Source organism: Mchenga conophoros, linkage group LG11 (assembly GCF_057382185.1).
Source record: "Mchenga conophoros isolate Kocher_MC1m ecotype Shallow Benthic linkage group LG11, M_conophoros_male_GT1.1, whole genome shotgun sequence".
Taxonomy (NCBI): Eukaryota; Metazoa; Chordata; class Actinopteri; order Cichliformes; family Cichlidae; genus Mchenga; species Mchenga conophoros.
The window spans coordinates 33,691,846-33,808,495 of NC_140536.1; the positions used below are offsets into that span (position 1 = coordinate 33,691,846).

A 116,650-nucleotide genomic window follows, 5' to 3' on the forward strand; every position below is an offset into this window, starting at 1 on the left:
TAAAGTGTCTTGCCCAAGGACACAACGACCAGGACAGAGAGCCCGGGGATCAAACCAGCGACCTTCCAGTTCCCAACCCCCTAAGCCACGGTCGACCCCTGAAGGTTGCTTCTAACAGCTTGGATGAGTTTATGGACACTGTCACTATATCCACTTCTGTGAGGACAGCATTGTGCCATCATGCACCAGGGTGAGTTATAACAATGACAAACCCTGGTTTACTCCTAAGCTCAAAAAGCTGTGGCTGGAAAAGACAAAAGAGTTCAGAAGCGGAGACAGGGACTGCTACAGAGAGGCCAAGTACAGGTTCACTAAAGAAGTGGACATTGCTAAACATCAGCACTCTGAGAAGATGCAGCAGCAGATCTCAGAGAATGACTCGGCCTCTGTGTGGAAAAGTTTTAGGAATATCACCAACTACAATCCTAAAACCCCCCACTGACTTGCTCTTAGCCAACACCCTTAACGACTTCTACTGCCGTTTTGATGAGCCATCAAGCAGCCTTCACACCTCCAACGGCCCCAACAATAGAGACACTTTGGACACTCATTCCCCCACCTCTCCCCCCTCCATAGAGCCATCACCACCATCAAACACTTCACCTACAACACCCCCCTCCACACCCCACACCAAGGAGGATTTCACACCACCTCCTCCCACCACAACTCTTCATATTCATGAAGCAGATGTGAGGAAGCAGTTTAAGAGTCTGAATGCTCGAAAAGCTCCCGGCCCAGACGGCGTGTCTCCTGCCACCCTCAGACACTGTGCAAATGAGCTGGCCCCAGTGTTTTCTGGCATTTTCAACTCCTCACTGCAGGCATGTCATGTGCCTGCTTGCTTGAAGTCCTCTATCATAATCCCTGTCCCCAAGAAACCAAGGATCACTGGACTAAATGACTACAGACCTGTGGCTCTGACATCTGTGGTCATGAAGTCATTTGAGCGCCTGGTTCTCTCCTACCTGAAGACCCTCACGGCCCCCCTCCTGGACCCCCTGCAGTTTGCATACAGAGCCAACAGGTCTGTAGACGATGCTATCAACATGGCTCTACACTTCATCCTGCAGCATCTGGACTCCCCAGGAACCTACGCCAGGATCCTGTTTGTGGACTTCAGCTCTGCCTTCAACACCATCCTTCCAGACCATCTCCAAGGCAAGCTTTCCCAGATGAATGTGCCTGATCCCATCTGCTGGTGGATCACTGACTTCCTGACGGACAGGAAGCAGCATGTGAGGCTGGGAAAGAATGGACCATCAGCACCGGCTCCCCTCAGGGCTGTGTTCTTTCTCCTCTGCTCTTCTCCCTGTACACTAACTGCTGCACCTCCACCCACCAGTCTGTCAAGCTAATCAAGTTTGCAGATGACACCACCGTTATTGGACTCATCTCGGACAGGGATGAGTCTGCCTACAGGAGGGAGGTTGAACGTCTGGTGTCCTGGTGCAGCCACAACAACCTGGTGCTGAATGCCCAGAAGACAGTGGAGATTATTGTGGACTTCAGGAAGCACACAGCCCCACTCCCCCCCCCCCCCCCCCCATCATCCCGACTGACACCCTCATCACCTCTGTGGACTCATTCCGCTTCCTGGGTACCACCATCACCCAGGACCTGAAGTGGGAGCCCACCATCACCTCCGTCATAAAGAAAGCCCAGCAGAGGATGTACTTCCTGAGGCAGCTGAAGAAATTCAACCTGCCAACACGGACGATGATGCAATTGTACACCGCAATCATCGAGTCCACCTCCATCACCATCAACGTGTGGTATGCTGGAGCCTCTATCAGGGACAAACAGAGACTGCAGCGTGTTGTGCGCTCTGCTGAGAAGGTGATTGGCTGCAGACTCCCATCTCTGCAGGACCTGTACACCTCCAGGACACTGGGGCGTGCAGCTCGGATCACAGCTGACCCTTCTCACCCCGGACACAGTCTGTTTGACCTGCTCCCCTCAGGCAGGAGGCTCCGGTCCATTCGCACCAGAACCTCTCGCCATAAGAACAGTTTCTTCCCCTCTGCTGTCGGACACATGAACAATAACCGTATGACTGTTCCCACCACTAACACATGACCCTACGCTGTGTTCAAAGCATCATTCCATGTTTGGCACTGATCACCACCTGCACTCATGTATAAATCTATCTACTTAGCACTTTTAATTTTAATTTTTATGTTTATTTAAGCGTCATCTGACAGTATATTTTGCACTAAGTACCACAGCAATTTCCTAATGTTGTAAACCTGTTCAACATTTGGCAATAAACCCATTCTGAGTCTGACCTCTCTTATGTCTGATGTCTGGATTGTATTCTTGAACAAGCAAAGCCCATCTTATCAATCTCTGGTTGTGGTTGTATATGCACTCCAGAAATACCAAAGGGTTATGGTCGGTATACACCATAACAGGAGTTGCGGTGGATCTTACGTAAACATCAAAATGGTTAACGTTTCTTTCTCAATGGTGGAGTAGTTAAGTTGGTGAGGCTTGAACTTAGCTGAGAAGTAGGCAACTTGGTGACTGATGCCATCTGCTCCATCGTGTAGCAGTACTGCTACACGTTGAAGGCCTTGCTGAAACCTGGAGCCAGTATAGGGGCACTGCAAAGGAGAGACTTGGCACAGTTAAATACATGTTGACACTGCATTTGTACTGCACAAATGACTTATAGGAGCCACTACTGTCGACAAATTCTGGCAGAAACTGCTATAGTAGCCCACTAGACCCAAGAATCACCTGAGCTCTCGTATTGTGGTGGGCATTTAATTTATTTTGCCTGAAATGCCAGAATCTCAGGTTAAACCTCACAAAATTTCAGCAACCACCAAACAGCTATATGTCGTCTTTCTCACCCGACGGCACAGACAGCTCACTGATTCTGATGTTTCGGTGGGTCTGTGCTTTGTGTTTAGCGCTAGAGAGTGAGCTTTATTTTTTGAGGTGAACAGGCTAAAGAGAAACCTAAACTGAGAAAACTAACCTGAAACCTACATGCAGTGGAAACACAGGGCGATAACACAGACCAGTAACAGGCAGGAGAAAACACAGGGCTTATATACTCACAGGAGCAATCAGGGAATGGGATACAGGAGAGCAACACAGCTGGGAGAAATCAGAGCTGATGAGACAGGGGAAACGTAAACTGAACACACTGACATTTGACAAGGTAGCTTCAAAGTAAAATAGGAAAACAACAGGTATGCACAGACACAAACTTAACACAAGATATGTCAACAGGGAGGGAACACAAAGATGTGGGACCAGGGCAGGCACAGAGACACAGAACAAAAGGAGCTCGAAATACAAAACAGAAACAAAACCTGAGAGCAAGAAATTCCCAACAAGAATGAATCTAAAACACAAGATAATAATCAAAACCAAAACCAATGAGTCCACAGACTCAGGACCATGACAAAAGCAATAATAAGAATTAACTTTGACTCGGCTGTTGCTGAGAACTTTTGTAAGTTAAAACATCAAAGAACAGTCAATTAAAATATTTACACTTAAAGTTAACATCTGAAAACTGGAGAAGTGGAGAACAAAAGAACGGCAGGACTTGATACTGTCAATGAGAGATGAACAGTATCTGAAATATATGTTCTTAAGAAGTGGGGGAAAATGCAGTTAAGACCTGAAATAGGACCTGAGAGATGCATCTGGCCCTTCAGTTGATCCACTGACCATTCACTGAAATCTCATAAAAATGGTTTTCAGGGAAGTGTGGTTGTCAGTATCAAGAAGCCATTCTTAAGGAATGGAAGTATACGGAGGAGGTGAGTATAGAAGTAGATCAGTGAGTTTCTACAGCCATGATGGAAGGTTGGGTTGTTTTGTTTTTTTGTTGTTGTTGTTTTGTGGTGTTGGTAATAATACTTTTTTTTTCTTTTACTGTTTCACAAAGGGCTAAAAAGTCATTGAAAATTTTTGAAAAATGTATTCAAGCAATTTGGCAGGACAAAGCAAAAGCAGAATTAAAAACAAGAATAATCACAAAATAATAATGAAATCACATCAGTTATACTATGTAATTAACCTACTCTGATTTTGTTCTTATCTTTGGTAAGAGTATGAGTACACTTTGGCCACAGATGTCCTTATCTCTGTGTCTGTGCTAATGGAAAGGATCTAACAGGGAAGCAGGGTGCATTGAATATTCAATCCTTCAGGAGTACAGAGAGACCCCAAACCTTCTTAATATTGGGAGAAGCAGCAAGAAGCTTGGAAAGCTGCAATTCAGCCAGGGGTCTCTTTACCCCAAGTTACTCGACAAGCATTACTTCATGTTATAGTGTTATTTGTCATCATAGTGATTAGTTTACCAGACCGATTACCTACAGACTATTTACTGGCATTCAAATAGTAAATTCAGCCCGCACAATTTTAAAACAATTTTATTGCAACGATACAAATTCCTCAAACATCAACAATGAACATGGCTCCCCTCCCTCCTTTTCCTCCCCATCCCCGGCTACCTCCCTCTTCCCGCTCCACCACACTCACCCACACAGGTAGGGCCTTGGGCTGCGGGTGTGTCACCAGGGTGCAGGGGAGACATCCCCCCCCCCCCCCCCCTGTCCCCTTCTGGCCACCTGTGCCTCAATTTTATCTCACAACTTAGACATCCACATTACTTACACTCTCATAACACACACATATATATATATAGGGCCTTGAGGGTGGGCACGTTAACGGCGTCCAGTGGACGGTCTGTGTACTCAAACCTACCTCTGGCGCTGGTGCCCACCTCTCAATTTTAAATCCATGTAGACATTGAGGGTTCTCGGGAGGGGCCGTGCTAACACCTGCTGCTCTCTGGCAGCAGCACCATGCTCTCCCTTGTTTTAAATGCACTTTAGAACAACACGCAGCAACACTACACATGAGCGGGAGGAGGGAGGTATGGGGTCTTCACACACCCCCGTTCTCTGCTAGCCATCGGGGCGGGGGGGCTGGGAGGAGATGTTGGCTGTCCGATTGGCCTCCCTGCTGCTGCGGAGCCTGGGACGGTCTGCTTGCCTCCACCCCGAGGGGAAGGGTAACATCTCTTGGGTCTGGGTTCTGTTTCCCCCTCTGGGGGCGAGGGTACCTGGACCCGGGGTATAGAGTATGTTTGGGGAGTGTGATTGTGTGTACATGTCCATTTATGTCAATCCTTACGTTGGGTGAGTGCTGAGTGTTTGTATATGTGTGCATGAGGGTGGGAATGCATGTTTGTGTCTGTGTGTGCCTGTTTGTCTGTGTCTATATGTCAGGTCAGGTCTTAGACTCCACCTCTCTGGGAACTCCCAGGCCCTCCAAGGCCTATCTCCCCTCACCACACTCCCTGCCGGTGACTGATGCCCTCAGGGGTCGGTGCATTGGTGGTTCTTGGTGTCCGGGGCTGGGCGCTCAGGTATGTACGAGCTCACTCCCGGTGGCTACCTGGCGGGGCCTGGCGCCTGTTGCTCAGTCAGGCCTCCTCCGGGGTGCGGGGGGCCCTCGGGCCTCCGGCCCGGTTCACTCTGGCACAGCTGGCTGCCGGCAGAGCCGGCGGGCACGCCGGTGCAGCCCCCTCTAGCTTCTGCTCGGTGGCTACTGGGTGACACCTTGTCTGGGGATCCTCAGCCCTTCCCATGAGGGTGGCACGGATGCCCCTCCGGTGGTCCTCCTTGGGTTCTCGCACTCTGGGGCCTCTGGATGTCTGGGGCCTGGATCTCCTCCATGCCTGCTTCATGCCCTGGGGGACGGGGCTATGGCTCTCTACATCCTCTTGCAGACCATTACATGTGGAAACCATTTGAATATAAGCGTGTTGATCCACATAGGTGTGCACACGGGTGTTCACTGTTCATAGACCTAAATTACACCTTTCTTGGCTGCTACTTCAAAGCACATTGTGCGCTGTCTGTCCTGCGTGCTGCACAACAACATTGAATATTTAGTATTTACTGCTGTTTACACTTAGCTAGATTAATGCGATGGTGTTGTGTTTAGCATGTTGCTTTGGGTTTTTTTGCTTGTTTTCTATTCTTTTTCTCTCAACAGGTGATCCAGGAGATTTTTTTTTCTCCCCCCCTTTCTCGCTGTCCCTCTCCCCTTCTGTTTTTCTTTTCCTTCCTCTTTCTTTCTCCCTTTCCTATCCCTCACTCATGTCTGTCCCGTCTGTAACAACTGAAAATAAAATAAAATAAATAATAAAAACAAAGGTCGATCAAATGGACCAATACGGCAATGCCACGATGATCCATTTGGCAAAATAAGTCTTTGTTGGTCTTCAGACAACAATTCTGATGGCTAAAGAACCAAATGGGACAGGCAAAACAAAACAAAAAACAAAAAAACAAAAAACAATGAACATGGCTGAATATAATAACCTTTTTGTGTTTACTGTCAACTATTTCTTTTAATTTATATAATACATTAATAAAGGGGACAATATTAAATAACAGCAACATATCATCATCTCTTTGATAATATGGCAAAGTTTAAGGCATATGTTTCATATACAGTGCCATGAAAAACTAATTTTCCCCTTTTGGCATTCCTTGGTTTTTTGCATATTTCCCACACTTAAATATTTTACACAATAAATTTTTAATTTTAGACAATGTACATCCCGCTATCAAGGTTCAAAGGACTGTTTTTAAATGAACTTGATTATCCACAAATGGAGAAAACTGAACAGTGGTGAAACTTCCCAGGCATGGCTGGCCTACCGAAATTACTCCAAAAGTGCATTGTCCCAATATGTCCCAAGGAGAGAACCACTACTCACAATACACCACATTTGCTACAAAAAATGTTAATCCCCAAAACCTTAAATATCATTTGGACTAATGAGTTAAAAGTTTCTCCTTTGGTATCTGAATGACTTTTTGTATTTTAAAATTGGAAAAAAAAAAAATTTGTCTAAAAATTTCTAAAATCCTGAAGGAGAATATCTGGCCATCAATTTCTGTCCTGAATCTTAAGCACACTTGGGTTACAAAGCTGAGCAGTGATCCAAAACACACCTAGTTCCTCTAAGTTTCTCTGTTTTCCTCATTCTCTTGTTTCTTGGGTTGAATCTTCCACTGCAGTTTGAAATCAGTCAATCCTTGATTTGTTAGCTTGGCTCCTAGCTGTGACAGAATAGAAAGATAAGTAGGTGGTTTCATCATTTTATTGAAGCTGTCTGTCAGTATATTTATCCATTGCTTTTTCTTTGTAGTTTGTTTGCTTTACTTTAAAATTTTCCAGAAGCAAAAACAAAACTTTTACCTGTTGGAGTATCTGGACATTAATTGCAGAGTCAGTTAAGTCAACATCAGTCAAAAACTTAGTCTTCACTGTCGTCCTCAACTTTGCCACTTAGCAGGAAACATGTAACCAAAAAATAAAAGTAAGTTTTGACAAACTGAGAAACAGGAGTTGTTGTTAGTCAGGGTATGTTTTTTTGTTTGTTTGTTTATTTGTTTTGTGTGTGTTATTGAACATTTACCTTGATGGCAAATGAAAACATATTTTATTGTACATATGTCGTCATCCCACTTGTGGAGGTTATTCTCCACCACACAATGCTGGTTACCTAGATAATTGTCTGGTTTGGAACTTCGCCAGTTTTCCAAGGAGCTCTGACTCTTGTCAGACCAGGTCCATGGCACTCTGTACAGACCGATCCAAATGGCATCATTGTTTGGTTTTAATGAACTGACCTCAGCGTTCTCTTCACTGTTTTCGATCACTGCCAAGTCCATGCTTAGTTTTATGCAGTATTCTCGAGCAGAGGGCCATGTTTTTGTAATAGAGATGTACATGTAATTTTTCTTGTTTTGCTGTGTAACTGCAGCAGATAGAAAATAAGCCAGTAAGCGGGAAAGAAAGTGTTTAAGCATTCAAGTAATCACGGCAGATGACAGATGATTCTGAATTTATTATGGATATCAAATAGTTAACATTGTAAATGAAAGAGTAAAAAATTTGGATAATCAATTTAATGTTTTCAAATCACTACTCAAACTTTTTGAGTTAGGGGTTTTCTTATATTTTATACAACAAATCTTCAGTGATGTTTTCTGTGAAATCTACTAGTAAAAAATGCAGGTTAAGTCATTAGTGAGGTCAGAAACCCATGAATGAAAATATTTTCTTACCATTGTAGCAAACGAAACTTGTGCTTGCGCCACAGTTTTTATCGTACCACTTTCCTTCAAGACCCAAGATTACACAAGTTTCATTTCCACCATAATTATCTGGATTGGTATAGTGCCAGTTGTTGTAAACAGTTTTGCTCGTTTCACCAGTTACTGCCCATCTCCAGGAGTTGGTGTCATTGCCTAGCGTATTCTTCCAGGACTTGGGATCATCCTGCAGTCCAATCCATGCCCAGTCGTAGGAAAAAGTTGAATTTAGCCTGCTTATATCATCCATGTTTTCGAAGGTGGCCAGGTCTGTGTACTTCTCTCTGCAGTATTGTTGAGCGTCGTTCCAGCTCATTTTTTTGTCAACGTAGTAGTACTTACGAGGAGGGAACTTTGAGCAAGAGCAGAGACTAAACCCTAACATTGGTAATAGATAGTATAAGTAGTATTAAGTTAATTATTTGTATAATACACACAAGAAAAGGATAAAGAAACATTAAAGAGCCCTTAGTGCGATCTTTGTAACTACATTTACAGGCTACACAGGGGTACCAGTACCAGGGGTAATATAAAAGCAAGGAGGCCAGTAATGTTGCAGTAATGCCCAAATATTATAAGATCAATATTGAATTCAATATTTGCCATTGAATTGCCATATCCTAGCATATTTTACTTTGTTGCTGGGGTCATAACTGCTGGATTTCTTGAAGATGAAACAATAATTCAGGTTTATTTCAACCATGGCATATTTTCCTATTTAGTCAGAAAGCTAACATTCAGTTTTAGAATTTAGCAACTCAGCGCTGAGTTGCTCCTGCAGACTTGATTTTGGTCTCTTTTATGGATTCCAGTTCAAATAACAATGGCCAACACTGTAACACTGTGAGGAATCATGAAATCGTTTTTCACCAGTATATGTCCTTCTGTGTATATAAGCATATATTGGAATGCTTTCTTGCATTTACACAATATCTCTTCATAACCTTCAGCTGATCCAAAATGCTGAAGCAAGGGTAGTGACAAGGACTATAAAAAGAGACAATGTTTCCCCCATATGGGCTTAATTGACGTGCAAGCTAAATTGAAAATAGTTTTTATTTTTAGTTGCATGAAAGCACTTCAACAAGCCACTTTTCTCTGTTGGTAGCTGAATAACTTAAGTCACATTTTAAATTTAATGTAAGTTCCCCATAAAAGTAATGTTACTCAACTCGTGGTTATGTGTGCTCTGCTGGTCTCCATTGAAACAGACACATGGAGGAGAGCAGATGCTCATAAAATACTAGAAGAGAGACGTAAAGTTCTTGTTCATGAAAACTTATGAGTGAAAGTTGAGGCAGTGTCTGCATGGGAGTAGCTTATGTTATGCACAGAGTCAAAATTATAGCTTTAGATTTGTATATTAAATTTTGAGGAATAGAGATCATTTGTAGGGGTTCATTCAATGCCTCTTGCACCTCCTCAAAGTTTTAATAAAATGAAACATAAGATTTTTTTGACACACTGTTTTTGAGGTAATGGAAAATGTCCTGCTAAGGCTTCTTTTTCAACTTTACAATTCAAATCACACATTTCCATTATGCAAATATGGGGATCTTACCAAAGAGAAGGAGAGTCAGTTTTGGGAAACAACCCATTTCTGATTTCACTGGAGAGAGGAGGAATATAGGTCAACACAAATAAAAACAAAAAACAAACAAAAAAACCCAACAACTTTAAAGCCACTTTTCATTATATCTGTTCCCGGTTTTCTCTGATGTGTTAATCCACAAAAGAATGACATAGCATGCTTTTGAGAATGAGAATAAAGTCAGAAAATAATGACTTTAAAAGTTTTCTTCGGGAATATATAAAAAAGAACATAATATGAGAACACACTACATTACTTACTTAAATAGTAAGAAATAAATGTTTAAAAATTACAGTAAAAGTTGTTCTAACAGTCTTATTGCCCAGACAAATAATTTATTTACTTATTTTACTCTAGACAAAAGAAAAAGAACAGAATTTCTATAGTAGCTTGTGGAAAAAAATAGAAACTTTCCTGTCATTTAATTGTTTATCTATTACTTCATTATGTCGATTACGTTAAAGAGTCCAAAATTTAAACCTTCTGTCACATTTTTGAAAGATGTCAGTTAGGCTGGATTGGAGCTTCTGGCCCCCACGCCTTACACGTCTTACAAGTCTGCCTTAGCCTCACAGACAGGTTTTTGGGGTGTTTTTTTTTTTTTCAAAAAAACCCCTCATCAATACAATACAAACTTACACTGATCAGTCACAACATTAAAACTAATGAAAGGTTGCATGATTAAGACTGATCTTGCTCTTTGTGTAGAAAATTGGTGTGGCAGGGATAATGGTTGAAGTAGCTGCCACACCAATTTTCTACACAAAGAGCAAGATCAGTCTTAATCATGCAACCTTTCATTAGTTTTAATGTTGTGACTGATCAGTGTAAGTTTGTATTGTATGGATGAGTTTTTTTTTCAATAGAAATAACAGAAAATAGTGAAAATTTGGAAATTAGAATTCCCAAATCATGTCTTCAAGTCAGTCCAGACCCCAGATTTATTCACCCTAACAGCCGTTATCTTTGTATTTTCGGGAGTTTGACGAAATGATCTTTCTTTTTTATCTGTTTATTATTAGTCAATATATAACTAAAAAGAGACAACCACTCTTCATTTATTAACATATAATATATGCAATAGAATAAGTGCATATTGTTCTATCTATAATTTAGGCAACAAAAAAAAAAAGGCACAATAACAAAATCTAAATGTTTTGAAACACTCAAATTCTGGAAATATAAAGATATACTTACAAGTTTGGTCAAAACTGTTTTAAGGTTGAGATCTGAATGCTCCACATATGAATACAGGCAATGAATTTACCACCCTTTAAATGGTTAGTCTTGGACCTTATTTTCATATGTAAATAATAAGACAAGTCCTCTAGGGGTGGTAACACACATCCAATAAGTCACTGTGACATACTTGACTGGAAGACCAAAAGTGATACTGTGTATAAGAAGTAGATGCGCAGACTCTACTTTCTGACAAAGCTTGGATCATTTACCTAGTGCAGCAAGATGTTGGAGAGCTTCAATCACTGCGTGGTAGGAAATAGGATTGTCACAATACTAGGATTTCAAACCCCATGTTGGGAAAATATTCAATACCATTTTGAATACCATGGGGAAAATTTTGAGCCCATCCTGTAACAACAGAAGCAATGACAATGAAGTTACATGTAGATCACCAAAAAGTTAACTAAATAATTATTTAAGTTTTGAGGTTTCATTTTACATAATTGTATTAGAGATAGTGAAGCTGAAAAATATTTTAAAACCTGCTAATAAACAAATGGTATAACAACTTAAACAGTCTAAGGAGCTTGGAAAGAAAAGCGTCTGACTTCTTTAAGTTGCTTGAAGACGTTTCACCTCTCATCTGAGAAACTTCTTCAGTTCTAAGGTCAAATGGTGGGGAGTCCCAGATTTAAGCCCTATGGGAGAGTCCCCCCAAGAGGGCCAATGGATCCCCTAATGGTCCTCTTTCTAATCACACAGGATGATTAGATTAATCTAATATGATTCCAGTAAGTTGTCATAATAAAAAAAGAATTAATTTATTAAGCAATACATAAAACCTGTTTCTCATTTGTATTCATTGTTAAATTTGAAGAAAAGGCTGTTGTGAACTAAAGCATCATCTGTTTGTTTGTTTTTTTCCCCCCTAAATGATCCAGTGTTTCTGCTGCCGCTGCATTTGACTGTTTCACAAGAAGAGTGCCATGACAAACTGTAAATGTAAATGATGTGTAGTTGTGCCAGGAAAGTGTCCTTGATTTGCGATTTTTTTTTTTTATATCCTCTTTATTTACATCTTATTTACAGGGTCTATTACAGTAGTTCCCTCACATGTTTTACACGGGATTTATCAGCACATATTATCTATAATAAAGAACCGATCAAATTTAATAACTGATATAGCTCATTAGACTTTACATTCACTTTCATGCTCAACACAGTTTTCTTTTATTTGTAAACTACACAAAAACAAAACATTTCAGAATAAATCGAAATCTGAAAAATATTTTGTTTCATGTAAATTTGTAAATTTTTTTGTAAAAATGATTTTGCAAATTCTGCAATTCTGCAAGTATTAAATGTGTAATATGAATAAAATAAGTCCAAATACAGTGGAACCCCGACTTAGAAATACCCAATTTAATGAAAAATTCAAGTTACAAAGGCACTGAACTGCAATATTTCTGCCCGCGTTACGGCAAAATGCCCGTGTAATCAAATCCGCTGGCTCTGATTGGCTGAGCCTACAATGCCCACAATGCCTTCCGAATTATGTGACAACTCCTTGGCCTTCGTGATTGCGCTTCGCTGTTCCACTTGAACAAATATTGTTGTTCTAGTTAGCATTTAGCCTATAGCCTATCATTCAGCATCGCCTCACTCAAAACGCGCGATGGGTGCTTCGACTTACGAAAATTTTCGACTTACAAAAGACCCTCAGCAACAAATTAATTTCATAAGTCGGGGTTCCACTGTATAATATTTATCAAGGTGATGTTTAAATATGCATTTGGTGAGGTTGTAGTTTAGTTGGGAATGGTCAAAAGACTCCTATGAGTAGAAGATCAAGGGAACATTTAACCTTGCCTGAGATAATGTTATTCGGGCCCCACTCTGGAGCCAGGCCTGGGAAAGGTCAACTGATCACCACCTGGTGGTGAGTTGGATCAGGTGGCTGGGGAGCATGTTGGACAAACCTGGCATACCTAAATGTATAGTGAGGGTGTGCTAGGAACACCTAGCAGAGACCCTGATCAGCGAGATCTTCAACTCACAGAGCTTCAGCAGCATTCCGAGGGAGACTGGAGACATTGAGTCCAAATGAACCCCCAAACCAAATGGTGGACAGCAAAGGTGAATGGAGCCACCAGGCTGAAGAAGTGCTATCAGGCTTGGTTTTCCTGTGGGACTTCAGAGGCAGCTAGTACGTACTGACATGCCAAGCGGAATGCAGCTCAGGTAGTGGCTGAAGAAACAACTTGGTAGTTGGAGGAGTTCAGAAACGCCATGTCTAGCTCTGGGGGTGAGTTTCTCTGAGATATGGCCCCTGGGGTGGATGAGGTTAACCCTGAGTTCCTGAAGGGTCTGGATTTTCTAGGGCTGTCTTGATTGACATGCCTCTACAATGTTGAGATCAGGGGCAGTAAATCTGGATTGGCATCTTCTTATAGATGGTTCCTTATAGATGGTTTCCATCTATAAGAAGTGGGACCGGAGGATGTGTTCCAGCTATAGGAGGATGACACTCCTCAGCCTCCCTGGGAAATTCTATGCCAGCATGCTGGAAAGGAGAATCCGTCCATTAGTTGAACCTCAGAAAAAGGAGGAACAATGGGATTTTCGTCCTGGTTGTGAGACAATGGTCCAGCTCTTTATTCTCTCGAGGATGTTTGCGGGTGCCTAGGAGTTTGACCAACCAGTTTACATGTCTTTTGTGGGATTCTCTACATGCATGGTTTCCACCGTGAATAATGGAGGAAGAGGTATGATGGTGTGGGGGTGTTTTGTTGGTGACACTGTTGGTGATTTATTCAAGATTTAAGGTACACTGAACCAGCATGACTACCACATCATCCTACAGCAACATGCCATCCCATCCAGTCTGTTTAGTTGGACAGTCAGTTCAACAGGACAATGACCCCAAACACACCTCCAGGCTGTGTATGGGCTATCTGACCATGGGCTATCTGGAGAGATGAAGTGCTGCACCAGATAGCCTTGCCTTCACAGTGACCTAACCTAAACCCAACTGAGATTAACTGGAGATTAAAGGCAAAAGGGCCAACAAGTGCTCAGCATCTCTGAGAATGCCTTCAAGGCTGTAGAAAGACCATTTCAGGTGACGACATAATGAAGCTCATCAAGAGACTGCCAATACAGTGCAAAGCGGTAATCAAAGTGAAGGGTGGTTATTTTGGTTATTTTGAAGAATCTAAAATATAAAACACGTTTTTGTTTACAGCATAATTCCATATGTGTTCATTTATGGGTTCATTTATAGTTTTGATGCATTCAATGAGAATCTACAATGGAAAAAGTCATGGAAATAAAGAAAAACCATTAAGTGAGGTCTTTCCAAACTTTTGACTGGTAGCGTATATTTTGAAAAATGCGTAGTAAATTAGTTCTGATTTTACTACTTCTGGTAACTGACTTGACTATGAAACTAGAAAAATGTCATTCATACCTCCATAGCAGAAGAAAGGATATTGTGCATTGCATAGCTCATTGGTCCAGGCTCCATTTTTCACCACTATTGCAGCACAATTTTGTTGAGTTGATTTCTTCAGTGTCTGACCAAATCCAGAGTGGATCAATAGAGAAGCAGATCTCCCCTTCTTCATCCTCAGGTGTCAGCATTGTACTGACATCATCATTGGTTTCACTGTCATAGATTTGCACCAGAGTTGAATGTTTGCTTATACAGTTGGTTTTGGCATCATTCCAAGTCCTCTGATTGTCATCGAAAATATACTCGCTGCCTGTTTAAGAAACAAGTTATGCACATCAATGTTCCATGAATATTTAGATTAAAGTATATTTGCTAATGCTACCGCACGCCTCATCACTGTCTCACTGTACTCATGCATGCCCTGCAACAGCCTCATACACATCTGCCACTCCTGACTTTCACCTCCGTAACTATTTCACTTTGTCTTTGCTAACCTCGTCTGGTGACAGATATAATTTGGTATTATTTAAGGGTCTAATGTTTAATTTCTCAATACGTATATAACTCTACATTACTACAACTTAAAAGGGATTTTCCTTCAATGCTCCTTGGAACAAATTACAACAGGATCGGAAGTTGTACAACTTAACTGGACTAAAGGGTTTTAAATAAATTCTTAGGATAATGGAGAAAGCCTCGTTGGATGACTATTCCTGTTCTTAATCTTCTGTTTTTAGTTGGAGATTTAGGTAACTGCCAATCATTCATCCTCTGATCATTCCAAACAGCCACACCTTTAGCTGTGAAGCACCTTTGTAAATGCCTTTAATGTTGATTGTTACATCAAGGAGTTTGTAGGGTGGACTGCCTTTTATTTTGACCACAGTTTTCTTCTGTTTATCTTTGTTAGGAGCAAAGTTATTGTCCTTTGGTTTGGTTTTGTGTGTGTGTGTGTGTGTGTGTGTGTGTGTGTGTGTGTGTGTGTGTGTGTGATTTCCAAATGAAGCTCTCCCAAGCATTGAAACTTGTATTGAAAAAATGTTCATTACCCAAAGCTTTTAAATGCAGTCCTTTTTGGTGACATCTGGAGGCGAAACATGAAGAGCAACCTCAGCTAAAATCATTTTGATGAATAAATGTTCTGGTCTTCATGTTGCGGTCTGGCCAACCCTAGACAGGCCATACTACATATCTTTAGAAGTTGTTCTTTTGTTGAGAACTTTCAATTTTATTTAAATAAACATTTGCACAGCCAGAAATTGTTTACAGAGGCATAATGTAACTACAATGCCTATGTGAAGGCTGTGAAATACATCAGTGAAGTGCAGGGCTGATGTTTGCAATTGTTAAGTTTGCCACTAGGTGAGAGTAGGACTCTTTCGATACTAACAGTTTATTTACAGGTGAAAACTGTGCACAACAAGAGTTGTGCAATCACTGCAGCTCCCGGTGCACCGGTTCCACAGATTTCCTAAACGGAGAGGAGAACAGAAGATAGGTTTCTTTCAAGGATTTGTTAGACAGTCTTTACTCATGAGCTGGGGTTTCACTGTCATTGAAAGATCCAGCATTGACTGAAGCATAGCCACTCCTGGAGGGAGAAACAGCTAGAAGTGCCAGGTCAGACCGGTGAGTACAGAGGGACAGTAATAATTATGATCGGAATCAGAGCTATCAAATGATTTTAAGCTTTTATTAAGATTTGATTATGGTGAGGAACATTTAAACCTCTTACAGTGTAATTAATCAATTTTAACTGATGTATTTAAGTATATTTTTATTTATCTTGGTACGGTGGTTAGCACTGTTGCCGCACAGCAAGAAGGTCCTGAGTTCAATTCCAACATCAGGCCGGGGTCTTTCTGTGTGGAGTTTGCATGTTCTCCCCGTGTTTGCGTGGGTTCCCTCCGGGTACTCCGGCTTCCTCCCACAGTCCAAAGATATGCAGCTTGTGGGGATAGGTTAATTGGAAAATCCAAATTGTCACTAGGTGTGAATGTGAGTGCGAATGGTTGTCTGTCCCTGTGTGTTGGCCCTGCGACAGACTGGCAACCTGTCCAGGGTGTACCCTGCCTCTCGCCCTATGACAGCTGGGATAGGCTCCAGTGCCCCCCGCGACCCTGAAAAGGATAAGTGGAAACGGATGGATGGATGGATTTATTTATCTATTTATTGTTTCATGAGGCTGTTCAATAACAGTGTGTCCATATAAATGACAAAAAATATTCATTATAACTGGCAAATTTAAATGATGTCTTGGGTTCTTCCTCACAATAGAGCGGAGAGTGAAACAGGAGACTCCTGTTAAAAACTCCTTTGTCCCACACGCCATCAGACTGTTTAACTCCTCTCTGGAGGGGAGAGGGAGGGGAAACAGGAGGACAAAGGAGGGGGGAACAACTAAGCTGTAGTGCCTCTTCACCTCACTGTACAATACCTTGTGCAATACTTTTTGTAAATAGTCAACAGTGCAATAGACTCAATACTTGAAATGTGCAATTCACTTGTATTTTTATTTTTTATTCCTATTTATTCTATTTATCCCCTTTGTATATTTTATTTATATTTGTCTCTGTATTTATATATGTGTGTGTGTGTGTGTGTGTGTGTGTGTATATATATATATATATATATATATATATATATATATATATAACAATTCTGTAACTGTAACTTCGGTCGTTGCTGTGCTTTTTTTTGGAAGTCGAATTTCCCAGAGGAACCCACCAGAGGGATTAATAAAGTTCTATCTTATCTCACCGATGTATTGGTGAAGCATCTTTTTTTTTGTTAGTCCTTTATTTTTCCAGGTAAAGAATCTCATTGAGATTTAAAATCTCAGTTCCAAGAGAAACCTGGCATCATGGCAACAAAAGTCACACACCACATAAATATATAACATTTAAAACAAATACAATATCCCATACCAACATGTGTAAAATATACAATAACAGAGTACATTAAAAACAATCACACTGAGTAAAAGTGATGTGGACTCTGTACTGATCTGTTGTGGTGAAGACAGAGTATAGTTTGAAATAAAAGCTGTCAATTTACATGTTGATCTATATTCCTACCCTCACCTATGAAAATTCAAATTCAAATTCAAATTTTTATTTGTCACGTACACAGTCATACACAGTACGATATGTAGTGAAATGCTTGGACAACTGCTCGTGACCTAAAGAAAACAAAAAAGGAAAAAGGCTATGAATAAGATAGGAAATAAATATGAAAAATTAAAAAGGGTAAATTTAACTAGGAAGGAATAAAATATAAATTAAGGTTAAAAATGAAATAACTGTACAACACACTGGGAAAGAATAAGATAAAATATATAAATTAAATTGAAAATAAAATAACTGTACAACAAAATACACAATACACAATATAGAACTATATAAGAATGTATGAACAAAATACACAAGAAGTATAAATAAATATATACACAATAACAGCAGCATATACACAATAACAGCAGCAGTGATTTAAGTGATGAAGTGAAAACAATGTCCAGAATGTCCAGTGTGTGTGTAAGAACCATATGTGTGGGTCAGTACTGTGTGGTGGTGTGATTGTGATTAAGAGACCGTATCGCCTGCGGGAAGAAGCTCCTCCTCAGTCTCTCTGTGTTGGTCTTCAGGGAGCGGAATCGCTTTCCTGACCTCAGCAGAGAGAACAGTCTGTTGTTGGGATGGCTGAGGTCCTTCACGATCTTCCTGGCCTTGGTCCAGCACCGCCTGCTGTAGATTGAGTGCAGGTCAGGGAGCTTGGAGCGGATGGTGCGCTCAGCTGATCGCACAACCCTCTGTAGAGCTCGTCTGTCCTGCATGGTGCTGTTCCCGAACCAGGTTAAGATGTTTCCCGTCAGGATGCTCTCTATGGTGCACGAGTAAAATTTCCTGAGCACCTTGGAGGGCAGTTGGAAGTCTCTCAAGCGTCTGAGGTGGTAGAGACGCTGACGGGCCTTTTTCACCACGGAGTTGATGTGACAGGACCATGACAGGTCCTGCGTGATGTGAACTCGGAGGTATTTGAAGCTGTCCACTCTCTCCACTGGGCACTCGTTGATGACAGGGGTCTGGTAGTTCCTCTCCTGCTTAGTGCTGAAGTCCACTATCAGCTCCTTTGTCTTACTGACGTTTAGAAGGAGGTTGTTCCTCTGGCACCAGTTCTCCAGATTCCTAATCTCCTTCAGGTAGGCCGTCTCGTTGTTATCAGAGATCAGGCCCACCACGACGGTGTCGTCAGCAAACTTGATGATGGTGGTGGAGCTGGTAGTGGCCACGCAGTCATATGTGTACAGAGAGTACAGCAGGGGGCTCAGAACACACCCCTGGGGGGCTCCAGTGCTGAGAGTGGTGGAGGCTGAGACATGTCCGCCCATCCTTACTGCCTGTGGTCTGCCAGTTAGGAAGTTGGAGATCCACTGACACATAGATGAGCTGAGTCCCAGATGCTCCAGCTTGGTGGTGAGTGTGGAGGGAATTATGGTGTTAAATGCAGAGCTGTAGTCTATGAAGAGCATTTTAACATAATTCCCCCTTCTAGTGTCCAAGTGAGTGAGTGATGTGTGGAGGAGATGAGAGATGGCATCGTCTGTGGAACGATTTGGACGGTAAGCGAACTGTAGTGGGTCCAGTGTGTCTGGTAGTGAAGAAATGATGAAGTCTCTGACCAGGCGTTCAAAGCACTTCATCACTACTGAGGTGAGGGCTACAGGGCGATAGTCATTGAGAGAAGCAGGGTGGGGTTTCTTCGGGACAGGAACAATGATGGACTCTTTGAAGCATGTGGGGATCACCGACTGAGATAAAGAGATGTTGAATATCTCAGTGAACACAGGAGCTAGCTGGTATGCGCAGTCTCTTAGGATACGACCTGGGATGCCGTCTGGTCCTGCTGCTTTCCTGGTGTTCACTCTCTTGAAGGCTCTCCTTACTTCATGCTCGGAGATGACGAGCACGTTTCCGGTGCTGGCAGTATCTTCCTGTCTGCAGCCGTTAGCGCCGCTAACACTAGCATTGTTGGAACTTGAACTCAGATCACTGGATTCAAAGTCCAGAGTGCTAACCGTTACACCATGGAACCCTGCTGAAAGCAGAAAAAAGTTCTCTGTCAAACACCCATAAAACTGTAGTTCCTGGTAAAGTGATGGGGTTTTTTACATGGCCGACGAGAGTTTGCGTGTCATACCTGCTGCGAATCCCACCTTGACATGATGCCGACAGAGGTTTGCAGGTCCTCGTTAGTATAGTGGACAATATCTCCGCCTGTCACGCGGAAGACCGGGGTTCGATTCCCCGACGGGGAGTGAGCAGTCTCCTTCTCTGCTCTACCTTTTACCTGGAATGACCACACACCCGTTAATCGCACGCTACGTGCATTTTTTTTGCACAGAGTCCATCATTCAAAAAGACCCTGTGGAATTTCTCCACCACATCCTAGTCGATCTAACAATCTAGTCCTATAATGGGTTTGAAAAAACATCAATTCCACCTGTGCACTCATAAGTCAAAAATGTCTTCTAGGCAAGAGCTCCCATGAGAAGAGAAGCTTGTCCAAGAGAACTCTGCTTGTCCAGCGTTTTCTCTGCTTTACTTGCGTCCCTATTAACAAATAAGTCTCGTGTGTTTGTCTTCTGTAGGTTGTGTGCTAGCCTGACAAAGAACATCAAAGAGCTTGTCAACAAGAAGATCAGCTCCCATTTGAAGAGATGCTATCTCGAGATCACAATTTGGATTGTCAATATAACCATAAATGGGGGAATGCTTGAAAAATGACACAAATGGGAGTTCCCCGCTTCTCACTAGTCCTACATGATCTGTCATAAAAGTCCTCAAATTTAAGAAGGCATCGAATTGCCCCTCTAATGACGAGAGGGCATTCACGCTCCGTTTCCGTAGTGTAGTGGTTATCACGTTCGCCTAACACGCGAAAGGTCCCTGGTCCGAAACCAGGCGGAAACATGTGTCTTTGTTTCCCGATACAAAAGTGTCTGCCTGCAGACATTGCTTTATCTTATGGGGTTGTACTGCTGTTTGGCACAAAGAGGAGTGAAAGTACTCAAATCTTGTACAGGCCTCTGACGCTTGTAACCTTTGGATGCTCATGTTGTAAAAAGTTGTCTATAGCCCAAATTTCAGGAAATTTCACACAAACCAACATGTCTCCAGTCACCATATTTACTGAAGATGCAGGCACAGACTAAGCTCTTGGAAATGAGTGTCTCTAGCTGGCCTGCCCAGGACTTGGGCCTATTTTCAGCCAATGCACAACGTGATCAACCGCATGGCCTCTTTAGATAACAGTTCTGGGCTTCTTAGGGCAGCATATGTCGAGCTGCGCTTGCTTCAGAGAACTCCTAAATGTCAAAAGTTTTTAAGTGAGCCTAACATCGAGACTATAGTTCAGATTCCTTGCTAGCGAGCGTCTGTCTCTTCTCCATGGTTCCTTCTGTTCAAGGGCATGATAGTAACCTGCCATCAGATTTGTCAGATTGGCCAGATTACTGATTGAGAGACATTCCAAAGCCAAGCAAGCCATCGCTCACCGTTTCCGTAGTGTAGTGGTTATCACATTCGCCTCACACGCGAAAGGTCCCCGGTCCGAAACCGGGCGGAAACATGGGTGTTTTGCTTCTTTGGTCACAAGGGAATTGATGTTCACTGTTTAGACAACTCTGCTTGTCCAGCATTTTCTCTGTTTTACTTGCGTCCCTATTGAGAAATAAGACTCCTAGTTTTGTCTTCTATAGGTTGTGTGCTAGCCAAGCAAAGGACATCAAAAAGCTTGTCAACCAGAAGCTCAGAGCCTTCAGTGGTGGCAACAGAGTTAGAAGTGAGAAGAGTACAAGGGGAATTGTTGCCTTGAGTCACGGTGGCCAATGAAAGATACAGCAGGACGCTGAAGTGGAAAGTTCAGTACAAGAGCATGAGCGAGGTTTGGTGCGGCATGAAGACCACACGCAGATGGGATCAGCCAACAGAAGAGGAGTGGAATTGACTGGGCCACTAACTTGTTCTTTAAGTCATTAAACTCTCATGCTAGCTTGTGCTAATGCGGAGCAAAGGGCTAGAAAGCCAAATGAGGCTCCACTGAGACTTGAACTCAGATCACTGGATTCAAAGTGGAGAGTGCTAACCGTTACACCATGGAACCCTGCTGAAAGCAGAAAAAAGTTCTCTGTCAAACACCCATAAAACTGTAGTTCCTGGTAAAGTGATGGGGTTTTTTACATGGCCGACGAGAGTTTGCGTGTCATACCTGCTGCGAATCCCACCTTGACATGACGCCGACAGAGGCTTGCAGGTCCTCGTTAGTATAGTGGACAGTATCTCCGCCTGTCACGCGGAAGACCGGGGTTCGATTCCCCGACGGGGAGTGAGCAGTCTCCTTCTCTGCTCTTCCTTTTACCTGGAATGACCACACACCCGTTAATCGCACGCTACGTGCATTTTTTTTGCACAGAGTCCATCATTCAAAAACACCCTGTGGAATTTCTCCACCACATCCTAGTCGATCTAACAATCTAGTCCTATAATGGGTTTGAAAAAACATCAATTCCACCTGTGCACTCATAAGTCAAAAATGTCTTCTAGGCAAGAGCTCCCATGAGAAGAGAAGCTTGTCCAAGAGAACTCTGCTTGTCCAGCGTTTTCTCTGCTTTACTTGCGTCCCTATTAACAAATAAGTCTCGTGTGTTTGTCTTCTGTAGGTTGTGTGCTAGCCTGACAAAGAACATCAAAGAGCTTGTCAACAAGAAGATCAGCTCCCATTTGAAGAGATGCTATCTCGAGATCACAATTTGGATTGTCAATATAACCATAAATGGGGGAATGCTTGAAAAATGACACAAATGGGAGTTCCCCGCTTCTCACTAGTCCTACATGATCTGTCATAAAAGTCCTCAAATTTAAGAAGGCATCGAATTGCCCCTCTAATGACGAGAGGGCATGCACGCTCCGTTTCCGTAGTGTAGTGGTTATCACGTTCGCCTAACACGCGAAAGGTCCCTGGTCCGAAACCAGGCGGAAACATGCTTCTTTGTTTCCCGATACAAAAGTGTCTGCCTGCAGGCATTGCTTTATCTTATGGGGTTGTACTGCTGTTTGGCACAAAGAGGAGTGAAAGTACTCAAATCTTGTACAGGCCTCTGACGCTTGTAACCTTTGGATGCTCATGTTGTAAAAAGTTGTCTATAGCCCAAATTTCAGGAAATTTCACACAAACCAACATGTCTCCAGTCACCATATTTACTGAAGATGCAGGCACAGACTAAGCTCTTGGAAATGAGTGTCTCTAGCTGGCCTGCCCAGGACTTGGGCCTATTTTCAGCCAATGCACAACGTCATCAACCGCATGGCCTCTTTAGATAACAGTTCTGGGCTTCTTAGGGCAGCATATGCCGAGCTGCGCTTGCTTCAGAGAACTCCTAAATGTCAAAAGTTTTTAAGTGAGCCTAACATCGAGACTATAGTTCAGATTCCTTGCTAGCGAGCGTCTGTCTCTTCTCCATGGTTCCTTCTGTTCAAGGGCATGATAGTAACCTGCCATCAGATTTGTCAGATTGGCCAGATTACTGATTGAGACACATTCCAAAGCCAAGCAAGCCATCACTCACAGTTTCCGTAGTGTAGTGGTTATCACATTCGCCTCACACGCGAAAGGTCCCTGGTCCGAAACCGGGCGGAAACATGGGTGTTTTGCTTCTTTGGTCACAAGGGAATTGATGTTCACTGTTTAGACAACTCTGCTTGTCCACCATTTTCTCTGTTTTACTTGCGTCCCTATTGAGAAATAAGACTCCTAGTTTTGTCTTCTATAGGTTGTGTGCTAGCCAAGCAAAGGACATCAAAAAGCTTGTCAACCAGAAGCTCAGAGCCTTCAGTGGTGGCAACAGAGTTAGAAGTGAGAAGAGTACAAGGGGAATTGTTGCCTTGAGTCACGGTGGCCAATGAAAGATACAGCAGGACGCTGAAGTGGAAAGTGCAGTACAAGAGCAAGAGCGAGGTTTGGTGCAGCATGAAGACCACGCGCAGATGGGATCAGCCAACAGAAGAGTGGAATTGACTGGGCCACTAACTTGTTCTTTAAGTCATTAAACTCTCATGCTAGCTTGTGCTAATGCGGAGCAAAGGGCTAGAAAGCCAAATGAGGCTCCACTGAGACTTGAACTCAGATCACTGGATTCAAAGTCCAGAGTGCTAACCGTTACACCATGGAACTCTGCTGAAAGCAGAAAAAAGTTCTCTGTCAAACACCCATAAAACTGTAGTTCCTGGTAAAGTGATGGGGTTTTTTACATGGCCGACGAGAGTTTGCGTGTCATACCTGCTGCGAATCCCACCTTGACATGACGCCGACAGAGGTTTGCAGGTCCTTGTTAGTATAGTGGACAGTATCTCCGCCTGTCACGCGGAAGACCGGGGTTCGATTCCCCGACGGGGAGTGAGCAGTCTCCTTCTCTGCTCTGCCTTTTACCTGGAATGACCACACACCCGTTAATCGCACGCTACGTGCATTTTTTTTGCACAGAGTCCATCATTCAAAAAGACCCTGTGGAATTTCTCCACCACATCCTAGTCGATCTAACAATCTAGTCCTATAATGGGTTTGAAAAAACATCAATTCCACCTGTGCACTCATAAGTCAAAAATGTCTTCTAGGCAAGAGCTCCCATGAGAAGAGAAGCTTGTCCAAGAGAACTCTGCTTGTCCAGCGTTTTCTCTGCTTTACTTGCGTCCCTATTAACAAATAAGTCTCGTGTGTTTGTCTTCTGTAGGTTGTGTGCTAGCCTGACAAAGAACATCAAAGAGCTTGTCAACAAGAAGATCAGCTCCCATTTGAAGAGATGCTATCTCGAGATCACAATTTGGATTGTCAATATAACCATAAATGGGGGAATGCTTGAAAAATGACACAAATGGGAGTTCCCCGCTTCTCACTAGTCCTACATGATCTGTCATAAAAGTCCTCAAATTTAAGAAGGCATCGAATTGCCCCTCTAATGACGAGAGGGCATTCACGCTCCGTTTCCGTAGTGTAGTGGTTATCACGTTCGCCTAACACGCGAAAGGTCCCTGGTCCGAAACCAGGCGGAAACATGCTTCTTTGTTTCCCGATACAAAAGTGTCTGCCTGCAGGCATTGCTTTATCTTATGGGGTTGTACTGCTGTTTGGCACAAAGAGGAGTGAAAGTACTCAAATCTTGTACAGGGCTCTGACGCTTGTAACCTTTGGATGCTCATGTTGTAAAAAGTTGTCTATAGCCCAAATTTCAGGAAATTTCACACAAACCAACATGTCTCCAGTCACCATATTTACTGAAGATGCAGGCACAGACTAAGCTCTTGGAAATGAGTGTCTCTAGCTGGCCTGCCCAGGACTTGGGCCTATTTTCAGCCAATGCACAACGTGATCAACCGCATGGCCTCTTTAGATAACAGTTCTGGGCTTCTTAGGGCAGCATATGTCGAGCTGCGCTTGCTTCAGAGAACTCCTAAATGTCAAAAGTTTTTAAGTGAGCCTAACATCGAGACTATAGTTCAGATTCCTTGCTAGCGAGCGTCTGTCTCTTCTCCATGGTTCCTTCTGTTCAAGGGCATGATAGTAACCTGCCATCAGATTTGTCAGATTGGCCAGATTACTGATTGAGACACATTCCAAAGCCAAGCAAGCCATCACTCACCGTTTCCGTAGTGTAGTGGTTATCACATTCGCCTCACACGCGAAAGGTCCCTGGTCCGAAACCGGGTGGAAACATGGGTGTTTTGCTTCTTTGGTCACAAGGGAATTGATGTTCACTGTTTAGACAACTCTGCTTGTCCAGCATTTTCTCTGTTTTACTTGCGTCCCTATTGAGAAATAAGACTCCTAGTTTTGTCTTCTATAGGTTGTGTTCTAGCCAAGCAAAGGACATCAAAAAGCTTGTCAACCAGAAGCTCAGAGCCTTCAGTGGTGGCAACAGAGTTAGAAGTGAGAAGAGTACAAGGGGAATTGTTGCCTTGAGTCACGGTGGCCAATGAAAGATACAGCAGGACGCTGAAGTGGAAAGTGCAGTACAAGAGAATGAGCGAGGTTTGGTGCGGCATGAAGACCACGCGCAGATGGGATCAGCCAACAGAAGAGGAGTGGAATTGACTGGGCCACTAACTTGTCTTTAAGTCATTAAACTCTCATGCTAGCTTGTGCTAATGCGGAGCAAAGGGCTAGAAAGCCAAATGAGGCTCCACTGAGACTTGAACTCAGATCACTGGATTCAAAGTCCAGAGTGCTACCCGTTACACCATGGAACCCTGCTGAAAGCAGAAAAAAGTTCTCTGTCAAACACCCATAAAACTGTAGTTCCTGGTAAAGTGATGGGGTTTTTTACATGGCCGACGAGAGTTTGCGTGTCATACCTGCTGCGAATCCCACCTTGACATGACGCCGACAGAGGCTTGCAGGTCCTCGTTAGTATAGTGGACAGTATCTCCGCCTGTCACGTGGAAGACCGGGGTTCAATTCCCCGACGGGGAGTGAGCAGTCTCCTTCTCTGCTCTGCCTTTTACCTGGAATGACCACACACCCGTTAATCGCACGCTACGTGCATTTTTTTTGCACAGAGTCCATCATTCAAAAACACCCTGTGGAATTTCTCCACCACATCCTAGTCGATCTAACAATCTAGTCCTATAATGGGTTTGAAAAAACATCAATTCCACCTGTGCACTCATAAGTCAAAAATGTCTTCTAGGCAAGAGCTCCCATGAGAAGAGAAGCTTGTCCAAGAGAACTCTGCTTGTCCAGCGTTTTCTCTGCTTTACTTGCGTCCCTATTAACAAATAAGTCTCGTGTGTTTGTCTTCTGTAGGTTGTGTGCTAGCCTGACAAAGAACATCAAAGAGCTTGTCAACAAGAAGATCAGCTCCCATTTGAAGAGATGCTATCTCGAGATCACAATTTGGATTGTCAATATAACCATAAATGGGGGAATGCTTGAAAAATGACACAAATGGGAGTTCCCCGCTTCTCACTAGTCCTACATGATCTGTCATAAAAGTCCTCAAATTTAAGAAGGCATCGAATTGCCCCTCTAATGACGAGAGGGCATGCACGCTCCGTTTCCGTAGTGGTTATCACGTTCGCCTAACACGCGAAAGGTCCCTGGTCCGAAGCCAGGCGGAAACATGTGTCTTTGTTTCCCGATACAAAAGTGTCTGCCTGCAGGCATTGCTTTATCTTATGGGGTTGTACTGCTGTTTGGCACAAAGAGGAGTGAAAGTACTCAAATCTTGTACAGGGCTCTGACGCTTGTAACCTTTGGATGCTCATGTTGTAAAAAGTTGTCTATAGCCCAAATTTCAGGAAATTTCACACAAACCAACATGTCTCCAGTCACCATATTTACTGAAGATGCAGGCACAGACTAAGCTCTTGGAAATGAGTGTCTCTAGCTGGCCTGCCCAGGACTTGGGCCTATTTTCAGCCAATGCACAACGTGATCAACCGCATGGCCTCTTTAGATAACAGTTCTGGGCTTCTTAGGGCAGCATATGTCGAGCTGCGCTTGCTTCAGAGAACTCCTAAATGTCAAAAGTTTTTAAGTGAGCCTAACATCGAGACTATAGTACAGATTCCTTGCTAGCGAGTGTCTGTCTCTTCTCCATGGTTCCTTCTGTTCAAGGGCATGATAGTAACCTGCCATCAGATTTGTCAGATTGGCCAGATTACTGATTGAGAGACATTCCAAAGCCAAGCAAGCCATCACTCACCGTTTCCGTAGTGTAGTGGTTATCACATTCGCCTCACACGTGAAAGGTCCCTGGGCGGAAACATGGGTGTTTTGCTTCTTTGGTCACAAGGGAATTGATGTTCACTGTTTAGACAACTCTGCTTGTCCAGCATTTTCTCTGTTTTACTTGCGTCCCTATTGAGAAATAAGACTCCTAGTTTTGTCTTCTATAGGTTGTGTGCTAGCCAAGCAAAGGACATCAAAAAGCTTGTCAACCAGAAGCTCAGAGCCTTCAGTGGTGGCAACAGAGTTAGAAGTGAGAAGAGTACAAGGGGAATTGTTCCCTTGAGTCACGGTGGCCAATGAAAGATACAGCAGGACGCTGAAGTGGAAAGTGCAGTACAAGAGCATGAGCGAGGTTTGGTGCGGCATGAAGACCACGCGCAGATGGGATCAGCCAACAGAAGAGGAGTGGAATTGACTGGGCCACTAACTTGTTCTTTAAGTCATTAAACTCTCATGCTAGCTTGTGCTAATGCGGAGCAAAGGGCTAGAAAGCCAAATGAGGCTCCACTGAGACTTGAACTCAGATCACTGGATTCAAAGTCCAGAGTGCTAACCGTTACACCATGGAACCCTGCTGAAAGCAGAAAAAAGTTCTCTGTCAAACACCCATAAAACTGTAGTTCCTGGTAAAGTGATGGGGTTTTTTACATGGCCGACGAGAGTTTGCGTGTCATACCTGCTGCGAATCCCACCTTGACATGACGCCGACAGAGGTTTGCAGGTCCTCGTTAGTATAGTGGACAGTATCTCCGCCTGTCACGCGGAAGACCGGGGTTCGATTCCCCGACGGGGAGTGAGCAGTCTCCTTCTCTGCTCTGCCTTTTACCTGGAATGACCACACACCCGTTAATCGCACGCTACGTGCATTTTTTTTGCACAGAGTCCATCATTCAAAAAGACCCTGTGGAATTTCTCCAACAGATCCTAGTCGATCTAACAATCTAGTCCTATAATGGGTTTGAAAAAACATCAATTCCACCTGTGCACTCATAAGTCAAAAATGTCTTCTAGGCAAGAGCTCCCATGAGAAGAGAAGCTTGTCCAAGAGAACTCTGCTTGTCCAGCGTTTTCTCTGCTTTACTTGCGTCCCTATTAACAAATAAGTCTCGTGTGTTTGTCTTCTGTAGGTTGTGTGCTAGCCTGACAAAGAACATCAAAGAGCTTGTCAACAAGAAGATCAGCTCCCATTTGAAGAGATGCTATCTCGAGATCACAATTTGGATTGTCAATATAACCATAAATGGGGGAATGCTTGAAAAATGACACAAATGGGAGTTCCCCGCTTCTCACTAGTCCTACATGATCTGTCATAAAAGTCCTCAAATTTAAGAAGGCATCGAATTGCCCCTCTAATGACGAGAGGGCATGCACGCTCCGTTTCCGTAGTGTAGTGGTTATCACGTTCGCCTAACACGCGAAAGGTCCCTGGTCCGAAACCAGGCGGAAACATGCTTCTTTGTTTCCCCATACAAAAGTGTCTGCCTGCAGGCATTGCTTTATCTTATGGGGTTGTACTGCTGTTTGGCACAAAGAGGAGTGAAAGTACTCAAATCTTGTACAGGGCTCTGACGCTTGTAACCTTTGGATGCTCATGTTGTAAAAAGTTGTCTATAGCCCAAATTTCAGGAAATTTCACACAAACCAACATGTCTCCAGTCACCATATTTACTGAAGATGCAGGCACAGACTAAGCTCTTGGAAATGAGTGTCTCTAGCTGGCCTGCCCAGGACTTGGGCCTATTTTCAGCCAATGCACAACGTGATCAACCGCATGGCCTCTTTAGATAACAGTTCTGGGCTTCTTAGGGCAGCATATGTCGAGCTGCGCTTGCTTCAGAGAACTCCTAAATGTCAAAAGTTTTTAAGTGAGCCTAACATCGAGACTATAGTTCAGATTCCTTGCTAGCGAGCGTCTGTCTCTTCTCCATGGTTCCTTCTGTTCAAGGGCATGATAGTAACCTGCCATCAGATTTGTCAGATTGGCCAGATTACTGATTGAGACACATTCCAAAGCCAAGCAAGCCATCACTCACAGTTTCCGTAGTGTAGTGGTTATCACATTCGCCTCACACGCGAAAGGTCCCCGGTCCGAAACCGGGCGGAAACATGGGTGTTTTGCTTCTTTGGTCACAAGGGAATTGATGTTCACTGTTTAGACAACTCTGCTTGTCCAGCATTTTCTCTGTTTTACTTGCGTCCCTATTGAGAAATAAGACTCCTAGTTTTGTCTTCTATAGGTTGTGTGCTAGCCAAGCAAAGGACATCAAAAAGCTTGTCAACCAGAAGCTCAGAGCCTTCAGTGGTGGCAACAGAGTTAGAAGTGAGAAGAGTACAAGGGGAATTGTTGCCTTGAGTGACGGTGGCCAATGAAAGATACAGCAGGACGCTGAAGTGGAAAGTGCAGTACAAGAGCAAGAGCGAGGTTTGGTGCGGCATGAAGACCACGCGCAGATGGGATCAGCCAACAGAAGAGGAGTGGAATTGACTGGGCCACTAACTTGTTCTTTAAGTCATTAAACTCTCATGCTAGCTTGTGCTAATGCGGAGCAAAGGGCTAGAAAGCCAAATGAGGCTCCACTGAGACTTGAACTCAGATCACTGGATTCAAAGTGGAGAGTGCTAACCGTTACACCATGGAACCCTGCTGAAAGCAGAAAAAAGTTCTCTGTCAAACACCCATAAAACTGTAGTTCCTGGTAAAGTGATGGGTTTTTTTACATGGCCGACGAGAGTTTGCGTGTCATACCTGCTGCGAATCCCACCTTGACATGACGCCGACAGAGGTTTGCAGGTCCTCGTTAGTATAGTGGACAGTATCTCCGCCTGTCACGCGGAAGACCGGGGTTCGATTCCCCGACGGGGAGTGAGCAGTCTCCTTCTCTGCTCTGCCTTTTACCTGGAATGACCACACACCCGTTAATCGCACGCTACGTGCATTTTTTTTGCACAGAGTCCATCATTCAAAAAGACCCTGTGGAATTTCTCCACCACATCCTAGTCGATCTAACAATCTAGTCCTATAATGGGTTTGAAAAAACATCAATTCCACCTGTGCACTCATAAGTCAAAAATGTCTTCTAGGCAAGAGCTCCCATGAGAAGAGAAGCTTGTCCAAGAGAACTCTGCTTGTCCAGCGTTTTCTCTGCTTTACTTGCGTCCCTATTAACAAATAAGTCTCGTGTGTTTGTCTTCTGTAGGTTGTGTGCTAGCCTGACAAAGAACATCAAAGAGCTTGTCAACAAGAAGATCAGCTCCCATTTGAAGAGATGCTATCTCGAGATCACAATTTGGATTGTCAATATAACCATAAATGGGGGAATGCTTGAAAAATGACACAAATGGGAGTTCCCCGCTTCTCACTAGTCCTACATGATCTGTCATAAAAGTCCTCAAATTTAAGAAGGCATCGAATTGCCCCTCTAATGACGAGAGGGCATGCACGCTCCGTTTCCGTAGTGTAGTGGTTATCACGTTCGCCTAACACGCGAAAGGTCCCTGGTCCGAAACCAGGCGGAAACATGCTTCTTTGTTTCCCCATACAAAAGTGTCTGCCTGCAGGCATTGCTTTATCTTATGGGGTTGTACTGCTGTTTGGCACAAAGAGGAGTGAAAGTACTCAAATCTTGTACAGGGCTCTGACGCTTGTAACCTTTGGATGCTCATGTTGTAAAAAGTTGTCTATAGCCCAAATTTCAGGAAATTTCACACAAACCAACATGTCTCCAGTCACCATATTTACTGAAGATGCAGGCACAGACTAAGCTCTTGGAAATGAGTGTCTCTAGCTGGCCTGCCCAGGACTTGGGCCTATTTTCAGCCAATGCACAATGTGATCAACCGCATGGCCTCTTTAGATAACAGTTCTGGGCTTCTTAGGGCAGCATATGTCGAGCTGCGCTTGCTTCAGAGAACTCCTAAATGTCAAAAGTTTTTAAGTGAGACTAACATCAAGACTATAGTACAGATTCCTTGCTAGCGAGTGTCTGTCTCTTCTCCATGGTTCCTTCTGTTCAAGGGCATGATAGTAACCTGCCATCAGATTTGTCAGATTGGCCAGATTACTGATTGAGACACATTCCAAAGCCAAGCAAGCCATCACTCACAGTTTCCGTAGTGTAGTGGTTATCACATTCGCCTCACACGCGAAAGGTCCCCGGTCCGAAACCGGGCGGAAACATGGGTGTTTTGCTTCTTTGGTCACAAGGGAATTGATGTTCACTGTTTAGACAACTCTGCTTGTCCAGCATTTTCTCTGTTTTACTTGCGTCCCTATTGAGAAATAAGACTCCTAGTTTTGTCTTCTATAGGTTGTGTGCTAGCCAAGCAAAGGACATCAAAAAGCTTGTCAACCAGAAGCTCAGAGCCTTCAGTGGTGGCAACAGAGTTAGAAGTGAGAAGAGTACAAGGGGAATTGTTGCCTTGAGTCACGGTGGCCAATGAAAGATACAGCAGGACGCTGAAGTGGAAAGTGCAGTACAAGAGCAAGAGCGAGGTTTGGTGCGGCATGAAGACCACGCGCAGATGGGATCAGCCAACAGAAGAGGAGTGGAATTGACTGGGCCACTAACTTGTTCTTTAAGTCATTAAACTCTCATGCTAGCTTGTGCTAATGCGGAGCAAAGGGCTAGAAAGCCAAATGAGGCTCCACTGAGACTTGAACTCAGATCACTGGATTCAAAGTCCAGAGTGCTAACCGTTACACCATGGAACCCTGCTGAAAGCAGAAAAAAGTTCTCTGTCAAACACCCATAAAACTGTAGTTCCTGGTAAAGTGATGGGTTTTTTTACATGGCCGACGAGAGTTTGCGTGTCATACCTGCTGCGAATCCCACCTTGACATGACGCCGACAGAGGTTTGCAGGTCCTCGTTAGTATAGTGGACAGTATCTCCGCCTGTCACGCGGAAGACCGGGGTTCGATTCCCCGACGGGGAGTGAGCAGTCTCCTTCTCTGCTCTTCCTTTTACCTGGAATGACCACACACCCGTTAATCGCACGCTACGTGCATTTTTTTTGCACAGAGTCCATCATTCAAAAAGACCCTGTGGAATTTCTCCACCACATCCTAGTCGATCTAACAATCTAGTCCTATAATGGGTTTGAAAAAACATCAATTCCACCTGTGCACTCATAAGTCAAAAATGTCTTCTAGGCAAGAGCTCCCATGAGAAGAGAAGCTTGTCCAAGAGAACTCTGCTTGTCCAGCGTTTTCTCTGCTTTACTTGCGTCCCTATTAACAAATAAGTCTCGTGTGTTTGTCTTCTGTAGGTTGTGTGCTAGCCTGACAAAGAACATCAAAGAGCTTGTCAACAAGAAGATCAGCTCCCATTTGAAGAGATGCTATCTCGAGATCACAATTTGGATTGTCAATATAACCATAAATGGGGGAATGCTTGAAAAATGACACAAATGGGAGTTCCCCGCTTCTCACTAGTCCTACATGATCTGTCATAAAAGTCCTCAAATTTAAGAAGGCATCGAATTGCCCCTCTAATGACGAGAGGGCATGCACGCTCCGTTTCCGTAGTGTAGTGGTTATCACGTTCGCCTAACACGCGAAAGGTCCCTGGTCCGAAACCAGGCGGAAACATGCTTCTTTGTTTCCCCATACAAAAGTGTCTGCCTGCAGGCATTGCTTTATCTTATGGGGTTGTACTGCTGTTTGGCACAAAGAGGAGTGAAAGTACTCAAATCTTGTACAGGGCTCTGACGCTTGTAACCTTTGGATGCTCATGTTGTAAAAAGTTGTCTATAGCCCAAATTTCAGGAAATTTCACACAAACCAACATGTCTCCAGTCACCATATTTACTGAAGATGCAGGCACAGACTAAGCTCTTGGAAATGAGTGTCTCTAGCTGGCCTGCCCAGGACTTGGGCCTATTTTCAGCCAATGCACAATGTGATCAACCGCATGGCCTCTTTAGATAACAGTTCTGGGCTTCTTAGGGCAGCATATGTCGAGCTGCGCTTGCTTCAGAGAACTCCTAAATGTCAAAAGTTTTTAAGTGAGACTAACATCAAGACTATAGTACAGATTCCTTGCTAGCGAGCGTCTGTCTCTTCTCCATGGTTCCTTCTGTTCAAGGGCATGATAGTAACCTGCCATCAGATTTGTCAGATTGGCCAGATTACTGATTGAGACACATTCCAAAGCCAAGCAAGCCATCACTCACAGTTTCCGTAGTGTAGTGGTTATCACATTCGCCTCACACGCGAAAGGTCCCCGGTCCGAAACCGGGCGGAAACATGGGTGTTTTGCTTCTTTGGTCACAAGGGAATTGATGTTCACTGTTTAGACAACTCTGCTTGTCCAGCATTTTCTCTGTTTTACTTGCGTCCCTATTGAGAAATAAGACTCCTAGTTTTGTCTTCTATAGGTTGTGTGCTAGCCAAGCAAAGGACATCAAAAAGCTTGTCAACCAGAAGCTCAGAGCCTTCAGTGGTGGCAACAGAGTTAGAAGTGAGAAGAGTACAAGGGGAATTGTTGCCTTGAGTCACGGTGGCCAATGAAAGACACAGCAGGACGCTGAAGTGGAAAGTGCAGTACAAGAGCATGAGCGAGGTTTGGTGCGGCATGAAGACCACGCGCAGATGGGATCAGCCAACAGAAGAGGAGTGGAATTGACTGGGCCACTAACTTGTTCTTTAAGTCATTAAACTCTCATGCTAGCTTGTGCTAATGCGGAGCAAAGGGCTAGAAAGCCAAATGAGGCTCCACTGAGACTTGAACTCAGATCACTGGATTCAAAGTCCAGAGTGCTAACCGTTACACCATGGAACCCTGCTGAAAGCAGAAAAAAGTTCTCTGTCAAACACCCATAAAACTGTAGTTCCTGGTAAAGTGATGGGTTTTTTTACATGGCCGACGAGAGTTTGCGTGTCATACCTGCTGCGAATCCCACCTTGACATGACGCCGACAGAGGTTTGCAGGTCCTCGTTAGTATAGTGGACAGTATCTCCGCCTGTCACGCGGAAGACCGGGGTTCGATTCCCCGACGGGGAGTGAGCAGTCTCCTTCTCTGCTCTGCCTTTTACCTGGAATGACCACACACCCGTTAATCGCACGCTACGTGCATTTTTTTTGCACAGAGTCCATCATTCAAAAAGACCCTGTGGAATTTCTCCACCACATCCTAGTCGATCTAACAATCTAGTCCTATAATGGGTTTGAAAAAACATCAATTCCACCTGTGCACTCATAAGTCAAAAATGTCTTCTAGGCAAGAGCTCCCATGAGAAGAGAAGCTTGTCCAAGAGAACTCTGCTTGTCCAGCGTTTTCTCTGCTTTACTTGCGTCCCTATTAACAAATAAGTCTCGTGTGTTTGTCTTCTGTAGGTTGTGTGCTAGCCTGACAAAGAACATCAAAGAGCTTGTCAACAAGAAGATCAGCTCCCATTTGAAGAGATGCTATCTCGAGATCACAATTTGGATTGTCAATATAACCATAAATGGGGGAATGCTTGAAAAATGACACAAATGGGAGTTCCCCGCTTCTCACTAGTCCTACATGATCTGTCATAAAAGTCCTCAAATTTAAGAAGGCATCGAATTGCCCCTCTAATGACGAGAGGGCATGCACGCTCCGTTTCCGTAGTGTAGTGGTTATCACGTTCGCCTAACACGCGAAAGGTCCCTGGTCCGAAACCAGGCGGAAACATGCTTCTTTGTTTCCCCATACAAAAGTGTCTGCCTGCAGGCATTGCTTTATCTTATGGGGTTGTACTGCTGTTTGGCACAAAGAGGAGTGAAAGTACTCAAATCTTGTACAGGCCTCTGACGCTTGTAACCTTTGGATGCTCATGTTGTAAAAAGTTGTCTATAGCCCAAATTTCAGGAAATTTCACACAAACCAACATGTCTCCAGTCACCATATTTACTGAAGATGCAGGCACAGACTAAGCTCTTGGAAATGAGTGTCTCTAGCTGGCCTGCCCAGGACTTGGGCCTATTTTCAGCCAATGCACAACGTCATCAACCGCATGGCCTCTTTAGATAACAGTTCTGGGCTTCTTAGGGCAGCATATGTCGAGCTGCGCTTGCTTCAGAGAACTCCTAAATGTCAAAAGTTTTTAAGTGAGCCTAACATCGAGACTATAGTTCAGATTCCTTGCTAGCGAGCGTCTGTCTCTTCTCCATGGTTCCTTCTGTTCAAGGGCATGATAGTAACCTGCCATCAGATTTGTCAGATTGGCCAGATTACTGATTGAGACACATTCCAAAGCCAAGCGAGCCATCACTCACAGTTTCCGTAGTGTAGTGGTTATCACATTTGCCTCACACGCGAAAGGTCCCCGGTACGAAACCGGGCGGAAACATGGGTGTTTTGCTTCTTTGGTCACAAGGGAATTGATGTTCACTGTTTAGACAACTCTGCTTGTCCAGCATTTTCTCTGTTTTACTTGCGTTCCTATTGAGAAATAAGACTCCTAGTTTTGTCTTCTATAGGTTGTGTGCTAGCCAAGCAAAGGACATCAAAAAGCTTGTCAACCAGAAGCTCAGAGCCTTCAGTGGTGGCAACAGAGTTAGAAGTGAGAAGAGTACAAGGGGAATTGTTGCCTTGAGTCACGGTGGCCAATGAAAGATACAGCAGGACGCTGAAGTGGAAAGTGCAGTACAAGAGCAAGAGCGAGGTTTGGTGCGGCATGAAGACCACGCGCAGATGGGATCAGCCAACAGAAGAGGAGTGGAATTGACTGGGCCACTAACTTGTTCTTTAAGTCATTAAACTCTCATGCTAGCTTGTGCTAATGCGGAGCAAAGGGCTAGAAAGCCAAATGAGGCTCCACTGAGACTTGAACTCAGATCACTGGATTCAAAGTCCAGAGTGCTAACCATTACACCATGGAACCCTGCTGAAAGCAGAAAAAAGTTCTCTGTCAAACACCCATAAAACTGTAGTTCCTGGTAAAGTGATGGGGTTTTTTACATGGCCGACGAGAGTTTGCGTGTCATACCTGCTGCGAATCCCACCTTGACATGACGCCGACAGAGGCTTGCAGGTCCTCGTTAGTATAGTGGACAGTATCTCCGCCTGTCACGCGGAAGACCGGGGTTCGATTCCCCGACGGGGAGTGAGCAGTCTCCTTCTCTGCTCTACCTTTTACCTGGAATGACCACACACCCGTTAATCGCACGCTACGTGCATTTTTTTTGCACAGAGTCCATCATTCAAAAAGACCCTGTGGAATTTCTCCACCACATCCTAGTCGATCTAACAATCTAGTCCTATAATGGGTTTGAAAAAACATCAATTCCACCTGTGCACTCATAAGTCAAAAATGTCTTCTAGGCAAGAGCTCCCATGAGAAGAGAAGCTTGTCCAAGAGAACTCTGCTTGTCCAGCGTTTTCTCTGCTTTACTTGCGTCCCTATTAACAAATAAGTCTCGTGTGTTTGTCTTCTGTAGGTTGTGTGCTAGCCTGACAAAGAACATCAAAGAGCTTGTCAACAAGAAGATCAGCTCCCATTTGAAGAGATGCTATCTCGAGATCACAATTTGGATTGTCAATATAACCATAAATGGGGGAATGCTTGAAAAATGACACAAATGGGAGTTCCCCGCTTCTCACTAGTCCTACATGATCTGTCATAAAAGTCCTCAAATTTAAGAAGGCATCGAATTGCCCCTCTAATGACGAGAGGGCATGCACGCTCCGTTTCCGTAGTGTAGTGGTTATCACGTTCGCCTAACACGCGAAAGGTCCCTGGTCCGAAACCAGGCGGAAACATGCTTCTTTGTTTCCCCATACAAAAGTGTCTGCCTGCAGGCATTGCTTTATCTTATGGGGTTGTACTGCTGTTTGGCACAAAGAGGAGTGAAAGTACTCAAATCTTGTACAGGGCTCTGACGCTTGTAACCTTTGGATGCTCATGTTGTAAAAAGTTGTCTATAGCCCAAATTTCAGGAAATTTCACACAAACCAACATGTCTCCAGTCACCATATTTACTGAAGATGCAGGCACAGACTAAGCTCTTGGAAATGAGTGTCTCTAGCTGGCCTGCCCAGGACTTGGGCCTATTTTCAGCCAATGCACAACGTCATCAACCGCATGGCCTCTTTAGATAACAGTTCTGGGCTTCTTAGGGCAGCATATGTCGAGCTGCGCTTGCTTCAGAGAACTCCTAAATGTCAAAAGTTTTTAAGTGAGCCTAACATCGAGACTATAGTTCAGATTCCTTGCTAGCGAGCGTCTGTCTCTTCTCCATGGTTCCTTCTGTTCAAGGGCATGATAGTAACCTGCCATCAGATTTGTCAGATTGGCCAGATTACTGATTGAGACACATTCCAAAGCCAAGCGAGCCATCACTCACAGTTTCCGTAGTGTAGTGGTTATCACATTTGTCTCACACGCGAAAGGTCCCCGGTCCGAAACCGGGCGGAAACATGGGTGTTTTGCTTCTTTGGTCACAAGGGAATTGATGTTCACTGTTTAGACAACTCTGCTTGTCCAGCATTTTCTCTGTTTTACTTGCGTCCCTATTGAGAAATAAGACTCCTAGTTTTGTCTTCTATAGGTTGTGTGCTAGCCAAGCAAAGGACATCAAAAAGCTTGTCAACCAGAAGCTCAGAGCCTTCAGTGGTGGCAACAGAGTTAGAAGTGAGAAGAGTACAAGGGGAATTGTTGCCTTGAGTCACGGTGGCCAATGAAAGATACAGCAGGACGCTGAAGTGGAAAGTGCAGTACAAGAGCAAGAGCGAGGTTTGGTGCGGCATGAAGACCACGCGCAGATGGGATCAGCCAACAGAAGAGGAGTGGAATTGACTGGGCCACTAACTTGTTCTTTAAGTCATTAAACTCTCATGCTAGCTTGTGCTAATGCGGAGCAAAGGGCTAGAAAGCCAAATGAGGATCCACTGAGACTTGAACTCAGATCACTGGATTCAAAGTCCAGAGTGCTAACCGTTACACCATGGAACCCTGCTGAAAGCAGAAAAAAGTTCTCTGTCAAACACCCATAAAACTGTAGTTCCTGGTAAAGTGATGGGGTTTTTTACATGGCCGACGAGAGTTTGCGTGTCATACCTGCTGCGAATCCCACCTTGACATGACTCCGACAGAGGCTTGCAGGTCCTCGTTAGTATAGTGGACAGTATCTCCGCCTGTCACGCGGAAGACCGGGGTTCGATTCCCCAACGGGGAGTGAGCAGTCTCCTTCTCTGCTCTGCCTTTTACCTGGAATGACCACACACCCGTTAATCGCACGCTACGTGCATTTTTTTTGCACAGAGTCCATCATTCAAAAAGACCCTGTGGAATTTCTCCACCACATCCTAGTCGATCTAACAATCTAGTCCTATAATGGGTTTGAAAAAACATCAATTCCACCTGTGCACTCATAAGTCAAAAATGTCTTCTAGGCAAGAGCTCCCATGAGAAGAGAAGCTTGTCCAAGAGAACTCTGCTTGTCCAGCGTTTTCTCTGCTTTACTTGCGTCCCTATTAACAAATAAGTCTCGTGTGTTTGTCTTCTGTAGGTTGTGTGCTAGCCTGACAAAGAACATCAAAGAGCTTGTCAACAAGAAGATCAGCTCCCATTTGAAGAGATGCTATCTCGAGATCACAATTTGGATTGTCAATATAACCATAAATGGGGGAATGCTTGAAAAATGACACAAATGGGAGTTCCCCGCTTCTCACTAGTCCTACATGATCTGTCATAAAAGTCCTCAAATTTAAGAAGGCATCGAATTGCCCCTCTAATGACGAGAGGGCATGCACGCTCAGTTTCCGTAGTGTAGTGGTTATCACGTTCGCCTAACACGCGAAAGGTCCCTGGTCCGAAACCAGGCGGAAACATGCTTCTTTGTTTCCCCATACAAAAGTGTCTGCCTGCAGGCATTGCTTTATCTTATGGGGTTGTACTGCTGTTTGGCACAAAGAGGAGTGAAAGTACTCAAATCTTGTACAGGGCTCTGACGCTTGTAACCTTTGGATGCTCATGTTGTAAAAAGTTGTCTATAGCCCAAATTTCAGGAAATTTCACACAAACCAACATGTCTCCAGTCACCATATTTACTGAAGATGCAGGCACAGACTAAGCTCTTGGAAATGAGTGTCTCTAGCTGGCCTGCCCAGGACTTGGGCCTATTTTCAGCCAATGCACAACGTGATCAACCGCATGGCCTCTTTAGATAACAGTTCTGGGCTTCTTAGGGCAGCATATGTCGAGCTGCGCTTGCTTCAGAGAACTCCTAAATGTCAAAAGTTTTTAAGTGAGCCTAACATCGAGACTATAGTTCAGATTCCTTGCTAGCGAGCGTCTGTCTCTTCTCCATGGTTCCTTCTGTTCAAGGGCATGATAGTAACCTGCCATCAGATTTGTCAGATTGGCCAGATTACTGATTGAGAGACATTCCAAAGCCAAGCAAGCCATCACTCACCGTTTCCGTAGTGTAGTGGTTATCACATTTGCCTCACACGCGAAAGTTCCCCGGTCCGAAACCGGGCGGAAACATGGGTGTTTTGCTTCTTTGGTCACAAGGGAATTGATGTTCACTGTTTAGACAACTCTGCTTGTCCAGCATTTTCTCTGTTTTACTTGCGTCCCTATTGAGAAATAAGACTCCTAGTTTTGTCTTCTATAGGTTGTGTGCTAGCCAAGCAAAGGACATCAAAAAGCTTGTCAACCAGAAGCTCAGAGCCTTCAGTGGTGGCAACAGAGTTAGAAGTGAGAAGAGTACAAGGGGAATTGTTGCCTTGAGTCACGGTGGCCAATGAAAGATACAGCAGGACGCTGAAGTGGAAAGTGCAGTACAAGAGCATGAGCGAGGTTTGGTGCGGCATGAAGACCATGCGCAGATGGGATCAGCCAACAGAAGAGGAGTGGAATTGACTGGGCCACTAACTTGTTCTTTAAGTCATTAAACTCTCATGCTAGCTTGTGCTAATGCGGAGCAAAGGGCTAGAAAGCCAAATGAGGCTCCACTGAGACTTGAACTCAGATCACTGGATTCAAAGTCCAGAGTGCTAACCATTTCACCATGGAACCCTGCTGAAAGCAGAAAAAAGTTCTCTGTCAAACACCAATAAAACTGTAGTTCCTGGTAAAGTGATGGGGTTCTTTACATGGCCGACGAGAGTTTGCGTGTCATACCTGCTGCGAATCCCACCTTGACATGACGCCGACAGAGGCTTGCAGGTCCTCGTTAGTATAGTGGACAGTATCTCCGCCTGTCACGCGGAAGACCGGGGTTCGATTCCCCGACGGGGAGTGAGCAGTCTCCTTCTCTGCTCTTCCTTTTACCTGGAATGACCACACACCCGTTAATCGCACGCTACGTGCATTTTTTTTGCACAGAGTCCATCATTCAAAAAGACCCTGTGGAATTTCTCCACCAGATCCTAGTCGATCTAACAATCTAGTCCTATAATGGGTTTGAAAAAACATCAATTCCACCTGTGCACTCATAAGTCAAAAATGTCTTCTAGGCAAGAGCTCCCATGAGAAGAGAAGCTTGTCCAAGAGAGCTCTGCTTGTCCAGCGTTTTCTCTGCTTTACTTGCGTCCCTATTAACAAATAAGTCTCGTGTGTTTGTCTTCTGTAGGTTGTGTGCTAGCCTGACAAAGAACATCAAAGAGCTTGTCAACAAGAAGATCAGCTCCCATTTGAAGAGATGCTATCTCGAGATCACAATTTGGATTGTCAATATAACCATAAATGGGGGAATGCTTGAAAAATGACACAAATGGGAGTTCCCCGCTTCTCACTAGTCCTACATGATCTGTCATAAAAGTCCTCAAATTTAAGAAGGCATCGAATTGCCCCTCTAATGACGAGAGGGCATGCACGCTCCGTTTCCGTAGTGTAGTGGTTATCACGTTCGCCTAACACGCGAAAGGTCCCTGGTCCGAAGCCAGGCGGAAACATGTGTCTTTGTTTCCCGATACAAAAGTGTCTGCCTGCAGGCATTGCTTTATCTTATGGGGTTGTACTGCTGTTTGGCACAAAGAGGAGTGAAAGTACTCAAATCTTGTACAGGGCTCTGACGCTTGTAACCTTTGGATGCTCATGTTGTAAAAAGTTGTCTATAGCCCAAATTTCAGGAAATTTCACACAAACCAACATGTCTCCAGTCACCATATTTACTGAAGATGCAGGCACAGACTAAGCTCTTGGAAATGAGTGTCTCTAGCTGGCCTGCCCAGGACTTGGGCCTATTTTCAGCCAATGCACAACGTCATCAACCGCATGGCCTCTTTAGATAACAGTTCTGGGCTTCTTAGGGCAGCATATGTCGAGCTGCGCTTGCTTCAGAGAACTCCTAAATGTCAAAAGTTTTTAAGTGAGCCTAACATCGAGACTATAGTTCAGATTCCTTGCTAGCGAGCGTCTGTCTCTTCTCCATGGTTCCTTCTGTTCAAGGGCATGATAGTAACCTGCCATCAGATTTGTCAGATTGGCCAGATTACTGATTGAGACACATTCCAAAGCCAAGCGAGCCATCACTCACAGTTTCCGTAGTGTAGTGGTTATCACATTTGTCTCACACGCGAAAGGTCCCCGGTCCGAAACCGGGCGGAAACATGGGTGTTTTGCTTCTTTGGTCACAAGGGAATTGATGTTCACTGTTTAGACAACTCTGCTTGTCCAGCATTTTCTCTGTTTTACTTGCGTCCCTATTGAGAAATAAGACTCCTAGTTTTGTCTTCTATAGGTTGTGTGCTAGCCAAGCAAAGGACATCAAAAAGCTTGTCAACCAGAAGCTCAGAGCCTTCAGTGGTGGCAACAGAGTTAGAAGTGAGAAGAGTACAAGGGGAATTGTTGCCTTGAGTCACGGTGGCCAATGAAAGATACAGCAGGACGCTGAAGTGGAAAGTGCAGTACAAGAGCAAGAGCGAGGTTTGGTGCGGCATGAAGACCACGCGCAGATGGGATCAGCCAACAGAAGAGGAGTGGAATTGACTGGGCCACTAACTTGTTCTTTAAGTCATTAAACTCTCATGCTAGCTTGTGCTAATGCGGAGCAAAGGGCTAGAAAGCCAAATGAGGATCCACTGAGACTTGAACTCAGATCACTGGATTCAAAGTCCAGAGTGCTAACCGTTACACCATGGAACCCTGCTGAAAGCAGAAAAAAGTTCTCTGTCAAACACCCATAAAACTGTAGTTCCTGGTAAAGTGATGGGGTTTTTTACATGGCCGACGAGAGTTTGCGTGTCATACCTGCTGCGAATCCCACCTTGACATGACTCCGACAGAGGCTTGCAGGTCCTCGTTAGTATAGTGGACAGTATCTCCGCCTGTCACGCGGAAGACCGGGGTTCGATTCCCCAACGGGGAGTGAGCAGTCTCCTTCTCTGCTCTGCCTTTTACCTGGAATGACCACACACCCGTTAATCGCACGCTACGTGCATTTTTTTTGCACAGAGTCCATCATTCAAAAAGACCCTGTGGAATTTCTCCACCACATCCTAGTCGATCTAACAATCTAGTCCTATAATGGGTTTGAAAAAACATCAATTCCACCTGTGCACTCATAAGTCAAAAATGTCTTCTAGGCAAGAGCTCCCATGAGAAGAGAAGCTTGTCCAAGAGAACTCTGCTTGTCCAGCGTTTTCTCTGCTTTACTTGCGTCCCTATTAACAAATAAGTCTCGTGTGTTTGTCTTCTGTAGGTTGTGTGCTAGCCTGACAAAGAACATCAAAGAGCTTGTCAACAAGAAGATCAGCTCCCATTTGAAGAGATGCTATCTCGAGATCACAATTTGGATTGTCAATATAACCATAAATGGGGGAATGCTTGAAAAATGACACAAATGGGAGTTCCCCGCTTCTCACTAGTCCTACATGATCTGTCATAAAAGTCCTCAAATTTAAGAAGGCATCGAATTGCCCCTCTAATGACGAGAGGGCATGCACGCTCAGTTTCCGTAGTGTAGTGGTTATCACGTTCGCCTAACACGCGAAAGGTCCCTGGTCCGAAACCAGGCGGAAACATGCTTCTTTGTTTCCCCATACAAAAGTGTCTGCCTGCAGGCATTGCTTTATCTTATGGGGTTGTACTGCTGTTTGGCACAAAGAGGAGTGAAAGTACTCAAATCTTGTACAGGGCTCTGACGCTTGTAACCTTTGGATGCTCATGTTGTAAAAAGTTGTCTATAGCCCAAATTTCAGGAAATTTCACACAAACCAACATGTCTCCAGTCACCATATTTACTGAAGATGCAGGCACAGACTAAGCTCTTGGAAATGAGTGTCTCTAGCTGGCCTGCCCAGGACTTGGGCCTATTTTCAGCCAATGCACAACGTCATCAACCGCATGGCCTCTTTAGATAACAGTTCTGGGCTTCTTAGGGCAGCATATGTCGAGCTGCGCTTGCTTCAGAGAACTCCTAAATGTCAAAAGTTTTTAAGTGAGCCTAACATCGAGACTATAGTTCAGATTCCTTGCTAGCGAGCGTCTGTCTCTTCTCCATGGTTCCTTCTGTTCAAGGGCATGATAGTAACCTGCCATCAGATTTGTCAGATTGGCCAGATTACTGATTGAGAGACATTCCAAAGCCAAGCAAGCCATCACTCACCGTTTCCGTAGTGTAGTGGTTATCACATTTGCCTCACACGCGAAAGTTCCCCGGTCCGAAACCGGGCGGAAACATGGGTGTTTTGCTTCTTTGGTCACAAGGGAATTGATGTTCACTGTTTAGACAACTCTGCTTGTCCAGCATTTTCTCTGTTTTACTTGCGTCCCTATTGAGAAATAAGACTCCTAGTTTTGTCTTCTATAGGTTGTGTGCTAGCCAAGCAAAGGACATCAAAAAGCTTGTCAACCAGAAGCTCAGAGCCTTCAGTGGTGGCAACAGAGTTAGAAGTGAGAAGAGTACAAGGGGAATTGTTGCCTTGAGTCACGGTGGCCAATGAAAGATACAGCAGGACGCTGAAGTGGAAAGTGCAGTACAAGAGCATGAGCGAGGTTTGGTGCGGCATGAAGACCATGCGCAGATGGGATCAGCCAACAGAAGAGGAGTGGAATTGACTGGGCCACTAACTTGTTCTTTAAGTCATTAAACTCTCATGCTAGCTTGTGCTAATGCGGAGCAAAGGGCTAGAAAGCCAAATGAGGCTCCACTGAGACTTGAACTCAGATCACTGGATTCAAAGTCCAGAGTGCTAACCATTTCACCATGGAACCCTGCTGAAAGAAGAAAAAAGTTCTCTGTCAAACACCAATAAAACTGTAGTTCCTGGTAAAGTGATGGGGTTCTTTACATGGCCGACGAGAGTTTGCGTGTCATACCTGCTGCGAATCCCACCTTGACATGACGCCGACAGAGGCTTGCAGGTCCTCGTTAGTATAGTGGACAGTATCTCCGCCTGTCACGCGGAAGACCGGGGTTCGATTCCCCGACGGGGAGTGAGCAGTCTCCTTCTCTGCTCTTCCTTTTACCTGGAATGACCACACACCCGTTAATCGCACGCTACGTGCATTTTTTTTGCACAGAGTCCATCATTCAAAAAGACCCTGTGGAATTTCTCCACCAGATCCTAGTCGATCTAACAATCTAGTCCTATAATGGGTTTGAAAAAACATCAATTCCACCTGTGCACTCATAAGTCAAAAATGTCTTCTAGGCAAGAGCTCCCATGAGAAGAGAAGCTTGTCCAAGAGAACTCTGCTTGTCCAGCGTTTTCTCTGCTTTACTTGCGTCCCTATTAACAAATAAGTCTCGTGTGTTTGTCTTCTGTAGGTTGTGTGCTAGCCTGACAAAGAACATCAAAGAGCTTGTCAACAAGAAGATCAGCTCCCATTTGAAGAGATGCTATCTCGAGATCACAATTTGGATTGTCAATATAACCATAAATGGGGGAATGCTTGAAAAATGACACAAATGGGAGTTCCCCGCTTCTCACTAGTCCTACATGATCTGTCATAAAAGTCCTCAAATTTAAGAAGGCATCGAATTGCCCCTCTAATGACGAGAGGGCATGCACGCTCCGTTTCCGTAGTGTAGTGGTTATCACGTTCGCCTAACACGCGAAAGGTCCCTGGTCCGAAACCAGGCGGAAACATGCTTCTTTGTTTCCCCATACAAAAGTGTCTGCCTGCAGGCATTGCTTTATCTTATGGGGTTGTACTGCTGTTTGGCACAAAGAGGAGTGAAAGTACTCAAATCTTGTACAGGCCTCTGACGCTTGTAACCTTTGGATGCTCATGTTGTAAAAAGTTGTCTATAGCCCAAATTTCAGGAAATTTCACACAAACCAACATGTCTCCAGTCACCATATTTACTGAAGATGCAGGCACAGACTAAGCTCTTGGAAATGAGTGTCTCTAGCTGGCCTGCCCAGGACTTGGGCCTATTTTCAGCCAATGCACAACGTCATCAACCGCATGGCCTCTTTAGATAACAGTTCTGGGCTTCTTAGGGCAGCATATGTCGAGCTGCGCTTGCTTCAGAGAACTCCTAAATGTCAAAAGTTTTTAAGTGAGCCTAACATCGAGACTATAGTTCAGATTCCTTGCTAGCGAGCGTCTGTCTCTTCTCCATGGTTCCTTCTGTTCAAGGGCATGATAGTAACCTGCCATCAGATTTGTCAGATTGGCCAGATTACTGATTGAGACACATTCCAAAGCCAAGCAAGCCATCACTCACCGTTTCCGTAGTGTAGTGGTTATCACATTCGCCTCACACGCGAAAGGTCCCCGGTCCGAAACCGGGCGGAAACATGGGTGTTTTGCTTCTTTGGTCACAAGGGAATTGATGTTCACTGTTTAGACAACTCTGCTTGTCCAGCATTTTCTCTGTTTTACTTGCGTCCCTATTGAGAAATAAGACTCCTAGTTTTGTCTTCTATAGGTTGTGTGCTAGCCAAGCAAAGGACATCAAAAAGCTTGTCAACCAGAAGCTCAGAGCCTTCAGTGGTGGCAACAGAGTTAGAAGTGAGAAGAGTACAAGGGGAATTGTTGCCTTGAGTGACGGTGGCCAATGAAAGATACAGCAGGACGCTGAAGTGGAAAGTGCAGTACAAGAGCAAGAGCGAGGTTTGGTGCGGCATGAAGACCACGCGCAGATGGGATCAGCCAACAGAAGAGGAGTGGAATTGACTGGGCCACTAACTTGTTCTTTAAGTCATTAAACTCTCATGCTAGCTTGTGCTAATGCGGAGCAAAGGGCTAGAAAGCCAAATGAGGCTCCACTGAGACTTGAACTCAGATCACTGGATTCAAAGTCCAGAGTGCTAACCGTTACACCATGGAACCCTGCTGAAAGCTGAAAAAAGTTCTCTGTCAAACACCCATAAAACTGTAGTTCCTGGTAAAGTGATGGGTTTTTTTACATGGCCGACGAGAGTTTGCGTGTCATACCTGCTGCGAATCCCACCTTGACATGACGCCGACAGAGGTTTGCAGGTCCTCGTTAGTATAGTGGACAGTATCTCCGCCTGTCACGCGGAAGACCGGGGTTCGATTCCCCGACGGGGAGTGAGCAGTCTCCTTCTCTGCTCTGCCTTTTACCTGGAATGACCACACACCCGTTAATCGCACGCTACGTGCATTTTTTTTGCACAGAGTCCATCATTCAAAAAGACCCTGTGGAATTTCTCCACCACATCCTAGTCGATCTAACAATCTAGTCCTATAATGGGTTTGAAAAAACATCAATTCCACCTGTGCACTCATAAGTCAAAAATGTCTTCTAGGCAAGAGCTCCCATGAGAAGAGAAGCTTGTCCAAGAGAACTCTGCTTGTCCAGCGTTTTCTCTGCTTTACTTGCGTCCCTATTAACAAATAAGTCTCGTGTGTTTGTCTTCTGTAGGTTGTGTGCTAGCCTGACAAAGAACATCAAAGAGCTTGTCAACAAGAAGATCAGCTCCCATTTGAAGAGATGCTATCTCGAGATCACAATTTGGATTGTCAATATAACCATAAATGGGGGAATGCTTGAAAAATGACACAAATGGGAGTTCCCCGCTTCTCACTAGTCCTACATGATCTGTCATAAAAGTCCTCAAATTTAAGAAGGCATCGAATTGCCCCTCTAATGACGAGAGGGCATGCACGCTCCGTTTCCGTAGTGTAGTGGTTATCACGTTCGCCTAACACGCGAAAGGTCCCTGGTCCGAAACCAGGCGGAAACATGCTTCTTTGTTTCCCCATACAAAAGTGTCTGCCTGCAGGCATTGCTTTATCTTATGGGGTTGTACTGCTGTTTGGCACAAAGAGGAGTGAAAGTACTCAAATCTTGTACAGGCCTCTGACGCTTGTAACCTTTGGATGCTCATGTTGTAAAAAGTTGTCTATAGCCCAAATTTCAGGAAATTTCACACAAACCAACATGTCTCCAGTCACCATATTTACTGAAGATGCAGGCACAGACTAAGCTCTTGGAAATGAGTGTCTCTAGCTGGCCTGCCCAGGACTTGGGCCTATTTTCAGCCAATGCACAATGTGATCAACCGCATGGCCTCTTTAGATAACAGTTCTGGGCTTCTTAGGGCAGCATATGTCGAGCTGCGCTTGCTTCAGAGAACTCCTAAATGTCAAAAGTTTTTAAGTGAGACTAACATCAAGACTATAGTACAGATTCCTTGCTAGCGAGCGTCTGTCTCTTCTCCATGGTTCCTTCTGTTCAAGGGCATGATAGTAACCTGCCATCAGATTTGTCAGATTGGCCAGATTACTGATTGAGACACATTCCAAAGCCAAGCAAGCCATCACTCACAGTTTCCGTAGTGTAGTGGTTATCACATTCGCCTCACACGCGAAAGGTCCCCGGTCCGAAACCGGGCGGAAACATGGGTGTTTTGCTTCTTTGGTCACAAGGGAATTGATGTTCACTGTTTAGACAACTCTGCTTGTCCAGCATTTTCTCTGTTTTACTTGCGTCCCTATTGAGAAATAAGACTCCTAGTTTTGTCTTCTATAGGTTGTGTGCTAGCCAAGCAAAGGACATCAAAAAGCTTGTCAACCAGAAGCTCAGAGCCTTCAGTGGTGGCAACAGAGTTAGAAGTGAGAAGAGTACAAGGGGAATTGTTGCCTTGAGTGACGGTGGCCAATGAAAGATACAGCAGGACGCTGAAGTGGAAAGTGCAGTACAAGAGCAAGAGCGAGGTTTGGTGCGGCATGAAGACCACGCGCAGATGGGATCAGCCAACAGAAGAGGAGTGGAATTGACTGGGCCACTAACTTGTTCTTTAAGTCATTAAACTCTCATGCTAGCTTGTGCTAATGCGGAGCAAAGGGCTAGAAAGCCAAATGAGGCTCCACTGAGACTTGAACTCAGATCACTGGATTCAAAGTCCAGAGTGCTAACCGTTACACCATGGAACCCTGCTGAAAGCAGAAAAAAGTTCTCTGTCAAACACCCATAAAACTGTAGTTCCTGGTAAAGTGATGGGTTTTTTTACATGGCCGACGAGAGTTTGCGTGTCATACCTGCTGCGAATCCCACCTTGACATGACGCCGACAGAGGTTTGCAGGTCCTCGTTAGTATAGTGGACAGTATCTCTGCCTGTCACGCGGAAGACCGGGGTTCGATTCCCCGACGGGGAGTGAGCAGTCTCCTTCTCTGCTCTGCCTTTTACCTGGAATGACCACACACCCGTTAATCGCACGCTACGTGCATTTTTTTTGCACAGAGTCCATCATTCAAAAAGACCCTGTGGAATTTCTCCACCACATCCTAGTCGATCTAACAATCTAGTCCTATAATGGGTTTGAAAAAACATCAATTCCACCTGTGCACTCATAAGTCAAAAATGTCTTCTAGGCAAGAGCTCCCATGAGAAGAGAAGCTTGTCCAAGAGAACTCTGCTTGTCCAGCGTTTTCTCTGCTTTACTTGCGTCCCTATTAACAAATAAGTCTCGTGTGTTTGTCTTCTGTAGGTTGTGTGCTAGCCTGACAAAGAACATCAAAGAGCTTGTCAACAAGAAGATCAGCTCCCATTTGAAGAGATGCTATCTCGAGATCACAATTTGGATTGTCAATATAACCATAAATGGGGGAATGCTTGAAAAATGACACAAATGGGAGTTCCCCGCTTCTCACTAGTCCTACATGATCTGTCATAAAAGTCCTCAAATTTAAGAAGGCATCGAATTGCCCCTCTAATGACGAGAGGGCATGCACGCTCCGTTTCCGTAGTGTAGTGGTTATCACGTTCGCCTAACACGCGAAAGGTCCCTGGTCCGAAACCAGGCGGAAACATGCTTCTTTGTTTCCCCATACAAAAGTGTCTGCCTGCAGGCATTGCTTTATCTTATGGGGTTGTACTGCTGTTTGGCACAAAGAGGAGTGAAAGTACTCAAATCTTGTACAGGGCTCTGACGCTTGTAACCTTTGGATGCTCATGTTGTAAAAAGTTGTCTATAGCCCAAATTTCAGGAAATTTCACACAAACCAACATGTCTCCAGTCACCATATTTACTGAAGATGCAGGCACAGACTAAGCTCTTGGAAATGAGTGTCTCTAGCTGGCCTGCCCAGGACTTGGGCCTATTTTCAGCCAATGCACAACGTCATCAACCGCATGGCCTCTTTAGATAACAGTTCTGGGCTTCTTAGGGCAGCATATGTCGAGCTGCGCTTGCTTCAGAGAACTCCTAAATGTCAAAAGTTTTTAAGTGAGCCTAACATCGAGACTATAGTTCAGATTCCTTGCTAGCGAGCGTCTGTCTCTTCTCCATGGTTCCTTCTGTTCAAGGGCATGATAGTAACCTGCCATCAGATTTGTCAGATTGGCCAGATTACTGATTGAGACACATTCCAAAGCCAAGCGAGCCATCACTCACAGTTTCCGTAGTGTAGTGGTTATCACATTTGCCTCACACGCGAAAGGACCCCGGTACGAAACCGGGCGGAAACATGGGTGTTTTGCTTCTTTGGTCACAAGGGAATTGATGTTCACTGTTTAGACAACTCTGCTTGTCCAGCATTTTCTCTGTTTTACTTGCGTTCCTATTGAGAAATAAGACTCCTAGTTTTGTCTTCTATAGGTTGTGTGCTAGCCAAGCAAAGGACATCAAAAAGCTTGTCAACCAGAAGCTCAGAGCCTTCAGTGGTGGCAACAGAGTTAGAAGTGAGAAGAGTACAAGGGGAATTGTTGCCTTGAGTCACGGTGGCCAATGAAAGATACAGCAGGACGCTGAAGTGGAAAGTGCAGTACAAGAGCAAGAGCGAGGTTTGGTGCGGCATGAAGACCACGCGCAGATGGGATCAGCCAACAGAAGAGGAGTGGAATTGACTGGGCCACTAACTTGTTCTTTAAGTCATTAAACTCTCATGCTAGCTTGTGCTAATGCGGAGCAAAGGGCTAGAAAGCCAAATGAGGCTCCACTGAGACTTGAACTCAGATCACTGGATTCAAAGTCCAGAGTGCTAACCGTTACACCATGGAACCCTGCTGAAAGCAGAAAAAAGTTCTCTGTCAAACACCCATAAAACTGTAGTTCCTGGTAAAGTGATGGGGTTTTTTACATGGCCGACGAGAGTTTGCGTGTCATACCTGCTGCGAATCCCACCTTGACATGACGCCGACAGAGGCTTGCAGGTCCTCGTTAGTATAGTGGACAGTATCTCCGCCTGTCACGCGGAAGACCGGGGTTCGATTCCCCGACGGGGAGTGAGCAGTCTCCTTCTCTGCTCTACCTTTTACCTGGAATGACCACACACCCGTTAATCGCACGCTACGTGCATTTTTTTTGCACAGAGTCCATCATTCAAAAAGACCCTGTGGAATTTCTCCACCACATCCTAGTCGATCTAACAATCTAGTCCTATAATGGGTTTGAAAAAACATCAATTCCACCTGTGCACTCATAAGTCAAAAATGTCTTCTAGGCAAGAGCTCCCATGAGAAGAGAAGCTTGTCCAAGAGAACTCTGCTTGTCCAGCGTTTTCTCTGCTTTACTTGCGTCCCTATTAACAAATAAGTCTCGTGTGTTTGTCTTCTGTAGGTTGTGTGCTAGCCTGACAAAGAACATCAAAGAGCTTGTCAACAAGAAGATCAGCTCCCATTTGAAGAGATGCTATCTCGAGATCACAATTTGGATTGTCAATATAACCATAAATGGGGGAATGCTTGAAAAATGACACAAATGGGAGTTCCCCGCTTCTCACTAGTCCTACATGATCTGTCATAAAAGTCCTCAAATTTAAGAAGGCATCGAATTGCCCCTCTAATGACGAGAGGGCATGCACGCTCCGTTTCCGTAGTGTAGTGGTTATCACGTTCGCCTAACACGCGAAAGGTCCCTGGTCCGAAACCAGGCGGAAACATGCTTCTTTGTTTCCCCATACAAAAGTGTCTGCCTGCAGGCATTGCTTTATCTTATGGGGTTGTACTGCTGTTTGGCACAAAGAGGAGTGAAAGTACTCAAATCTTGTACAGGGCTCTGACGCTTGTAACCTTTGGATGCTCATGTTGTAAAAAGTTGTCTATAGCCCAAATTTCAGGAAATTTCACACAAACCAACATGTCTCCAGTCACCATATTTACTGAAGATGCAGGCACAGACTAAGCTCTTGGAAATGAGTGTCTCTAGCTGGCCTGCCCAGGACTTGGGCCTATTTTCAGCCAATGCACAACGTCATCAACCGCATGGCCTCTTTAGATAACAGTTCTGGGCTTCTTAGGGCAGCATATGTCGAGCTGCGCTTGCTTCAGAGAACTCCTAAATGTCAAAAGTTTTTAAGTGAGCCTAACATCGAGACTATAGTTCAGATTCCTTGCTAGCGAGCGTCTGTCTCTTCTCCATGGTTCCTTCTGTTCAAGGGCATGATAGTAACCTGCCATCAGATTTGTCAGATTGGCCAGATTACTGATTGAGACACATTCCAAAGCCAAGCGAGCCATCACTCACAGTTTCCGTAGTGTAGTGGTTATCACATTTGCCTCACACGCGAAAGGTCCCCGGTCCGAAACCGGGCGGAAACATGGGTGTTTTGCTTCTTTGGTCACAAGGGAATTGATGTTCACTGTTTAGACAACTCTGCTTGTCCAGCATTTTCTCTGTTTTACTTGCGTCCCTATTGAGAAATAAGACTCCTAGTTTTGTCTTCTATAGGTTGTGTGCTAGCCAAGCAAAGGACATCAAAAAGCTTGTCAACCAGAAGCTCAGAGCCTTCAGTGGTGGCAACAGAGTTAGAAGTGAGAAGAGTACAAGGGGAATTGTTGCCTTGAGTCACGGTGGCCAATGAAAGATACAGCAGGACGCTGAAGTGGAAAGTGCAGTACAAGAGCAAGAGCGAGGTTTGGTGCGGCATGAAGACCACGCGCAGATGGGATCAGCCAACAGAAGAGGAGTGGAATTGACTGGGCCACTAACTTGTTCTTTAAGTCATTAAACTCTCATGCTAGCTTGTGCTAATGCGGAGCAAAGGGCTAGAAAGCCAAATGAGGCTCCACTGAGACTTGAACTCAGATCACTGGATTCAAAGTCCAGAGTGCTAACCGTTACACCATGGAACCCTGGTGAAAGCAGAAAAAAGTTCTCTGTCAAACACCCATAAAACTGTAGTTCCTGGTAAAGTGATGGGGTTTTTTACATGGCCGACGAGAGTTTGCGTGTCATACCTGCTGCGAATCCCACCTTGACATGACGCCGACAGAGGCTTGCAGGTCCTCGTTAGTATAGTGGACAGTATCTCCGCCTGTCACGCGGAAGACCGGGGTTCGATTCCCCGACGGGGAGTGAGCAGTCTCCTTCTCTGCTCTTCCTTTTACCTGGAATGACCACACACCCGTTAATCGCACGCTACGTGCATTTTTTTTGCACAGAGTCCATCATTCAAAAAGACCCTGTGGAATTTCTCCACCAGATCCTAGTCGATCTAACAATCTAGTCCTATAATGGGTTTGAAAAAACATCAATTCCACCTGTGCACTCATAAGTCAAAAATGTCTTCTAGGCAAGAGCTCCCATGAGAAGAGAAGCTTGTCCAAGAGAGCTCTGCTTGTCCAGCGTTTTCTCTGCTTTACTTGCGTCCCTATTAACAAATAAGTCTCGTGTGTTTGTCTTCTGTAGGTTGTGTGCTAGCCTGACAAAGAACATCAAAGAGCTTGTCAACAAGAAGATCAGCTCCCATTTGAAGAGATGCTATCTCGAGATCACAATTTGGATTGTCAATATAACCATAAATGGGGGAATGCTTGAAAAATGACACAAATGGGAGTTCCCCGCTTCTCACTAGTCCTACATGATCTGTCATAAAAGTCCTCAAATTTAAGAAGGCATCGAATTGCCCCTCTAATGACGAGAGGGCATGCACGCTCCGTTTCCGTAGTGTAGTGGTTATCACGTTCGCCTAACACACGAAAGGTCCCTGGTCCGAAGCCAGGCGGAAACATGTGTCTTTGTTTCCCGATACAAAAGTGTCTGCCTGCAGGCATTGCTTTATCTTATGGGGTTGTACTGCTGTTTGGCACAAAGAGGAGTGAAAGTACTCAAATCTTGTACAGGGCTCTGACGCTTGTAACCTTTGGATGCTCATGTTGTAAAAAGTTGTCTATAGCCCAAATTTCAGGAAATTTCACACAAACCAACATGTCTCCAGTCACCATATTTACTGAAGATGCAGGCACAGACTAAGCTCTTGGAAATGAGTGTCTCTAGCTGGCCTGCCCAGGACTTGGGCCTATTTTCAGCCAATGCACAACGTCATCAACCGCATGGCCTCTTTAGATAACAGTTCTGGGCTTCTTAGGGCAGCATATGTCGAGCTGCGCTTGCTTCAGAGAACTCCTAAATGTCAAAAGTTTTTAAGTGAGCCTAACATCGAGACTATAGTTCAGATTCCTTGCTAGCGAGCGTCTGTCTCTTCTCCATGGTTCCTTCTGTTCAAGGGCATGATAGTAACCTGCCATCAGATTTGTCAGATTGGCCAGATTACTGATTGAGACACATTCCAAAGCCAAGCAAGCCATCACTCACAGTTTCCGTAGTGTAGTGGTTATCACATTCGCCTCACACGCGAACGGTCCCCGGTCCGAAACCGGGCGGAAACATGGGTGTTTTGCTTCTTTGGTCACAAGGGAATTGATGTTCACTGTTTAGACAACTCTGCTTGTCCAGCATTTTCTCTGTTTTACTTGCGTCCCTATTGAGAAATAAGACTCCTAGTTTTGTCTTCTATAGGTTGTGTGCTAGCCAAGCAAAGGACATCAAAAAGCTTGTCAACCAGAAGCTCAGAGCCTTCAGTGGTGGCAACAGAGTTAGAAGTGAGAAGAGTACAAGGGGAATTGTTGCCTTGAGTCACGGTGGCCAATGAAAGATACAGCAGGACGCTGAAGTGGAAAGTGCAGTACAAGAGCATGAGCGAGGTTTGGTGCGGTATGAAGACCACGCGCAGATGGGATCAGCAAACAGAAGAGGAGTGGAATTGACTGGGCCACTAACTTGTTCTTTAAGTCATTAAACTCTCATGCTAGCTTGTGCTAATGCGGAGCAAAGGGCTAGAAAGCCAAATGAGGATCCACTGAGACTTGAACTCAGATCACTGGATTCAAAGTCCAGAGTGCTAACCGTTACACCATGGAACCCTGCTGAAAGCAGAAAAAAGTTCTCTGTCAAACACCCATAAAACTGTAGTTCCTGGTAAAGTGATGGGGTTTTTTACATGGCCGACGAGAGTTTGCGTGTCATACCTGCTGCGAATCCCACCTTGACATGACTCCGACAGAGGCTTGCAGGTCCTCGTTAGTATAGTGGACAGTATCTCCGCCTGTCACGCGGAAGACTGGGGTTCGATTCCCCAACGGGGAGTGAGCAGTCTCCTTCTCTGCTCTTCCTTTTACCTGGAATGACCACACACCCGTTAATCGCACGCTACGTGCATTTTTTTTGCACAGAGTCCATCATTCAAAAAGACCCTGTGGAATTTCTCCACCACATCCTAGTCGATCTAACAATCTAGTCCTATAATGGGTTTGAAAAAACATCAATTCCACCTGTGCACTCATAAGTCAAAAATGTCTTCTAGGCAAGAGCTCCCATGAGAAGAGAAGCTTGTCCAAGAGAACTCTGCTTGTCCAGCGTTTTCTCTGCTTTACTTGCGTCCCTATTAACAAATAAGTCTCGTGTGTTTGTCTTCTGTAGGTTGTGTGCTAGCCTGACAAAGAACATCAAAGAGCTTGTCAACAAGAAGATCAGCTCCCATTTGAAGAGATGCTATCTCGAGATCACAATTTGGATTGTCAATATAACCATAAATGGGGGAATGCTTGAAAAATGACACAAATGGGAGTTCCCCGCTTCTCACTAGTCCTACATGATCTGTCATAAAAGTCCTCAAATTTAAGAAGGCATCGAATTGCCCCTCTAATGACGAGAGGGCATGCACGCTCAGTTTCCGTAGTGTAGTGGTTATCACGTTCGCCTAACACGCGAAAGGTCCCTGGTCCGAAACCAGGCGGAAACATGCTTCTTTGTTTCCCCATACAAAAGTGTCTGCCTGCAGGCATTGCTTTATCTTATGGGGTTGTACTGCTGTTTGGCACAAAGAGGAGTGAAAGTACTCAAATCTTGTACAGGGCTCTGACGCTTGTAACCTTTGGATGCTCATGTTGTAAAAAGTTGTCTATAGCCCAAATTTCAGGAAATTTCACACAAACCAACATGTCTCCAGTCACCATATTTACTGAAGATGCAGGCACAGACTAAGCTCTTGGAAATGAGTGTCTCTAGCTGGCCTGCCCAGGACTTGGGCCTATTTTCAGCCAATGCACAACGTCATCAACCGCATGGCCTCTTTAGATAACAGTTCTGGGCTTCTTAGGGCAGCATATGTCGAGCTGCGCTTGCTTCAGAGAACTCCTAAATGTCAAAAGTTTTTAAGTGAGCCTAACATCGAGACTATAGTTCAGATTCCTTGCTAGCGAGCGTCTGTCTCTTCTCCATGGTTCCTTCTGTTCAAGGGCATGATAGTAACCTGCCATCAGATTTGTCAGATTGGCCAGATTACTGATTGAGACACATTCCAAAGCCAAGCAAGCCATCACTCACCGTTTCCGTAGTGTACTGGTTATCACATTTGCCTCACACGCGAAAGGTCCCCGGTCCGAAACCGGGCGGAAACATGGGTGTTTTGCTTCTTTGGTCACAAGGGAATTGATGTTCACTGTTTAGACAACTCTGCTTGTCCAGCATTTTCTCTGTTTTACTTGCGTCCCTATTGAGAAATAAGACTCCTAGTTTTGTCTTCTATAGGTTGTGTGCTAGCCAAGCAAAGGACATCAAAAAGCTTGTCAACTTGAAGCTCAGAGCCTTCAGTGGTGGCAACAGAGTTAGAAGTGAGAAGAGTACAAGGGGAATTGTTGTCTTGAGTGACGGTGGCCAATGAAAGATACAGCAGGACGCTGAAGTGGAAAGTGCAGTACAAGAGAATGAGCGAGGTTTGGTGCGGCATGAAGACCATGCGCAGATGGGATCAGCCAACAGAAGAGTAGTGGAATTGACTGGGCCACTAACTTGTTCTTTAAGTCATTAAACTCTCATGCTAGCTTGTGCTAATGCGGAGCAAAGGGCTAGAAAGCCAAATGAGGCTCCACTGAGACTTGAACTCAGATCACTGGATTCAAAGGCCAGAGTGCTAACCATTTCACCATGGAACCCTGGTGAAAGCAGAAAAAAGTTCTCTGTCAAACACCCATAAAACTGTAGTTCCTGGTAAAGTGATGGGGTTTTTTACATGGCCGACGAGAGTTTGCGTGTCATACCTGCTGCGAATCCCACCTTGACATGACGCCGACAGAGGCTTGCAGGTCCTCGTTAGTATAGTGGACAGTATCTCCGCCTGTCACGCGGAAGACCGGGGTTCGATTCCCCGACGGGGAGTGAGCAGTCTCCTTCTCTGCTCTGCCTTTTACCTGGAATGACCACACACCCATTAATCGCACGCTACGTGCATTTTTTTTGCACAGAGACAATCATTCAAAAAGACCCTGTGGAATTTCTCCACCACATCCTAGTCGATCTAACAATCTAGTCCTATAATGGGTTTGAAAAAACATCAATTCCACCTGTGCACTCATAAGTCAAAAATGTCTTCTAGGCAAGAGCTCCCATGAGAAGAGAAGCTTGTCCAAGAGAGCTCTGCTTGTCCAGCGTTTTCTCTGCTTTACTTGCGTCCCTATTAACAAATAAGTCTCGTGTGTTTGTCTTCTGTAGGTTGTGTGCTAGCCTGACAAAGAACATCAAAGAGCTTGTCAACAAGAAGATCAGCTCCCATTTGAAGAGATGCTATCTCGAGATCACAATTTGGATTGTCAATATAACCATAAATGGGGGAATGCTTGAAAAATGACACAAATGGGAGTTCCCCGCTTCTCACTAGTCCTACATGATCTGTCATAAAAGTCCTCAAATTTAAGAAGGCATCGAATTGCCCCTCTAATGACGAGAGGGCATGCACGCTCCGTTTCCGTAGTGTAGTGGTTATCACGTTCGCCTAACACGCGAAAGGTCCCTGGTCCGAAACCAGGCGGAAACATGCTTCTTTGTTTCCCGATACAAAAGTGTCTACCTGCAGTCATTGCTTTATCTTATGGGGTTGTACTGCTGTTTGGCACAAAGAGGAGTGAAAGTACTCAAATCTTGTACAGGGCTCTGACGCTTGTAACCTTTGGATGCTCATGTTGTAAAAAGTTGTCTATAGCCCAAATTTCAGGAAATTTCACACAAACCAACATGTCTCCAGTCACCATATTTACTGAAGATGCAGGCACAGACTAAGCTCTTGGAAATGAGTGTCTCTAGCTGGCCTGCCCAGGACTTGGGCCTATTTTCAGCCAATGCACAACGTCATCAACCGCATGGCCTCTTTAGATAACAGTTCTGGGCTTCTTAGGGCAGCATATGTCGAGCTGCGCTTGCTTCAGAGAACTCCTAAATGTCAAAAGTTTTTAAGTGAGCCTAACATCGAGACTATAGTTCAGATTCCTTGCTAGCGAGCGTCTGTCTCTTCTCCATGGTTCCTTCTGTTCAAGGGCATGATAGTAACCTGCCATCAGATTTGTCAGATTGGCCAGATTACTGATTGAGACACATTCCAAAGCCAAGCAAGCCATCACTCACCGTTTCCGTAGTGTAGTGGTTATCACATTCGCCTCACACGCGAAAGGTCCCCGGTCCGAAACCGGGCGGAAACATGGGTGTTTTGCTTCTTTGGTCACAAGGGAATTGATGTTCACTGTTTAGACAACTCTGCTTGTCCAGCATTTTCTCTGTTTTACTTGCGTCCCTATTGAGAAATAAGACTCCTAGTTTTGTCTTCTATAGGTTGTGTGCTAGCCAAGCAAAGGACATCAAAAAGCTTGTCAACCAGAAGCTCAGAGCCTTCAGTGGTGGCAACAGAGTTAGAAGTGAGAAGAGTACAAGGGGAATTGTTGCCTTGAGTGGCCAATGAAAGATACAGCAGGACGCTGAAGTGGAAAGTGCAGTACAAGAGCATGAACTAGGTTTGGTGCGGCATGAAGACTTCGCGCAGATTAGATCAGCCAACAGAAGAGGAGTGGAATTGACTGGGCCACTAACTTGTTCTTTAATAAACATCTTAAGTAGTGTAATCGGTTATTTGTCCAGCCTTAACAAGATTTGCAATGTAATTGCACTGTCCACCAAATCTTCCGTCCTGCAACGCTCCACATCATCTGGGACTGGCTATAAACAAGAGTCAACCAGTAGTGCACTTTCATCCGACAGTTTCAGTCGATAAGTCGGTCTTTTTCACGTGTAACATTCCCTTCTCCGGATCCAGAAACTCCTTACTCTCACCCCTGAAAGATCTATAACATCTGGCTTTAAACATTATTCTGTATTGGTCATCTGGACACCATTGAGGTAGGTCCCTCACATCGTTAAAAGCAGAGCAAGCTTTGGCAGTGCATGTGGTGTAATAACATACTATATACAGCAGAATAAAAAAAAATAAATATACAATAAGATAAAAATAGAATACAAATACAAATGCTATATACAACTGAGTAAGAATACAACGATGACAGAAAGGATTATTGCACTTAGTATTATTGCATATGTATGGATGTGTGTGCTTGATCAGTTAAAGTCTTTATTATGGAGTCTGACAGCAGTGGGGAGGAAAAACCTGCGAAATCTCTCCGTCCCACACCGTGGGTGCCGCAGTCTCCCACTGAAGGAGCTGCTCAGTGCTGTCACAGTCTGCTGCATGGGGTGGGAGATGTTGTCCAACAGGGATGACAGCTTAGCCACCATTCTCCTGTCACTCACCACCTCCACTGGGTCCAGAGGGCATCCTAGAACAGAGCTGGCCCTTCGGATCACCCTGTTCAGTCTCTTCCTGTCCCCAGCAGAGATGCTGCCGCCCCAGCAGACCACACCATAAAAGATAGCAGAAGCCACAACAGAGTCATAAAAGGTCTTCAGGAGTGGGCCCTCCACTCCAAATGACCTGAGTCTCCGCAGCAGGTACAGCCTGCTCTGCCCTTTCCTGTAGAGGGCGTCTGAGTTATGAGTCCAGTCCAGTCTATTGTTCAGATGAACACCAAGGTACCTGTAGCTGTCCACAGTCTCAATGTCCATACCTTGGATGTTCAGTGGTTGCAGTGGAGAATGCTTGTGCCTGCGGAAGTCTACCACCAGTTCCTTGGTTTTACTGGCGTTGATCTGGAGGTAGTTCAGCTGGCACCAGTCCACAAAGTCTTGGGTCAGACCTCTGTACTCCTTGTCATCCCCATCAGTGATGAGGCCGACTATTGCAGAGTCATCAGAGAACTTCTGCAGGAAGCACTGGGTGGAATTGTGGGAGAAGTCTGCAGTGTAGATGGTGAAGAGGAACGGAGCCAGAACCGTTCCCTGTGGGGCCCCCGTACTGCAGACGACCCTGTCCGACACACAGCCCTGAGTCCTCACATACTGTTTAGTTGAGTTAGCCTGGCTAGCTTGTACAATTAGATTTTCCAAAATAAAATGGTTTGAAAATGATAAAAATGACACTGCAGTACTGAGAGGAAGTAGAATTTGGGGGGGGGGAAGGAGAAAAACTTGATAAGCAACATGTCTGTGAATGTTCTCAGTCATCCAGGTCATCGTAGTCAAAGGAGCTTGCAAAGAAAAGCGTCTGGACTTCTTTAAGTTACTTGAAGACGTTTCACCTCTCATCCGAGAAGCTTCTTCAGTTCTAAGGTCAAATGGTGGAGAGTCCCAGATATAAACCTAGTGGGAGTGACCCCCCACAGAGGGACAAAAGGACCCCCTGATGATCCTCTAATCGCCTGAGCCAAGGTGTGAAACTGGGTGTGGGCCCCAATCAGCCAGAGTTTCGGGTGGGTTCATTGTGAAACCTGGCCCCACCTTATCATGCGAATTCCTGAGATCAGATGGCCCAGGATGTGAGTGGGCGTTAAGGCGTCTGGGAAGGGATCTCAAAACTGGATTATAGATGGCAGAGAGTTGGTGTTGTAAACCCCCACCTCTGTTCAAAGATGGTCGCTCACAGTGGACATAGATGGCTTCTTTCACTCCTCTTTCAAACCATCTGTCCTCTCTGTCCAAAATGTGAATGTTGATAAGCAACAAAAATTGGACTTTGTTATAGTGCAAATATTCAAATCTGTAATTTGAACTTGCTACATATGATGAATGATAAAATGCTATGATGCATAAAGACACAAAAGTATTTCCAAAAAGGTTTGTTTTTTAACAAACCCTTGAAATTTTATTTTAAAAATGTATTTCCATGTATTTCCTTTGTATTTCCATGTTTGTGCTATATTCTTTGTACAATCTACACAGACCTCAGTTTACAGGTTGTTGAACTTCTGGGGACATCTGTTTGTGGAGGGCAGTAAGGGAAGAGAAATTGTCTCATGATGTTAGGACCTTCAGCGCGAAAAAGGATACCTTTTGAAGGTATTGCATGTAAATGATGAAAGTCTGATGACAAAACACAATTAATAAAATCTCCCAAATTCAAATTTGGAGCTGTTCCAGAAGAGGGTCCTGACCAATCAATCAATCAATCAATCAATCAATCTTTATTTATAAAGCACTTTTCATACAAAAAAAATGTAGCACAAAGTGCTTTACATGGTTAAAAGCAGCCCACCGCACCCCACCTTCCAACTCACTCCCCACACTCTCATTAACATAAACGATGTGAATACACGCATATCCCCCCCCCACACACACACACACACTTAAAGAGTTAAATTGGGCTCGGTACGCATGAGCCAAGTGAGGAAACACTATAACAGGGGAGCCGTCTGCACCAGGAGCCGGTCACAGACCGCAGCCTCCAGGCTGGCCACACAGCAGGAGGGAGGCAAAGAAGCCTCCCAGCCGGGCTGAGAGGACCCCCTGTGCCCCAGCAGCCACGGTCGATCAAAGCCCCGGTGCAGAGAGCGCCCTCTGAGGAAACACTGGAGATATGACACAATAGGATATATACAGGGTAAAACGATAAAATAAATGAGAACGGGATACAATATAAATATAAATAGAGTAAGAAGATTAAAAAATGAATAAGAATAAAATCAATAAACGTTAAATAAAAGTTAAATTAAAAAGGTGGGTCTTGAGCCTGTTCTTAAAAACATGTACGTTCTCTGCGGCCCTGAGGTCCTCCGGCAGGCTGTTCCACAGGCGAGGACCATATCATTGAAAAGCTGCCTCTCAAAAGGCCAGTACCAGAGGACCTCAGGGTCCGCAAGGGTTCATATGATAAAAGCAGATCTGAGAGATAAGAAGGCCCAAGACCATTAAGACATTTAAAAACCAATAAAAGAACTTTAAAATGAGGGCTTTGTCTCTCATTCTAGTTTTAAATATCCTGGAAACTACATATAAGCTTGCAGTCTGATTGCATTTATTTGTGTATGTCATTCAACTCTTGAGCGATTGTGGCCCAAGAGTTGAGAGGTCGCCTTATTATTGGAAGGTTGCTGGTTCGAGCCCCGGCTTGGACAGTCTCAGTTGTGGTGTACTTGGGTAAGACACTTCACCTGTTGCCTACTGGTGGTGGTCAGAGGGCCCGGTGGTGCCAGTATCTGGCAGCCTGACCTATGTCAGTGCGCCCCAGGGTGGCTGTGGCTACAATGTAGCTGCATCACCAGTGTGTGAATGACTGAATGTGTAAAGCACTTCGGGGTTGTTAGGGACTAGTAAAGCGCTTTACAGACCATTTATTTATACGGCAGTAAAAGAAAGTTTTAAAAAGAATTGTTTATTTATTTATTATTACAATAAAAATGAGAGTTTGAACTGTAAAGAATTGAATAACAGCAATGAGGTAAATGTGGAAACATCCTTTGTTTTTATTTCATAAGTCAAGCAAGTAGTTCTTTTTTTCTCTTCCTGAAGTCTAGTGACCTCACCTGGGAATTAATGTTTACGTTCACCTATATAACTATATGAGTCTAGTTTGGATTGCATGGCTCAAAAACGAATTACATTCCTTTATGAATAGGCTGTATCTGTCTTTAGTTTTGACAAATGCAAAGGAATAAATTACAACTACTAAAAATCTGTAATTTTATTGAGTGAGCTGACCTGGAGTGAGCACTCCACCCTCCTTATCTGAACTCCCAGTTCAGTGACCAGACCCAAGAATGGATTTTTATAATGTTGTGTTTATTCTGTACTATGTATTTAGTTTTAACAACAACTAAAAATTGGTATTGTTACAGAGTGACTTTACTTGTCTTGGGTGAGGGACTAAGCTTATAATACACACATACAGGAGAATTTATTTTCAGATCTCCTAAAATAAATAAGGAAATAAATAAACAATACAACTTAATTTGATAATCCTTTCATAAAACAGGTTATAGTATTTAAGAGGGAAAAATAGTGCTTACTAAATGAAAGAGAAAATAAATAGATTCATAGTGGCAAATGTTAGAGGACACTCACAAAACAAATCCTTGAAATGTTCCTTCTTAGTGTCAAACACATTCCTAATTGTGTAGATCAGAATTCCCTACAAAGCTGAATACAGTGGCTTGCAAAAGTATTCGGCCCCCTTGAACGTTTCCACATTTTGTCACATTACAGCAACAAACATGAATCAATTTTATTGGAATTCCACGTGAAGGACCAACACAAAGTGGTGCACACGTGAGAAGTGGAACGAAAATCATACATGATTCCAAACATTTTTTACAAATAACTGCAAAGTGGGGTGTTCATAATTATTCAGCCCCCTGAGTCAATACTTTGTAGAACCACCTTTTGCTGCGATTACAGCTGCCAATCTTTTAAGGTACGTCTCTACCAGCTTTGCACATCTACAGACTGAAATTCTTGCCCATCCTTCTTTGCAAAACAGCTCCAGCTCAGTCAGATTAGATGGACAGCGTTTGTGAACAGCAGTTTTCAGATCTTGCCACAGATTCTCGATTGGATTTCGATCTGGACTTTGACTGGGCCATTCTAACACATGGATATGTTTTGTTTGAAACCATTCCATTGTTGCCCTGGCTTTATGTCGTTGTCCTGCTGGAAGGTGAACCTCCGCCCCAGTCTCAAGTCTTTTGCAGACTCCAAGAGGTTTTCTTCCAAGATTGTCCTGTATTTGGCTCCATCCATCTTCCCATCAACTCTGACCAGCTTCCCTGTCCCTGCTGAAGAGAAGCCCCCCCAGAGCATGATGCTGCCACCACCATATTTGACAGTGGGGATGGTGTGTTCAGAGTGATGTGCAGTGTTAGTTTTCCGCCACACTTAACATTTTGCATTTTGGCCTAAAAGTTCCATTTTGGTCTCATCTGACCAGAGCACCTTCTTCCACATGTTTGCTGTGTCCCCCACATGGCTTGTGGCAAACTGCAAACGGGACTTCCTATGGTTTTCTGTTAACAACGGCTTTCTTCTTGCCACTCTTCCATAAAGGCCAACTTTGTGCAGTGTACGACTAATAGTTGAACTATGGACAGATTCCCCCACCTGAGCTGTAGATCTCTGCAGCTCGTCCAGAGTCAGCATGGGCCTCTTGGCTGCATTTCTGATCAGCGCTCTCCTTGTTCGGCCTGTGAGTTTAGGTGGACAGCCTTGTATTGGTAGGTTTACAGTTGTGCCATACTCCCTCCATTTCGCTTGAACTTCAAGCGATCATTCAGAGCACTGTTCAAGCCTTGAATAGTGCTCCGTGGGATGTTCAAGGCTTAGGAAATCTTTTTGTAGCCTAAACGTGCTTTAAATTTCTCAATAACTTTATCCCTGACCTGTCTGGTGTGTTCTTTGGACTTCGTGGTGTTGTTGCTCCCAATATTCTCTTAGACAACCTCTGAGGCCATCACAGAGCAGGTGTATTTGTACTGACATTAGATTACACACAGGTGCACTCTATTTAGTCATTAGCACTCATCAGGCAACGTCTATGAGCAACTGACTGCACTCAGACCAAAGAGGGCTGAAGAATTACACACACCCCACTTTGCAGTTATTTATTTGTAAAAAATGTTTGGAATCATGTATGATTTTCGTTCCACTTCTCACGTGTGCACCACTTTGTGTTGGTCTTTCACGTGGAATTCCAATAAAATTGATTCATGTTTGTGGCTGTAATGTGACAAAATGTGGGAAAGTTCAAGGGGGCCGAACACTTTTGCAAGCCACTGTAACTAAGTCTCAGTAATCCAATTAAAAGACTCATCAGACTTGTCTCCTAATGGGTACTTTGCAAGAAACTGAGATACACCAGCAGGTTTAACAAAACAGCATTATTTGAATAAAATGGATCCCTAATGTATTGCTTCAATGTCGCACAAGTGGTGTCAAATATACTACCTTTAAATACAAAACTGAAATAGGAGAAAAGTTGAATGTTTACAATTCAGACTTAATGCACACAAAACATGCCGTTTTATACCTAGACTAATATAATTAACTAATAATAAATTTAAAGAGTGTACAATTTAAAGTAATCCTTTGAAAGAACAGTGTTGTAGCACAGTCCTCTGGAAGTCAATCTCACACGTTCAAACAAGCATCTGAAATGAGATAAAACCACTTAAATATTCAGAGAAAACTCATTCTGTGTGTGTGTGTGTGTGTGTGTGTGTGTGTGTGTGTGTGTGTGTGCGTACCATCAAGTTTCTTCCTGCTCTTCTGCACAGGCTGTTTTGTCCATGTCACTTTGAAGTCAGTCACACCCTGCTTAGCGAGTGTTGCTTGCAGCTAAATATGAAGAAAGAGGATGAATTATGTTAGATACCCTTACTGTAAGTCACCTCTGAAACACGTGATTTCAGAAGTGGAGAAATTCCCCATGCTATGCAATTTTTTAACTATCATTGACAGTTAGAAAGGGTCCTAGCTGAATCTTAGTAAAATAAGCACAATAAAATGAGTAAACATTTTTTTCCCTACAAAAATAATATTATTTTAACTACAACCTGAGGAAGACTTGAAACAAACAAATTCTCACATCAAAAGACATGAGTTTGTCTTATTTAACCTCTTAACACCCAAACTCTTCCATGACATGCATTTTTAATTTCTCTTTGATATTTGGGCTTAAAGTAAAAAAAAAAAGAATTCCCAGATTTTGTTTTTTTAAATGTTTTTTGTTTCTGAGAAAAATTAGATCCACATATGAGGACATATGTTTAAAGTTCCGATAGAACAGTGGCAGTATGATGTCCTCTTAAGTGGATATCAGGCCCTTGTAGAGCAGAATTTATTATTTTGGGTCAGACATCCCAAAATGTGATGTCCACATATGTGGACGCCAGGTCCTAGGAGGGTAATTGTCTATCTGATAGACTCCAATTTCCAGTGTCATTGCTACACAGCTTGATCTAGCCATAAACCAGACTTTGCCCAATTAGTGAAATGTCTTAAAGATATAAAGGTGTGGATGATTTCCCGCTTCTAAATTCAGATAAAACTTTTACCTAAAAATCTTAGTAATATAGAATCTACCAGACGCTTACTCTGTATGGCATCACTTTAGCATCCACTATTGGAAATAGGCCTTTCAGACCTAACATTTCTCTCTCTCATTTTTTTTAATCTCACTTACTGAGTGCTGCAGGATTCTGTCTTGGACCTACACTATTCATTTATTTCGATGGCTTAGTACAAAATCTAAATGCATCTGTCCATTTTAGTGCAGATGATACAATTATTTATTGCTGTGCTTGTACCATGGTCGTGGTTTTCAAACAGTTACAGCTAGCTCTAATTAATGTATACACTCACAGCTGTGTGGGCTCCGAATGGTTTTAAATGCAAAAAAGGCCATGTTGTTCTTAATAGAAATAAGGGGGCCTGCAGTTTTTCTGTTTCTTGTATTTTCTCAAGGCATTTCTATTGAAACTTTGACCTCACATTAGGTATTGTGATTGATGATAATCTTTCCCCTAGGCCACACCTGTTAAAGAAACTTAAGGTGAAGTTGGGGTTCTTTTTCCAAAATGGGTTGTGCTTCTCTTTCACTGCAACAAAAAAGGCTTAGCGCTACCACCTTTTTATCACTCCTGGATTACAGTGACATAATGTACCATGTCGACCAATCAAAACATGACATTTAGTTGTTTAGGGAGGGGGAAGTTTTAGGAGTAATGGTGGTGTTTTGAGATGTGAGAGATTTGCGAAATTTAGCGCAAATCTTGTGTAGTTAGTGTGTAGTGTAGTCAATAGTTTTGTTGTGTGTGTCAGAACAATGAGGCGACTACTGAATGTTACAGGTGTTACAGGAGTGATACATCTCCTGCTGTCAGGCCTGCAGGTATCAGGCTGTTGTTCTCATTTATCTCATAGTGGACAGAAATTATTTTTTGGAGTGGCACAAAGAATTTGTGTGGCATCACATTTGATGCAGAACACATGATTGTTCTGTAAATAGTTTTACATGTTTATTTAAAAAATGCCTTGGCAGCATTTTTAGGTAAACAGCTGCAAAAAAACTTTGCACAACTCAGTAACTTTTTTGAAGAAGTAACTATATAATTAATTGCCCAACATCGGTCATTATATACTGTATTTTGCAGACAGAGTTACAGGACTCTCTCCCAAACCACAGACTCATACTCATAATACAAGTCAGAGCTTTACTTAAAAAAAAGTTGTCTTTTCAAAATTGGAGTTCAAGTTATTTTTACTTCCAAGAGTGTACACAGGTCATGAAAAGATTATTTTAAATTTTCATTGTAAGTGGGCTAAAGCAGTTAATTAAAAGTAGTTTAACATAAATGTAAATGTTGAGATTTGATTATTTTAATAAACCATTTAACTTGGATGGATTCAATGCTGGCGTGATCACACTGCACACTTCTGCTGTTGCTCACAGTGGTCCAAGGGACCGCTCAGGCAGTTTGTGTGTTCGCTCAGACACATGAAAAATTAGAGGGAACATTGGACACAACACTGGCTGAGAGAATGGAGAAAGCTCTCTTATTGGTAATATTAATCAAGTGAGGCTAACTTGTTAACAAACACTATACCTGTTGCATCAGGGCAGCCTGGTTATCTGGATTTTCCAGGTCGACATCAGTTTGGATATTCATGCTCACCACTGTTTTCTTTGATTTGTAAACTACACAAAAACAAAACATTTCCAAATAAATCATATGGAATTTGACAAGTACTTGGCTTAGAGGAAGTTATTAATAATATATAAGTATATTATTAGATTCAAATAGAATGTCTTAAACATTAACCAAAACCCTGTTAAAATATACAGAACACAGTCACAACATTAAGATGCCATGTTTGGAGAGATGCTATTAAGTGCACCTCTTTGACCTAAACGAATATCATAGCTTTTATTGTTCTTTTTTTATATAAATTTGTCAAATTTTCTACTTGTCTTTGCGCTGCATGCGGATAAAGTGACTACATTTTTTTTGGAAATATAAAGCTTAAGATATCTAGGTAATGTTTAGACTTGCTAATACTGTAGATTTATTAATGGATTGAAGTTATTTTTGCAACTAGCATTGATTTAATACACTTTTAAATTAAAAAAAAAAAAAAGAAAAGCAAATGCTGCAGGTGCACTTCGTTATTTGTATTTTTGTGCTGCTGATGACTTTGTTGTTTACATTTTTTAAAAATAGTTGTACTTTAACTGCTAAAGAAAAAAATCAAACTAGTTAAAGCCTTAGACTCAGCCTTCAGCAGATAGAGAATGTCACATGACCATCTTTGCCATTTATCAGGGGCAGAAAACAAGCAAACAGGCAAAAATATTTCTAGAATTAAACAAAGTATATTGTCTTCATTATATCTTGATTAGTGTGCAAGAAATATTTTCTGGTCATACCATCTCTGGAAATTCACTTGAGTGTTAAAACTAGGGAAATGTCATTCATACCTGCATAGCAGAAGAAAGGATATTGTTTAATGCATGGTTCGGTGGTCCAAGTTCCATCTCCCACCAATATAGCAGCGCAATGAAACTCATTGTTAGGTTGTCCTGTTTTCCAGTTCATGAATGTGCTGATTTGTTGAGTTTCTGACCAAAACCAGACTGGAGAAAAACTAAGGCCAATCCAAATTTCTTTTTCTTTATCCACAACTCTTCTGACTTTATCAAATGTTTCCACATCAAGGATTTGTGCCAGAGTTGAATTTTTGTTTTTGCAGCTGATTTTGGCCTCATTCCAAGTCACATATATATTATTAACAATGTAATCACTGCCTGTTAAAGAAACAGAAGTTATAGATTCCATTAGTAACATTATACATATATTAATGATTTCATTTATGTTTTGAAAAATAGGCTATGCAGAAAAAAGCTGTGATTTAAATACACCATATAAATCATATGTCAGTACTGCATATATATAGTCTTTATATTTTCTTAATATTTATACTGAGTAGTTCAGGTTTGAGCTTCACTGGGAGACTTATTCCAGTCTCAAACTAGAATATTTAAAAGTTGTATTTTTATGTTTATTATTTATTTCATGTTTTGAGCCTCATTCTGCTAAATTAGTACCAAGGGTCAATTTAATCTACAGGAGTAAAACCTTACAACAAATGATCTCTTTATACCTACCGTCAAAACAAATGAAGCCAAGCATTTCTGTACATTTTACACTATACCATCCTCTGTCATTTGTGGACACACAATATCCACGGCCAGTGTTGCGTGGCTGGCCAGGGCTCCAACTATAATATGTGGGTGGTCGTCCATCCAGCCAGGCCCAACCTACGTCTTCTATATGAAGTCCGATCCAGGCTTTGCCGGTGTATACCCCGGCTGGAGTGTTCACCAGAGCAGTGTTGTTCTCTGGATAAGTAATTTGTGCAAGTCCAAGGTACTCCTTGATGCAGTAAGCATTGGCCTCATCCCAGGTCATATTCTCATTCACAAAGTAATAGATGTTTGGAAAGGAAGCAGTGGGGACACAGAAAGCTGAAGAAGGAAATGGATTTTTATTTGAGATTTTACTAAGAAATACTGTTTATTTATTCAGAATGCTTGTATACTTGGAGTTCTATAGAATTTTACTTTCTGCAGTAAAAGAATTCCTTAAATAAGATTTGCTCAGTAGATCAGTGATGGTTCAACTTATTAATATGTGGACAGAAACCACTTTTCATTTGTGCCTATGTCAGTGAATCTGAAAATTTCTAAACTGATAGTCACCCAGATTCCAGATTAATTTTGTTAATTTGTTACTTTTATTTAATTTAATTATATATGCATTTTTGTTGGAGTAAAGTCATAATGCTGGAACAACAGCTCGCCCTCAAATATGAATTAATAAAACTTGCTCCATATTTGGTCAGTTATTACCTCTCTTTTAAAAAATTCAAGGTAGAAACAATTTATATTTGAAAAAAACAGTGAATTATTATATGCTGAATGAGAAATTACCAAACTGCTGGAATCTTACCTGAAAGCAGGAGAAGGACTAGAAACACATCCATGTTCACTCTGATTAACTGTGGAGGAAAAAAAAAGATTGTGTCATATCTGATTCAGCATAATGAATACACTGAAAGCTATAATAAATATAGAGCATTTTGTTAGAATGACATTGGTTAAAAAGTGATTAGAAAGGACAGTACATCAAAAATGTTTCCCCTCTCTCTCTCTCTCTCTAAATATATATAGAGAGAGAGACAGACAGACAGATAATATAAGACAAGAACTTGCCACACTTCTTGAGTTACCAAACACACACAGCTGCTCGTCACTGTGTGTTCTTTTCTCTTTGAGGTTGCTTTTATAATATAATGCAAATAAGTGGAAAGTTTAAAGTTAACTTGTGACACACCCTTGATGACACTGTGAGGCTTTCTCGTGACCGTCCCAAATAAACTGTGCTAACCTTAGAGCTTACAACTCCTTACAACTTCCATGATTTCTTATGAAATAATTATCTAGGTGGTTCATCATGTTGTTTATGAAAGCCCAACAGCAGCTGCCCTTCCTGAGGGTCCTCAGAAGGTACAAGCTGAACTCCAACCTGCTGCTGACCTTCTACCACTCATCCATTGAGAGCCTGCTAACTTACTACATCATGGTACACACACACACACACACACACACACACACACACACACACACACACACACACACACACAGTTTTTCCCCATTTCCTCTATGAATCACTACTGTGCAATACCTAATTCTATGTGAAATTACATAATGCTATTTATTACATATTACTTTTTAAAACTGGCTTGTATATTTGTACATTTTATATATTTTTCCTCTGCACTATACAAATACAGGCCATTTACCATTTTTTACCATTTAATACTGCCAATATGTGTATAGTGCTGCAGAACTGTGCTCTGTATCTCATTGTACAACTGCATAGCGACAATAAAGGCATTCTATCTTCTATTCATATCTATTAAGATATGTGTTCAAAGCACCAAGATAAGTCACATTTTGTGTTTATATTGAGTTTTACCAAAGTAAATTACATCAGTGGTAAACTTACATTGTAATTTTTTCATTGTTTGTTTTTCAGGTCATGAATCAGGTTGATTTTCTTTCCACACACTGAAAAAACATTTGGGTAAATTGCAAGGTTGTGCTGATGTGCATGCAAACCTCCACTAATGATTCATTCAAATGTTCAGACCACATAATGTCAACCTGTAAAAATTCTATTAAAAATCCATATTACCTTACCGAAGACAATGGCACCCTCGAGGCAGACATGTTTGCTCGCTCCACTCTCGAATGTCGACTTTCTTTTGTTTTTTGTGTTTTCTGTTCTTTTTGCACTGGACAAGTGTTGTGCACTGTTAACATACATGAGACAGGCACTACTAGACATCGGCAACTCACACAATCATCTGGATTCTACTATTTTCTTACCACCTGAGCTTTCAGCTTTACCACTGGAGTTTTCAGCCATCGTTCTCCCCGGCAGCCACCGCAAACGCCACCACTCCCAGAAAGGCCACAAAGCACCGAGTCCAAGTGAGCCACCCTACCCCAGGAGAGTGCTTCGGAGATGGCGACGCAAACAAGGCAAGACTAAAAGCTCGGGCTAGCCAACCACCGCTACCCAGCCTCTTATTGACCAACGTGCGATCCCTGGAAAACAAACTCGACGAAATACGAGCCAGGATCACAACACAGAGGGAGATAAGAGAATGCTGCGCTCTTATTTTCACCAAGACCTGGCTCTCAGATAAAGTCCTGGAATGCGCCGTCCAGCTGCAGACTCACTCTGTACACATAGGAGACCAGACCACAGGAGTTCTCAGCTGTATTTTTGGCCATTGTTTACATCCTGCCGCGAGCTGACTGAAGTCAGACTGAACCCAGCGTCATGAAGTCATCAGTGCATTAGAGACATTTAGATGCTGCTTTTATTGTTGCTGGTGACTTCAATAAGTGCAATTTGCGGACTGTACTCCCAAAATATCACCAACACATGGCCATTCATACCCGTGACAAGAACACCTTGGATCACATTTACAGCAACATACACGGTTCATACAGGGCGGCACCACATCCCCACTTTGGACAGTCTTACCACATCTCTCTGTTCATGTACCCGGCTTACAGACAGAAGCTGAAACAATCAAACCCTGTCATCAAACCTGTTAAACTCTGGACCCCAGAGACTGAGCCCATCCTACAGGACTATTTTGCTCGAACAGACTGGGATGTGTTTCAAACTGCAGCCACCATGGAGAACTGCTCTGTCAACATACAGGACTATGCTGAGTATGTGACTGGGTACATCAGCACCTGTGTTGACAATATTGTGCCCACCACACAAATCAGAAGGTTCCCCAAGCAGAAGCCCTACATCAACAGTCAGGTACGACCCATGCTGCGTACTCGCTCTCTTGCACTCAGATTAGGCAATGAGACGGAGTACAAAGTCGCGAAGTATCAGAATCAGAATCAGAAGACTTTATTTATCCCCAAGGGGCAATTAACAAACAATATTGAACATTGAAGATAATAATAAATGCACAGAATATACAGTATATACAGTTTTAAAATTACACAGTTTTAAAATTAAAGTGACTAAAGGTGAATAAATAACTGCAAATAAAGTGTCAGTAGTATAAGAAGAGGGTAGTTTATGTTTCTGGTATGGGAAACGTTCTTACAAGCTGGAGTTAAAAACCAGAGTGGCTTTGGTGGCTATCCTCCTCTCAGTCCTGCAGGAAATGCAGTAGAGGCGTCACCCTAAGGGGAGCCATTGAAATGTGAGAGGGGTCGTTGATGATTTTGGCTGCCTGTCTAAGGGCCTGTTGGCTGAAAACCTGTGCCAGAGTTCTGACAGGCAGTCCAATGATTTTAGAGCACACTGATGCAGTGTGCTGCAGTCTCTTCCTGTTCTGAAGGCTGAGGGAGTGAACCAGCAGGTGATGGAGAAAGTCATGATGCTTTCCAGGAAGGCATAGTAAAAAGATGGATGTGCTGACTCCAAAGGAGTTGAGTTTCCTAAGGAGGTATAGCAGTTGGTGGCACCCCCTGAGAATCTCCTCTGTGTTGGCAGAGAATTTCAGGAGGTTGTCAAAGATGGTTCCCAGGTATTTGTACTCCTCAACTACCTCCACTGGCTTCCTGTTGATGGTGGTGGTGACTGAAGCAGCCAGATCCCTCTGTCTACTGGAGAAGGTCACCATCTCTTTGGTTTTACTCACATTCAATTCAAGTTTGGAGCTGTTACACCACTCTACAAACTCCTGCAGAGCGGGCCCATGGTGTTGTAAGGGGCCTGACAGCGGTGACAGCAGAACTGTGTCGTCAGCATATTTAACCTGGTGACAGTTGGGCTGCATGGATCTGCAGTCATCGGTGTAAAGGATGAAGAGCAGGGGGGAGAACACACAGCCCTGGGGGGGAGCCAGTGGAGGTGGAATGGAAACCAGAAAGAGACTTGTTGACCCGAACTTTCTGAGTCCTGTTGGTCAAAAAGTCCAATATCCACAGGATTAGCTGATCATCCAGGTAAAATCGGGTGGAAAGTTTAGTGGTCAGGATATGAGGCTGCAGAGTGTTGAACACTGATGAGAAATCAGCAAACAGAAGTCTGGCGGAGGAGTCAGGGAGCTCCAGATGTTTGTGGATGGAGTCCAAGATGAAGATTTTGGCATCATCAACACCTCTGCATGCATGGTAAGCAAACTGGAGTGGGTCCATCAGGGGGTCAGTTGCTCTTACGATGTGCTGTTTTATGATCTTCTCCATGGCCTGAGTATGGACTGAGGAAAGCCATTACAGCAGCAAAGAGGCAGTACAGAGAGAAGTTGGATGGCTTCTATTCTTCTGCTGACCCCAGGCAGATGTGGCAATGCCTGCAGCACATCACAGAGTATAGGGCCACCACCGACATCATCAGCTCTCCAGGTGGTCTGCCGGATGACCTCAATGTGTTTTACACCAACTTTGAGATTGGCGCTGGCCTACATTAGGAGAAATATTCCAAACACTCTGGATCCCCTGCAGTATGCCTACCGGCCCAACAGGTCCACATCAGATGCCATCGCTAATGCCCTTCACTATTCCCTCTTCCACCTGGAAAATAATGACTCCTACATCAAGGTACTTTTGGTTGACTACATCTCTGCTTTCAAAACAGTCATCCCTCACAAACTCATCCACAAACTGTACACTCAGCCTGCTCACACACACTCACACTTCTGTCCTCGAGACGAAGGTTTAGAAGTGTGAAGTCCAGAATGTCCCAACTCAACATCTGTCATGGTCCTGGGTCATTTTGACCCAGTGTTCTTAGTTTTCCTGTGGTTTTGTATTTTGTTCCTTATGTTCATTGGATTGTTTGGTTTGGTATTTGGATTCCCCTTGTGTCCATACTTTTATTGTGGTGTTTGTTCTGGTACTGTGTTCCCGTCCTTTGTGTTCTGTGTTCTCCTCGTCCTCTCGTGTATTCATCCTTGTTCTCTGCCTCTCTCTCTCTCTGCCTCTTTCTCTGTGTACTGTGTTGTGTTTAAGGTCCACATCTTGGTGTCAGTATTTTCAGTTCCGTGTCCTCCCCGCTCGGTCATGAGTAATTGTCCTCAACTGTGTTCCCCGTGTGTTCCCACTTCCCTCATTACCTTCTGTGTATTTATGTCAGAGTATCCCTTTGTTCCGTGTTGTGTCGTCCCTCTAGGTAGTGTGCGTTCCCCCGTGTCTTCCCAGCGCCTCAGCTTTAATTTCTCCCAGTATAGTTTTGTATGACTTCTTATGTTCCTATTAATAAAGACCTGCCTTTTGAGTTTATCCCCGCGTGTCTTGAGCCGTGCATTTGGGTCCTCTCTTGCCTTCACACAGCCGCCGCATGACAACATCTCCTTCTTCCCCACTAGTATCAGACTGAACAGCTGACCTACCTCAACTGCAATTTGCACATCAGGACACTTTGCACACTAAGTTAATTTTACACATTAAGCTTCTTTGTACATCATCTACCTCAACATCTGCATACCTCACTTGTCTTCACTTACTTATTTTTGTACTTATTCATTTATCTTTCATTATTTTTTATTCTTATTTTTATTTTTATTTATCTCAATATCTTGTCTTATTTTTATCCCTATTTATCTTGTTCCTTTAACCCAGTGGTTCCCAAACTTTTTGCTGTTACTGTTAATCTGACTATGTGCAGTTTTTACATGCTTACATATACACACACAGTAACTGTCCCTCCATTTAGAAAGACAGAGGCGTCATAGTGTAATTATTTTATGTGTAGTGTTTTTTCCTGTGTAATAATATTCAACATTGCTATTAATGCATTTTTCAAAAAAATGCCTCTCTGTGCAAAATGAGTTGAAAAACATAAAAAACTATGCTTTACTGTTTGTCCGTGATTCGGACAGGGGGAACAAATCGTGGCAGGATCAGACTGATATTATTTGTATCCCACTGTAACTTTACTGTATAAAGAGCTAACATCTCAAAAATGTAGTTAGTCATTACAACAAGTGTTTGTGAACTAAAAATCAAGAATGTGGGATACTGTTTGTCTGTGATTTGAAGAGCCCAGCACATGCTTCCGACGCAGGGCAAACTAATTCTGTCGCGGAGACCTACCTCAGCAAAATATGTTTCGTCATATTTTTAGGCTTTGGCTTAGAATGAAGTTGGTTTGGAAACATATTTGGCAATACTTCATCTTCTGCTTTACGTTTCTGTGAACCTCTGCTTTCAACCTTACCTAACTTGGCATTTGTATATGGACAGCAAAGGAGGAATTTCATTGCACAGAGAAATGCTATTTCTTCTGTACACATGACAATAAACAGTTTGAATCAAATATGATAACCTGTCAGGATCCTGGGTCTCCTCACCCAGCGTTTTTAGTTCTTTGTGATTTTTGTATTTTTTTCGAGTACTCTGTGGTTTCTATTTTTGATCCCTTGCCCCTCATGTTTCTCTGTGCCCTCTCTGTTCTGTGTAAAGTCCGTGTTCCTTGGTCTGTGTCTTCGCATGTTTGGAGTTTCTTGTGTTTTCTGTCACTCTGTATTGTGAATTATGTTCTCATGGTTGGTCTTTTGTTACTCCCTCCAGTCTAGTGTTCTTGTGTTCCAGGATTTCCCTCTGTGTATTATTTATCATCTCCAGTCTTTTGGTTCTTTGCCTTATGGTTATATCTCTGTGTTTCTTAGTTGCTCTGTCTCCACCGTGTCAAGTTCGCGTCTCAAGTTCGCGTCTCTCTTTTTGACTTGTGCAAAAGGGGGGGGGGGGAGAGCATTATATATAATATATACATTAGATGAATGTGCAGTAGTAGCATATAAACAGCAAGAAGGTCAATTCTGTACATTGAGTGAATTAAATAAGAATAGGCAATCTGACTATTTTACAGAATAGACAATATGAAGATATTTAAAATTTAATTCAAATTCAAATTTTATTTGTCACGTACACAGTCATACACAGTACGATATGCAGTGAAATGCTTAGACAACTGCTCGTGACCTAAAGAAAAAAAAAAGGAAAAGGCTATGAATAAGATAGGAAATAAATATGAAAAATTAAAAAGGGTAAATTTAACTAGGAAGGAATAAAATATAAATTAAGGTTAAAAATGAAATAACTGTACAACACACTGGGAAAGAATAAGATAAAATATATAAATTAAAGTTGAAAATAAAATAACTGTACAACAAAATACACAATACACACTATAGAACTATATAAGAATGCATGAAGAAATATAAATAAATAAATAAATAAATAAATAAATAAATAAATATATACAAAATAACAGCAGCTGTGCAAGTATTAACTGGAAATGAAGAATATAGTGACCAGTGTTGTGCAATCCACATTATGTCTTGTGCAGTGCAAATATGCTTAAAGTGATTTAAGTGATGAAGTGAAAACAATGTCCAGAATGTCCAGTGTGTGTGTAAGAACTATATGTGTGGGTCAGTACTGTGTGGTGGTGTTATTGAGAGACCGTATCGCCTGCGGGAAGAAGCTCCTCCTCAGTCTCTCTGTGTTGGTCTTCAGGGAGCGGAATCGCTTTCCTGACCTCAACAGAGAGAACAGTCTGTTGTTGGGATGGCTGAGGTCCTTCACGATCTTCCTGGCCTTGGTCCAGCACCGCCTGCAGTAGTTTGAGTGCAGGTCAGGGAGCTCGGAGCGGATGGTGCGCTCAGCTGATCGCACAACCCTCTGTAGAGCTCGTCTGTCCTGCATGGTGCTGTTCCCGAACCAGGTTAAGATGTTTCCCGTCAGGATGCTCTCTATGGTGCATGAGTAAAAGTTCCTGAGCACCTTGGAGGGAAATGTAAATTGTGCCGGTAGGTTTAGGTGTGTGTGTGTGTGTGTGTGTGTGTGATTGATTGCAGAAGTTGGAACAGTTTGTTGCCAGGATGGGACAGGTCCTTCAGTATCTGTGCTGCTCTAGTCTGGTGTCCTGAAGCGGGGGGAGAGCAATCCTGTAGCAGCGTTCTGCTGTACGGATCACTCTCTGAAGTGCTTTTTGGTCCTTAACAAAGCTTTTCCCAAACCAGGATGTGATGTTCTGTGTGAGGATGCTCTCCACAGTGCCTGTGTTGTAGCTGTGTCATTTGTTGTAGTAGGTACAGGCGCTTGAGAAGATTTTCTCCCACTGAACCTCCTCAAATTTTAATTTAATACTCCTGCTCTAAACCTAACCCTATAAGTTGGAGAAGGTGACAACAGACAAATAGTTTTTGATTTGTGTCAGTTAGGATGATCGTTTTATTTATTTCCTGATGTACAAAACAATTTAATGAAAACAAAAATTAGTTTTCTGATTGTCTCAGGTTAGTGTTGGAGTTGAGGTCCTTACCAATGACAACTTAGACCTCAAAAGATTAAACGTGACAAATTCCATCATAACCTACAACTGCCAACCAAAAGAAGCATGTAGCTCACTAACATTACAGCTCAACTGAAGGGAAGGCAATAAGCCTCTCATCTTGTGTAGATGCACTCTCAACCAGTATCGGGAAACTCTGTGGGGCTGTGTGGGCAGGGCCAACCCACATTTATCCCATGTAGGCTTCAAATTGTGAGGAAATACACACAGTTACAGCAAGACTGCAGACACAAAACCCCGAGGCTTTCATTATTATGGTAAATGGCATGTATTTGTATAGCGCTTTACTAGTCCCTAAGGACCCCAAAGCGCTTTACACATCCAGTCATCCACCCATTCACACACAGCTGATGGTAAGCTACGTTGTAGCCACAGCCACCCTGGGGCACTGATAAAGGCGAGGCTGCAGAACACTGGCACCATCGGGCTACCACCAGTAGGCAACGGGTGAAGTGTCTTACCCAAGTACACAACAACTGAGACTGTCCAAGCCGGGGCTCGAACCAGCAACCTTCCGATAATAAGGCGACCTCTCAACTCTTGGGCCACGATCGCTCAAGAGTTGAATCACATACACAAATAAATGCAATCAGACTGCAAGCTTATATGTAATTTCCAGGATATTTAAAACTAGAATGAGAGACAAAGCCCTCATTTGTCAGGACCCTCTTCTGGAACAGCTCCAAATTTGAATTTGGGAGATTTTATTAATTGTGTGGACACGGTCGCCCCTGCTAAGACGATACGGTGTTATCCTAATAACAAACTGTGGGTAACACAGGAAGTCAAAACTGTCCTCAACATGAAAAAGAAGGCTTTCACAAGCAAAGTGAAGGAGGAGATGAAAGCAACACAGCGGGTTTAGTACAGAGCCCTCTCCCCACTCTCCTACCTCCCTCGCTTCCCCCCCTTCCTGACACTATGACACCCCCTTCCTCCAACCCCTCTCTCAACAGCAGGACATCTCCCCCCCCCTCCTTCCAATCATCTCCCAGTGTCACAGTGGATCAGGTCAGGAGACAACTGAGGAAGCTTCACCCCAGAAAAGCAGCAGGCCCAGACAAGGTGTGTCCTAGGATGCTAAAGGCGTGTGCTGCTGAACTTGGGGAGCCGCTACAACGAGTCTTCAACCTCAGTCTGCAACTGGGGAGAGTGCCCGCCCTATGGAAGACATCCTGCATCGTCCCGGTCCCCAAAAGGAACCGGCTCAATGAGCTGAATGACTTCCGACCGGTGGCACTGATGTCACATCTTATGAAGACTCTAGAGCGGCTCTTCCTCAACCTCCTCCAACCACAGGTACAACACGCCCAGGACCCACTACAGTTCGCATACAAGGCGGATGTCGGAGTGGAGGATGCCATCCTGTACCTCCTGCATAGAGCCCACTCACACCTGGACAAGGGAAAAGGCACGGTCAGGATCCTGTTTTTTGACTTTTCCAGTGCCTTTAATACCATCTAGCCCTGTATGCTCCAGGAAAAACTGAACAGGATGGAGGTGGACCCCTGCCTGGTGGCTTGGATCTCCGACTACCTCACCGACAGACCACAGTACATCAGACTGAAGGACATCACATCTGACACTGTGGTCAGCAGCACAGGAGCACCACAGGGAACTGTGCTGTCCCCTCTTCACCCTGTACACCTCTGACTTCTGCTACAACTCTGAATTATGCCATATTCAGAAGTTTGCAGACGACACAGCCATCATGGGGTGTATCTGGGATGATCAAGAAGAGGAGTACAGAAGTCTGGGAGGAACTTCGTCACATGGAGTCACACAAACCACCTGCAACTCAACACCTCAAAGACCAAGGAACTGGTTGTGGACTTCGGGAGGTCCAGAGCAGGTCCACTGCCAGTTCAGATAGAGGGGGAGGAGGGGGAGGTGGTCAACAAGTACAAGTACCTCAGGCTGTGGGTGGACAACAAACTGGACTGGTCATGCAACACAGAGCACCTGTATAAAAAAACCCAAAGCCGACTGTACTTCCTCAGGAGGCTGAGGTCTTTTAACATCTGCGGGAAGCTCCTGAGGATGTTTTACCAGTCAGTGGTTGCTGGAGTACTTTTCTATGCTGTGGTGTGCTGGGGGAGCAGCACAGCAAAGAAGGACTCATCCAGGCTGGAAAAACTGATCAGGAAGGCTGGCTCTGTGGTCCTTTTGGTTCCTGAAGAGATCACTGTGTGTTGCCAACTGAAAAATCCAGATAATAACTGGGTCCCATAGCAGTTTTTTCACCTTCATAGTGGGCTTGACTGGCTACACAGTGCAGTGGTTTACACATTTGCCAAACAAGTGAAACAGAAAAAGTGATTTGAGTCTGGGAAGGCACAAATCCCCTCTTAATATCAGGAAGAGCATCCTTTAAAAACCCAACAAATCAAATGTGGTAACCCTGTGTGAATAAGCGATAGGCTTCAAGTGTTAGGAGACCTGGGTCGTCGACCCAGTTTTAAGCTTACTTTATTATTGAACTGTGATTTTGATATTATTTATCATTTCTCATCTTTTGGTTTCTTTGTGATTTCTGGTTTCTGTCTGTGTTCCTTGCTCTGTCTCCCCTGTCTGCTGTATCCCCTTCTCAGTCTGTGTCTCTGTGTTTTCCTGTTTTACTTTAAAAAGCCGCATCTCATGTTAATGTGTCTGGTTTTGCTTCCTTTGTCTCGTCAGCCCTGATTTGCCCCAGCTGTATTCCCTCCTGTCTCTCGTTCCCTGACTGCTCCCTCTGCGTATTTAAGCCCTGTGTTTTCATCTGTCCGTGTCGTGATCTACCCTCATCTTACTGTGTGTGCTGTCTGCCAGCGTGAGTTTATTTTGTAATTTTTATTTTTGTAACTTTTGAGTTCAGCTTTAAAGCTGGTTTACATTTTGAGTTTACATTTTGCCTCCAAGTGTCTGCACTAGTGATGGCCAAATGAAGCTTTCCGAAGCACTGAAGCTTGTATTGAAAAATGGTTCATTACTCGAAGCTTTTCAACACAGTCCTCTCCGGTGACATCTGGTGGTGAAAATTTTGAAGAGCAGCTTGAATCTGCAAAATAAAACGGACTGCTCAATTATCACTGCTCACTCAAGAGTGGAGTTCTCTCTGATATTGGGCCACCGTTCCGTTGCTTTGAACATGTAATTGGTTTTGTTTTCTCGATTGGGGGGCTGAAAAAAATGTAATGCGTATTTGCGTAATACATTTTGATCAATAAACTTTCCCTATTTAAACATGCACTATGGTGTGGCCTTTCTTTGCTCATAACTCCTTGATGTTGGTAAATACAATAAGTGAGCAATATATATAATATACATATGAGAATGCACAGCACATTATGGAGTATGCCCCTGCTGTGAAGTCCTGCCTCCATCTACTTGTCGTTTAATCACTGGACAGCTGGACAGGTTCATACAAAATATTAGATGAGGCCAATTGTCCTATACATATTTTTGACCTAGGGGTGGGATTGATTGTGAACTGGAAAGGGAAAATGCTTAGGGAGCTGAGTACGGCTGCATCGTCACTGATTTGTAGAATCATTTTTGATTCGATACAGGATCCGATTCAATTTGATTGGAATCTGGAAAGTTTTGCCTCAGTCAGAAATATTACAATTCTGATCATTTAACAGTATATATCCATAATTTCGTATCTATTAAAAGAAGGCTGACACATGTGAGACTTAATTAGAGATGTAAACAGAGAGTTATGAAACCTGCAGCTGCAGAAGCCAGCGAAAAAAAAAAGAGGCAAACACAGCGCGGACCCGACGACACACCAAAATCTGACTCTGACGCGTCGGGTCCGCGCTCTGTGTTCACGTTTGTATGCAGAATCCGTAAACCTGCTCCCAGTTACTGTTTTAGCTGTATGGTGTTTGACGACATGTTGTGAGGTTTAACCTGAGATGCTGGCGTTTCAGGCATAATAACGTTAATTTACAAATCGACACGGGATTTTAATGAATCAATATCACTTTATTCAATTTAGCATGGATTGTAATCAGAAAAGCGATAATCAAAACCCACCCCTAATCAAGAACTTGCAAAGTAAAAACATGATCTATGTAAGGTAGCCCTTTTGTTATTTACATTTAAAAAGAGGATTAGTGTTACTGTGCGCTGGCTGAGTCTGTTTCTTTTCTTAGAAATAGTTTCTCCTGCCCTGGAGAAAATCCACTTGCATGGAACAGAAGAGGCTGTGGAGTGCAGGAACTACACTGCAAGCTGGTAGATATGCAGGTATTCCTGGGTCCTGCAGACTATCACCTAAAAACAATAAACAAAATGATTTTCTAAACTGTAGCAATGTCATGTACGTATAGTGCCAAATACATTTTTGTAGTCTTCATTAGCTTTAATTCACATGGAAGTGTTCCTAAAGTCATATGCTGTAATGATATTTACATTATGAAAACATGATTTTGGACATTTCAAGTTTTTCACTTCGGCAGATAAAATGAATTGAGCAAAATCAACTCAAAATATTCCCACACGCCATAACGTCCTCTCTTCCTCGCTGGCTCCATATCTGTCAGTGGAATGATCACCTCGTCGCTATCTGTCACCATCAACACACTCCACGAATCCCGTGGATGATTCACTTCCTTATATCCGTTTGAATCAGGTACCGAAGCAGTTACGTGCGTAATGAAGCTTCGGACGTCACTGGTCACGTGACTTTTGCCAAACGAAGCAAGCCTCGACACAGTGCTTCTGAACCAGTGTGTTGTTTTTTTCGACACACGCTCCGGAGCGTCAGCTTCAAGCGGGCCATCACTACTGCTGTCCTCCCTTCATGTTCAGGTTTGCTACTCTTTGGTTTAGTTTCTCCCAGTTTAGTCCATCCGTAGTTCCGTTTTGCCATCCTCACTTTATGTTTGGTATTCTTAATAAACCACCCTCACATCTGAATAAGTGCTGCATTTGAGTCCTCCTTCCACACATCACACGGCTGCTGCCCCAGTCATGCCAGCAGTTAAAGGAGAGATGAAAAACAGTACTGTCTGTTTTGTACATGTTATTAACCGTAGTAAACCGAATTCAGTCGTTGAAAGCAAGCATTTTAAAAGCTGTTTAAAGTAATTTTTAAAAGTTATGTAATAGAAGGAAGACTGCTGTACTCATAAATATACATAGACTGCTGTATAGTTATGTATTCCAATGACTTGACAAATAGATGGATAGATAAAACGTCATTAATCCCTCAGTTTGGTTCTTCCGGCAAATTCAGTAAATTTTCAGAAGCTTAGCATTAATCCATTACAGTTTTTTCTGAATGCTTCGACCCTAACTGTGATTCCTGTAGCACAATTCCTAAAACTATTCAGACTTATAGCAAAACCACTCACTGAGTTTGCAAAACTAAAAGCACAAAAACTGCTTTGCACTCAGTTTGCAATTTTGTAACACACACTTTGCAAAACTGTAGGCACAATTCACTGCACAACACTCAATTACCAAATTTCCAACACACTCCTAGCAAAAGTATACACATGTATGGCTATCATTAACACTAACTTGCCAACTGTCTGGCACACTTTCACATGTGAAAACTTTCTTAGATAATTCGTTCACTTTGCAATCAGCCTAAGAACTATAATACAGGTAAGCTGTGTGTGCGGAGTACAATGGAGGGAGCAGAAAGAGTGAGAAGTAGAGGAGGCCGAGGAAGAGGACATGGAGGTGAAGAAGTAGGATGAAGAGGACGACAAGGACAAGGAGGAGCAAGAGGAAGACGAGGAGGGGGGAGAGGAAGATGAGGAGGGGGAGAGGAAGGGTAAGAAGAGTAAGAAATAGAATTGCTGATGACATCAGAGCTACAATAGTGGACCATGTAATCAACCGTGGAATGACCCTGAGGGTAGCTGGCCAACGGGTCCAGCCTAACTCGAGCCGCTACACTGTAGCAAGTACCATAAGGACATCTTGAAATGAGAATCGGTTAGTACAGTCACTTCGCACAAAGATCTGTAGCACTGCCATATGCCAATGAGAAACACACCAATACCATTGATGTAAAAATACTGAAATTGTTACTTTACAGAATTGCTAGATGACCAGATGCTGGGGGCAGAGGAAGCATGTTCACTGCAGACCAAGTAACCCATATAGTCATTATGGCGATTGCAAATAATCCTATACTTGGTAATACACACTTGTGTTTGTTTTGATGTGTTTGAATAAACACCAGTACTTGAAGTTTGGATCCCTCTATGCTTATGGATCTATGACAGAAGTATGAGCTCAAACTGACATAGCCTACCTTGTGCACAGAGAAAGCAAAAGCCAGATGTGTTTTGTATTCATACCATCAGTGTGCAGTTGGCACATTGTGTGCTTAGTAGATGATGGCTTGTGTGTACTGTTTGATACGGAAACACCATTTTTACGAAGGTGTGAAGAGTTAATCTAGCTGTGTTTGCTTTTGCAAGAGAACTACAATGTTTTGATGATTGGGTGACAGGTTTTCTTATTTGTGTGAAGAGTTTTGCAAAATTAGCCAATAGTTGCAAAAAAAGGGCTTAAGCAATCAGAAAAAACTGTAAATACGATGCTGTTGTTGGGCATCTCTGTTCTGCCTAATCGCATTTTATGTATGCTGCTGGAGAGCGGCTAAAAACATTACACCTTATAATTTACTATTAATTTAAAGATCACAAATAGATCTTTAAAACTACATATAACCATTTAGCATTTGTACATGTATATTATCATCATCTTAATATGTCTTTCTTCTCCTCCACCATTTCTCTTTTGCTTCCCTTATTTCCAATATTGTGGCAAATGCTTCACGTTAGCAGATTAGATATGAGACTCTCCCATCTATGGATAGCTGACAACGAGCCAGCTAACAAATAACAGCTGCTTAAGTTGCCACATCAAAGAGGGCACAGCAAATTCTGTCATGGTCCGCAGGTGCCATTTAGGATGTGATGCTGAACAAGCTTATAACTGAACAGTAGCAAGTAGTGGCAGCTGATTAGGCAGTAAAACCTTTAAAATATTTAATGCCACACAACACATTTTACTGATAATAATGGATTGGATTTATATAGCGCTTTTCAAGGTACCCAAAGCGCTTTACAATGCCACTATTCATTCACTCTCACATTCATACACTGGTGGAGGCAAACTACAGTTGTAGCCACAGCTGCCCTGGGGCAGACTGACAGAAGCGAGGCTGCCATATCGCGCCATCGGCCCCTCTGGCCATCACCAGTAGGCAAGTAGGGTAAAGTGTCTTGCCCAGGGACACAACGACCAGGACAGAGAGCCCAGGGATCGAACCGGCGACCTTCCGGTTACAGATGCGATTCCCAACCCCCTGAGCCACGGTCGCCCCTGATGACATTTGTTGGTGGTTTGGCGGGGTGTGGTTTATAGCTCAGCTGTAGGGGAGAAATGGAGCAGCAGGTTGTGGTGGTGTCAGAAGAAGCTGACTCACACACCTGACCTCCATCCTTGAATCATGTCTTCCCTTTAAAGGATGTTGCTGGAACTGGAGGGGACAATGGTGTGGCAGCTGGAAAGTTGCTCAGACAGAGAGTGTAAAAATCTATAAACAATAGAACGCAAAGCAATTTGCAACGCCGTGTGTGTGGGTACTCATTCATGTCACAGTCGTATTGAGTGTTGCTAAATTGAAAATAGCTGATCACTGGACTTTAGCTCTAAATAGATGATCAAATTAGACATTAGGGAGATGTTTAGGGACGTTTAAAAGATTAACACACTTTTCTCTGATTTGACGGTGGCCAACCATGTTTGATTTATTTATTCTTCAATGCTGGAAACAAACACACTAAATCCCATAAAAGCAGCCAGTGTAAAGACCTCAGAGCTGGACTGATGTGATCCACTTTTTTGGTCTTAGTGAGGACTCGAGCTGCAGAGCTCTGAATGAGCTGTAGTTGTCTGACTGATTTTTTTTAGGTAGACCTGTAAAGATGCTGTTACAGTAATCAAGTCTACTAAAGATGAATGCATGGACTAGTTTTTCCAGGTCCTGTTGAGACATCAGATCTTTTATCCTTGAAATATTCTTGAGGTGATAGTAAGCTGATTTTGTTGTCTTAATAAGAGGAAGGTATGCAAAGTCCTGGGAGTGATGACACAGTAACATAATTAGATTAAACATGTTCTGACAGAAATACAAGACACTCATCCTGAGAGACATGAATATCACATCATACTGAATAATATTAACATTTGGAAAAGTGGCAGCTAGTGGGGGTGCAGTAACAGGCCTCCAATATGCAGAGGAAAAATAATTTGCATTGAGATATTTTTCGTTTGAGTCAATATCAGGGATCAGGTGTAAACAATCAAAACCCATTGTGCACCATGAAGGGAGTCCGTTTTTTCATCTTGTTTGTTTTTTTCTTGCATATCAAAATGCTTTAGACAGGTCATTTAGATATGTACATGAAATCAAACATGACAGTTTCAGTAAATGAAAGACAAAAAAATTAAAATGTCTTGTATTGTAAACTGTGATTTGGGTGCATCTGTTGTTGCATCATTTGATAGTAGCAGACAGCTATCCGTGCTATTTAATCTGCTAAAATAATGTTTTTTTTGTCTCAGTATTTTATGCATTCAACAACACATAAATCAAAAATTAACAGAATTCATAGTTTATCTGTTAAACTGGTGTAAATAAAAGTTTTGGTTCTTACCAAAGAAGAGGAGAATGTGAGTTAGTTTTTGATCCATTTAGGGGAATTTCCTGGAAACCATAAGAAAAATTGACATAATAATAAAAATCTTGTGCCATATATTCAGTTTTATGTACCACTTGGTACACTTTACAAGAAAAGCCATATTTATCTATTCAGCACTTCATCCATCACATACTGACTTACCAAGTCAGTGATAATTTATGATTTAGTAGTTTACCCAGTGAACCCAAGCCTCTGAATGTCCTCCTTCTTCATTAATATCTTCTGTGATCTTCCTCTTTTCCTCCTCCTAGGTCCATGTTCAACATCCTTTTTCTAGTATATGCACTATCACTACACACTTCCAAATGTAGCCATGCCACTCAAATTACATCTCGAAAAATATGAAAAATATATGTGGATTGCACAACCCTGGACATTATATTTCTTCATTGCCATTTAGTACTTGTACAGCTGCTGTTATTGTTCTATATTTCTTCATATATTCTGATATATTTTCTATGTTGTGTATTTGTGTATTGTGTATTTTGTTGCACAGTTATTTTATTTTTAACTTTAATTTTTATATTTTATTTTATTCCTTCCTAGTTAAATTTACCCTTCATTTTAATTTTCATATTTATTTCCTATCCTATTCATAGTCTTTTTTTTTTTTAGGTCATGAGCAGTTGTCTAAGCATTTCACTGCATATCATACCGTGTATTACTGTGTATGTGACAAATAAAATTTAAATTTGAATTTGAAAACACTCAACCTGAGCTGTGCCTCTGTTCCTCTACACTCAGTTCTAATGATCTAAATCTTAACATCTTCAGTTCTTAAAACTTAAAAATACAGAAAATATTTTTTACTTCAATTGGCTTTTAATGTATCATTTAAAAAGATAAAAATAAACAATACATCTGTAGCGTCTATCACCGCCTTGTGAAAATGGCACAGGGTATTTTAACATCTCATTAATTCCCTTGAAATATTCACGCATATTAACTCACAACTTTAAAATCTACTAAACTCTTTGAAGTAAATACTGACGTCTGCCAACTTTCACTCACTTTGGCTGCAGGGTCAAACTACAGGGAGTGCAGAATTATTAGGAAAATGTGTATTTTGTCCACATCATCCTCTTCATGCATGTTGTCTTACTCCAAGCTGTATAGGCTCGAAAGCCTACTACCAATTAAGCATATTAGGTGATGTGCATCTCTGTAATGAGAAGGGGTGTGGTCTAATGACATCAACACCCTATATCAGGTGTGCATAATTATTAGGCAACGTCCTTTCCTTTGGCAAAATGGGTCAAAAGAAGGACTTGACAGGCTCAGAAAAGTCAAAAATAGTGAGATATCTTGCAGAGGGATGCAGCAGTCTCAAAATTGCAAAGCTTCTGAAGCGTAATCATCGAACAATCAAGCGTTTCATTCAAAATAGTCAACAGGGTCGCAAGAAGCGTGTGGAAAAACCAAGGCGCAAAATAACTGCCCATGAACTGAGAAAAGTCAAGCGTGCAGCTGCCAAGATGTCACTTGCCACCAGTTTGGCCATATTTCAGAGCTGCAACATCACTGGAGTGCCCAAAAGCACAAGGTGCGCAATACTCAGAGACATGGCCAAGGTAAGAAAGGCTGAAAGACGACCACCACTGAACAAGACACACAAGCTGAAACGTCAAGACTGGGCCAAGAAACATCTCAAGACTGATTTTTCTAAGGTTTTATGGACTGATGAAATGAGAGTGAGTCTTGATGGGCCAGATGGATGGGCCCGTGGCTGGATTGGTAAAGGGCAGAGAGCTCCAGTCCGACTCAGACGCCAGCAAGGTGGAGGTGGAGTACTGGTTTGGGCTGGTATCATCAAAGATGAGCTTGTGGGGTCTTTTCGGGTTGATGATGGAGTCAAGCTCAACTCCCAGTCCTACTGCCAGTTTCTGGAAGACACCTTCTTCAAGCAGTGGTACAGGAAGAAGTCTGCATCCTTCAAGAAAAACACGATTTTCATGCAGGACAATGCTCCATCACACACGTCCAAGTACTCCACAGCGTGGCTGGCAAGAAAGGGTATAAAAGAAGAAAAACTAATGACATGGCCACCTTGTTCACCTGATCTGAACCCCATTGAGAACCTGTGGTCCATCATCAAATGTGAGATTTACAAGGAGGGAAAACAGTACACCTCTCTGAACAGTGTCTGGGAGGCTGTGGTTGCTGCTGCACGCAATGTTGATGGTGAACAGATCAAAAGACTGACAGAATCCATGGATGGCAGGCTTTTGAGTGTCCTTGCAAAGAAAGGTGGCTATATTGGTCGCTGATTTGTTTTTGTTTTGTTTTTGAATGTCAGAAATGTATATTTGTGAATGTGAAGATGTTATATTGGTTTCACTGGTAAAAATAAATAATTGAAATGGGTATATATTTGTTTTTTGTTAAGTTGCCTAATAATTATGCACAGTAATAGTCACCTGCACACACAGATATCCCCCTAAAATAGCTAAAACTAAAAACTACTTCCAAAAACATTCAGCTTTGATATTAATGAGTTTTTTGGGTTCATTGAGAACATGGTTGTTGTTCAATAATAAAATTATTCCTCAAAAATACAACTTGCCTAATAATTCTGCACTCCCTGTATTTTTACATGCTGTGAAGCCATTTTTTGGAGCATTTCAAGTTGCTATACATCAATACAACCATTATAGCCCAAATTTTAATAATATGTATGCATTAAGTGCATAGTAATTACATAAATTGCAAAAAAGTGCAATAAACTACAAAAAAATTGAAAATCGTTTTTGATTTTTAACATATATTTAGAGAAATTTAAGAGGCTTATCCCTCAAAACTGTAAATACAAAAAAGTTGCACAAACTAGTTTCCCACCAAAAGGAAATTTATTTTAAGTGTCTTCATAGTTTTATTTTTGAGATACACCAATTTTCATATACTACAGGAAAAACGAAAAAATATATTATAGTGCAAATTCGCAAAATAACAGCATATGCATCAAAATAAACTATTTCCAGCATTGCAATATGAGTCCTCAGCATCCCAGAAACGACACAGAAAGTCATAAAGTCAAACATAACTTTTAAAAACACAAAAATAGGCTCATAAGGCCACGATGGTTAAAAACTACATTTCCGCAAAATGACGTCACTTCCGGTTTCGGGCAGGTCATGCGGTCATGTGATAGTTCACGCGGTCATGTGATAGTTCACGCTGATGGAGTAGGAAGTGTTACGAACAGCTGATCGGATCGGCAAAGCGTGTTTCTGGAATATTATATTTTTGTTGCTGCAAGTGCTTTTTAATGCAGTTTTTGCAAAGCTATATATGGAAGAAAACTGTGACCTAGGACAAGCTGATGGCATAAGATGTAAGTACAACTCCTCTGGTTTCATATGCAAAAAAAATTATTGCGCTAGCTTACGTGGTTGCAGTGCTACCGGGATTTAAAAATAGTTACGCAAAATGGAGCGTGTCCACTCTGACCGGTTTTAAAGGGTTAATTGGCCCACAAGTAATTTTATAAATAGAATAGAATATGGCCCGCACTTCAACTTTTGCTTGAGTGTATTGCACTTCTTAGTTTTAACACCAGGGGGAGCTGCTGTTGATCAAGGCAGTTGCTCCACCAAAAAGGACAATCACAGAAGAAATTTACCCCAAGTTACTAAAGATGGCAGAACCAAAGAAGCGAAAGGTAGAAAGTGAATGCAGAAAATTTCAGACACTGTGGGAGAGTGAATATTTTTTCAAAGAATTCAAGGGGAAGTGTGTCTGTTTGATCTGCACTGAAACTATAGCAGTTATGAAAGAGTATAATGTACGACGTCATTATGAAACCAAACATCAGGCCTATGCATCCTACACTGGTGCTGAGCGAGAGCAGAAATTAAAGCAAAGTGTAGCTCTCCTGCGGGGTCAGCAACAGTATTTTTTTCGTGCTCAAAAGGTCCAGGAAAAGACTACAATAGCCAGATATGAGGTCGCCCAACTCATCATTTATTGCGGGGAGTGGACGACAGCACGAGCGCTTTAGGTGAGTAAAAAATATATTCCACAGTACCCGTGTGTTAATCTGCAGGTACACATGCTTCAAATATCAATAATGCGCATCAATTCTGTCACTACCCTGCTTTTGCGCACCACTTTCTTAAATGCGTTTTTCTCGTTAACACACAGAGTACACACCGCTGTGCACAGTGCACGCACACGCGAAGTCAGCTGATCTCATCCTTGATCAAGTGACATTTGTCTGTATTTTTGCCACGAGTGGCAATCAGCACCGCAGCTGGATGGCCAGATTTACATACCCAGCACAGCTGATACTCACAGAATAATTTACTAAAATTATATGGACTCCTGTTATTAAGTCCAGTTCAGTCTGTTAATGTTGATAACGGTTTCAAACGAACGTTAATAGGTGTGTTGCTAAGACTAATAACTTAAATAACAAACTTGAAATGTACCCGTCCCATTTTCCCCTTTATTGTTTTTTCTCTGTGCTGTAAATCTTCTGTCTAAGAAGAAATCTGAGGCTGCTGTTATGAGAATGAGCTACCAAAGCTTTTTCTGAATAAATCAATAAAGATCCATTTATGGAAAGCTGTGATGAAGGCAGTTTTGTCTTTAATTATATTCAACAATATAACATATTTGACCACTTTTAAGTGATTTTTCTAACTTTAATACACTAAAGTTAAGGTTATATTTCTAGTAAGTGGCCCAGCCCCTCCTATATTTTTATGTTTGTGGCCCTCAGTGAAAAAGTTTGGACACTCCTGCATTACATTGTCCACACCATACCAAGATGGCGCCGCGTATGGATGCCCTGGTACTTCAGTGCGTTACTTCTGTTTTGTTTTTGTGCATAACTTGTGTGTCTGGGCACTCCTCTGGATATTCTTACACCAGGGAAGAGCTTCTTAACTACAGGACTACAACACCTGTGGATTTAATTCCAATTTTTGTCGCATCTGCGGCAAATTTACTACAGACCTTGATCAGGAAAGTGAGACGCCGAAGGAAAGCGAGCTGGCAAACTCGTGCGTCTGAGGAGACGCGGACTGCGAACTGCTCTTCCTGGGATCTTTATATGGGGCGACCGTGGCTCAGGGGGTTGGGAATCGCATCTGTAACCGGAAGGTCGCCGGTTCGATCCCTGGGCTCTTTGTCCTGGTCGTTGTGTCCTTGGGCAAGACACTTTACCCTACTTGCCCACTGGTGTTGGCCAGAGGGGCCGATGGCGCGATATGGCAGCCTCGCTTCTGTCAGTCTGCCCCAGGGCAGCTGTGGCTACAACCGTAGCTTGCCTCCACCAGTGTATGAATGTGAGAGTGAATGAATAGTGGTATTGTAAAGCGCTTTGGGTGCCTTGAAAAGCGCTATATAAATCCAATCCATTATTATTATTAAAAAAGCCAATCTGAGCCAAGAGCTTCCCAAATACAAGCAGTATATTAAATGCCCGACCAGAGAGGAGAGGACATTGGACCACTGTTACAGCACGATCAGCAGGGCCTATTGCGCGGTGCCCCGCGCTTCACTCGGACTTTCTGACCACGTCATGATCCACCTGATCCCCGCATACAGACAGAGGCTGAAGCTCTCCAAACCTGTCGTGAGGACTAAAAAACTGTGGAGCAACGAGGCTGTGGAGGAGCTTCGCACGTGTTTGGAGTCTATAGACTGGGACACAATGAATAATAATGGTCTGGATTTATATAGCGCTTTTCAAGGCCCCCAAAGCGCTTTACAATGCCACTATTCATTCACTCTCACATTCACACACTGGTGGAGGCAAGCTACAGTTGTAGCCACAGCTGCCCTGGGGCAGACTGACAGAAGCGAGGCTGCCATGGACCTACTGGCCAGCACCAGTAGGCGGTAGCGTAAAGTGTCTTGCCCAAGGACACAACGACCAGGACAGAGAGCCCGGGGATCAAACCAGCGACCTTCCAGTTCCCAACCCCCTAAGCCACGGTCGACCCCTGAAGGTTGCTTCTAACAGCTTGGATGAGTTTATGGACACTGTCACTATATCCACTTCTGTGAGGACAGCATTGTGCCATCATGCACCAGGGTGAGTTATAACAATGACAAACCCTGGTTTACTCCTAAGCTCAAAAAGCTGTGGCTGGAAAAGACAAAAGAGTTCAGAAGCGGAGACAGGGACTGCTACAGAGAGGCCAAGTACAGGTTCACTAAAGAAGTGGACATTGCTAAACATCAGCACTCTGAGAAGATGCAGCAGCAGATCTCAGAGAATGACTCGGCCTCTGTGTGGAAAAGTTTTAGGAATATCACCAACTACAATCCTAAAACCCCCCACTGACTTGCTCTTAGCCAACACCCTTAACAACTTTTACTGCCGTTTTGATGAGCCATCAAGCAGCCTTCACACCTCCAACGGCCCCAACAATAGAGACACTTTGGACACTCATTCCCCCACCTCTCCCCCCTCCATAGAGCCATCACCACCATCAAACACTTCACCTACAACACCCCCCTCCACACCCCACACCAAGGAGGATTTCACACCACCTCCTCCCACCACAACTCTTCATATTCATGAAGCAGATGTGAGGAAGCAGTTTAAGAGTCTGAATGCTCGAAAAGCTCCCGGCCCAGACGGCGTGTCTCCTGCCACCCTCAGACACTGTGCAAATGAGCTGGCCCCAGTGTTTTCTGGCATTTTCAACTCCTCACTGCAGGCATGTCATGTGCCTGCTTGCTTGAAGTCCTCTATCATAATCCCTGTCCCCAAGAAACCAAGGATCACTGGACTAAATGACTACAGACCTGTGGCTCTGACATCTGTGGTCATGAAGTCATTTGAGCGCCTGGTTCTCTCCTACCTGAAGACCCTCACGGCCCCCCTCCTGGACCCCCTGCAGTTTGCATACAGAGCCAACAGGTCTGTAGACGATGCTATCAACATGGCTCTACACTTCATCCTGCAGCATCTGGACTCCCCAGGAACCTACGCCAGGATCCTGTTTGTGGACTTCAGCTCTGCCTTCAACACCATCCTTCCAGACCATCTCCAAGGCAAGCTTTCCCAGATGAATGTGCCTGATCCCATCTGCTGGTGGATCACTGACTTCCTGACGGACAGGAAGCAGCATGTGAGGCTGGGAAAGAATGTCTCGGACTCCCGGACCATCAGGACCGGCTCCCCTCAGGGCTGTGTTCTTTCTCCTCTGCTCTTCTCCCTGTACACTAACTGCTGCACCTCCACCCACCAGTCTGTCAAGCTAATCAAGTTTGCAGATGACACCACCGTTATTGGACTCATCTCGGACAGGGATGAGTCTGCCTACAGGAGGGAGGTTGAACGTCTGGTGTCCTGGTGCAGCCACAACAACCTGGTGCTGAATGCCCAGAAGACAGTGGAGATTATTGTGGACTTCAGGAAGCACACAGCCCCACTCCCCCCCCCCCCCCCCCCCATCATCCCGACTGACACCCTCATCACCTCTGTGGACTCATTCCGCTTCCTGGGTACCACCATCACCCAGGACCTGAAGTGGGAGCCCACCATCACCTCCGTCATAAAGAAAGCCCAGCAGAGGATGTACTTCCTGAGGCAGCTGAAGAAATTCAACCTGCCAACACGGACGATGATGCAATTGTACACCGCAATCATCGAGTCCACCTCCATCACCATCAACGTGTGGTATGCTGGAGCCTCTATCAGGGACAAACAGAGACTGCAGCGTGTTGTGCGCTCTGCTGAGAAGGTGATTGGCTGCAGACTCCCATCTCTGCAGGACCTGTACACCTCCAGGACACTGGGGCGTGCAGCTCGGATCACAGCTGACCCTTCTCACCCTGGACACAGTCTGTTTGACCTGCTCCCCTCAGGCAGGAGGCTCCGGTCCATTCGCACCAGAACCTCTCGCCATAAGAACAGTTTCTTCCCCTCTGCTGTCGGACACATGAACAATAACCGTATGACTGTTCCCACCACTAACACATGACCCTACGCTGTGTTCAAAGCATCATTCCATGTTTGGCACTGATCACCACCTGCACTCATGTATAAATCTATCTACTTAGCACTTTTAATTTTAATTTTTATGTTTATTTAAGCGTCATCTGACAGTATATTTTGCACTAAGTACCACAGCAATTTCCTAATGTTGTAAACCTGTTCAACATTTGGCAATAAACCCATTCTGAGTCTGACCTCTCTTATGTCTGATGTCTGGATTGTATTCTTGAACAAGCAAAGCCCATCTTATCAATCTCTGGTTGTGGTTGTATATGCACTCCAGAAATACCAAAGGGTTATGGTCTGTATACACCATAACAGGAGTTGCGGTGGATCTTACGTAAACATCAAAATGGTTAACGTTTCTTTCTCAATGGTGGAGTAGTTAAGTTGGTGAGGCTTGAACTTAGCTGAGAAGTAGGCAACTTGGTGACTGATGCCATCTGCTCCATCGTGTAGCAGTACTGCTACACGTTGAAGGCCTTGCTGAAACCTGGAGCCAGTATAGGGGCACTGCAAAGGAGAGACTTGGCACAGTTAAATACATGTTGACACTGCATTTGTACTGCACAAATGACTTATAGGAGCCACTACTGTCGACAAATTCTGGCAGAAACTGCTATAGTAGCCCACTAGACCCAAGAATCACCTGAGCTCTCGTATTGTGGTGGGCATTTAATTTATTTTGCCTGAAATGCCAGAATCTCAGGTTAAACCTCACAAAATTTCAGCAACCACCAAACAGCTATATGTCGTCTTTCTCACCCGACGGCACAGACAGCTCACTGATTCTGATGTTTCGGTGGGTCTGTGCTTTGTGTTTAGCGCTAGAGAGTGAGCTTTATTTTTTGAGGTGAACAGGCTAAAGAGAAACCTAAACTGAGAAAACTAACCTGAAACCTACATGCAGTGGAAACACAGGGCGATAACACAGACCAGTAACAGGCAGGAGAAAACACAGGGCTTATATACTCACAGGAGCAATCAGGGAATGGGATACAGGAGAGCAACACAGCTGGGAGAAATCAGAGCTGATGAGACAGGGGAAACGTAAACTGAACACACTGACATTTGACAAGGTAGCTTCAAAGTAAAATAGGAAAACAACAGGTATGCACAGACACAAACTTAACACAAGATATGTCAACAGGGAGGGAACACAAAGATGTGGGACCAGGGCAGGCACAGAGACACAGAACAAAAGGAGCTCGAAATACAAAACAGAAACAAAACCTGAGAGCAAGAAATTCCCAACAAGAATGAATCTAAAACACAAGATAATAATCAAAACCAAAACCAATGAGTCCACAGACTCAGGACCATGACAAAAGCAATAATAAGAATTAACTTTGACTCGGCTGTTGCTGAGAACTTTTGTAAGTTAAAACATCAAAGAACAGTCAATTAAAATATTTACACTTAAAGTTAACATCTGAAAACTGGAGAAGTGGAGAACAAAAGAACGGCAGGACTTGATACTGTCAATGAGAGATGAACAGTATCTGAAATATATGTTCTTAAGAAGTGGGGGAAAATGCAGTTAAGACCTGAAATAGGACCTGAGAGATGCATCTGGCCCTTCAGTTGATCCACTGACCATTCACTGAAATCTCATAAAAATGGTTTTCAGGGAAGTGTGGTTGTCAGTATCAAGAAGCCATTCTTAAGGAATGGAAGTATACGGAGGAGGTGAGTATAGAAGTAGATCAGTGAGTTTCTACAGCCATGATGGAAGGTTGGGTTGTTTTGTTTTTTTGTTTTTTTGTTGTTGTTGTTTTGTAGTGTTGGTAATAATACTTTTTTTCTTTTACTGTTTCACAAAGGGCTAAAAAGTCATTGAAAATTTTTGAAAAATGTATTCAAGCAATTTGGCAGGACAAAGCAAAAGCAGAATTAAAAACAAGAATAATCACAAAATAATAATGAAATCACATCAGTTATACTATGTAATTAACCTACTCTGATTTTGTTCTTATCTTTGGTAAGAGTATGAGTACACTTTGTCCACAGATGTCCTTATCTCTGTGTCTGTGCTAATGGAAAGGATCTAACAGGGAAGCAGGGTGCATTGAATATTCAATCCTTCAGGAGTACAGAGAGACCCCAAACCTTCTTAATATTGGGAGAAGCAGCAAGAAGCTTGGAAAGCTGCAATTCAGCCAGGGGTCTCTTTACCCCAAGTTACTCGACAAGCATTACTTCATGTTATAGTGTTATTTGTCATCATAGTGATTACCAGACCGATTACCTACAGACTATGTACTGGCATTCAAATAGTAAATTCAGCCCCACAATTTTAAAACAATTTTATTGCAACGATACAAATTCCTCAAACATCAACAATGAACATGGCTCCCCTCCCTCCTTTTCCTCCCCATCCCTGGCTACCTCCCTCTTCCCGCTCCACCACACTCACCCACACAGGTAGGGCCTTGGGCTGCGGGTGTGTCACCAGGGTGCAGGGGAGACATCCCCCCCCTCTGTCCCCTTCTGGCCACCTGTGCCTCAATTTTATCTCACAACTTAGACATCCACATTACTTACACTCTCATAACACACACATATATATATATAGGGCCTTGAGGGTGGGCACGTTAACGGCGTCCAGTGGACGGTCTGTGTACTCAAACCTACCTCTGGCGCTGGTGCCCACCTCTCAATTTTAAATCCATGTAGACATTGAGGGTTCTCGGGAGGGGCCGTGCTAACACCTGCTGCTCTCTGGCAGCAGCACCATGCTCTCCCTTGTTTTAAATGCACTTTAGAACAACACGCAGCAACACTACACATGAGCGGGAGGAGGGAGGTATGGGGTCTTCACACACCCCCGTTCTCTGCTAGCCATCGGGGCGGGGGGGCTGGGAGGAGATGTTGGCTGTCCGATTGGCCTCCCTGCTGCTGCGGAGCCTGGGACGGTCTGCTTGCCTCCACCCCGAGGGGAAGGGTAACATCTCTTGGGTCTGGGTTCTGTTTCCCCCTCTGGGGGCGAGGGTACCTGGACCCGGGGTATAGAGTATGTTTGGGGAGTGTGATTGTGTGTACATGTCCATTTATGTCAATCCTTACGTTGGGTGAGTGCTGAGTGTTTGTATATGTGTGCATGAGGGTGGGAATGCATGTTTGTGTCTGTGTGTGCCTGTTTGTCTGTGTCTATATGTCAGGTCAGGTCTTAGACTCCACCTCTCTGGGAACTCCCAGGCCCTCCAAGGCCTATCTCCCCTCACCACACTCCCTGCCGGTGACTGATGCCCTCAGGGGTCGGTGCATTGGTGGTTCTTGGTGTCCGGGGCTGGGCGCTCAGGTATGTACCAGCTCACTCCCGGTGGCTACCTGGCGGGGCCTGGCACCTGTTGCTCAGTCAGGCCTCCTCCGGGGTGCGGGGGCCCTCGGGCCTCCGGCCCGGTTCACTCTGGCACAGCTGGCTGCCGGCAGAGCCGGCGGGCACGCCGGTGCAGCCCCCTCTAGCTTCTGCTCGGTGGCTACTGGGTGACACCTTGTCTGGGGATCCTCAGCCCTTCCCATGAGGGTGGCACGGATGCCCCTCCGGTGGTCCTCCTTGGGCTCTCGCACTCTGGGGCCTCTGGATGTCTGGGGCCTGGATCTCCTCCATGCCTGCTTCATGCCCTGGGGGACGGGGCTATGGCTCTCTACATCCTCTTGCAGACCATTACATGTGGAAACCATTTGAATATAAGCGTGTTGATCCACATAGGTGTGCACACGGGTGTTCACTGTTCATAGACCTAAATTACACCTTTCTTGGCTGCTACTTCAAAGCACATTGTGCGCTGTCTGTCCTGCGTGCTGCACAACAACATTGAATATTTAGTATTTACTGCTGTTTACACTTAGCTAGATTAATGCGATGGTGTTGTGTTTAGCATGTTGCTTTGGGTTTTTTTGCTTGTTTTCTATTCTTTTTCTCTCAACAGGTGATCCAGGAGATTTTTTTTTCTCCCCCCCTTTCTCGCTGTCCCTCTCCCCTTCTGTTTTTCTTTTCCTTCCTCTTTCTTTCTCCCTTTCCTATCCCTCACTCATGTCTGTCCCGTCTGTAACAACTGAAAATAAAATAAAATAAATAATAAAAACAAAGGTCGATCAAATGGACCAATACGGCAATGCCACGATGATCCATTTGGCAAAATAAGTCTTTGTTGGTCTTCAGACAACAATTCTGATGGCTAAAGAACCAAATGGGACAGGCAAAACAAAACAAAAAACAAAAAAACAAAAAACAATGAACATGGCTGAATATAATAACCTTTTTGTGTTTACTGTCAACTATTTCTTTTAATTTATATAATACATTAATAAAGGGGACAATATTAAATAACAGCAACATATCATCATCTCTTTGATAATATGGCAAAGTTTAAGGCATATGTTTCATATACAGTGCCATGAAAAACTAATTTTCCCCTTTTGGCATTCCTTAGTTTTTTGCATATTTCCCACACTTAAATATTTTACACAATTAATTTTTAATTTTAGACAATGTACATCCCGCTATCAAGGTTCAAAGGACTGTTTTTAAATGAACTCGATTATCCACAAATGGAGAAAACTGAACAGTGGTGAAACTTCCCAGGCATGGCTGGCCTACCGAAATTACTCCAAAAGTGCATTGTCCCAATATGTCCCAAGGAGAGAACCACTACTCACTACTCACAATACACCACATTTGCTACAAAAAATGTTAATCCCCAAAACCTTAAATATCATTTGGACTAATGAGTTAAAAGTTTCTCCTTTGGTATCTGAATGACTTTTTGTATTTTAAAATTGGAAAAAAAAATTTGTCTAAAAATTTCAAAAATCCTGAAGGAGAATATCTGGCCATCAATTTCTGTCCTGAATCTTAAGCACACTTGGGTTACAAAGCTGAGCAGTGATCCAAAACACACCTACAGTGGGGCAAAAAAGTATTTAGTCAGCCACCGATTGTGCAAGTTCCCCCACCTAAAATGATGACAGAGGTCAGTAATTTGCACCAGAGGTACACTTCAACTGTGAGAGACAGAATGTGAAAAAAAAAAATCCATGAATCCACATGGTAGGATTTGTAAAGAATTTATTCGTAAATCAGGGTGGAAAATAAGTATTTGGTCAATAACAAAAATACAACTCAATACTTTGTAACATAACCTTTGTTGGCAATAACAGAGGTCAAACGTTTACTATAGGTCTTTACCAGGTTTGCACACACAGTAGCTGGTATTTTGGCCCATTCCTCCATGCAGATCTTCTCGAGAGCAGTGATGTTTTGGGGCTGTCGCCGAGCAACACGGACTTTCAACTCCCGCCACAGATTTTCTATGAGGTTGAGGTCTGGAGACTGGCTAGGCCACTCCAGGACTTTCAAATGCTTCTTACGGAGCCACTCCTTTGTTGCCCGGGCGGTGTGTTTTGGATCATTGTCATGTTGGAAGACCCAGCCTCATTTCATCTTCAAAGTTCTCACTGATGGAAGGAGGTTTTGGCTCAAAATCTCACGATACATGGCCCCATTCATTCTGTCCTTAACACGGATCAGTCGTCCTGTCCCCTTGGCAGAAAAACAGCCCCATAGCATGATGTTTCCACCCCCATGCTTCACAGTAGGTATGGTGTTCTTGGGATGCAACTCAGTATTCTTCTTCCTCCAAACACGACGAGTTGAGTTTATACCAAAAAGTTCTACTTTGGTTTCATCTGACCACATGACATTCTCCCAATCCTCTGCTGTATCATCCATGTGCTCTCTGGCAAACTTCAGACGGGCCTGGACATGCACTGGCTTCAGCAGCGGAACACGTCTGGCACTGCGGGATTTGATTCCCTGCCGTTGTAGTGTGTTACTGATGGTGACCTTTGTTACTTTGGTCCCAGCGCTCTGCAGGTCATTCACCAGGTCCCCCCGTGTGGTTCTGGGATCTTTGCTCACCGTTCTCATGATCATTTTGACCCCACGGGATGAGATCTTGCGTGGAGCCCCAGATCGAGGGAGATTATCAGTGGTCTTGTATGTCTTCCATTTTCTGATGATTGCTCCCACAGTTGATTTTTTCACACCAAGCTGCTTGCCTATTGTAGATTCACTCTTCCCAGTCTGGTGCAGGTCTACAATGCTTTTCCTGGTGTCCTTCGAAAGCTCTTTGGTCTTGGCCATGGCGGAGTTTGGAGTCTGACTGTTTGAGGCTGTGGACAGGTGTCTTTTATACAGATGATGAGTTCAAACAGGTGCCATTCATACAGGTAATGAGTGGGGGACAGAAAAGCTTCTTACAGAAGACGTTACAGGTCTGTGAGAGCTAGAGATTTTCCTTGTTTGAGGTGACCAAATACTTATTTTCCACCCTGATTTACGAAAAAATTCTTTACAAATCCTACCATGTGGATTCATGGATTTTTTTTTCACATTCTGTCTCTCACAGTTGAAGTGTACCTCTGGTGCAAATTACTGACCTCTGTCATCATTTTAAGTGGGGGAACTTGCACAATCGGTGGCTGACTAAATACTTTTTTGCCCCACTGTAAATGTCATAAGTCTGATTACCCCCCATACTCCATCTCTGAGTCAATATAAGGCAGATGAAAAATTGAAGGAAACACTGAATGTGCAACCGCAATAGTACGACAATCCCATCGTTCCTTTATGATCATCTTTGTATACAAATTTAACTTGATAAGTGCTTAAAGAAACAAACCAGGTGAAAAGTAGAAACATTTTCTCACAAACATCAATCTGACTTTTTTTTTTGCAACAAAATCAGTTTCCCCTGCTGGAAATTAGAAAGTCCACTATCCATTGTGTATGAGGGGCCACTAATGGCTTGATGTGTATAAACTGACAGTATAATGTAAACAACCAATGCTAACCTTGTATTCCCTGATGTCAAGAACAGCGTAGGCGTGTGTTGGCACTAAACCCCATCTTTCCCCTTCCTCCTCTGTCATTACACCCGTTGCTGTGGTGATGAGAACGTCACCCCTGTGAAACCTTAAACAGGAGAGAGAGAAGCAGATACAGAGTGAGAATAAGCACAGATGTTTAGTTGAGGAATTTATTATGGCCTATAAAATAATTATGCCTGTGCAAGTCTGTGCACCTACCTCTGGAAGAGCATGCGGAAGGTGTCGTCCCTGTTGAACGACTGATTGTCAGAGTGCATAGCGATGCGTTCAGGGATCCAGCCAGTGAGAGCATGCAGATCAATATTCTGTAAAAATTAGGCTATTATGAAAACAGTTCTTAAGAAAACGAATTTATTGACTTTGACATCAGACTTTTTTCGAATTCAGAATATATGCAGAAAGTTGTTCAACAGCATGGCTGCAAAATTTAGAAAAAAAACAAGCTTCTTGGAGTTACTAAACCTGGAAGTGAACTAATTACAAAGACACAAATTTATCAAGCTAAAAAAATGCATATTTATTTTTAAATATATTTAAACTTATTGCAACTGTACATCCCCTTCTCCTCAGTTCCAGCAAATCCCTGCACAAAATATTTTACTTAATTACTTTTTATTGGGGAGCTGTTTTTAGATGTTACCAGGTTACACCAGGAGAAATCACTAATTAACAAATGTCCCGGTTTACTCACCGAGTTGGAACCAGGGAAGTCGTAGCCGCCCATCACCTTCATGTAGGCCTTCTCAATCAGGGACACCCAGAGCTCGTTCCTGTTGCTGGAGTAGGAGCACAATAACTCTCCATTGCGATCCACTGGGAGGAAGTCATCTATAATAACCTGGAACAGGCAAAGAGTCAGTTTCTCAGTTTAAGGAAAGCAGGAGTAATATAACAAAGAACATAAACTATAACTTTTTCTCATGCACAGCAGTTATCAGATAGAAGTAAGACTTTTTCCCCACTTTCCATTTTTTGAAGTAAAAAAGAAAAAAAAGAGGATGAATTTGTATACTTAAAAAAATAACTATTGTTATATTTAAATTAATATCAGAATGCATTATTAAATCTACAAAAAAAACCCCACAACAACACAAAACCCAAAACAAAAAAACAAAACAAAACAAGATATTTTCTTTTCCATCGTGAACAGGTGACATGAGCGTAAACATTTCACAAAGTACTTTTTTTATGCTCATTTCAACTCACATTGTAAAGACAAAATATTTGCAATGCAAATAACCAACAGGTAACTGACTGTTGTAATTCGTTGTTTACCTTCCTGGGAACTCCGTTGATATGGAGTTTGACCATGTACTTTCCACAGGGGTTGTATTCTGGCTCTCCTCGTCTGTTCTGAGGGTAGATTATGCTGCAACACACACACATGCAAGGTTCAATGGCTATTTTGCTTTTTATATGAAAGACAGTTTAAATTAAAATGCACTGCATGCTGATGTGCCATAAAAACAATATCAGTAAAGAACAGAAGCTACACAGCACCTGGTGATGAGTTTTTTGTTGTAGCGTCTCTCGTAGGCTGCACTGATGGCTAAAGAGGCCACAAACGAACAGTCAGATACCACCGTCTGGACAGAAGATGAAATGAGGAAATCAATGTGAACGGGTTAATATATAATTACATACATTTAAATACATTGCATAAAATCACCATTACTTTAAGTCTGAGTTTGGACTTTTTACACTGAATGTTCAGTTTAATGAAACAGAAAAGCTTTGGCACATAATTTTGCAGTAGTATTTACATATTTAAAAAGGATAAAACCATTACGGCATTAAAAGGCCCTATATAAGTTTTCCAGGCATCTTTTGCATCCAAAGATTTCAAAATAATGGGTTGAGGCAGACCCACTCCGGGTCGGGGATGAGTTCCTGCCACAAGTGGAGGAGTTCAAGTATCTCGGGGTCTTGTTCGCGAGTGATGGGAGAAGGGAGCCGGAGATCGACAGACGGATTGGGGCTGCAGCTGCAGTAATGCGGACGCTGCACCGGTCCGTCGTGGTGAAGAGGGAGCTGAGTGTAAAAGCGAAGCTCTCAATTTACCGGTCGATCTACGTCCCTACCCTCACCTATGGCCACGAGCTGTGGGTAGTGACCGAAAGAACGAGATCGCGGATACAAGCGGCAGAAATGAGCTTCCTCCGAAGGGTGGCTGGCCTCTCCCTTAGAGATAGGGTGAGAAGTTCGGCCATCCAGGAGGGGCTCAGAGTAGAGCAGCTGCTGCTCCACATCGAAAGGAGCCAGCTGAGGTGGTTCGGGCATCTGACAAGGATGCCCCCTGGGCGCCTCCTGGGTGAGGTGTTCCAGGCATGTCCCACCGGGAGGAGGCCCCGGGGCAGACCCAGGACACGCTGGAGAGATTATATCTCTCGGCTGGCCTGGGAACGCCTTGGTATTCCCCCGGATAAGCTGGAGGAGGTGGCTGGGGAGAGGGAGGTCTGGGCCTCTTTGCTTAGGCTGCTGCCCCCGCGACCCGGCCCCGGACAAAGCGGATGAAGATGGATGGGATGGATGGATGGGTTGAGGCAGTTATTTCATTTGCCACCTGGTGCAGTGATTTAGCACAAAGCTACATTAAAAAAAATGTAAATGTTATACTTTCTAAAAATTTTCAGCAACTAGAAGGGTATACTAAAGGGATACCCAGAAACATTGGGCTTTATAACATATTCAGTGAGCCTTCTCACCTGAGTACCTCGATCTCCTCAGATGTGTAGCGCTGACCTTGGGGCTCACTGGACTGCACAGCCCGGACAGGTTGGGATTGCTGTCGGTCATTGAGGCTGAAGTCTGGCCCAAGAGGGAGGAACTGGCGGACAGGTCCTCCTGAACTGGCACCAGTGCTGGGCTTGGTTCCAGGAGCCCCTGTCCTGTCCTGAGCTGAAGCCGATTTGGACTGGGATTCTTTAAGACCTTCGGCTCTGGGAAAATATAGTGGAAGAAGTTTTTTTGTTGTTCGTTTTTTTAACATGCAAAAAGTGAAAACAACAACATTAAAACAAAAACCTCTAGAGCATTAAAATGAATGATGAACATTCTAGTTTACAACACAGAACCAGGACCATTTTATATGTACCTGTCTAAAGCTTGACGTGCCAGCTGTTTCAGTTTGTTCTGCAGCACTTGCTCAGATGTTTCATTGGACTGGTGAAAACAAAACAAACAAAAGAAATCAGGAAGAGGAATTAATGTGAGCATGAGTAGGGATAATATGAGGGAAGTCTAAGTGTCAGTCAGTGAGTGACATAATGAAAAACAGAAAGGGGCCTAGTGAGAGACTAACCGTTTTAATGCACAGCTCCACAGCCTGAGTGTACAGTTCAATAGCTTCATCATCATTTCCCTTTTCATCTTCCTCAAAGGCTTGGGTAACCAGGAAGTGGGCACGTTCCAGGTCCACCTGGTGCCGGGACTTCAGTGGGTCACTTTTCTGTGCTTGAACTAATGTCAAAGGTCAAAGGAAGGAATGGTTAAGACAACAGGTAATTTGACCTAATTCATTTTCCCATGGAGTATTAATTACATAGAGGATTTTTAATGGACACCAAGTTATCCAAACCTGTTTTTAGCACATTATACTTGAGTAAATGAAAACTCAAGATGAAAGTTGGAAATATGAATATCTTCATTACAAAGCAACCGCTTTTCTTTGTCTCTGGCTAAAACCTGAACAACATGCAGGAAAAAACACCAAAGACTTGTTGGACAGGTCCAGATTAAGACCAGACACTAGATAAGGAGATTAATGCTCCCTAGTCTCTCCTATCTGACCCAAAGACTCATCTTAAGTACTGTCTGCCCATATTTGTCTCTCATTGTATTCAGTAAGTAAAACAGAATTTAACCTTCCAACAACTTTTCTTGAGCCACCTTTAATCTCTTGAACAGTGCAGAAATAGTACTTAAACTATCAGTTTAGTAAGTTTACTGGTGCAGCTTAATACAACAGCATACAAAAACTCCACCTTTAAAAATGTCATGAAGTAATTATTATTCTTTGTTAACGCTGGCTCAGACAGGTGCTAAGTTAACTTAGTTGTGATTTTTTTGGTAGCTTTCTGGATAAATGATAGAAAGATGATAGAAAAAAAGAGCAATCAATTTCTACATTTCATATCATCGAAATCACTAAACAGCAATAACCAGCATTACACATCATCTAGTGGTAACAGGACTCTTGTACATTCTGTGGCCACACCCATGTGAACACACAAATCAAGAGCATGAGGAGAGTCATGGAAAAAACTGGTCAGACAGAAACTGAGAAACTGTCCTTTTCAGTAAAAAAGAGAAACATTTTCTTACCCATTAAACACTTCACCTCTTTAAAGGTGTTGCTCAAGATAAATCAACAACTCCAGTAAAACAGGATAATGAGTGTCTTTTAGACAACAAGTTTAATGAACAACATGTGGAGTGTGTTTATTATAATAGTTTCCAGCTATCCATACATTAATTAAAATGGGAGTATATTCAGTTCCAGGTCTATATTTTCATTCTATATTACTAGAGTAGCTTTTATGTGATTAATATTTCACATTAAGCCTTCATTTGTAAGTCATCTGAAAAGCCATCAGAAGCAAAACCCTTTGTGCCTATTGTGAGGTGAGCTTACCTGCATTGTGGAGGGCTTGAACCCGATCCAAGTATTCATTCACTTTCTCCTGGATCCCGTCCAGTTTGGACCCTGCCATGCCAGCATAAATGAGGGCCTGAGCTGCCTCCTATGGAAATCAAACATAAAAGAGGCAGCGGTTAGAAAAGTATCACATCCGGTCACTAAGTACTGGCATCCAGGGACACTAGCAACCCTCAACTTTGACCAAATATATCTGTAAACTGTTGATTCGTGAAGTAGTAGACTTCTTAAATCTAATCCTGCGGCTATTACAGAAATGAAAGTGAGTTTGAACTTCTAAGATTAGCAAAATGCTAACCCTGAAAAATAGCATACGTATACAGGTAAAACTTATTGGCACTTACCTTATAATAAAATACAGCCTCGTTATATTTGCCATTCTGGTCATATGTTACAGCTGTTTTGGCAAAAGTGACAGCATCAAGTTCCAGCGCCGCGGAGTCCATGTCGAACAAAACTTGTTGACAGAGTGACAATCTCTCAGTTAGCCAGAACAGGCTAGCTAACCGTTAGCTACCTATAAAATGTCTACAAACAAAATATCTGCTTTTCCCTGTTGGCACTGTTCATTCTATCAACTCGGAAAAAACATAGTAAAGATAATGCTGATACGTGGTGTTGATCCCACAGCCAAAACTACCACGGTAAAAGTTTTCCTCTGCCTTTTATCAAATGACTACAACATTAGCAGACACCAAAACAACCATACTGTTTCCGGGAGACAATTCGCGCAGTCGCAGTAGAAACGCTAGCACTGTTGAACAAGAGCACGACGTTGCGTTCACGAGCAGGGAAGAATAATTTTTTTTAAATACAGCTAACGTTATTTATTCGCAATTGGTAAAATATTGTAGTATAAGTCTAGTCTTTCTTTTTTCTTTATGAGCCATACCATGAAAATATGGGAAAGAGGATGATGCAGAAGTATACAAAGGGTCAGAATGAGTTAAGTTATGTCTGACCAGGCTTACATGGTTATGAGAGGGATAGTGGATACATTGGACACAGGATTTTGATTATGGAGCTGCCAATCAAGAGAAAAGGGGGAAGAGCAATCGTTTTTATGAGGATTTTTTTTCCAGAATCACATTTGTTTGCTAAAAATGGTAGAGGATGATCTTACCTGTTGGAAAACTTTACCCGTCTCAAAAATATTTTTTTCTTGCTGATCCCTAATAAACCCTCTATTTCTTGGTTTAAGTCACTACACTCAAACATCTCAAAATTTTTATGGAAAAAAATAGATTGCAGTATGTTTTAAAAATAGGTCAAAACAAAGATTTTTAGAGAGCTCATGGTTAGGGCTAGAACAAGCACTCAGTTGAAGAGTAGAAATCTGCTTTAAAACTGTTTTAAATCTTCACTTATCCTCTGTAAACTAACACCCATTTGGAGTCTAGATATCAGAAAAAGAAAATGCAACATTTTCCCTCGTGGCACGAGAAAAGAATTACAAATATAAAAAATCTAGAAGATAAGATAAGATAAGATAACCTTTATTAGTCCCACACGTGGGAAATTTGTTTTGTCACAGCAGGAAGTGGACAGTGCAAAAGTTATGACGCAAAAATTAGAATACAATAAGAAGAACATGTTATTCAAGACAGAAACTTTACTCAATTCCAATAACATGTATCAAATTATGAAATCAGCAACAGTAAATTTCTTGAATATCAGTAAATGATTAGTAAATGGCCTGTATTTGTATAGCGCTTTACTAGTCCCTAAGGACCCCAAAGCGTTTTACACATCCAGTCATCCACCCATTCACACACACAGTCACACAACTGGTGATGACAAGCTACATTGTAGCCACAGCCACCCTGGGGCGCACTGACAGAGGCACCTGTGACACAGGCAAGATTTAATACCAATCAACTGAACTGAGGTTATTTTTAAAATAGATGACTCAATTTCCTTCCCAACTGCAAAATGGGAGCAAGATCAATCCCTCAAGATAAAAACTTCTCAACACAAATGTGTTTAAATTCCTTAATCTGAGAACTATATGCAAGCTCTAAGGTCTTGTACGCCTGTTCAGAGTTTCTGGCAGAGTATATATGAATACCTATGCACATGGTTTAGTTGCTGTTTTCCAACCTTACCTCACTGTGAGTCTTAGGTCAGGTAAGTGAATTATCTATGGATGTGCATACAGCAAACATAGTTCTGAATGCCTTATATACCTCTTGAAGAAAACTATCCTTGGGAACTGGAAATCGAAAAAATTTTTGTGCATTACTCAATATAAAAATGTAATCTAGAGAGAATCTCTGCCACCTCAAAACAGCAAATGGGGAAATTAGAATTTTGTTTTTATCTGCTTGCTGCAGATCAGATATATTCTGTACATAAAATACCAATAGCTCCATGAAGCCATGGAACCATTTGAGGTGACTCATAGTTTTCAATACATATAAAAATACTCAGAATAAAATTATTTTGACTCCCAATAAATAATCTTCTTTATGATTTTAGTATATCCAAAACTAAAACAGGATATACATTTTCAATAGGAAAATCTTTTAAACTGTTCATTCTCAGTGCTTCTGATTTTAACCTTTCACATAAATACAACTATCTTAATGTGCATCATACACATAATGCAATTGTCTGTTAGATGTGAGCATGTGGTAACAACGTATCTCATGTCAATAGGGACCAGATTGTCAGTCTTTTTTTCACACATATCTATTTGTTGATGGGAATTATTTATTTGTTTGAACATGTCTGAGGCATAGTTCTCACTCTGCCCCTTGTATGTTCTTATATACACTCAGAAAACACTTTATCAAGTGCACCACAGTAATACCTGGTTGGAGCCATTTTTATGGTCAGACCTTCCTTAATTCTATGTGGAGGATACTTGAAATATTTTCTATATAAATATCTAGAGACACTTGAGTCCATATTAGCATGATACCTTCAAACAGTTACTGCAGATTTGTAAGACTCTATCAAAAGTGCTCTATTGAAATAGAGACCTGTTGAGTATGGGGGCTATTTGACTACAGTGAACTCACATGATGTACTATGTTGCTGGAATCAGCCATCAGAAAAATGGGTGCACTGCTGCCATGAGGAGATAGGCATGGTCAGCAACAATACTAATTTTATCAAGACTCATTTGGCATTAAAGGACACCAAGTGTGCCATTTAAATATACCTCTCAAACCATTATTTTGACACCACCAGTCTGAACTGCTGATACAGGGCAGGTTGGATCCATATTTCCGTGCTGTTTATGCCAAATTCTGAGCCTACCATATGAATATTCCAGCAGACTTTCAGGCAAAAGTTTTTAATAATTTGGTTTATTATACTGAAATAACTACTGAGACAAAAGCATAAATTTACTTTGAAAATTAACTAAACTAATGTGGGGAAAAATAAAATTACAAGAAGATAGAAGTAAATGAATAAAATCAAAACTTTGATAACAACACTAAAATAACAGTGATCTGCATAAAACCTAAATACACAACATGAGAGTCCTCTAAAGCTGAGCCTCCTGTTGTTCCTGCTCTGTAGCTGATGTTGCTCCATTGAGCTTGACTAACACTGAAGTCACTCCATGATGTCGACATCTGTTGCATTATTTCTGTTAGGTTTTTCTTCTGTGTCTCCAGCACCTCATTTTTCATTTTGAGCATCTGTGTCTCTGCAGTCAAATTTTTGATCTGTTTTTCTAAAACTGTGGAGACTATAAGGTTACAAAGGACAGCAGCTAGTTTTTTTAAGTGGTTTGAATATATTTACATGTTTCTTATAAATTAATGCAACAATAACTGTTAAAAAAAAAACCCACAATCAAATATAAAACATCACACTACTTTGTGTGTAAGTTTTAAAGTTATACTCACAGTAGATGTGAAGGACCATAATATTAGAATTCCCCAGCATGTTGCTAGTGATGGAAAAGATTTATTACAACAACTAAAATTATTTATAGTTTTCTTGAGAATAAAATGAAATGTGTCAAAAAATTATTTAACTTTAGAACAGATCTATAATCACAAAGAAAACTAAACCAGAAAACCTAAAGACAAAACTAAGGCTAAACCTTGTTAAATGTAATACAGACCCCCAAAACTCAGAACACTATATGTACAGAAAAAGGCAAAAATGTAAATACAAAAACTCCAAACTCAGGCAAAAAACTCAGGGTCAATGACAGCTTTTGTCATTTCTGTGTTTTGTATCTTTGTGGGAGATATTACATCTTAAAAAATGTTGTTTGAAAAGCCCTAAAATTCATAAACATGGTCAATAACTTGTATTCCATTGTATAATATTTTTTATTTATTTTCAGTCAAAGGTTACACAGTTTTAAACATTTAGTTACTTTGCATGGGTACATTTCTATTCTAAATGCTCTGTCCACAAATGGCCTTTGGTAAGAATTGCTTCACAAAGTCCAGGAACAGAGATGAACAAAGATACGACCTGTCCACCTGCAAACTTTAGCTTCACCAATCAGAAAAAACAAAGAGGCATAAAACAGCTCATCAGACACTCTTTGATCTAAGCTTAGGATAAATAAGGATTATTTCCAACTAGCAGTCATGCAAAGCTATTATAGTCCAGCAGTCAGAGTATAGAGATGGAAATTAGTTGAATTAGATCATCTGAGGAACATCAGCCAATAACGTTCAGACTAAACCGACCCACAGTCTTCCTTCTCACAGTAACCGGCTGTCTCCTCCTCTCTGTGGAAAATCTTCCCATCAGGCTGCACCTTCCACCTCAGCTTCACCTCTTCTCTGATCCCTTGCTCCAGCAGCTTCTCCCTCACCTGAAACACAGTTTTCACACATTAAAAGAAGCTCCTCATTAATCAGCCGTTGTTTCTGTAGTGAGCAGAAAACGTTGTTCGTGCTGTTTCTGGGGGAAATGTACTAAATGAACTGGCTGGTGATGAAACTGAAGTTTGTTATTAGGCCTCATTGCCTGTCATTGGGTCACTTCGTCTCCTCACAGTAATCAGAAATTAAATGACTTCTTCAAGTTAAGAATGAAAAAAGGTTAAATAACAAAAACCGATGGGATTCCATTAAAGGAGCCCCGTATGTCTGCAGCTGTGTGCTGTCACGTTTCCCTGAACCTGGACTGCACAGACTAACTGCTCTCTATCATTTCACAGTAGTCATAGCAGTCTGTTCCTTGTATCGGGGCCTGTGTATCCTCTGACCTGCTGCAGGATGGATTCTTGCACTGTGGGGTCGTTCAGGTCTGCAGATCCTGCCCTCAGCTGAACCTTCACTGACCTCAAGGCTTGAGAAGATTTGACATCTGCAGAGAAAGAAAAGGCCGAATTTCAATTCAATTTTATATATACAGCGCCAAATCACAACAACAGCCGTTGTCAAATTAAGATAGATTTTATGTTGTTGGTTCCGAAGATCTGGATGGATATTTTAATGTATTCTTTATTTCTATTTTTCAAGACTTGGAGATTTGCCTTTTTTATATAACTTGGCCTACCCTTTTTAGTTTTGTTAATATTGGCAATAGTGAGAAGTACTATGGTTGGATTCAAATGTATTTAATATAGGGCATCTAATTAAGGTAAATGTCATGTTTTTAGTTGTTAGAATCTGATGAGCAATATTTTATTTTATTATTTGTTATTTTGTTTTTCAGTTTTCCCCCTGAGTGATTGCCACCTTAATGTGGTCAGGGGGTTTGTGTGCCTCAGTGACACTAAGAGCTAGACCTGCAGAAGCTAAGCCTTCAGGGGGGACACCCAAGTTGGTCAGGTTTTAGGGTAGAGGTCTGACAAAGTGCAATCCAATTACATGACAAAAACAGTTATTCAGAACACCCCACACAACCCTTACCCCTTTCTTGCCTCCGTTGCCACCATGTGCCTCCTTTACATTTCTGTCTGGAGGAGGAGAGGAGCTGCAGAAAGGCATGTAAGCTCTGCTTCCTGGTCACAACTCTGGATAGTCATATTTTGGGGCGTTTAATAAATTTGTCCATATTTCTAGAAATGAGAGCTGCTCCATCCAAAGAGGGATGGATGCCATCTCTCCTAACAAGACCAGGTTTCCTCCAGAAGGTTTGCCAATTATCTATGAAGCCCACATCGTTTCTGGGACACCACTCAGACAGACAGCAATTTAAGGAGAACATGCGACTAAACATGTCACTCCTGGTCTGATTGGGGAGGGGACCAGAGAAAACTACAGAGTCCGACATTGTTTTGGCAAAGTTACACACTGATTCAATATTGATTTTACTGACCTCCGATTGGCGTAACCGGGTGTCATTACTGCCGACGTGAATTATGATTTTACTGAATTTACGTTTACCCTTAGCCAGCAGCTTTAAATTTCTCTCAATGTCACCTGCTCTGGCCCCTGGAAGAAAACTGACTATGGTTGCCGGTGTCTCTAGCTTCACATGTCTGAGAACAGAATCACCAATTACCAGAGTTTGACCCCCGGCGGGTGTGTCGCCGAGTGGGGAAAAATGGTTAGACACATGAACAGGTTGGTGGTGTATCTGGGACTTCTGTTTAAGACTATGCTTCCTCCTCACTGTCACCCAGCCACTCTCTTTCCCCAGCTGCTTAGGGTCTGCCGGGGAACAGCCAGCGGGGCCTACACTATCTTCAGCTGCACCGGCTACAGGGGCCTGGCTAGCTACGGGTGACTCAAGGGTGCGAAGCCGAGTCTCCAATTCAGTAATCCTGGCCTCCAGAGCTGCAGATATGCTACATATGTTACAAGTATCACTACTGCTAAAGGAGGCTGAGGAATAACTAAACATCTGACAAATGAGCAGGAAAGTGCACGAGGGACAGGTGAAGAGGCCATGCTGCACATGAAGATTATACTATGAAAACGGAAGTTATCTAAAGGTTTTTAATTAAATTGGTATGCAGATAAGCTACTCAACTACTACTTCCTGTTCCTGTGTTGGAACAGGAACAGGAAGTGATACTCTACCACAGAGAGAGCGAACATCAAATGACAGCGCCACCCAAAGGATCGACAGTGTTGTGCCAAGAGTGTCCAGATGAGCCCAGGACGACCAGACCGTGCAGAAACACAGAGGACAGACTCACCTCTGGAGCAGAGGAAGGGGCGTTGTTCACTACAGTTATGACTGTAGAAGGAGCCTGTTGATGCATCTATTGTGGCACAGTTTTGAGTGTCATCAGGCTGCCCGGGCGCCCACGGCAGGTTTGAGGCTGTGCTCGAGATTGACCACGTCCAGTAATTTCTATACAGTCCAATCCAGGCCTGATTAGAAGATGTCAACATGTTAGCGACCTTGGTGTTGAAATCTGAATCAATCATGCTGCTCAGGTCTATGTGTGTCTGTCTGCAGTAAGACTGAGCATCAGGCCAGGTCATCAAGGTCGGCACCAGGATGAACATGCTACGCGTCTCTGAAAGACAAAAGATCAGACGGATTCAGACCTGCAGCTCAAATGTTCAGTTTGTCAAACCCTGGTTCCAAAGTCCAAAACACTCACCAGTATAGCAGAAAAAGCTATGTTGTTCTGAGCACTGTCTTGTGGACCATGATCCATCACTAGATATTGTAACACACTCCCCAGTCCCTGGCTGTCCCGGGGACCAGGGAGGAAACCAGGATGACTGAACTGGACTGAGGCGAGACCATTTCCAGCCGCTCTTGGAGAGTCCAATCCACACCTCTGTGCTCCCCGCCCATTTCTGGGCTTCCTGGATGAGAGCTGAGCTGTTAACGATGGCGAGGTCAATGTACTCATCTCTGCAGTATTGCTGAGCGTCGTTCCAGGACTTCTGCAGGTCAACGAGGTGGAGCTGTCTGACTAACTGATCAGACTGAAAATGGCAGACCATCACGTAACCTGAGAGAGGACACAAGTCAGTCAGCGCGGTCACAGACTCATCTCAGCTCGATTTTACTCGTCAGGAGAATTTACAGAGATTTGAACAGTGTTGCGGTCTGTTAATATATGTGTCCTTCAAAGGATCTGTAACTCGTATACTGGTTAAAATGTGTTTTACAATGCCTGTGGACACCTACACACTGGTTTCCTGCTCCAGGGCAAAAAAACCCCAAAATAAAAACGTGTTTTTCTCAGCAGTGCACACAAACAGAGCCACGTTCATGCACTCTCTCTTCCCTCCTGTCTTTCTCTTTTTACTCTTTTACTTCACTTTATACAAACTGTTACAAACTACCGACTATTAAACTGTCAATCAAACTTTTAACTGGACCCAAAGAAACCTTTAGAAGTTTAGTTGACATGACAAAGATCTTTGGAGATTGTACGAGTGTTTCTGTGACTGCTTGAAGCTTGTTTACAGACACCTTTAAAATAATCACTATGGAGCAGTTCAGTTTGTGCTTTCATTGATTTTCTGATATGAAGTTTTATTCAAACTATAAATGAGGCGACTGAGATGAGTTTACAGACCTGAGAGCAGCAGGAGGATCAGTCCACACCCCTTCATGGCTGAGAGCTGAAAAATTGTGAAGAATGTCCTCATGAATCTCATCTGCAGCTGCTCTATCATTATTAATCATAACACTTAAACCAGCATCAACAAAGAGGCAGATGTCTCTGTCATTCACTCCATTTCTATCCTAATCTAATGATTCAAACAAAACTATCAAACATATTTAACATTTGAAACGTTCAACTTTAAAAAGTGTTGTCTTTATTCAATTATCATCATTTTGTTTATTAGAATACCAGATAATGAATGTGTGAGATTATCAAATAAACCAAAACAAACATATGCATAACATACCTGACACAATGAGACGTCTGTTAAGCTGTGACACAGTCAGAACTCTTCATCTGATATATATGTCATCCTCGCTCCTCCTCCCACATCTATCAGAGACTTTGTAAAAGTGGTTTTAGAAAGCAGCCCAGTGTTCATTAAAGTGCATTTGTTTAAAGATGCTCAGAGTCATTTAACTGAAGATGACTTATTCAAAGTTATTACAGATGCAAACAGACTAACGTCTGGCAGAACGGGCTGTGAATTGGACCTAAACAATGTCACAGGGGTCGAATCATGAGACTAGGACTGAGGTTAAACACAGGAAACGGGCCGTTTGGTTTCAGTCTCTGTGAGTGGAAGAACATGCTTCTCCTCCTCCTGGGAAAATATCCCAAACATAAAGTCAAAGATTTGATCCTTGTGTGTTTCAGATGAAATGAAGACAAACTGATGCAGTAAATATTCTTTTATTGATGAGAAAACTGTGCAGTATAATCTACTTAAGATGCTGAAGATATGAGAGCATTAAACTATACTATACTGCAACAACATGGGAATAGAGCAGCTGTGATAGAAAACAGCATTAATGAATCAAAAGTACGGAAGTGGAGGAAGCAAGAAGAATGAGTTGAACAAAGTTTGATTTATCTGACTGCTTTGTTTCGCTTAATGTGCCTTATGTGCAATTTATGGTCCGAAAAATACACATTTGACTTTTTTATTTGGCACACTGCAGTGTAATATTGCAAAGCACCTCTTTTTAACTTCAGTGGATATTATACATGGTTATGCTCAGGATATGTCAGCCCATTTCTACTGGAAATGCCTTTTGGTTAACCTCTTAAGCCCCAAGCCTACCTGATCTCCTGCCTTTTGCCCCCGTATCAGGGGGCGTTGGGGCTTAAGAAGTTAAACTTTCAGCAAGGAATTTGCATTTGCACTGTTACATTTTTATATAGGTTTAATGCACATAAAAACAGCTGCTTGTTTAAGTGAAAATAAATGGATGGGGGTTTTCTGCGCTAGTAAAGTTGTGGAGTTGTATTTTGTTTCGCAGAAATTATATCGTCAGTTATATCGTTATCGCAAATTTTCAAATATATATCGTGATATATATTTTTGGCCATATCGCCCTGCCCTAATTGATAATATTTCAAAGAAGAGGGTTTAAACTATTTTCATTTTGCTGGTTAAATATAGAGTTAAAGCAGAGTTTCAGTTTTACTCATTGATGGATAATTTAACATATTTTTCTTCTCAGTGGTGTTTTAAGAATGTGGTGTGTTCTGTTATAGATGGCCATTTGTAATTCAGCCCTATGTTCATGTGACAGTTTTGTTTTTTTGTTTTTTTCCCCTGTGACAAAACTTGTGATGTCTTAATGTTTATTTATTGGTAATAAATGTGTTTTTAAAAATCAAAAAAATCTTTCTTTCTTTCTTTCTTTCTTTCTTTCTGTAACCGGGAGGGGAGAGAATTTTGTCATGTTTTGTATTGAAGAACTGTGTTTCCTTAATTAAAATAAAATGTTTTAACATTATTCTTTTAGGTTTAAATTGCTTGGGTCAACTGAGAGCTTTAATTTTAGATTTACAAATCGTATCTGTCTTTCACAAAATAAAGGTCTTGGTATGAAATAATGCCTTGTTGTAGGAGGGGGTGGTTTGAGGCTATCCTGCAGGGAGGGTGGAGATCTGGGTTCACGGGACAGTGCCAAGCAAGGCCGGCTGGCACAGCTGATTTTCATCATGCTAACCAAGACTTCCATATTTCTAGTAGCTGCCGAGGGCTGGTGGAGCAGAAGCATACAAGAGCTGAGCTGAAGATACAGATTCCACAGAGCCTCCAGCTCTCAACACTGTTAATAAAAGTGCACT

General features: G+C 43.0%; 3 protein-coding genes and 65 non-coding genes across 71 annotated transcripts; 50 read left to right on the plus strand and 18 right to left on the minus strand.

Moving 5' to 3' along the window:
- Positions 1-6,771: 6,771 nt before the first annotated feature.
- Positions 6,772-7,721, minus strand: LOC146564668 (C-type lectin BiL-like). The gene is made up of 3 exons (XM_085290413.1): positions 7,466-7,721; positions 7,246-7,334; positions 6,772-7,106 (listed from the first exon to the last, which is right to left on the minus strand). The coding sequence occupies exons 1-3, from the start codon at positions 7,719-7,721 to the stop codon at positions 7,008-7,010; spliced, it is 444 nt and encodes a 147-aa protein (XP_085146539.1). The 3' UTR covers positions 6,772-7,007.
- An 11,892-nt stretch (positions 7,722-19,613) lies between these two features.
- On the plus strand, positions 19,614-19,685 carry trnad-guc (transfer RNA aspartic acid (anticodon GUC)). The gene has a single exon. It is a non-coding gene; the product is annotated as a tRNA-Asp (tRNA).
- A 582-nt stretch (positions 19,686-20,267) lies between these two features.
- Positions 20,268-20,340, plus strand: trnav-aac (transfer RNA valine (anticodon AAC)). The gene has a single exon. It is a non-coding gene; the product is annotated as a tRNA-Val (tRNA).
- A 585-nt stretch (positions 20,341-20,925) lies between these two features.
- Positions 20,926-20,998, plus strand: trnav-cac (transfer RNA valine (anticodon CAC)). Its single transcript has one exon. It is a non-coding gene; the product is annotated as a tRNA-Val (tRNA).
- Positions 20,999-21,683: 685 nt separating this feature from the next.
- Positions 21,684-21,755, plus strand: trnad-guc (transfer RNA aspartic acid (anticodon GUC)). The gene has a single exon. It is a non-coding gene; the product is annotated as a tRNA-Asp (tRNA).
- A 582-nt stretch (positions 21,756-22,337) lies between these two features.
- Positions 22,338-22,410, plus strand: trnav-aac (transfer RNA valine (anticodon AAC)). Its single transcript has one exon. It is a non-coding gene; the product is annotated as a tRNA-Val (tRNA).
- Positions 22,411-22,995: 585 nt separating this feature from the next.
- trnav-cac (transfer RNA valine (anticodon CAC)) lies at positions 22,996-23,068 on the plus strand. The gene has a single exon. It is a non-coding gene; the product is annotated as a tRNA-Val (tRNA).
- Positions 23,069-23,527: 459 nt separating this feature from the next.
- On the minus strand, positions 23,528-23,599 carry trnaq-uug (transfer RNA glutamine (anticodon UUG)). The gene has a single exon. It is a non-coding gene; the product is annotated as a tRNA-Gln (tRNA).
- Positions 23,600-23,750: 151 nt separating this feature from the next.
- trnad-guc (transfer RNA aspartic acid (anticodon GUC)) lies at positions 23,751-23,822 on the plus strand. Its single transcript has one exon. It is a non-coding gene; the product is annotated as a tRNA-Asp (tRNA).
- Positions 23,823-24,404: 582 nt separating this feature from the next.
- Positions 24,405-24,477, plus strand: trnav-aac (transfer RNA valine (anticodon AAC)). Its single transcript has one exon. It is a non-coding gene; the product is annotated as a tRNA-Val (tRNA).
- Positions 24,478-25,062: 585 nt separating this feature from the next.
- trnav-cac (transfer RNA valine (anticodon CAC)) lies at positions 25,063-25,135 on the plus strand. Its single transcript has one exon. It is a non-coding gene; the product is annotated as a tRNA-Val (tRNA).
- Positions 25,136-25,596: 461 nt separating this feature from the next.
- Positions 25,597-25,668, minus strand: trnaq-uug (transfer RNA glutamine (anticodon UUG)). Its single transcript has one exon. It is a non-coding gene; the product is annotated as a tRNA-Gln (tRNA).
- Positions 25,669-27,650: 1,982 nt separating this feature from the next.
- trnaq-uug (transfer RNA glutamine (anticodon UUG)) lies at positions 27,651-27,722 on the minus strand. Its single transcript has one exon. It is a non-coding gene; the product is annotated as a tRNA-Gln (tRNA).
- A 151-nt stretch (positions 27,723-27,873) lies between these two features.
- On the plus strand, positions 27,874-27,945 carry trnad-guc (transfer RNA aspartic acid (anticodon GUC)). The gene has a single exon. It is a non-coding gene; the product is annotated as a tRNA-Asp (tRNA).
- A 582-nt stretch (positions 27,946-28,527) lies between these two features.
- trnav-aac (transfer RNA valine (anticodon AAC)) lies at positions 28,528-28,600 on the plus strand. Its single transcript has one exon. It is a non-coding gene; the product is annotated as a tRNA-Val (tRNA).
- A 585-nt stretch (positions 28,601-29,185) lies between these two features.
- trnav-cac (transfer RNA valine (anticodon CAC)) lies at positions 29,186-29,258 on the plus strand. Its single transcript has one exon. It is a non-coding gene; the product is annotated as a tRNA-Val (tRNA).
- A 685-nt stretch (positions 29,259-29,943) lies between these two features.
- Positions 29,944-30,015, plus strand: trnad-guc (transfer RNA aspartic acid (anticodon GUC)). Its single transcript has one exon. It is a non-coding gene; the product is annotated as a tRNA-Asp (tRNA).
- A 582-nt stretch (positions 30,016-30,597) lies between these two features.
- On the plus strand, positions 30,598-30,670 carry trnav-aac (transfer RNA valine (anticodon AAC)). The gene has a single exon. It is a non-coding gene; the product is annotated as a tRNA-Val (tRNA).
- Positions 30,671-31,255: 585 nt separating this feature from the next.
- On the plus strand, positions 31,256-31,328 carry trnav-cac (transfer RNA valine (anticodon CAC)). The gene has a single exon. It is a non-coding gene; the product is annotated as a tRNA-Val (tRNA).
- Positions 31,329-31,790: 462 nt separating this feature from the next.
- On the minus strand, positions 31,791-31,862 carry trnaq-uug (transfer RNA glutamine (anticodon UUG)). The gene has a single exon. It is a non-coding gene; the product is annotated as a tRNA-Gln (tRNA).
- A 151-nt stretch (positions 31,863-32,013) lies between these two features.
- trnad-guc (transfer RNA aspartic acid (anticodon GUC)) lies at positions 32,014-32,085 on the plus strand. Its single transcript has one exon. It is a non-coding gene; the product is annotated as a tRNA-Asp (tRNA).
- Positions 32,086-32,667: 582 nt separating this feature from the next.
- Positions 32,668-32,740, plus strand: trnav-aac (transfer RNA valine (anticodon AAC)). The gene has a single exon. It is a non-coding gene; the product is annotated as a tRNA-Val (tRNA).
- A 585-nt stretch (positions 32,741-33,325) lies between these two features.
- Positions 33,326-33,398, plus strand: trnav-cac (transfer RNA valine (anticodon CAC)). Its single transcript has one exon. It is a non-coding gene; the product is annotated as a tRNA-Val (tRNA).
- A 462-nt stretch (positions 33,399-33,860) lies between these two features.
- On the minus strand, positions 33,861-33,932 carry trnaq-uug (transfer RNA glutamine (anticodon UUG)). The gene has a single exon. It is a non-coding gene; the product is annotated as a tRNA-Gln (tRNA).
- Positions 33,933-34,083: 151 nt separating this feature from the next.
- trnad-guc (transfer RNA aspartic acid (anticodon GUC)) lies at positions 34,084-34,155 on the plus strand. The gene has a single exon. It is a non-coding gene; the product is annotated as a tRNA-Asp (tRNA).
- A 582-nt stretch (positions 34,156-34,737) lies between these two features.
- On the plus strand, positions 34,738-34,810 carry trnav-aac (transfer RNA valine (anticodon AAC)). The gene has a single exon. It is a non-coding gene; the product is annotated as a tRNA-Val (tRNA).
- A 585-nt stretch (positions 34,811-35,395) lies between these two features.
- trnav-cac (transfer RNA valine (anticodon CAC)) lies at positions 35,396-35,468 on the plus strand. Its single transcript has one exon. It is a non-coding gene; the product is annotated as a tRNA-Val (tRNA).
- Positions 35,469-35,930: 462 nt separating this feature from the next.
- On the minus strand, positions 35,931-36,002 carry trnaq-uug (transfer RNA glutamine (anticodon UUG)). The gene has a single exon. It is a non-coding gene; the product is annotated as a tRNA-Gln (tRNA).
- A 151-nt stretch (positions 36,003-36,153) lies between these two features.
- On the plus strand, positions 36,154-36,225 carry trnad-guc (transfer RNA aspartic acid (anticodon GUC)). Its single transcript has one exon. It is a non-coding gene; the product is annotated as a tRNA-Asp (tRNA).
- Positions 36,226-36,807: 582 nt separating this feature from the next.
- On the plus strand, positions 36,808-36,880 carry trnav-aac (transfer RNA valine (anticodon AAC)). The gene has a single exon. It is a non-coding gene; the product is annotated as a tRNA-Val (tRNA).
- Positions 36,881-37,465: 585 nt separating this feature from the next.
- trnav-cac (transfer RNA valine (anticodon CAC)) lies at positions 37,466-37,538 on the plus strand. Its single transcript has one exon. It is a non-coding gene; the product is annotated as a tRNA-Val (tRNA).
- A 462-nt stretch (positions 37,539-38,000) lies between these two features.
- trnaq-uug (transfer RNA glutamine (anticodon UUG)) lies at positions 38,001-38,072 on the minus strand. The gene has a single exon. It is a non-coding gene; the product is annotated as a tRNA-Gln (tRNA).
- An 805-nt stretch (positions 38,073-38,877) lies between these two features.
- On the plus strand, positions 38,878-38,950 carry trnav-aac (transfer RNA valine (anticodon AAC)). The gene has a single exon. It is a non-coding gene; the product is annotated as a tRNA-Val (tRNA).
- A 585-nt stretch (positions 38,951-39,535) lies between these two features.
- trnav-cac (transfer RNA valine (anticodon CAC)) lies at positions 39,536-39,608 on the plus strand. The gene has a single exon. It is a non-coding gene; the product is annotated as a tRNA-Val (tRNA).
- Positions 39,609-40,070: 462 nt separating this feature from the next.
- On the minus strand, positions 40,071-40,142 carry trnaq-uug (transfer RNA glutamine (anticodon UUG)). Its single transcript has one exon. It is a non-coding gene; the product is annotated as a tRNA-Gln (tRNA).
- A 151-nt stretch (positions 40,143-40,293) lies between these two features.
- trnad-guc (transfer RNA aspartic acid (anticodon GUC)) lies at positions 40,294-40,365 on the plus strand. The gene has a single exon. It is a non-coding gene; the product is annotated as a tRNA-Asp (tRNA).
- Positions 40,366-40,947: 582 nt separating this feature from the next.
- Positions 40,948-41,020, plus strand: trnav-aac (transfer RNA valine (anticodon AAC)). Its single transcript has one exon. It is a non-coding gene; the product is annotated as a tRNA-Val (tRNA).
- Positions 41,021-41,605: 585 nt separating this feature from the next.
- trnav-cac (transfer RNA valine (anticodon CAC)) lies at positions 41,606-41,678 on the plus strand. The gene has a single exon. It is a non-coding gene; the product is annotated as a tRNA-Val (tRNA).
- Positions 41,679-42,140: 462 nt separating this feature from the next.
- Positions 42,141-42,212, minus strand: trnaq-uug (transfer RNA glutamine (anticodon UUG)). Its single transcript has one exon. It is a non-coding gene; the product is annotated as a tRNA-Gln (tRNA).
- Positions 42,213-43,017: 805 nt separating this feature from the next.
- trnav-aac (transfer RNA valine (anticodon AAC)) lies at positions 43,018-43,090 on the plus strand. The gene has a single exon. It is a non-coding gene; the product is annotated as a tRNA-Val (tRNA).
- Positions 43,091-43,675: 585 nt separating this feature from the next.
- trnav-cac (transfer RNA valine (anticodon CAC)) lies at positions 43,676-43,748 on the plus strand. Its single transcript has one exon. It is a non-coding gene; the product is annotated as a tRNA-Val (tRNA).
- Positions 43,749-44,210: 462 nt separating this feature from the next.
- Positions 44,211-44,282, minus strand: trnaq-uug (transfer RNA glutamine (anticodon UUG)). The gene has a single exon. It is a non-coding gene; the product is annotated as a tRNA-Gln (tRNA).
- Positions 44,283-44,433: 151 nt separating this feature from the next.
- trnad-guc (transfer RNA aspartic acid (anticodon GUC)) lies at positions 44,434-44,505 on the plus strand. The gene has a single exon. It is a non-coding gene; the product is annotated as a tRNA-Asp (tRNA).
- Positions 44,506-45,087: 582 nt separating this feature from the next.
- On the plus strand, positions 45,088-45,160 carry trnav-aac (transfer RNA valine (anticodon AAC)). Its single transcript has one exon. It is a non-coding gene; the product is annotated as a tRNA-Val (tRNA).
- A 585-nt stretch (positions 45,161-45,745) lies between these two features.
- trnav-cac (transfer RNA valine (anticodon CAC)) lies at positions 45,746-45,818 on the plus strand. Its single transcript has one exon. It is a non-coding gene; the product is annotated as a tRNA-Val (tRNA).
- Positions 45,819-46,280: 462 nt separating this feature from the next.
- On the minus strand, positions 46,281-46,352 carry trnaq-uug (transfer RNA glutamine (anticodon UUG)). Its single transcript has one exon. It is a non-coding gene; the product is annotated as a tRNA-Gln (tRNA).
- Positions 46,353-46,503: 151 nt separating this feature from the next.
- trnad-guc (transfer RNA aspartic acid (anticodon GUC)) lies at positions 46,504-46,575 on the plus strand. The gene has a single exon. It is a non-coding gene; the product is annotated as a tRNA-Asp (tRNA).
- A 582-nt stretch (positions 46,576-47,157) lies between these two features.
- On the plus strand, positions 47,158-47,230 carry trnav-aac (transfer RNA valine (anticodon AAC)). Its single transcript has one exon. It is a non-coding gene; the product is annotated as a tRNA-Val (tRNA).
- Positions 47,231-47,815: 585 nt separating this feature from the next.
- trnav-cac (transfer RNA valine (anticodon CAC)) lies at positions 47,816-47,888 on the plus strand. The gene has a single exon. It is a non-coding gene; the product is annotated as a tRNA-Val (tRNA).
- Positions 47,889-48,350: 462 nt separating this feature from the next.
- trnaq-uug (transfer RNA glutamine (anticodon UUG)) lies at positions 48,351-48,422 on the minus strand. The gene has a single exon. It is a non-coding gene; the product is annotated as a tRNA-Gln (tRNA).
- An 805-nt stretch (positions 48,423-49,227) lies between these two features.
- Positions 49,228-49,300, plus strand: trnav-aac (transfer RNA valine (anticodon AAC)). The gene has a single exon. It is a non-coding gene; the product is annotated as a tRNA-Val (tRNA).
- Positions 49,301-49,885: 585 nt separating this feature from the next.
- trnav-cac (transfer RNA valine (anticodon CAC)) lies at positions 49,886-49,958 on the plus strand. The gene has a single exon. It is a non-coding gene; the product is annotated as a tRNA-Val (tRNA).
- A 462-nt stretch (positions 49,959-50,420) lies between these two features.
- On the minus strand, positions 50,421-50,492 carry trnaq-uug (transfer RNA glutamine (anticodon UUG)). The gene has a single exon. It is a non-coding gene; the product is annotated as a tRNA-Gln (tRNA).
- A 151-nt stretch (positions 50,493-50,643) lies between these two features.
- Positions 50,644-50,715, plus strand: trnad-guc (transfer RNA aspartic acid (anticodon GUC)). The gene has a single exon. It is a non-coding gene; the product is annotated as a tRNA-Asp (tRNA).
- A 582-nt stretch (positions 50,716-51,297) lies between these two features.
- trnav-aac (transfer RNA valine (anticodon AAC)) lies at positions 51,298-51,370 on the plus strand. The gene has a single exon. It is a non-coding gene; the product is annotated as a tRNA-Val (tRNA).
- A 585-nt stretch (positions 51,371-51,955) lies between these two features.
- Positions 51,956-52,028, plus strand: trnav-cac (transfer RNA valine (anticodon CAC)). The gene has a single exon. It is a non-coding gene; the product is annotated as a tRNA-Val (tRNA).
- A 462-nt stretch (positions 52,029-52,490) lies between these two features.
- Positions 52,491-52,562, minus strand: trnaq-uug (transfer RNA glutamine (anticodon UUG)). Its single transcript has one exon. It is a non-coding gene; the product is annotated as a tRNA-Gln (tRNA).
- Positions 52,563-52,713: 151 nt separating this feature from the next.
- Positions 52,714-52,785, plus strand: trnad-guc (transfer RNA aspartic acid (anticodon GUC)). The gene has a single exon. It is a non-coding gene; the product is annotated as a tRNA-Asp (tRNA).
- Positions 52,786-53,367: 582 nt separating this feature from the next.
- On the plus strand, positions 53,368-53,440 carry trnav-aac (transfer RNA valine (anticodon AAC)). Its single transcript has one exon. It is a non-coding gene; the product is annotated as a tRNA-Val (tRNA).
- Positions 53,441-54,025: 585 nt separating this feature from the next.
- On the plus strand, positions 54,026-54,098 carry trnav-cac (transfer RNA valine (anticodon CAC)). The gene has a single exon. It is a non-coding gene; the product is annotated as a tRNA-Val (tRNA).
- A 462-nt stretch (positions 54,099-54,560) lies between these two features.
- trnaq-uug (transfer RNA glutamine (anticodon UUG)) lies at positions 54,561-54,632 on the minus strand. The gene has a single exon. It is a non-coding gene; the product is annotated as a tRNA-Gln (tRNA).
- An 805-nt stretch (positions 54,633-55,437) lies between these two features.
- On the plus strand, positions 55,438-55,510 carry trnav-aac (transfer RNA valine (anticodon AAC)). The gene has a single exon. It is a non-coding gene; the product is annotated as a tRNA-Val (tRNA).
- Positions 55,511-56,095: 585 nt separating this feature from the next.
- Positions 56,096-56,168, plus strand: trnav-cac (transfer RNA valine (anticodon CAC)). Its single transcript has one exon. It is a non-coding gene; the product is annotated as a tRNA-Val (tRNA).
- Positions 56,169-56,853: 685 nt separating this feature from the next.
- Positions 56,854-56,925, plus strand: trnad-guc (transfer RNA aspartic acid (anticodon GUC)). The gene has a single exon. It is a non-coding gene; the product is annotated as a tRNA-Asp (tRNA).
- A 582-nt stretch (positions 56,926-57,507) lies between these two features.
- On the plus strand, positions 57,508-57,580 carry trnav-aac (transfer RNA valine (anticodon AAC)). The gene has a single exon. It is a non-coding gene; the product is annotated as a tRNA-Val (tRNA).
- Positions 57,581-58,165: 585 nt separating this feature from the next.
- On the plus strand, positions 58,166-58,238 carry trnav-cac (transfer RNA valine (anticodon CAC)). Its single transcript has one exon. It is a non-coding gene; the product is annotated as a tRNA-Val (tRNA).
- A 4,925-nt stretch (positions 58,239-63,163) lies between these two features.
- On the minus strand, positions 63,164-106,748 carry LOC146564734 (calpain-7-like). 4 transcript variants are annotated; one of them, XM_085292581.1, is made up of 16 exons: positions 106,380-106,748; positions 106,012-106,120; positions 104,680-104,837; positions 104,473-104,540; positions 104,092-104,317; positions 102,879-102,964; positions 102,654-102,747; positions 102,070-102,216; positions 101,577-101,683; positions 101,343-101,463; positions 69,918-69,966; positions 69,074-69,433; positions 68,387-68,713; positions 67,515-67,606; positions 65,154-65,244; positions 63,164-65,057 (listed from the first exon to the last, which is right to left on the minus strand). In XM_085292581.1, exons 1-16 carry the CDS (start codon positions 106,479-106,481, stop codon positions 65,038-65,040), a joined length of 2,157 nt encoding a protein of 718 aa, XP_085148707.1. In that variant the 5' UTR covers positions 106,482-106,748; the 3' UTR covers positions 63,164-65,037. The 4 variants fall into 4 exon arrangements, with proteins under 4 accessions (XP_085148707.1, XP_085148709.1, XP_085148708.1 ...); XM_085292583.1 differs by lacking the exons at positions 63,164-65,057; positions 65,154-65,244; positions 67,515-67,606; ... (1 more) ...; positions 69,074-69,433; positions 69,918-69,966 and adding an exon at positions 80,858-82,073; XM_085292582.1 differs by lacking the exons at positions 63,164-65,057; positions 65,154-65,244; positions 67,515-67,606; ... (1 more) ...; positions 69,074-69,433; positions 69,918-69,966 and adding an exon at positions 93,959-94,997.
- A 3,944-nt stretch (positions 106,749-110,692) lies between these two features.
- Positions 110,693-114,508, minus strand: LOC146564735 (putative C-type lectin domain family 20 member A). Its single transcript, XM_085290414.1, has 5 exons — positions 114,458-114,508; positions 113,525-113,884; positions 113,111-113,437; positions 111,227-111,327; positions 110,693-110,830 (listed from the first exon to the last, which is right to left on the minus strand). The coding sequence occupies exons 1-5, from the start codon at positions 114,492-114,494 to the stop codon at positions 110,693-110,695; spliced, it is 963 nt and encodes a 320-aa protein (XP_085146540.1). The 5' UTR covers positions 114,495-114,508.
- Positions 114,509-116,650: the final 2,142 nt, after the last annotated feature.

Bases quoted from the DNA above. Each gene is read 5' to 3' on its own strand.
- LOC146564735 (XM_085290414.1), bottom strand. From the start codon at position 114,494: ATGAAGGGGTGTGGACTGATCCTCCTGCTGCTCTCAG. The intron at 113,885-114,457 runs GTCTGTAAACTC...GTCCTCTCTCAG, and splicing joins GATCCTCCTGCTGCTCTCAG to GTTACGTGATGGTCTGCCAT. The intron at 110,831-111,226 runs GTCAGAGGATAC...ACTGTGTTTCAG, and splicing joins AAGAATCCATCCTGCAGCAG to GTGAGGGAGAAGCTGCTGGA.
- LOC146564668 (XM_085290413.1), bottom strand. From the start codon at position 7,721: ATGGACTTGGCAGTGATCGAAAACAGTGAAGAGAACGCTGAGGTCAGT. The intron at 7,335-7,465 runs GTAAATGTTCAA...TTTCCTGCTAAG, and splicing joins TGTTTTCATTTGCCATCAAG to TGGCAAAGTTGAGGACGACA. The intron at 7,107-7,245 runs GTAAAAGTTTTG...ATTCTGTCACAG, and splicing joins ATGTCCAGATACTCCAACAG to CTAGGAGCCAAGCTAACAAA.
- LOC146564734 (XM_085292581.1), bottom strand. From the start codon at position 106,481: ATGGACTCCGCGGCGCTGGAACTTGATGCTGTCACTTTTGCCAAAACA. The intron at 101,464-101,576 runs GTAGGTGCACAG...CTCCTGTTTAAG, and splicing joins TTCCGCATGCTCTTCCAGAG to GTTTCACAGGGGTGACGTTC. The intron at 69,967-101,342 runs GTTAGCATTGGT...TTTCCTCCACAG, and splicing joins TTGACATCAGGGAATACAAG to TTAATCAGAGTGAACATGGA.